This window comes from Myotis lucifugus, unplaced genomic scaffold, assembly GCF_000147115.1.
Source record: "Myotis lucifugus unplaced genomic scaffold, Myoluc2.0 scaffold_15, whole genome shotgun sequence".
NCBI classification, from domain to species: domain Eukaryota; kingdom Metazoa; phylum Chordata; class Mammalia; order Chiroptera; family Vespertilionidae; genus Myotis; species Myotis lucifugus.
Genome location: NW_005871063.1, coordinates 9,609,020 through 9,753,198, shown reverse-complemented (window position 1 = coordinate 9,753,198; position 144,179 = coordinate 9,609,020). Strand labels below are relative to the sequence as shown.

At 37.0% G+C, this 144,179-nt stretch overlaps 1 protein-coding gene and 1 non-coding gene across 4 annotated transcripts; both read left to right on the top strand.

The window, feature by feature from the left end:
- Positions 1 to 27,743: 27,743 nt before the first annotated feature.
- LOC111825172 lies at positions 27,744 to 27,872 on the top strand. The gene has a single exon (XR_002828298.1). It is a non-coding gene; the product is annotated as a small nucleolar RNA SNORA11 (small nucleolar RNA).
- A 16,503-nt stretch (positions 27,873 to 44,375) lies between these two features.
- ETV1 (ETS variant 1) lies at positions 44,376 to 130,531 on the top strand. 3 transcript variants are annotated; one of them, XM_014452451.2, is made up of 13 exons: positions 44,376 to 44,556; positions 44,994 to 45,125; positions 45,915 to 46,002; positions 47,382 to 47,429; positions 56,562 to 56,615; positions 88,257 to 88,386; positions 90,974 to 91,162; positions 95,679 to 95,926; positions 113,264 to 113,332; positions 114,917 to 114,985; positions 118,222 to 118,391; positions 123,223 to 123,324; positions 128,473 to 130,531. In XM_014452451.2, exons 2-13 carry the CDS (start codon positions 45,081 to 45,083, stop codon positions 128,692 to 128,694), a joined length of 1,434 nt encoding a protein of 477 aa, XP_014307937.1. In that variant the 5' UTR covers positions 44,376 to 44,556; positions 44,994 to 45,080; the 3' UTR covers positions 128,695 to 130,531. The 3 variants fall into 3 exon arrangements, with proteins under 3 accessions (XP_014307937.1, XP_014307938.1, XP_014307946.1); XM_014452452.2 differs by having other exon boundaries at positions 44,377 to 44,556; positions 44,967 to 45,125; XM_014452460.2 differs by lacking the exons at positions 44,376 to 44,556; positions 44,994 to 45,125; positions 45,915 to 46,002; positions 47,382 to 47,429 and adding an exon at positions 47,669 to 47,956.
- The last annotated feature ends 13,648 nt before the right edge of the window (positions 130,532 to 144,179 follow it).

The following is a 144,179-nucleotide window of genomic DNA, read 5'->3' as shown; positions in this document are numbered from 1 at the left end:
ACTTGGTGTCCTCGCTGTTTGAATCCAGATCTTTTGATCACAAGAAGAAATTTATTCAATTAGTCCAAGAGAAATGGAATTTATTATAAATAGTTTATATCCATCCAAGTTCTATTAGGACAAAGAAGTGACATCAATTTGAACAGGAAAATTTTAGTATAAAATTATTAAATTATGATAAGAGATCAATCATAAGGATGTGAAGAGAACTCTACAGATTACTCAAGGCTGAGGGAAAGTGTGCAATGAAAGACGTGGCTGGAAGGGGGATTCCAAGGTGGGCTTTAGACCTTGTTAGGAAAGGTGTGGTTGCATCCCCCAATAACTTGGCTTGGTTACTTAGGTCAGAGCTAGTCTACAGTGGCTAGCTAAGCAGGAATTAAGGTAACTGCTAGCCAAGTTCCTAAGCGAGTATGTACAGGGCTGAGGCTTTCACTGGAGAACTGGAGCTTGTGGTGTACATGTAAAGAGGGCGCATGGAAACAAATCTTACAGGTGTGCAAACAACCCGGGCAGGTGTACAGAGGGTCAGAGGACTACTGCAAGTTCTGGAATGCTCAGTGTTCATGGGGTTGGCTGTAGGAGACAACTGTCCAGAGCACAGGTTGGAGGTCAGGCACACAGAGTGTGGAGGTGGTATTCTAGGAGAGAGGACCATGGTTACAAGGTGACTGAGGGATTGTATGTTCTGGGGCACAAGCGGGACAGAGAGCCAATGGATGACCCTACACACCCAACACTGAAAGTACAACAGAAACAAAATATAAAACAAGATAAAATGCAGCGCCCCAGAATCGGAGATACTTGCTAAAATATTTACAGGTTAAAATACATATTGATTGGGATTTGCTTCAGTATAACCTGGGTGCTGAAGGAAAAGTAAGTGGGACTATGGTGAAACAAGTTGGGACATGTGTTGATCATTGTTGAAGTGAATATTAGAAACACAATGATTTATGATATTACTCTTTACTTCGGTATAAGTTTGGAATTTATGTTCTTGGTTAGAAAAAAAGCAATTTCTTTCCAAACAAAATTATAATTAACTGACCTGGAATTACCTGGTAATAAACCTCAAAATTCCTGCTTTCCTAGATGTATGTATTCATAATCACTTCCTCATAACTTGGAGAACCATGGCTAGATTTCCTTTCTTTATACCAATATCAGACTAACTAGATGGTTCAGTGTTCCAATTTCCATATTTTACCTTGTCATTTAATCTTTTATTCAGCAAATACTTATTTAGCAATGGCTATGCATTAGGCACCCTTCTGGGTTTTAGGATAAGATGCTGAACAAAAACAAGTTTCTGGTCTCCTGAAACTTATCTAATAGAAATGGAGATGCCATAAAGAAGATGAATACATTAAACATACCTATACAATAGTAATACTAAAAAGAAAAGGGAATTGAAAAAATTAAAGCGATATGAAATAATGAAGGGAAAAAGGAGGGTTGAATTTTTTGTAAGATGGCCAGGGAAGGTCACAGGGACACGGTTGCTTTTGAATTAAGACTTTAGGAAAATAAGAGCATTACGATAAGCATACTTGGAAAATTCTAGGTAGAGGGGAAAACAAACACAGAGGCCCACTGTTGGGAAAGAAGAACAGGTATGTTTAAAGAACAAGGTGAAAGGTTGGGATAGGAGGTCAGAGAGCCAAGGAGAGATGAGGAGGTACAGAGCAGGATGAGCCTTTTCAGGCATAGCACAGATTTTGGCTTCTTTTCTAAATGAGATGGGTTGCCATTGAGAGGTTCTGAGCAGAGAAGTGTCATGTTCCAACAAGTTTTAATAGGATCACTCTGGTTACAATGTTGGTAACAGACTACAAGTGCCTACAGGAAGAGAAGGGAGATGAGTTAAGAGGCTATTACTGTATGGGAAGTAGAAAGTGAATGATTGCTTTAGACTAGGGTGGTGGCACTGGTGGTGTGGAGAAACAATCAAATTATGCATTTTTAAAATAATAAATTTTAAAATTTATTAAAATAATTTTCCGTGAAAAAATTTGCTTTTAGATGAATTTGGGGAGTGAGTAAAAGTCAGGAATTCATATTTGGGGCATGAAATGGGAAGACTGTGGGAGGAGCTGATGTAGGATTAGGTAAAGGGCAGGTACCTCAGGGGCTCAGTTTTAAGCTTAAGACATGTTGAATTTGAGATGCGTATTAGAATCCTAAGCAGAAATTTCAAACAGGTCAGAGAAAGAGAGACTGAGATCTGGAAATTTCTGGGATGGTGATATATACATCTGAGAGATTGTCAGAAAGACAAATAAATAGACAGATGGAAAGATTATAAAGCCATGAGACATGATGGGGTCCCCTATTTAGAGGCCAGTGAGATGAGAAGGAAAGTAAATGAGATGAGGCATCAGAAAGTTGGTGAGGAAAACTAGCCCACGGTGATATCCTGGAATCCCAGAGAAGAAAGGGTTTCAAAGAAGAACAATCTACACTAACAGATGCTAATAAATCACCTAAGATGAGGGGCAGATGTGAAAAAGATGATCCAGTATAGTTGAGGGAGCTTGAGAAAGTTCTGAGAGTTTCTGTTTTCTTTGTGGAATAGAGAGCAAAGTCATCAGCTGAGAGTGAGGATGGAGATGAAGGTGTTAGGTTTTGACTGTAAATTTCCAGTTATGATGGCTTTCACATTGTAGGTACTCAATGTGTGTTGACTATGTATCTGACAAAAAAAGAGAGTAGATATGAGTTAGAGGCCCCATTCTAGTCCCTACCATGATAACTAAGTCATTTATTTCCTCCATTCTTTAAGGTTTCATTTCTCCTTAGTAAATTTAGGGCAATATTAGCTACTTAGTGGAGAGAGAAAGAGTGATAGAATTTATGGTAAAGTAATTAGAAAAGGATGAGTCTTGAGTACCTTTGCATCTAATACAATTTATGTATTGATACATTTATATTACTTAATATTTCATTTTATTCAACTTATTTCTGAAAATGTAATAGAAGCTGAAGCAAGCTACCTCTAAGATAGCACTATATCTAATCCTACACTTTAGTAAGGGTTGAATAAAAAAGTGTAGGAAGCAGAGCTTAAATTTGCTAAAGAACTATACAGATGCCAAGTATTTTTACCTTGAAGTGTTTAAGAGGAAGTAAGAAAAGCAAAAGGTACAGTTCCAGTCTTATTTGTGTTGGAATTTGCCAGGTGTCCTCAAACAGAGAATGATTAACAAGTTAATGAACAAGAAGTTAAATTTCCACTTAGGTGAGATAGAGAAAAGACTTTGTGATCATAAAAAATGGAGAAAGACTAACTATTTTTGCAGTCAAGGTCTAATCTTTCTGTTTTGTAACTTTACTGTTTAAATATGCTTTTCTCTTAGATTGAAGGACCAACTAAAAAAGTTCTAAAAGAATCCTTTAAGTTGTAAATCAGTTATTTTTGGGATATTGGGTAGCATTCAACATTAAGACTTCTTTCTATTTGGTAATAAGAGATATGGTGAAAAAGAGTTAACTACTAACACTTCAAAAAGTGACATCTTTTTTCACTTTGCTTAGATAGTAACCCATATTGGTGAACTCTATGAATTTTATCATATTATGGTTCACGTGTTGTTTACCAAAGTGGAGAAATAAATATAGGCTAGATGGTTATTTAAAACATGTGACTTTCGTTGTATAATTTCTAAATATATTTACCCTATTATTTAAAAGGGAATATTTATTTCAAGTTTGACCTCCCATAAAAGGTACTTCTTAAAAATCCCTAGGGAGAGATTAAAGGTTATCATAATATCTATTTTGGTATATCAATTAAGGTTAAAAGAGATGCCCTCCACTGTTTCCTAAACTTTTCAAGTAAGAGCCAAGAGACCTTTTAAAATACCTCGTCATCAGTCCTCCTCAGCCCTCATTCCACCCCACAAGTTCAAGAAAGATCAACGTAGAAAACAAGAAATGAGGACCTTGGGGTCACATTCATGTACAAATAATAACTAATAAGCAAATCACTTAGTAACACAGTATGACTTTTCTAAAATAAATAATATTTATTAACCCGATTTTTAAGCCAGTGTGTGTTTTTTAAATTAGCTTAGTAACTACTTGACCTATCAATCACTTCTGTTATTGATGTTGGGGCTTATATTTGCTTGTCAATATGCTTTCTTTTCATCTTCAGAACCAACCTGGTGATTTCTCACTGCCTAGAGAGCTTTGCAAGGTTAAAATAAACAAATAAATAAATAAATAAATAAATAAATAAAATGCAATGGTAACATAAAACACATTTTACCTCCACTTTAAAAAGCAAAACTCAGGGAAAGAAGAAATAACATAATAATTCCTCAGAAATTAAAAAGGAAAATGAAAAAATCTGAGTTATCTCTTTGCAGAAGTAGAGATGGCCCTAAAAATAGAGATTGATAGAAATCCTATTTATGGTGCTCCACATCCGGTGTTAAAATTAAACCTTTTTTAATTTATAAAAGAAAACCTGTCACAAGGGCAATATTGTCCAGAAAATGTTTTAACAAACATGTACAAATCTTATAGGCATTGATGTTAAACATACAAAAATACCTAATCATCCATTAGATAATTTTTACACATGTAACTTTAAGGCCTATGTCAAGTGAATAGAATGCTTGTGTTCTCTGGAAGGGAAATATTCATACAGAAATTGCTTGAGAGAAGTCATAAAGTATTCCTTTTTGGTGCAGGTTCAGTTTTCGGGATTGTATTGCTATACCTTATTGAGAGAGAGTGACCCTTTCACCATTTTGTAATATATCAATTTCTAGGTTTAATTTATATTCTTAGCAATATTGCTTTTTTTATACTGACTGCATTACACATTTTTATGATTTTAAGAAAATGGTTATTCTAATAGTTATCTTTATTTTGCCCTTTGATTGGTTTAATAGGCAGATCTTAGCATGTAATACTAATTTAATACAAAATATCAACCTATGAGAGATTCTTTTTTTTTAAATATATTTTATTGATTTTTTAAAGAGAGGAAGGGAGAGAGATAGAGAGTCAGAAACATCGATGAGAGAGAAACATCGATCAGCCGCCTCCTGCATATCTCCTACTGGAGATGTGCCTGCAACCCAGGTACATGCCCTTGACCGGAATCGAACCTGGGACCTTCCAGTCCGCAGGCCGACGCTCTATCCACTGAGCCAAACCGGTTTCGGCGAGATTCTTAATCTTTTTTGTGCCACGGTCCTTTTTGGTAGTTGATTAAGTTTTCAGAATGATATTTTAAAATGCACAAAACAAAACATATAGTCTTATAAATATAACCAATTATGTCAAAATGCAGTTATTCAATGGTGTGACTCTAGTAACACATTAAATAACAGGACCTAGCAATATGTAAAATAACTATCAAAGCGGCAATGAATGTTAACAATAGTCTGTGATGTTACCAACAACTGTAATGTGATTTTAAAATGTCTCTGATTTCTTCTTGTGATTAAATTATTGGTAGTGGTACCACTACTGTTGCCTATATTCCTAATTAAAGAAAATGCTGGAGGGAGGGGTGCAAGGTGGACGGGTCAAAAGGAAGGGAGGAGGGGGCATCTGTAATACTTTCAACAATAAAGATAGCTTTTAAAAGAAGAAAATACTTAATTTCAGTTGGAGGCTGATGAAAATAAAGATTTTTTTCTCCTACAAGTTCATACAGACTTTGAAATCTATGAGATTGTTCAATGTGATTTCAATTGCTCAAATTATACAGAGTCCAAAGAGAATGAAGGTTGAAAGAAGTGAGGGACAGTGCATGTAGGGTCATTTGTTCATCCATTTATTCAATTTTTAGAATAATACTTACCTACCAGGCATTGAACTAGTCACCAGGGACACAGTAGTGAATATAAAAGTTGAAGTTGTAATACCTTCATGACATTTACAGAGTAATGGAGAGTCATAGAAACTAGTTTTCAAAAAATTAATAATAACTGCTACAAAAGATTTAAGGGCATGGTACAACATTGATTTAGTGTGGGGAATAAAAGGAGCATTTTCTGAGAAAACAATGACAGAGCAGCTTTAGTCCATAGTTGAGACTGAAAGGAAGTCAAGGTTGCCCCGATGGTTTCTAAGGGAGCCCTTATTTTGTTCTGGAAATTATAAAAAGAGCTAATGCCTAAATCATCCAATTCATGAACATTTATTTTTGAAAGTTTAATTTTACATAGTATTGAAAAAGTAGTAATTTCACCTAACCTTAAATCACAAGGAGAGCCAGGAGATTAAGAGAGAGGAGTGGAGAAGGGGAGAGGGTGTGAAGAGGTGAAAGGAGAAAGAGAGGAAAAGAGAGAGAGATCAGTATTACTAATCTAATCACTAAACATATAATAGGATAACAGAGTTCCCACAGAAAAGTGTACGGGCATTTTGGATAACTCCGAACATAGATGAGATCCTGGAATGTATAGCAGCTACAAATTAGAAAAGCTTTACAAGAGAACATTTACATTATCATCGAGGCTCTAACTGCAGACACAAAGAGATGTGTTTAATTCCCCTCTCCCAGCAACTGTGGGAACTTTAATAATCTGCTCTTCTCTTTCAGCAGCCATTTTATCATCTTTAAATAGGTGAATATCTATTTGGCACAGGTCTTGAGAATATTAAATGAGATAATATATGGCATGTACCTTTCTCAGCTACTGGCAAGGTAGTAGGTGATCAATAAATGGTAGCTGTCTAAATGCTATTGACATGGTGATGGTGATGGTGGTGATGATGATGACACTGACCACAACATGATGGGGTTGAATTTATTCACTGTGTTGGGCTGTGGGGAGCTAAGAAACATAGATCCTGACTTCGACAGGTTTATCATCTAGTAGTTGATATAGGACATATTTTTTACTTGGAAAGCTGCATTAATAGGCAAAATGTAAGTCATCTTAGCCTTCTACTCTAAAGGCCAAAAACTCAGTACATTCTATTTTAGCTGAAGCATTTCTTAATGTTGCTACTTTTATTTTCCAAACACAGAACTACAGGAAACCATTTTTTCAAAAGTAATTTTAGACTCTCATCACCAAAATAAACTACACATTAATAATATACAATAATAAAAAACACATTAATTGTTGCTTTTCATAATGCATGTACACTAATCTTTAGGGGGGCTGAGAAGTTTGTGGTTGGCTACAATATCAGGCTGATTCTTTATAGAGAATAAAGGGGGGAAAGACAGCCACATTCACTGTTGATGATCTATGCTCTGGATCAATAACTGAAACCTCTCATAACGCAAGAATACTAAGCAATTCTGTTTCATAATAGGTTGTGGAAAGTGACCACACTCTGCATTTCCTGGCTTTGTGGTAGTTTGGGGCTTTCAGTGGCTCCATCAACATAAAGAAAATGAGAGTCTAGTGATCTTCACCTTCATACCCCTGCAAAAATACATGGAAAAACTAACAATCAGAGGAAGCAGACAGATCTATACGGTAGTTCAAGTTTCAGACCAAGTCCATCTCCACATACACTTTCACATTTCAAAGTGCTTTAAACTTCTAAGTGTTATGTGGGCCAAACTATTAACACTTGGAACGGATTTCTTCTCTCAAAATGAATGACACTGCATTGTCTTTGAGCAGAGGGAATGTCCTTTTCAGTTCAGTTTGTTAAACTAACTTCACTGAGTTCATTATTTCCTGGGTGATCATCATGTAATATTATTAAACTAGTTTTTACTTATTGAGGAAAATTAAGTTCAGAATCAAGAACCTTATCACATTCTCCGCTTAAACTTTTGAAAGCATGAGATTGACATAGTCAGAATTGTCTCATTCTTCTTTTTTTTCAGCTTTATGCGGGTATAATTGACAAAATCATTGTATATTTCATGCACAACATGGTGATTTGCTATTTATATACATTGTGAAAGGATTTCCACCAACAAATTAACACATCACCTGACATAGTTAACTTTCCTTTTAATGTAGGAGAAGCCTTAAGCTTGTAGCAAATTTCAGTTATACAATAAAGTGTTATCAACTATAATCCCCATATTATATATTAGATCCTCTTGTCTAATTCATCTTAAAAGTTTTTACGAGCCTCTCCTTATTTCCCTACACCCCATCCCCTGGCAATCATCATTCTACTCTCTGTTTCTATAAGTGTGACTTTTTTTTTAAAAGATTCCACATATAAGTGATACCATACAGTATTGTCTTTCTCTGGCTGGCTTTTTTACTTAGCATAATAACCTCGGTTTCATTCATGTTGTTGCAAATGGTAGGCTTTCCTTCTTTGTTATTTATTTTATTTTTTTTTCCTTCTTTTTTAAAGGCTGAATAATATATCACTTTTTCTTTACCCATTCATCGGTGGACGGACACTTGGGTTGTTTCCATATCTTGCCTGAAATAAACATGGGAGTAGAAACATTTCTTTAAGATAGTGATTGCAATTTCTGTGTATATATATATCCAGAAGTGGAATTGCTGGATCATATAATAGTTCTTATTTTTAATATCTTGAGGAACCACTACACTGTTTTCTATAGCGGCTGCACTAGTTTACATCCCCACCAACAGTGTACCAGGGTTCCTTTTTTTTCCATATCTTCTCTAACATGTTTGTTAATTTATGGATGAAGCCATTATGACAGGTGTGAGGTGATATCTCATTGTGGTTTTGATTGGCATTTCCCTGATGATTAGTGATGTAGACCACCTTTTCGTGTACCTGTTGACCCTTTTCATACCTTCTTCAGACAAAGATCTATTCAGGCCCTTTGTCTATTTTTGTAATTGAGTTGTTTGGTTTTTTGACATTGACTATATTTTTTTTTCTGAAAATGACTATCACAGTTTCCTTTGCTGTACAGAAGGTTTTTAATTTGATATAGTACCACTTGTTTATTTTTCCTTTGGGTTGCCTTTGATTTAGATGTCAAATTCAGAAAATCATTCCCAGACCAACATCAAGGAGCTTATCTGCAGTTTTCTTTAGGAGTTTTACAGTTTTAGGCTTTATGTTCAAGTCTTTAGTCAAACATTTTGAGTTTATTTTTGCTTTGGAGTAAGATGAGGATCCAGTTTTATTCTTTTCCATTTGGCTATCTAGTTTTCCCGACACTGTTTACTGAAGAGACTATTCTTTCCCCATTGTATATCCTGGGTTCTTTTGTGGAAAATCAACTGGCCATATAAGTGTGGATTTCTTTCTGGGCCCTATATTCTGTTCTATTGATTACCTGTCTGTTTTATGATAAGAGCATCCTATTTTGATTACTATATCTTTAAATAAACTTTGAAATCAGAAAGTGTGATGCCTCCTGCTTTTAATTCTTTCTCAAGATTGCTTTGGCTGTTTGGAATCTTCAGTGGTTCTGTACAATGTCTGATCATTCTCAATGTCCTTATACTCTAAGATTCTAATTAAACAAAGAGCTACCAGGGTGGCTTAATAACACACACACAAACACATGGTGTCCAAAAGTATACACACTTAGAATAATTATTAAGACAGTATTTAATAAAATACATTTGATTTTCAAAATTGAGCTATCACCTGTTAAGGTGTGTATACATTTCTTGAGACATCCTGTATATTTATGTATTATAAGTTGATGTTGGAAAATTAGTAAGTTATTATTAAAAGGGTAAAATATATAATGTTTAATTTTAAATGTCAATATATTGATTTTTTATTACAAACCAATATAAGATAACTAGTATTTAATTTTTGTTTTACTAATATAATGGCTAAGATGGCAAAAGAAATTCTGGAATATCCCAGGCTTTACAAAAATAATAGAACTGAATGAAATGCCAGCATACTGCAGAGAACTGTGCAAAGTATAACCACTTCAAGGGCCTTGAAATGAGAGATAACCCTTTGTCTGGGGGCTTACTAACAACATACCCATCTAGGCATAAAAGAAAGAAATTTCACCTTTTGGGCTCTTTTATTTGCTCTCTGGATAAAATAGAGACATTTTCTCTCTAAGTTGCCAAGAAAGGTCTAGCTACATTATTATCCTGACTGAAGAGCAGCATATTAGTGTTGTTACTAATGTGAAAAGCACAAGAGATTTCAATCATTATTGACCAAACTTGACCATGGCAAAAACTTTGAGGCCTACATAACCAATTTATTTCTTGGTACTACGTGTTAGTATAGTCACACACACACACACACACACACACACACACACACACACACATTTAGATAATGTATTACCAAGTAAACCTTAGAATCTACTGAAATTTAATATGGCCCTAGCTGAACTTTATTTATGACCTTTGGTCTATACCAGACATAAGCCATAAAGAACATTGTTCCAATCTGCTTTAATTTTACTTCATGATTCTGTCTCAGAAAGGTTTAAAACATGTTTAAGTGCCTGACGCACATAACCCTATATAATTTTGATTAACGTGTTGGCAGTTTTACAAAATGTTTGTTTTTAATTACCAAAAGGAACCAATCCATATTAAAAATTAAATGGTTGCAGTTTTTTAAAACTCTGGCTGCTTATTAAGCTAGAGTTAGCCATAAAAACATTTTTGGCTGCCCTACAACAGAAGAAAGATTTATCTAAGCTACACTATTAAAAAATCCATTTAGGCTGTCGACAAGTATGTCAAATATCAACCGAATATGATTTAAAGATTCAAGGCCATGAAAAAGAAATATTCTTTGGCCTGTTGTAGGCTCTATATGGTCTCAAAGAATCAGAGGAGAGTGACAGGCTGGCACAAGAACAAGAGAAAGACAGAGAGGGCCTGGGTTTGTGGAGTTTGAGGGCTAGTCAAGTCTTTCTCCAAGTGCCTGTTATCTGGGTCAGCCCGGCTCTGACATCCATATTCCCAACTGTTTCCTCTGTGTGTGCATTCCTGGTCGGGTTCTATGCCAGGTCACCTTTACAATTATGGTTTTATTAGTCTCATTGTAAGTATATTTTGTATTGTAATTCCATTTTTCTTCCCCCCCCCCCCGGCCCTAAGACACTTTCCTTCTGTCAAATACACAGGCATTGATCATTTGCCACAATTTCTAATGGATAACAAGTGATAAGCATTCGATGCATGTCCATAGGGAGCTCACAGCCTAGTAATTATCTGGTAAAACTATTAACAAAAAGCTAGACCATGAATAAATTTTTACAATGTCAGATTTTTAACATTTTTTTATTCCTAAATTCCTCTAAATACATTACTTAAATCCTCACAGTCTCTCTTTTCATAGGTCAACATTACTAGTCCTCATTCATACATAAATAACATTGCCATGATTTTCAATCCCGATACCATATCCATTAAATAAATAGTTGTATAACAAACATAAGTGTGTTATCTTAGAAATTATATGTTTTGAGTTTCTAGTGAAATCTATACTACTTACTCCAATATCCTTTTAAGGAATCAAACGTACATTTGGCAGTAATCCCACACCAAAACAAGAAAGAGATAAATTCAAAAGAAAAATCAAGACTTTTGTATATATATAATATATATATATATACATATATACATATATATATACATATATATATATATTATATATATGTATATATATATATATCTGAAAATTTAGTTTACCAAATTCCCTTTGTGAAATCGACATGTTTTCTTAATAACTGTGTCCAGTACTTTCTTCCCTAATGTAATACAATTGGAATATGCTCAGTATGCTGAATTATACTCAGAGTACCCTTCATATGGGATGACTCAGAGTACCCTTCGTATTGGATGAATAAACACCTCTTGGTATAGCTGCTAAGGTCATGACAATGGTGTCTTACTTATACTATATATCTTGCTACCTTGTTCCAGAGGTGGCTGGAGATTCAAGTCAAGTCAGTCCAAAACATAGGATTTTGAAGTCAGTCCAAAACATAGGATTTTGAACCCTGAGACATGGAAAAAGGAAGTTTAGAGGCTTGAATCATATTAATGGCAATACTTTGTAGAGCACTCATGGCTGGCTATGGCTGAGGCCACTGAAGCTTCCATAATCACAAAATTTTTTAAGTATCAATTACTCACTTCTTCTAGGAAGTCAAAGATATATTACCTGATCCTTCCAATACATTGTCTTTCATGTTTGGGTTAACAAGAAAGAATTACTTTGGGCCCTGGCTGGGTGGCTTAGTTGGTTGGAGCAAAATCCTGCACACCAAAAGGTGGCAGGTTTGATTCCTGGTCAGGGCACATATCCAGGTTGTGGGTTTGATCACTACTGAGAGTATTTGCGGGAGGCAATTGACGTGTTTCTCTATCACGTATATGTTTCTCTTTCTTTCTCCCCCTTCTCTCTCTCCTTTTCTTTTTATTTTCCTCTCTCACTAAAAATCAATTCAAAAAATATAATTACTTTGAGAATATAATAAAATAGTAGACTTTTTAAAGAACTAAAAGTGATCTCAGTTATTTCATTCAAAACTGCCTTTAAAGGTAAGGAACTGAAGCCGAGAGGAAATAAGAACTTTGCCCAAATTTATGGGGAAAAAGGTATTTTAACACTCCGGTGTGGGGTGAATTTCCCGCCAAAATATAAGATGGCTCTGTCTTTTGGTTTTGTTCCATCCACCAGAAGGGTGGATTACAAACAAATATTTGGTAATACGCAGTTACAATCGGCCCGAGTTTACACGTTTCCCGCACTCCACCGCAAATCTATATGAACCGAGTTAAAGACGGCTCCCGCGGAGTACGCGCAATTCACGGGAGCCGACTTAACTCATTTCCCCCACTCCAAGTGTTAAATGAGCATATCCTCAATACAATGTGATGACTTAAGTTGCTAGAAGCAGCATTTGAAAATGGCATTTGGTCATATGTTTGAATTTTCAATGATATAAACTTTGTTGAAAATTTGCCATATTATTTCTGAAGTTCATCAGGTATAACTCCTTATGTCTGATGTTGACAAAATGCCCAAGATAGCAAGTGAAATAAGGCAAAGCACATAATAAATGATATTATTTCATGAGAACAAAAGGAAAATATATTTGTTTTGTTATGGCATAGAATGTCTCTGATAAAAGGAGTTGTCAGATGTTTAAGGAGCTGGGGGAGCAGTTTACAAAGAAACTTACTTTTCTTTGTTTTTCCTTTTGTAAATGTTGAATAAATGCACGTATTATCAAATCTTAAAAGAAATAAAACTCATCAAAAAGTAAGTGTGTGAATATAGCTAAGAAAATTGTAGTAAAATGACAAGAATAATGGGAAGAGACTTGTATTATAAAATATTAAAATCTATAAAGCTACTGTAATTAAAACAGTGTATTATCATAAGACAAATTGATAACTAGCTAGGTGGAATGGGAAAAGGATCCAGAAATAAATCCAGATAGAGGTGGGAATTTAATATATGGTTTTCAAAAGAGGATTGAAAACATTTACTATCACATGTTGGGACAATTCACTATCAGTTTGGAAAAAAAAATAACACACACCATAACAAAAGTAAATGCCAAGTGATTTAATACATGAGTAGCAACAACAGATAAATGATAAAAGTAGTAGAAGAAAATATTTGATGAAACTTTTATTACCTTGGGTGTGTGAAACAGCTTCCTTTAAATAACACACAATTCAGAAATCATAAAATTTATTGATAAAATTTTTTGAAAACTTTATTATAAAATATACCAGGAATAAATTTATTTAAAAAGCAGTTAAAAACTAAGTAACATAGGAGAAATACTAAGATACAAGCAGAACTTATTGAAATAAAAACAGAGGTGCAAAGGAGGCTCAGCAAAAAACTATTTCTTTTATATATTTCATTAGTTTTATCCTTTGGGAAAAAACTAATGAAATATATAATCTTCCAATAAGGAAGATTAAAAAAGAATAAATTATAAAAGGTGAATAAAAAAGAAAAAAAACAATTTGGAAACAAGACATAACCAGGGATATCATAAAGGGTGAAAATAATAAACACAAGGAAGTTCTATTAATAATATTAAAAATATACAAGTCTATCAATAAATAAATAAAGTAGGGGAATATTTTGTAAGCTATTAAATATTAAAAATAATGAGATAGAATCATTTATTTATGTTGATCTGGAATAATGTCAGTGATATAAAGTTATCAAACTCAAAATATATTGAATAATGCCAGTTAGTGGGAGGAGTAGAAAACCGTGGTGGGGGTTGGAAATTATGGTAGACATGAAATAGTTAACAGTGATTGTCTTTAATGCTTGGAGTTAGAAGAAGAATGTAGGGAATTTTTACTTTTCACTTGATATATTTTTTTAAAATTTGGAAGGTGAATAGTTGTTCACCTTAAGTAATGATACATTAAAACATGGACAAACAAAAATAATAATTAGTGTCTTCTCAAATAAGTGAGAAGTATGCTTGCTGATTCTGAAAAATATGCATAAGTATTCAAGCATGGCTTGCTCAAGTGTTGGACAAAATGCATACATCGGCGGGGGCAGTTATTGAAATATCATCATCTTACTTTAATTCTAATATTTTGTCTGTATTGTTAACATGAAAAAATTGCTGGGCATTTTGACTATTGGCTACTGAGGCAAATGCCAAAGGCAAAAGCAGCCAGAAAGGAAATGATTTTCCAAAACCTCCTAAAGTAGAAAAATAAATTAGAAATGTGTGCATGTGTGTGTGTGTGTGTGATTATATAGCCAAATGCTTACATGTCTACATCAATTTTTATACAAAAATAATATGTAATATACAAATAAAATCTGATTAATTTATATAAAAATTCTTATCTTACAGATTCACTTAAAAAGTTAATGGAAAAGAGCACTGAATGGGTTACCTTGTCGCAAAAGATTACCATAGAATTCAGAAGACTGTAAATACGTTAGACAGAGTGTCCAGGTTGGAGAATATAGAAAAATATTAGTATTGGGTATATTATGACATATTTCTGCATTATTAGAACTTTCTCAAGGAAATAATTGCCAGTTGTGTCAAGTAGGTGATTTCTATGTAGGGAAACCAAGGCAGGCAGGCAGGCAGGCATGCACACTATGCCATGGCCTCATCTCCAGTAAAGCTAGAGGGACACATGGGACTAAGCCAACCATTCTTCCCAAGCCCCAGCAGTTCCCTCCTCCTTGCTTAACCCACCTCAGTTAAGTGACAGGATATCCAAGGAATAATCTGATTGTAGTAGGAACCCCATTCAGAGGTTGTTTGCTCATAATGTTTCTTATACTAAAGTCATCTTTTTTACATTAACCTGATTTACCTGCAGGCTTCATGATTCCATTTGAAAAATGCTTCCTTACAATTCATCTTCTATTGGTAGTTTTGTTTTTATTCTTTTTGTGGTCTTCCATCTACTAAATTGATAATACAAACATTGTTACTATATTAGTAGGGTATCCACATTTTATAAAAATGGGATATCTCTCTATTAGTAACTGTCACCATTATTATACTCGAGTTGGTCCCAGGTAAAAGCTAAATAGAAAAGCAGGAGACACAATAGTCTCCAGGAAATTGTCTACCTTGCTTATGGGGCCTTGAGTTCATCTTTATCCTGCCACTAATGTGCAATTGAATTAGGTAATGCAAACTTCTTCTGGTTGTTTACTCATATTTCTCTCTGAAGAGTCAGATATATAAACTCAGTTAAAAATGCAGGAGGTTGGAAGGTAACCATAGATTTTAAACCCACAGCCACAATAATTTATTCTCCCAGGAAAGATATACTAGTTAGGTTGCTGTTATAAATTGAAGTCTGAGGGATGGGAACCATCTGAGCCTGAATAACTCTGAAACCAAGTAATAACTTTACAAATAGGAATTTCAGATGAAAAAGACATGTATCAGAGAGGCATAAGATGAAATAGATATTCTGAATACAATACAAAATTGTACATGTGGAGATAAATGCGGAGGCGACATACTACGTAAATCAATGATTCTGATACTTGTTTTCTTTCCTTGGCACTGCTTCTTTTTCCTCCCCTGGGGTTTCCGTGTCTCCCTGGGTTCTGTTGCTCCTCTCTTTTACTCTTCTCCCTGTTCATGAACTTACTGAGTTGAGTCATTTCTTCACAGGATACTCTCAAATACAATATCTAGTCCCAATCGCTCTCTTACACTTCCTACAAATTGTAAAGATTCCTGGGGGTCCAGCACTGGAAGAAACAGAAAAGGCCATGTAGCCTTCAGTCATTCTGTACACAGATCCCTTCTGCCACATCCCAAACAAATGGTAGTTAGTTTGGCGAGTAGAGGCAGGGAGAAAGAAGTCTGAGTGCTTAAGCTGGCTAATTGGGAGCCTCATCCATCAGTACATAGTGTTTCTGTGTTTTCTATTTTTTCTCCAGGACTGTTGGATTCTCAAATAGAAATCTCTTAAGGCTTTATGGCTGGTGTTCTAGGAGCAAGGTAGGAGACAAAGCCTAGTGTGCTGACTGAAACTTGATCTTGCTTTCCATTCATTCCTCTCTCCAGCTCCCCATCGGACTGGGTGACCCCAAGCCCTGAACTTCTCTAGCACAGTTTCTTTAGAGTAAACTTCCGGTCCTACTGATTATGGAGGCATTGAAGGGATGCAGGGCTGTTAGAGAGTTGGAAATCTGGGATGGGGAGGAGGCAGCTACACATTTTTTGTGCAGACTTTAAACCAATATCCCTATCTTCACTCCCATGCCTCACATCTTAACTTCCTTATTAACTTCAAGCGCTGAGTCTCCCCCAGATTTTACAGTTTGGAGTTTGGATTGGTATCTGTGCCATCTTCAGCAGATACATAAACACTTAGTCTCCTCCACTAATCGAGTGAGTTACCTCCACTCCTGCTTCCTATCCTCCAAACATGGGCTAAGAATTCTAGCCCATCGATTTCTCTTCTCCAGTTTTCTCGCAACCTTGTGGGTTTATACCTTTTTAAATTCCTTTATTGGCATATCAGCGGGATTCTCAAGAGCCAAAAATAAGCAATGAGACAAATGGATGTGAGGGTCAAAGTTATGGAAATATTTGTGTTTACATTAAGAAAGCATATAACGTGCATGCTCTTTAAACTCGATATATTGTCTAATTCTTCAATTTTCCTTCCTAAAAAGAATGATGCCAATGATAACACTAAGACAACATTTTTTAAAATATATTTTATTGATTTTTTACAGAGAGGAAGGGAGAAGGACAAAGAGTTAGAAACATCGATGAGAGAGCAACATCGATCAGCTGCCTCCTGCATACTCCCCACTGGGTATGTGCCTGCAACCAAGGTACATGCCCTTGACCAGAATCGAACCTGGGACCCTTGAGTCTGCAGGCCGACGCTCTATCCACTGAGCCAAACCAGTTAGGGCAAGACAACATTTTTTAAAAAGCAAGAAAGAAGTCTGAGAAAGGTTGAGATAAGTTTTATTTTTAAAGAGATATGGCAACTCAGCAGGTCTATAGATATCACTTAGAAAAACTAAAACTTTGATTTTTATTACAGAACTGAAATATTCATGAACTGAAATGCCACAATATGTCATTATCTTGGGCCTTCATCTGCAGTCACTGTGATTTAGATCAAGATCAACAAGTGAGAGACCATGTGTCAATTGCCTGTTTTTGTAAACAAAGTTTTATTGGAACACAGACACTTCCATTCACTCACTTATTGTCTGTGGCTGCTTGGGTGCTACAAACACTGTTAGTTACACTGGAATTGTGGAGTTACATGTACATGTAATCAAAGCCAGATTTCCTTCCTATTAATATACAGGTACTACCTGGTCTTGTACATAAAATGTTCACTGACATCTGCTTTAGATGGCTAAGCTGCAGAGATATAAGAGTTAATGGCTATTTTCTTAAAAATAAATAAGCGGAGAATCATATGTGAAGAGTAGCAAACATTTTATCTTTATTTCTGAATTAAGTAAAAAAGATTATTAAATTATGTTGCCTCTTAAGTATAAAAGGCAAGTAAAAACAATGCCTTATTTACAGGTCATATTTGAAACATATTAAAGTCAAAATTCATACATGGGCTAAACTTGTTATATCATTAATCTAGTTACATAAAGAATCAAAGTATCTGGCAACCTGATTATCTTCATTCACTTTAATCATTGTGGACACAACACTCTGCAGGGAATAAAGGATTCCTCAATTTGAGTCATCTTGCTATTAATACACTCTATGGCCTTGGGCAAGTCACGATCCCTCTAGATTTAAGTTTCCTTGTCCATAAAGACAGGTGATTAAATTGCATGGTCTTGCATGGACTGTGATTCTATAAGGTTGTGAAAACAGTGCAGTTAACAGTTTGGCCCCTTGCACATACTATTATTAGGCTGTTCTGCTAGTTTTAATATTTAAAAGAACAGTGTCAAGCACTAAAATGAGGAATACTGAATCTGTGGCTATGTTATGATTTCTCTACTTCTCTACTTTATTTGGGTTGCCTTAGGAAAATCATTTATGCAATTTCATGCTCCAGTTTCCTTTTTACTAAAGCAGCAATAATAGCATTTGTATCTTAGTATATCAAAATATACTCTTTTTTTTGGGGGGGGTGGAACTATTTGGAAACACTTGGGATCAAAGAGGTATATAAATATAAAATTTTTGGTTTTAGATTAAGTTGAGGTTATTATAGTATTTCAAAAAATACCTAATCTTGCCCTTTAAAATATTGCATATAGAATGCAAATTAAATGCTAAATTTTGCATAGTCCTTGCTCATGTGTGAAAAAATTAGATATTCTGCATCGTAGACAACTCTTCTGAAATAATGTCACCATGTAATATCACTGTTAGCTTTCCCAGCTGAGAAATGCCGTTTTCATGAATAGTGATAAGAAAGGAATTTGAATGGAATTTTACATTCTCATGCCTTGTTACATAAAATTGTCACTCAGGACTATAAATTTCATCCCTTTTATACCAAATATAAACTAACCATTTCGAATGTGTAGCATAGGTTTAGATGCATTTCTTCCTATTTAATTTTTAAATGTCAGGTAAACAATGTTAGGTAAAGAGAACTCCAGATATGATTAGTAAGTATTAAATACATTTAATCAAAGCCATGATTTCCTTCCTATTAATATATAATATTAAAAACCTTACTATTTATGCACTATATAGCAATTGGGAATGTTTGCCTTAGTAATCTAACTTAGAGTATAAGTTTTACATAATAAGAATTTTAAAAGGTCTGGACCTTTCAATAATATGGTAAAATTACTTCTTGTTAAATATTCTTTCTTAGTGTTTGATGACTTATATTAATAATTATAATACTCAAATTTTATCTTGATATTTAAGTGGAAAAGATGATTTTTACATTAAATGAGCTTAAATGTGGGAGACAGTATATTAATGAAAAATACTCTAAATAAACATAGTAGTCAGTAGTTTTTTTAAAAAAATCCACTTATCTGTGTATGATACAGGGGTTGGCAAAAGTAGGTTTGCAGTTGTGAGTTAAAAAAAAACAGAGTTTATTCTTGCATCACTATTTATTCTTGTATTGTATATTTTTCCATATGAACAACTGTAAACATACCTTTGCCAACGCCTGTATAATGGTCAGAAAAATTAGTGCTGTTCTTGAAGACCCTATCATTGTTCCCTGAGCTGAAATGAATCATTTGTTACAAGGTGTCTATAAAGTGAACTGCTCTTTGTCTGAAGGAGTGCATGCTAACATAGCCAACCTTAGGAAGAAATGTCTAATGAAAGTGAAAGGTCTGGGAGTGCAAAAGCAACTATTTTATTAAAATGGACTTCTTTTTATACTATTTTTGTCCTTTAGAATTTCTTTACTTGTATCACTGTTCCATCAAAACAGATTGATTGTGTATATTGATTTACAGTCACAATTTAGGGCCATATTTCTGGCCTTGCTTTTATATTAATGGTACATTTTACCCATAAATGTACCATTTCACTTCATTTATAAACATTTTCCTAGTTGTCTATAGCTTTCCCTTTAAGTTCAGGTGAAGCTCAATTTAGTTAACTTTTACAGTAGTTTTTTTCTTCTTGTTGTTGTTTTCTTTTTATGTCTAGCCTTAAAAGTGTTTTGTTTTCTATCTGAATTTCTACTTTGACTCTTTACATAGCATTTCTCTTCTGATCATTCTGTCCATTGCAGCCACCACGACATTCTTGTCTTAAGTAATGAACGAGATCTAGGATAGTTGAGATGCACTTCTACCTACTGATGAAATTGAAACTAGAATCCTTTTGTTCACAAAGTCAACTCTATCTGACTCCTCAGACATTCTTCATCATGCACAATCCTATACATTAATGGTAATATGTTACATACCTCACTCTCAGCAACAAGACTAAACATGCTACTGAATTTAGGCTAAGGGATTCCTGGGAAGTTGATATGAAAACATTTGAGACCTTCTAGGTCATTATGATTACGGTTCTTCTCTCTAGATGAGATGGAAGGCTATTAGAAAATTTCAGGGAGAGGAGTTATGTCGTAACATTTTAAAAGGATTACTCTTGCCGCATGGGGAATGGTTGTAGGGGAATCATGACATAAGCAAGAAGAGTCTTAATCCTTTCAGGCTGCTCTAACAAAATAGCAGAGACTGGGTCCTGGCTGAGTCACTCAGTTGGTTAGAGCATCACCCCGATACATCAAGGTTTTGGGTTCGATCCCCGGTCAGGGCACATGCAAGAACCAACCAATGAATAAGTGGAACAATAAATTTATATATATATCTCCCTCTCCTTCTCCCTCTCTTTCCCCAAAAGAAATTGGTTTTTTTTTAATAGCATAGACTGGTTATAAACAGAAAAAATGTATTGCTCAGAGTTCTGGAATCTGGAAGTCTAAGTCAGGGTGCCAGCATAGTCAGGTTCCTGTGACTGGTTTAGGGTTGCAGACTGCTTGCTTCTTCTTGTATCCTCACCTGGTGGAAGGGGCTTTGGGACTCTTAGGCTCTCTTTTATAAGAGCATTAATCCCATTTAAGAGGGCTCCACCCTCATCACCTAAGCACCTCACAAAGACCTCACCTCCTAATGGCACCACACTGGGCATCCATTTACATATATAATACCTATCATTCTTACCTTGACATAAATTCTTAAAAATTGAATTATAGTTTCTGTGTGTGATTTAAAGTTTTTGATACATGTCACTAAAGTCCTTACTCAAAATTTTCAACAAATTCATATTTGCCATCTCTTCTATTTTTTTGTCAAATTTCATTAATAGAAAAAAATAGTTGTTATATATTGATTTTATTTTATTTAATCTATATTTATTTTGGTATAAGGCATGAGATTGGGAACTATTAATGTATGCTTTTTTAAATGATTAGTCAATTATCTCAATACCAAATATTTGATTATATTTTCTTCTACTTCAAGTAATACTTCAATAAATTGAGTTACTATATATGTTAGGTTGTGTGTGTTCATATGGTGATGTATTAATTAATAATATAAAATGCGTTTTAAATTTTACCTCAAATGCTCTTCTTCACACAAAAAAATTGGACATATTCTTATAAGAAAAGTCTAATTGGGATATTGAGTGGAATTGTGCTAAATTTATAGATTTACTTGGAATGAATCGACATCCTTGCAATATTGAGTATTCACATCTGTTATCTCTCCATTTATGCAAACTAGTTATATAAAAAGATACTAATTTTCTATAGATTTTTTATACAAGTTCTGTCCATTTTTTAAAGTTTATTACTGCATATTTTATTTTTTATTTTTATTAGGAGTGGGATATTCTCAAAGTATTTTTATTAAATGCAAGATTATTATTGATTTAGATGGATTTATTTTGTTTATACATTTTGTATTTATACATTGGTTTTAAATAGTTTCAGTTGATTCTCTTTGGTGTCCCAATAAATAACCATATCCTAAATAAATAATTGTTGCACACTCTTCGGTCCCCCATTTCTATAGACAACTACCTGGCTCTCTCCACTCTACCAAGCAATCAAAAAGTGTATACTGAAGTGGAGACCAGAGGACATATGTGAAATGTGACCTTAAAGGGTTATCTGATGCATCTCCTCTCAGGGCCAAATGCCTAGCATCTGTGATAAATGATTCTTTCAAGGGAATTATAGAAATTATGCAACTCTCATTTGAAGTATATATTCTTTTTTTTTCTTTTTTTTTTTTAAACATATTTTATTGATTTTTTATAGAGAGGACGGGAGAGAGATAGAGAGTCAGAAACATCGATGAGAGAGAAACATCGATCAGCTGCTTCCTGCACATCTCCTACTGGGGATGTGCCCGCAACCAAGGTACATGCCCTTGACCGGAATCGAACCCGGGACCCTTCAGTCCGCAGGCCGATGCTCTATCCACTGAGCCAAACCGGTTTCGGCGAAGTATATATTCTTTATCATACATCCAACTTTCTGCTAATGGTACTGAGTAGGTTTTTATATTTTTCCTTTAACGGGTAATAAGTTCCTTGAGGACATAAGAAGATATACAGCAAGGTGTATTCATAAGGAAAGAAAAGCAGAGAAATCAGTACCTACTGGTGCCCTGCATATAGTTTAGCATAGTGTCTTGGATGCAGTCAGTTCTGAATAAACTTGAAATAAAAGCCACTTCATAAAGGCCTAGAAAATAATAATTAAAGCTTTGTAAATTGACTTTGACTATGAACTCTGAAATTAAAAGGAACTTTTTCTAACATTATCATCTTCTAGGAGCAAAGGAGAAAAGTCATTATGTGAAAGAATGTCACTGATTAAAAAAAGCAAATAAAAACTCTGCTATCAGTTTAAAGTGACAGCATAATACCCTCACCTCTTGCTCAGTCAACATCTTTAAAAACAAATAACAATGAACAGAGTTTAAAACTGAAAAATTACAACTGATGACCTATAATTGCTGCTCCAACTCTAGAAGTTGTTTTTGTGCATTTGTCCTTCAGTTTTAGGAGAAAAAAAAACCTATTAATTGTTCCCTCTTTAGGCCTGTTTCTCAAAGTGGGGAGGATTAATATCTGTGCTGGGATAATTGGACTTTGAATATGGCCCATAACATATTTAACTCATTTCCTTTTCTTGAAGCAACATAAGCTACCACTGCTTCCATTGTCATAGGAAATGTAAATAAGTGACTAGTCCTTCAATCTAAAAAATAAAATAGCTTGAACTAAAAGACAAGAAGAATAAAGTTAAATATGATCTTCATGTTTTATTGTAGACTAGTCCTTTAGACAATTAATGCTTTAAGATCATAAATTTTATTTTGAAATGTCAATTTAAGACAGGGAAAAATATTCAAGGCAATGATATTGTCCCAATTTAAAGTTCTTGTGAGTCTACTTAAATGGTTATAATAACACATGCTGTAGAAATTTTCTATATTTATTTTAAAATTATGGCTATGTGCATATGTATTATTCTTGGTAGGATGGGCATCTTCATATCTAGGGCATCCCACTGTGATGACTGATTATGTTCCAGCTGGTCTTTCTCTACTTAGGAATGAAATTTTTTACTGGCGTAAATTTAATCAGACAATCTTGTTAAATGTGGCACTGGTCCCAATTCGATGAAAGTTTTGAAAAGGGAAAGTAAAGGAATAAAGACAAAAGCAAAAACCTTTAATATCATGAACTTCTCCAATATGAGTTCTAAAATAAGACGGCCTTTGATTTATATTCTGAATTCATCACTTACTGGCTCTATGATTTTCAAAGTGCTGTGGAACCCTTCTAATTCTTGGTTTTCTGTAAGTTGGAAAATAATATTAATAGCAATATTTTAAGCTTACGATGAGTTTGAAAAAAAGGATACTGTATGCATGCCTTTAGCCAAGTTTCTCACATGGGAAGTGGGCAATAAATATTTCCTTGTATTGTTGCTGTTTTCCAACCCTAACCCTAACTGTAACTTCAACCCAAACCCTATCCCTAAAACTAAAGCTCACCCTCACCCTTATCCTAAACTAAAGCTAACAATAATTGTAATCTAAAAAATATTTTCCAACCAGTGTCAAAGAATGATTTGCAAGCCACCCGTATCAAGATCACTGAGGCACTTACTAAAACACAAATTCTGGGTCTCTCTCAGCACCAACTGTTTCAAGTTCTCTAGGGCTGAAGCTGAGAAATCTGTATATCTCACAAGAACTTTAGGTGATGTTTATATACATTGAAAATTTCAGAACATTCCTTAAATACTTAAATTTCACTTTTTAAAAAGGCTACTTTCTTATCATCTGGCAGTTAAATCAGTCTTCACTCCATCATTTTATCTTATCAGTATGCTCAAAATGAATGCACTCTGCTGGGGTTTGTATTTAAAGTATCCATGCCCTCTCCCACCCAACTTAGCTCAGGACCCTTCAAAACTGCCTCCAGCTTTCTTTGAATCTTCTCTATCTCTTGAGGATTACCAGTTGGATCTTTCTAAAGCTCATTAGATACTCTTGTTTTCTTTTTTTTTTTTTTTAGTTTTTAATCATTCTCTACATAATAATAAATTCTAAGTTCCTGAACATAGAAACCTATGTTCAAAAATAGGCCCCTAACTCTTTCTAGCCTTATCTCCATTCTGTGCCTGACACAGTAAACTCCACTGAAAGAGCAGAATTCACCATTTCAAATAACTAGCTCTGCCCTGCTTCAATGTCCTTCCTTTAGTCAACAAATGACTTTACGTTTCTTCCACGATCCAGTGTGAAGGCCACTTCCTCCCAAGAGCTTTTCCTAATCTCTCCAGCTGGAAGAGATTACCTTCTTAAAGCCCTTAGTCACATTTTGCAACACTTAGATTTTTCTTTTTGTGTTATGACCCTACTAGATTTTTCATTTCCTACAAAATACCATCTCATCTTCGTCCCTTATAGTGCCTGGCATAAAATCTGGACTCAAGATTATTATTTTATAGTAACCCCTACATGAATAAATGATAGTAACATGTAAGTTGCAATAATGGTTTTTAGAGACACTCAACTTATGAACTATTTCTCTTTTGGTCCTTGTAATTGTTCTTGGAATGCAAAGGTGTTCTTACTTCATGGAATGTATTTGGATCTTAGAAACCGTCCCATCCAACATTAGCACTACAGTTGGGCAATCTGAGAATCACAATGACTTGCCCAAATCATACTGTTAAGGATGACATAGGTCCAGAAGTATGCTGGACTAATTCTCTGTCCAAATGATTTATACATTTATTTCATTATGAATTAAGTGTGTTTATTTCTCACATTTGGATAAGCATATTGTATAAACTTATATAACTGTCTTTGTGCTTCAGCTGAAACTATGTTCAGTACTGCTTTGGGCCAGCTGGGCTTACAAACACAGTTGGATTCAGGTTTTCTTCTTGTGTTTTCTTTCTGGGGCCAAACTAATAGGGGCAGCAGCTAACTGGGGAGTTGTTGTTGTTTTTTTCCTCTTGGTATGTCACTGGACCTCAAGAAATAGACTGACTGTCACACTATCATTTCCGCTTACATTCTATTGGCCAAGCCCAATATCAATGCTTCTAATAGGGGACTTCAAAGTCACATGGCGAAGTGCATAAATGTGTAAAAAGAATGTAAAGAATTGAGAACAATGATCTACCTACAATATGTGACTTTGTAATTAGTTTTTATTATGTTTACATTTATATTTGATATTTGAAATATGAACATATGTCAGAATAATTAATTTATAAAGATATCATTATAGAGCCGAAACCGGTTTGGCTCAGTGGATAGAGCGTCGGTCTGCGGACTGAAAGGTCCCAGGTTCGATTCCGGTCAAGGGCATATACCTGGGTTGCGGGCACATCCCCAGTGGGGGGTGTGCAGGAGGCAGCTGATCGATGTTTCTCTCTCATCGATGTTTCTAACTCTCTGTCCCTCTCCCTTCCTCTCTGTAAAAAATCAATAAAATATATTTAAAAAAAAAAGATATCATTATAGATATTTCTTATAACAAGTGCAACTTGTAAGAAAACAAGTATAAATTAACCAATGTAGAATTTTAGTTTCTATATCATCATTATAAAACTGGAAAAATATATATTCAATTTTATCTTCAGATTTAACAAAATGTTTATGAGTGACCTATGCTAATTACTCTTTAATACTCATGTTCTACTAGTGTAAGAAATTACAATGATTTTACCCATGCTAGTAATTTAAATGAGTAAAACTATGTTTAAAAATATTAAATGATTTGGATTTTGTTTTCTATTTGAACCACAAAGAAGAATGAAAATGTATAACATTTAATCTGCTGTAATAAAATTCGTAAGAAAATTGCAGAAGATCTGAACTTTTAACAATATCAATGGTTGACTCTGATGCCTGTTGCCCAAAATCAGTTTCTGAAAAAAGCTCCTTAATTAAAACTTCCTGGAACACATGTATTTAAATTGACTTCCATGTGAAAATGGCATTATTAAGCAGAATATTCAATGTTTATTAATTTACCAAATCTTTGCCTCTCAGTGTTTGCCAGGAACTGTCATAGTCTATGCAAAATGTTATATAAGAACACTGTGTTAGGCTACATTATGCAATCTTATTTCAAAAAGTTCACTACTGCCCTAGCTGGTTTGGTTCAGTGGATAGAGCGACTACTCACCATGATACTTAATAAAATCTATAACTATACATTTAGCTCTACTTATTGTTAATAACACTAGAAGGGTCAAATCCTTAAATTCCTTTCAATCCCCTTATATACAAGATGGAACCATTTTAGGAAGTTCAAACTAAAAAGCAAAATTTAGAGCTTAACTATTTCTTTGTTTTTCTTTCTTTCTTGAAAATGAATATGCAACTAGTAACTGTTGTAAAAAGGTCATATAAGAGCTCAGGTCTGAAAATTCAAAATGAAGAGTATGTTAAAGTGTATTATTGTAGTGATTGAATGATTCCCTCTTGAATGATCTCTGCTGTTTTACACCTGTTTTCACTGGCTATCAAAATTCTTAGCCCACTTTGTGACTTTGTTTTTCTTTTATAAAATACAGCCTAATAACCGCTGGTTCTCTCTCTTTTTCCCAGAAGTCCTGAAGCGGGTGACCCATGAAGTGTGTTATCTGCCTGCAGTTGCCATGGGTGGAGCAGAGGTAAGAGAGATCCCATTGGGAAATGGGCCACCAAAGCTATCCTTATGTCATTCAAGAAGAAACACCAGTAGTCATTTATTCCTGTCTTAACATTTTGATTTTCTGCTGTCTCTATTAGGTGGAGTGGAGAGGTGGGAAGAATGTTCTAATTTAAAATGATTTGCAATGAAAATAAGTTGTTCATATAATTACTCAATGTTTTATTGATTGATTTTAACTAGAGTTCAGGTCTGTATCATACAAGAGCTATGTGCAAATTACTCTGAAACTGTTGTCAACTTTGGTGATATTAGTGCTTTAAAAATCGTTGGCTTTTCTTAGAATTATTCATTCCTATTTACAAGGAAAAGTATTTAAATTTAACATCCTACAGAATGAAGAATGGTACTCCATCAGTTTCCAGGTCCCCTCTGATAATAGGATATTATAGAAATAAAGGATTGTACTTAGTCATTATTTTTATATACCAGTATTCATAATGATGAAAATACAGAGTAAATTGATGACAGTCTTAAGTCTAGAGCATGGGTCAGGATATTTATTGAGATGTTAATTTATGTTTTGTTTTCATTGCTGTGAAAGAATTAGAAAAACAAGAGCTACTTACTTTTGCCATCTCTATCTCATTCCTTTCCTCAGTCCAAAAAGTAGTCAGAATTTGTATTCCTTTTGTTACCTACAGATAAAATCTCTTCCTAGATTTTGTTTTTATAAAAGCCTCCATTTGGGGTGTGAAGAGAGCAGAGTGCCTGAAGAATGGCTCCTCTGTGTAGAACACATCCAACAGCAACTTGGGCTTATTCTTCACAGGTGGCAGGATGCTATGACTTTCCTGTGACATTTCGCCCTATACATACATACATACATACATACATACATACATACATAAATAAATAAATATAAAAGCCTCCATTTATTGAGGGGTTATGCTGGAGGCTGAAGAGAAAGGCAGAGGAGTGCGGGAAGATGCAGGGATGCAGAAGCCTTGAAGTAGAGAGAGGAGATTGTCTTAAGTAGGGAGGGGATGAAGGGCTGGCTGGACCCATAATTAACAGGAATCCATGCCTTAGTCCTCACTGAACCCCCAAGAGTAAGAAAGAACTTGGGGGAGGATGGTTGAGTCCATGGCTCTTCTAGGAAGGCTGATCTAGAAAGACTTGACAAAGATCCCTTTGACTGGCACTACATATCTTCAAGAAGATTGGCTTAGGTTTATTGGGCATAGCATCAGCATCATACTTGGCTGAAGAACTGAGGCTTCCCCCGTTTTCCAGTCATCCCATAAAACTTCTGGCTTCCTGTGTGGTCCTAGAGAGGCAGATGAATGGTGCCAAAATGACTGAAGTTGAATTTCTTAATCAGCCAAGCAAGAAGAGGCTTAGAGTTAGGTTCAGTTGAATTTGATGACAAGAAAGATAATGTGACATTTCTTGCTTGTGTGTTTAGGAACAGACAATTATAATGGCAGCAAGTATTGAGCAATAAAAATTCTTCTGAAAATGAACTATGAACAGAATTTTGAACAATTAAGTTAGAATTATTTTCTTCTATAAACATTTTTGTGTAGTTCAAATTATGGATGTCAAATGTATGTATATGTTGCAATACAGTTAAAATAGTGTGTAGTGTGTTAGAATGCATCATTGTAGATAAAAATTCTCAGAATTTTTCAATGCACAAAAAAATTTAAAGCTCTCAAATTTGCTTTTATAAACACAAGGGATAAAACCTAAATTTAAAAAAAAGTACAGCATTCTTTACCACTTATTTCTGTACATCACTACACATTCCAGAGATTTGCCTCTATAAAGCTTAGTTATTTCAAAAGACAGCCCAATGAACTTGTCACCATTTATGATATAGTGGTGGGAAGACATTGTACTGTGTGTTAAGTATCCTGACTTGAGTCCCAATTTCTGACCTTCTCCATTCTGTGCATTGGGTTAAATTGCTTAACTCAATGGTATCATTTATAAATTTAAAAGGTTGTAATAAGAGATTCCAAAGTTTCAGCTAACTTGAATTCATAACTAGAGGCCCAGTGCACAAAATCCGTGCACCCGGGGCGGAGGGGTCCCTCATCCTGGCCTGCATCCTCTTGCAATCCGGGACCCCTTGGGGGATGTCGGGCCTAAACTGGCAGTCGGACATCCCTCTCGCAATCTGGGATGCTGCATGCACCAGTTACCATACTTTTCATACAGGTGAAGGGCATCTTGCTGTTGTATGGGCAGCTACATTTTTTTGCCCTGATTATAAAAAGTAGTACATACCATGGTCCTTCTGAGGCAGTAGTACCATTTTCCCCATCTTATGGGTGGAAAAACTGAAGCAGAGAGAAGTTAAGTAATTGACTTTGTCACACAGTTATAAGTGTCAGAATCAGGGCTGACCACAAAATGTGCAAGCCAGAGTCCATGCATGTCATTGCTGCATCATCCTGTTTTTTCATTGTTAGAGCAGCCTTGCCAGGTTTTAATTTTTAAATCAAAGAGACTGTTCCCAATATATAGGGTAGGGTCCCTAGGCCTGGCTGGCAATCAGGGCCATCTGTGGGGTGACCAGTGGGCGGGGTGATTGGGGGGTCCCCGCTGGCACCCGCCTTGGCTGGTGGCCTGGTGCCACCCACTGGTCAGCCCTAACCTCCCCCCCACCCGCTGCCACTGCCAGTCACCTCCCTCTTGGCAGGGGGCAGATACTCAACGCAGAAGCTGCCCCCAACCGGGGGAAGCTCCTGCATTGAGTGTCTGCCCCCTGGGGGTCAGTGGGCATCATGGCGACCGTTCGTTCTGCCGTTTAGTCGATTTGCATATTAGGGTTTTATTATATAGGATTTTGCAAATACTTTATTTCCCTGGGCTTTAGCCAAATATCCTATGAACTGCCATCTTTATTGTCATTCATATACTTAGATGACGGAGAAGTTACTATAATGATTTCCTGTTCTTATTGTCTTCAGAGTCCATTTGAATTACACAACAAAGTAAGTTCAGTACTACTACATTAAACTTACACCAATATTTGAACAAAGGCAACATTAACTACCTTGTTTTATTCACAGGATGCTCTCCAAAGGGTTTGTTTCAAAGAAAATCCACAAAGACTCCCTTATATTAAAATTATTCAATAAGAATATGCTGCCAGCATTGATGCCAGCTACAAAGGATGAGATCTGAAAGTGTTTCACACAATGGCAGTGTCTTTGAAATAAGCATCATCCTTTAGTCTATATATTGTATTCAATTCACTAAACACAGGGAATGTATGTTTGTCTTATTTATGATTTTCTTAAAGAAGATCCCTTTTTTAGAGACATCTGTTAGACATGTGCTCACTGCTAACCATAGACCCAGAATATCAAAGTGCCAGCATGCTTTTGAATTTAAAGATCTGGAATGTTTGCTGGAAATCAGTTCAGTAACTGTACAATTTCAGCATGCATAGAAATGTTTTGTACAATAGCCTTCATCATTAGGAATTGTTTGCAATATTTTAATGGGACTAAAATAAAGGCATTCATTTGAAGTTGGAATACTTGGACTTCATCTCAGGATGTAAGGGCAGGAATGAAAGAGAAAGGTAGTAATTCCATTTTATATTTAAGAAAACTGAAGCAAGAATAGCATTAACTGACTTCCACAAAGTCATGAAGTAGTAATGTTAAGTCTAGAACATGAAGAATCTGAAGCCAATTATCTTTCATTTGATGAAAATAGGTAAAATCAGATAAATTCATTATCTCAGTAAAATGTCTCTCTGTATTTTGTACTTACTTAAGGGCAAGAATATTTAACCAATAAAACAAGTTCATGCCCACTTCTAAAGAAATAATACAAAACAATAGACACAAAAATAGATAATACCATAGGGGTGGGGATATAGCCTGTCTTATGAAATATCTATGAAATTTTTATATCTAATCACCAAAGAAATCATATCTTTGGTTTTCTTAACCATCTATACAAATAATAGACAAATATGTAAATTGTCCCTTTGTGATGCCCACAGCCAATCAGGAGTGAGTATGCAAATTAACCCAACAAAGATGGCAGGCCTGTGGGCAGCACGCATGCATGCAGGCGCCAAGCAGCCAGGGATGGGGTGGGACGGGGCAGACAGAGAGCAGGTGGCTTGGAGGCTTGGCTCCCTCGGCCGCTCCCAGCAACCGAGTGAGCCAAGCCCCCCAAGCCACCAGATGGAGAGCAGAGTGGGAGAGCGGGCGGAGAGCGGGCAGCTTGAGGCGCTTGGCTCCCTCAGTTGCCCCAGCTTCCTCATTGCTGCTGTAGAGACTAACGGCAGGGAGGAGGAAGTCCCACCCCCACAGAATCAGCTGTTGGTCAGACAGCTCTCTGTGGCCAGCAGAGTGTTGGGTTCTATCAGCCTGGCCTGGGGGCAGCTGAAGTTCCCAGTCCTTTTGGTTCCTGTAGCCCCTGTACCAGAAGCAGAAACCAAGAGCACCGGGAGCACCAGGAGTTCTGGGAATCGTAGTTCTGGTGGCAGCCCCTGGACCAGAAGTGGAAGCCCAGAGCACAGGGAACAGCAGGAATGCTGGGAATCGTAGTTCTGGTGGCAGACGCATTATGGGATCTCCTAGACACTAGAGCAAAGTGAGCCTGGAGCAAGTTACTGTTGCAGGTGGGGAATGGGGGAAAGCAAAGGTGAGAGACATAAGTAAAGTCAGAGTGTTGAAGAAAAATTAAAAGGAAGATACCCTGTATCTTCTAGGAAATCTCTACCAATGGAGCAAAGAAGAAAAAAAGACCTCTATTATTCTGTGAGCACAAAACCAAACTGGGTTGGGTGTTCTCAGATAATTCGCTCATATGATTGCAAAGACAGACAGAAACTCCCAGATTGGAGAGGGCTCCCCTGAGGGCTCCCAGATTGGAGAGGGTGCAGGTCGGGCTGAGAGACCCCCCCCCCCCCATGCACGAATTTCATGCACCAGGCCCCTAGTATAAAATAAGCTAAGCAGTCAAACTGTAGGAAAATCTTATATGAACAAATAATGTCATACATGTTTTTCTCTCCCCCTCTATATTTAAAAAATGTTTTTATATTTATATGTATGCACACACCCTAAAGTAACCATGTTTTTAAATTCTCAACTCTTTCCTTAATAGACCCCAAATTAAGACCATTTATAGAACTGCAGTTGGAAAGCAAATATTTTGTAATATTATATAGCCCACCTGCTGATAATATTAGCAGCCACTTACTAAATTCCATATGTTGTATTCACTTTATCAAACAGAACATGCAAGTCCCCCTTCTTTGTTATTCTTCCATTAGAGATAGGCTGCTTCATTAAACTAGGAACTTTTTGTGAACAAAACCAACCATTAGAATGAGATTACAAATACAAAGTATAGGTATACATTCCACCTCTTTTTTTCTCCAAAGTGTGGGGGAATAGAAGGGAAAAACTTTTGGGGGCTAAGAAATTTTTCCCTATGACTTTAGTTCTTAGGGTCGAATTATTCAAACAAGATACAGCACATTTACAGGAGAAAATCAAATTTTAATAGGTAAGCACAGGGAATTCACATAAGCATGAACATTCCAAAGACAGCGAGGCAAAATGAGGTACATTTGTCATCCTGAACCAAGAAGGGGGAGGTAGGCAATTCATAGGCATATGACTCCCCTATATGTGGTGTTCCCATTACATCCCCCCTGACAACCACACCTACTGCACCCTGCCTTTGTTGTTGTTTTTGTGTTCTTATCTGGCAAAATAAAAAGCTATTAGCTTAAATAGGTGATTGTTGTTTTTTTAATTTTATCATTTCAAAATCTGAGGAGCTACTCAAGAACTATCAAATCTTGGGGAGGGAAGGTGGAAGTTGATTACAGTGTTGTCCTAATTCACCAAGGTTGTGGGTCAATCTCTGGTCAGGCTCAAGCAAGAATCAACCAATGAATGAATAAATAAGTGTAACAATCAATGTTTCTCTCTCTCTCCTTCTCTCCTTTCCTTCCCTTTCTCTCTAAAAACCAATAAATAAAAGAAAACACACATCACATCTCTATAAAGGACATTCCCTGGTATTTTAACACATTGCAGACCAGTAGTTTTATTGCTAGCTTTACCCAGTGGCCAGATGAGTTTCTATTGAATGAGTACAAAAAACGTTTTACATAAATGTTAAAGGCATGCCTTAAAATTAAATACCCATTGCACTTTGAAGTTATTTATTACATGTTCTTACAAGCTAGTATCTTTTTAAAGTATGATACTTTGTAAAACACTGTGTAATATGAAAACACGGGAATTCTCGTGATCCATCTGCCATGTTTACGTGAGAAACAATGAAACAATTTCCCCATTTTCCTAGGAGAGCTCATCAAGGCTATAGATAGTTGCCTGATAGACTTAGGATAGCAAGGAAGAAAAACAGAAATGGAGATGGGGAAAGGCAGTGGGTGGGCCCCTCCAACTATGACTTCAGATAATATTAATTGATAGCATTTTCTACTGTCCTTATTACAACCTTTTCTTAGGGAAGAACATCTTTTATGTCCACATGGTAATGCTGAATCAGTATAATTAGCAGCCCTAGTAATAAACTGCTTCAAATTGCTGTTTTGATTTTGCTCTAATAATTTTCAAAAGTATTTCACAACCTATAATCCATAGAGTTTTACTACTACAAAATACTCTAACTGGGGGGAAAAATGTTAGATGATCAATTATTATTGGAAAGTTTAGTGTACTCTCTCAGCAACCCTCTCAGTATCCCCATCTCTAGGAGGCACTAAACCACCTCCACCTCGATTTAATTGTTAGGAAACATTAGCACATGAGAGCCTCTGATAACGGCCAACAGTTATTGTTTTTGTTTTGTTTTAAATTGATTTTATTGTGTTCAGTTCAACTCAGCATTTCTCAAACTTTCAAGCCTACCCTGGTAACTTTTTCTATTTCTTTTCCAGAATAACCTCTTAGTATTCATGTCCTTCCATCAAGACTAACTTTGGGAAACTATTGTTGCTGTTGTTTATTATTATGCAACCACAGTTGTTCAGACTACACATCGGAAAGTGCTTAAAATCAGACTTGAGCGATTAGCAATTATTCATGGTGTAGAGGAGAAGTGGAGTCACATGCAGTTTGGTTCTTGGCTGTTCCTCCAATCACTGGCTCTCTGACTTTGGGTGAAGGTGAATCCTTCCCCTTTCTTGAATATCTGTTTCCCCCACCCAGGACTGCTGCTGCAATGTTGTTCTAAAGATCCAAATCAGAGCATCCAGGCTGCTTAAGGGCCCAGTGCACAGCTTGGCACAGAAAATTCAATAAATGATTTTTTTTTCTCAGCTGTCCCTCCCCTCTACATTTTACAAGTAAATAGTTAAATATTTTTAAAAATCTAATTAAATTTTTTTCCCATTCAAGTTTTTGATAAATTCTGAAGAAATTATCTATTTTACTCATCTTGGGATTGTGGGCTACCTGCGATTTCCATGGCTACTGAAAAATAACTTTACATGAGTCTAATTGCAAAGCAGATGAATTTTTAGAGCAAATGTCCTTGAAAGTGTCTCTTTAATTTTCATTTAATTTGAACAGATGTGTTTGCAGTCCTCATTCATGCAAAACTCCCATCGACATCACTTAGTTCCAAACTAAATTAGGTAATGTAAAGGATAAAAGCAGGACCACTGAACAGGCACAAGAATACTGAGCTCATGTTGTAGCTCCATGGCTTATAAAGCTGGGAGAAGAGAATTCAGTGGAGGAACAAAAAAAAATTTATCAAAACAGTTGAAAGGCAAGACCTTCAATGAAAGCATAAATGAAAAAGTAGAACTTCAGGATAGTCTGAGACAGGATTTATTGAAAAGAGTAATAGGTTCCATCTTTTTTTAAAAATATATTTTATTGATTTTTTTTTACAGAGAGGAAGAGAGTGTTAGAAACATTGATGAGAGAGACACATCAATCAACTGCTTCCTGCCCACTTTCTACAGGGGATGTGCCCACAACCAAGGTACATACCCTTGACCAGAATCAAACCTGGGACCTTTCAGTCCGAAGGCCAACACTTTATCCGCTGAGCCAAACTGGTTAGGACAATAGGTTCCATCTTGCCATGAACATACCTCTAGTTAATTGTATTCATTCTATGTGTAATTGGTGAATGCTTAGTTGGAGCCAAGTTCAGTTCTATGTAGGCTTGTAAATTAAATAATGAATAAGCCCACCAGGATCAACTCTACATTCCTAGAGCTTATGTTTTATAGTTGGGTAAGAAGAGGAAGAAAGAGTCAGGAAATGATAAAAAACCAGGGGCATATATGTAAACAAGAAAAATTTAAACAAGTTAAAACCTATTGTGGAGGAAAGGGGCCGGCCACAGGCTACCCGTGGTTGGCAAACTGCAGCTCAAGAGCCACATGCGGCTCTTTGGCCCCTTGAGTGTGGCTCTTCCTAAGCCTTAGGAGTGCCCTAATTAAGTTAATAACAATGTACCTACCTATATAGTTTAAGTTTAAAAAATTTGACTCTCAAAAGAAATTTCAATCGTTGTACTGTTGATATTTGGCTCTGTTGACTAATGAGTTTGCCGACTGCTGGTAACCTGACAAGCTCAGAGAAGGCCTGCATGACGGTCTTGCAAACTCCGAGACCTAAAGTAACCACAAAGGATGGTCTGAAATTAAGTTTTAACTAAACGCAGTTATGGTGGATAGTTACATCCTAGGCTGGTATCTTCACCAACAAGGTCAACCTTTACCTTAACTGAGACTATCTGTCTTTTTGCATCTATAATAACATACCCTTGAAATGTCTGAGTAACTTGTAACTTCCCTTTTTCTGGACCCCTTGGGGCACAACCTAATGTGCTGGGTGCCAGGACAGATACCACAAATTCCTTCATTGTTATCATGTTAATTGTTCCTGCACCCACCTAAGTATGTGTCTATCATTTTGCTTTTTATCCAATTCCAGGGGTCATTCCCCCCCCCCACCCCTCCCGCTTTGCTTTTCCCCGCCCCTCTGGTATATCACCAGTGGATTTCATGTAGCCCACAGATGTCCCTTCCTTTGATTGCAATGTATGAATATAGATGTAACCGCCATTCTCCTGAGCATTATCCCAATCTGTTGAGATCCTACTTCCCAGCAATTGTCGACAGATTGGCTCAAATAAACTCACAAAAATTCTTTATAGGTTTGAATGCTTTTATGTTAACACTATGATGAAAATAAAACCAATTAATATGCTAGAGAGAGAGAGAGTTAGGGAATGGTCACAGAAGGCCCTTCTAACGGGGTGTTTTGCTGTGATTATATCTCTACTTGTAGTTTATGCTTTTCATTTTGTGGGGGGTACTGTATTATTTGTGTGCCCCTAACATAACACAATGCCTGGTACACTGTGATGATGAATGAGGAATTGATAATTTAATATGAGAAAATAATTTAAATTTCAACATAAGGAATTTAGTTTAGTTATTACTAAACACATAGCAATCCTGAAGTGTTAAATCCCTAAATGGTATTTTAACTTAAAGTTCTGGATTTTCTTTGTGTCTTAATCTTCTTTGGCTGCCATAACAAAATATCACAGACTGGGCGACATATACAACTGAAATGTATTTGTTTGGAAGATTGGAAATTCAAGATCAGGGTGCCAGCAAGGCCATGTTCTGGTGAGAGGTCTCTTCCCACCCTGGCTTTTCATTGTGTGTTCACATGGCATTCATGATGGAGAGAGAGAGGAGAAGGAGACAGAGAGACAGAGGAGGGGTGGGTGGGGGGAAGATCCCTCCTCCTCCTCCTCCTCTCCTCTCTCCTCTCTTTCTCCTCCTCTTCCTCCTCCTCCTTCTTCTTCTTGTAAGGCCACAAAACCTATCATGAGAGCCCAAATTTAACCCTAATGACTTCCCAAAGGTGTCATCTCTCAATACCATCACATTGGGGAGTAGGGCTTCAACATATGAATTTGGTGGGGCTGGGGGCGGGGGAAGCACAATCAGTTCATAACACTTTGTTTATAGCAGCTTTAAATATCGGGTACATTAACTAATTCCTCCAATGGTTATCACTCAGCTAGGTGATGGGGATACAACCACTGATATAGTCTCTGTTCTCCTGAAGCCTTAGGTTGAATTGTGGGAGCCATTTTGCATAAATTAGAATAGCAAATCTGTGCAATCTGTGATGGACATTTAAAAAATTCTTATATTCAGTCTCTAAATGGACGTACTGATCCCAGCCTCCTTGTATTCACATCTTTTTCTATCACATTATATTGGTCTTTGGGAACAATAGTATATGGTGGAATTGATGGTTTGCCACTTCTGGGGTTAGATTATAAGAGACTGTGGCCTCCATCTTGGGCTCTGTCCCTTTGGATTATATGCACCGGAAAGCCCCATGGAGAAACCATATGGTAAAAAATAAAGCACAATGACCAGTGGCCACAAGGAACTGAGATAGCCAACCACCACATGAGTGGGCCCCGCGGGAGATTTTCCAGCTCCGGATGACTGCAGCTCTCGCTTGCAGCTTGAGTAAAACCTCTAGAGCAGCGGTTCTTAACCTGTGGGTCTCGACCCCTTTGGGGGTTGAACGACCCTTTCACAGGGGTCGCCTAAGACCATCGGAAAACACACATATAATTACATATTGTTTTTGTGATTAATCACTATGCTTTAATTATGTTCAGTTTGTAACAATGAAAATATATCCTGCATATCAGATATTTACATTACGATTCATAACAGTAGCAAAATTACAGTTATGAAGTAGCAACGAAAATAATTTTATGGTTGGGGTCACCACAACATGAGGAACTGTATTAAAGGGTCTCGGCATTAGGAAGGTTGAGAACCACTGCTCTAGCAGTGGTCGGCAAACTCATTAGTCAACAGAGCCAAATATCAACAGTACAATGATTGAAATTTCTTTTGAGAGCCAAATTGTTTAAACTTAAAGTATATAGGTAGGTACATTGTTATTAACTTAATTAGGGTACTCCTAAGGCTTAGGAAGAGCCACACTCAAGGGGCCAAAGAGCCACGTGTGGCTCGCGAGCCGCAGTTTGCCAACCACAGCGAGCAAGCATGTCAAACTCAAAGGCTAACACGGCCAAATACACAAGCTTTAAGTTCATGTGGGCCGCAAAAAAAAGCTTCAATTTTAATAGAAATGTAGGTTTATTTAGATAGAGACATGCTGAATACAAAGGGCTGAAATAAATGAGTAATCATTAACATAAAATAGTAGAACATTTTAATAAAAATTACTATTTTTTTCTTGAACATTAACTTACCAGACACTGAATAACTGCACAGATTAATAAGCATAACACAAATAAACTTATTTTTCCTGTTTTCTGAAAGCGAAATATTTCCTGTTGCGCACCCCAAACAAGTCAGTCCAAGATGAATGACGTGGCAATCGGCTGCTGAAATATTCGCTGCTGGTATTAGTGGAGAGAAATGGTGCGCCTGCGTGTACGGCGGGTAAGGGAAATGAATGCAACAGGATTATAGTAGTCAGTCATTATCGAACGTTGTAGCTCGTTATTAATAATTATGTAAAACAGGCTATTGTAAAAATTCAGTTACGAAAAATGTTTCTGACATACCGTTATATTGGCTGGGCCGCAAAAATACTTGGTTTTTAGAGAGAGAGTGGAAGGGAGGAAAGAGAGCGAGAGAGGGAAAGAGAAACATCAACAAATGAGAGACACACCACTTGGTTGCCTCCTTCACGAACCCCACCCGGAGGGAGATGGAACCCCCAACTGAGATATATACCTTTGACCTGGAATCTAACCCACGCTCCTTTGGTCTGCAGGCCAACACACTCACCACTGAGAGAAACCGGCCAGTGTGCTTCTAGATGCTTGATTGACTGAAGCAGTGAGATAATAAATGTGGAATGATTTAAGCTGTTCCATTACATTGTTCACTGCATATAGTTTGAGAAACAATGATCTAGAGTATTCTTGATCAATGGTTAGATATTGAAGGCTTAATTAAGAATTGACAAGTCTTATTAAGTATGGCTCTATGTGGTAGAAAATAAGAAGAGTAGTTAAGGCATTGATAACAAAGGAGATGAGCTATTGATGCCTCTTCCTGCTGTAAGATGAAGTTATCCAGAATCTAAGCACTGATATCTCCCATTACCTCATAAATGATTCAAATAACAAGCTATTTATAATGAATGTCATGGCCTTTTCCTCTATTTTAACGATAATGCTTATTATTTTAAGAATTCTGAGTAGATTTCAGTAGGAGTGGGTGTGAGAATATGGGTGTATAAATAGGAAAGTATATCTTTAACTCTAAATGCAAAGATTATTTTAGGTCTCAGCCCTACACATATCTGAAGCAATGGAGTTCTTCCGGAATGGCTTTCTAGTCAGGAGTGTGAGATACAATGCTTTCATAACAAAGGTTAAAACTCATTCATAAATAATTTATTTTCTGGTCAGACTATGTTGCTCCCGAATATATTTGACAAACCAATGATCATTAATATTATTTAATACAATAGAAACAGGGAGTAATTTTAATTTAGATTACAAAAGGGAACCAAGAATGAAAACCTGAGTTTTATTTAGGATGTGTCATGCAGATACAAAGATTTGTAGCTTTCTTTGATGTGCTCACATGAAATGCTTGTAGTCAAATGGTTATTTTTAAAGTTGAGAAGAAATTCGGGACAAAAGGAACATTTTAAATATAAAAGGGACCTCAGGAAGATCACAAAGAAGTGAAATCACTATTACATAGTTCAAAGACATATTTTTCTTCAAATACCAAGAAACTGACTTAAGTAGCTTTGGTGACCCTCATTCAGGGAAGAAGCTCTGGCTCTTACGGAAGTGATGGATGTGAGGCCATTTTTTTTGCCCCCTTTTCAGAAACTGCTGTTTTGGACCATTATTCTGCTTCACTTTCTTGAGACTAATTTATCTGTTGGGCATTCTCCTCAAACACCATTTTCTCTTCTCCTTGAATGGCTATGCTAGACTTTTTTTTCCTTTTTACCTTTATTTACTTATTTTTTAAAATTTTTTAAATTAAATTTATTGGGGTGACATTGGTTAATAAGATTATGTAAGTTTATGTAGATGTATATGATTCATGGTCGGTCTATCACATTGTGTGCCTACTACCCAAAGTCAAATCATCTTCTGTCACCATATATTTGGCTCTCTTTACCCTTTACTGCCTCCCACCCCATTCCCTCTGGTAATTTTTTGAACTCAGTAGGGAGATTTTAACTGCAAGATAAATTGGCTGGTTGTGTCAGGCATCAAGCCAGCTGATCACCAGTGTCAGTCCCCTGGCTGAGCAGGATAGGTACTGGGGACCAGGAATTGACTCCCATCTAGTTGGAATGTTAGGAAATTGTTTTAATCATGGTCAAGAAATCAAGCTGATATTGTAAACTTACTTTAAAAGGTAGCAGAAAGTCACATTCTAACCAGCAGTTTCTGAGTGCCCTTATCACAGCACTGGCAATCCTGGGTATTAAAAATGTTTTTCCAACCTGATGCTATAAAAATGTTCTTTCTTTATTTTTTTTTTAATGTATATCTTGATTTCTAGTGCAGTTAAGAATTTTTTTCTTTTTTTAATCACATGTTTGCATTTCCTCTACTTGGGAATTTGTGGGTGTTCCCCAGCTGACAATGGCAGGCTTGAAAGTGGGAGCCAATACCCGCATAGTGTCAGTTTCCTTGGTATCCTTACCTTTTTCTTAAGCTCTATCCTCCTCTCAAATCTCTGTTTCTCTTCCCAAAGGGAACTCCCTGAAACCATTAATTATTCCTTACCATTCTGGCAGGCCTCTAACTTCTCCTTTGGAGTTATATTCACCTGTTCATTTCCTTTACCCATTTGGCTATTTAATAGTCTACCTTTTCCTTATCTATTTGATGTAGTTCAGTGCAAACTAGGCCATTAGCAATTTGCTTTCCATAGTATTTTTAAAAAATATAGGTTATAAAAGTTACTACTTTGCTTCATAATTAATCCAATCTGAATGAATTTTATTAAATTTTAATCATATTAACCATTTAAACAAATAATACTATTTTAACTTTAGGTTTCTTCCCCTTTTTTGCAGCTTTAGAAATTTGATCGGTTTAACACATGCATTTTTAATATAATATTTCAATACAAATTAACTGCAGAAAAACCACTAATGAATTTTATTTTACTTTATTACATAACAGCAAAGGAACTATAAAGAGTTAAATAGCTTTATATGCAAGGTTAAAACTTTCCAAACTCAGAAATGATTTTTTTGGAGGGTGGGGGGAACCTTTCTCTCAAGAGCTCTTATTTCAAAACCCAAATGGGATTTCAAAATACAAGTAAATAAATGTCAAAGCCTCTTGGCCTCTGCTCTGCCATTCTAGGCCTGAAATCCTGCCAAAAAGAAATTTTCCATTCAAGATGAACTGGCATTTACTAAGCTGCTTTTTTAGGGACTCACTTTCAAAAGTAGTGGAAACTTTGTACAACTTTTGATGTCCCTCTGAGTGGACAGACAGCCTCTTCTGTAGAGATTTTTTCACAATGGCAACGTTTTCTGAAAAATGAATTTTCAGCCCATCCTCTCTAGATCTATTGGTTTTCCCAGTGCCAAGCATAGAAGATAAGCAACAACCAAACTAAAAGTTAGTGTCTCATTAAGTATCACGGTACAAACAGGACAAAAATAGAAGACAGAAGAGAAAGTGGGAGAGAGAGGAGGGCTTAGTCAATAGTTTACTTGCTAGAAGGGCGCATTTGTCTCAAAATTTCACGCTGTTTGAACAAAACTGAGCTGCAGTGAGACTGGCTGTCTGGTAATTCATATAACATAATTTTCTATTACTGTTAAGATCAAATAGTTAAAGGCTGAGTGGATCCAAAGGGGAATATGGAGCCCCTGCAATACGTAGTAAATCGGAGGTTTGGTGCACTGCTGCGGTTTGCCAGTTGGTGGGGAGGAGGAGTGCTCTGAGGCCTGTGTGTGTGTGGGTTTGGGAAATGGAAACTAAAACTGTCAGCCAGCGAACCTGCACTATTCCTAAAAGCTTTGAAAAGTTAACAAGGACCTGTGGGATAAATCAAAGGTAGAACTGAAGACTAGAAGACATTAAATGAGAAAAATAGAAACCCAATCTATTGTTTGCGCGTCCAAAAGCATGAATCAGAGGTTAACTAGTTTGTTCTTAAGGCTTTCGCCCCGCTTTTCTTAATTCTCTTCCTTTCTCCTTTCGCAGCTTTTCTCGTATGCAGTGCACCCTGGAATTATCCCCCTTTTGTGAGCCTTCCTTTAATTTCGATTTTTCTTCCCTTTCTTGTTGCTCCCAGACCTAAGGCTCCTTTTTCTCATCTTCTAGAATTTGTTCTGGGACAGGACGGAGAAAAGGTTGCAAGTCAGAAAAAAAGTTTTGTGGTTTGGGAAACTTGGGCCTTTGTTGTGTCATTTCCCCTGCCCGCCACTCCCCCAACCACGTGACTAGGAGAGGCCGGAATTTTGTGAATGGAGCTGAAAGGGGGCTGCAGGGGCGGGGGAGGCTCCGCCTCCTTCCTTAAAGTGGCCAATCTCTTAGCGGAGCGCTGCGGGGTCAGCAATAAACAACAATGGGTTGGGAACAAACGGCGTGTAATTGGCTGAGGCGAGGACCCCAGGGTTGGGGGGAGCGCGGGCTGAGCCTAGGCTCCGCCCCTTCCCGGTTACCCTGGATACCTGTCAGGCTCCAGCTGCAGAGAAGGTCTTTGGAAACTGTTGCTCAGATTACAGAGGCTGGGTTATCCCGGGAGTGCTGGGCGGCGGGACACCCTTGCTATTGGCTCTCCGCCTGATTGCACCCCCAGAAAGTCCCCAGGAGCCTCACTATCCCAGCCTCCAGGTCCGGGCTGCGCCCTGCAGCCTCCCTGGCTGGGGTTAAAGTGCAGTTCCCGCTCAAAATGCTTGTAGGTGAGCGTTAGCACCAGCTACTCTGATTTACGAGTTTCAGAGACTGCACTTAGGTCCTTGCTGTCTACAATGATTTCTCTAGTAATACGTTTTTCTAAAACTTATTTAAGAAAAAAAATATTTAAACATTGATCTTTCTCCTTCTAGTTCCTGTGGAGTATTGTGTGCTCACACTCCAGTTTAATGCGTCTCCATACCGTTCCATTTAAGGAAGGAAACTTCCAAATAGAAATTGAGAACTGAAGCAACAGCTGCCGGAAGCGTCCTTTGGTCTCTAGCTCGGATCCTTTGGTCTCTAGCTCTGGTCGCCATAAGGATCACCAGTGAGTTTCAGCACTTCGGGGTCCCTGGTCCCATCCCCGCGGCCTCCCATATCCTGTTGGGCCCAGGCTTCTTAAGTGACCCTACAGCTTCCAAGCCCCACAGGAGGGTCAGGGCAAGTGGTTTCAGAGCTGCAGCCCTCACTTTTTAAAGCCTCAGTCATTGTCCTTGAAACTCGAGCATCCTCTCCGCTCGCTCCCCAACTCTGGGCTGCGGCTGTGTAAAAGCAGAAGAGGAAGTGGAAGCATCAAGTACAGTAAGTGACACCCTCTGTCCCCGTGTATACATAACAAAAGCTCAGGAAATGTGCGGGTCCCTAGGATAACTGAGCCCACACACCCCTCCCTGCTCCGCCCCACCTGCAAGGTGGACTGGAAACACCTTGTCCCAGTGTGCACTTGGGATAAATCTGACTTTTATACTCTTTCTCACCTAGATTTCCCCGTCGTCTTCCCAATTCCCCTCCTAACAAGCAATTTCTCTGCTTTCCTCAGGCACTGACCCCATAGATTCTTTATTTTACTGTCCCATGAAGGAGTTGGATCTTGTCTTACTTGAGCAAGGCCGTTAAAAAATGTTTTTGATAAACCATAATTATGGTGGTGGGTGTTAAAAAAACACACACACACACACAAAAACACGGCAAAAGAGTTTGGGCCAAAAACTTAGCGGGAACGAAGCTATAGAGTTAGTGGGCTCCCTATCAGGTTAAAAGTGGGGGGTAGGAGGCTGGCGATCTGGGGGGGGGGGGAGTTTAAGGAGGCAAGGGTTTAGTGGATCACGCTTCAAGGTATCTACCTGAACCGAATAAAACGTGCTTTAGGAAATCAGCCCAAGAATGGCCCTAACACACCCGTAAGGAGAACCGGCGACCGGGTACACATGGATTCATCCCCCGGGCGCCTGAACAATAAGCAGCGGGTTAGGAAGGCGGCCGGTTTCCTGTGTGGCGTTTCCAGGCTGTGGACCCTGCGCCAGCCCTCCGAGCACCCGCCCGGGCAGAGGGGCGCGGGAGATCCCCGAGAAGGGGCAGCCAGCCGCCTGATTGACAGCCCGAAATCTGATCTTGTGAAAGAGACGCGGAGCCAATGGGAGGCAGCGATCCATCAGTTTGGCTTGGAGGCCCCTGGAGGAGAAGTAGAGGAAAAACCACCGAATTGAGCTCTGTCAGAGGCGCTTTCGGCTTCCAAGGGGAAGTGCTGGGCAATAATTAATGTTTTTATTAAATTTGGAGGGAATTTTTTGCCGCAGTTCGCCCAGCGTGGCCTTCAGGTGGGTCTTTCCAGCAACTTTTTCTCTCTCTCCAGATAATTGCATGGTTGTGGGTTGCAAAAACTATCCTTATGAAAGAGGTGTCTCCGTCTCTTTAGTCCCGTTAGGTGCAAAGCTAGTCTCGTTGATCGCCATTGCTAGTTTTGCACACGTTTGCGAATCAGAGCTGCCCGGGGTGCAACCGACCGCGAAGGGAAACAGCGAGAGTGTAAATAAATACATCTCCTCTAGTTCGGATTTTTGCTACAGCCGAAAATATGTACATTGTGAACTCTCTAGGCTCTTTTTTGATCCAGGTGAAGGAGGCTGGTGTACCGAGGGTTATTTTTGTGAATGGGACAGTCGGAGGGTAATTAGCTATGCAAATTCAAGAGCTTCATTCATGGTTTTTTTTTTTTTTTTCCTTTTAGCCTAAAAGCCATCTTGTTCCCCTCTAGGTTGATAGACGTCCAGATCCCGAGGAAATCTGCAGCTAAATGCTCAAAATATAAAACCCTGGGCTGAGATTTGCGAAGAGCAGCAGAATGGATGGATTTTATGACCAGCAAGTGCCTTACATGGTCACCAATGTGAGTGATCAGTTCGAGAGTTGCTGTTTATAAACTTGATGGGGGGGGGGGGGAGAAGGAGGGGGTAAGGAGGTTGGGATTGCAGATACTTTATCTGCTTTGTTGCCACTGTAGGGCGACTCTGCTTCTAGAAGCCCAGTCTTCAAAATGAGCTTACCTTTCAGTGATTTGGATAAGGCATAGTTTTGTTTTTAAGACCTCCTTTTCTGATTAAAGGGCCCAAGATGAGTGGAAGAGGAGATGGAGGGCAGCAGCAGCTGCTGCACTCAAAGTTTTTGGCTGGGTTTGTCTGCCACATTGAAAAGAATGAAGTTGAGACAAATGCTGACACTTTTTGTTTACATGGGGTGTTTTTGTTTCTCCTCCCCCCTCTCATTTTCTCTGATATTTTTTATTTCTCCACTCTTCTTCTTCTTCTTCTTTGCTTTCCAGTGGGGAGTATCAGAATAAAATCCATTGTATTTTAATCTAGCTTTGATCCAGCCTAAAATCGACTTTAAATATAACTGCTTCATGTTGTTTTGATGCTGAGATACCATGAATATATGACTAGCAAATAGTATGCTAGGATCGGCACTGGGAAGCTACTCTTCCTGGCTGTCGAATTTTCAGCATAACCTTTCACTGTGAAATGAATGTAGAAAATGAATATTAGAATTGATACCAATAGACTTTAATTTTTTTTATGTAGAGAGAGGATCCTCACAAATGTTATGTATGCATGTGTATTTTTGTGTGTGACTTTTGAGGTTTACCTTCTTTTAAAGGATTTTGTCTTTCCTTTTGTAGAATCAGCGTGGGAGAAATTGTAACGAGAAACCAACCAATGTCAGGAAAAGAAAATTCATTAACAGAGATCTGGCTCATGATTCAGAAGGTGAGGTTTGATTTGGGGGTGAATCCCTCTCTTTACCTATATTCCTTACCCTCATAAAGAAGAGCAGCAGTTCAATCTTAGCTTAAAAATAACAAAAATTCAAATTACTGTATTTAACTAAGACTTTTACTTTGAGCATTTAACATAGTGTGACAGTTTGCACTGGAGGATATTTTATGGCCCTGTCACAAACTAATGAAAGAAGAAAATAAGAAGTTAACAGAGGCATCCTTTTATGTTTAAAAACTCTTGTGCATATGGCATATAAGTAACCCACACACTAGGGCAACAATTTTAAAAATCCAACCCAGTGGGACAAATTAAGCAACTATGCAAAGTATTTAATTTCTATTTTCTTCATTAGAAGTTAAACAATGTAGATGATTATTTAATTTTTCCATCCCCTTTGACGAAAACCATACAAAGTTATAAAACTTTTCATGGATGATTTTGATGACTCCATGGTAAGGTCCTATATCTTGTTCTATAGGTCTTAAAGTGTTCACTGAATTATAATTAAGGCCTAATTAATAATTATAATACTTATTTGGAAAATTAGGTTCCAGATTCTTTTTATGAACTGTTCATAGGAAGTCAATCGATTATAAATTATTCCAGCCATATGGGAGCATTAATAATAGACTTAATATACTTAGATTTAATTTAAAAAATTCAGTTGGCCATTTAGATAAAGTATATTGAATTCTGAAACGTCCTCAAATCCTCATAATTATAGGACACCTCTCTCCCCACTGTGACAGAATACAAAATTTTGGACTTGATAATAAACAGGTGCCAGGGAATTATCTTTCTTTGACTTTTGTAAACCTATTAATAGAGAAACTTTCCTCTAAACACTTGCATTTAAAAGTTGTTCCTTTTTTCTTGGAGGCATTGAACCTGAAAACATACAGTACTTTGAGATTTATACCATGTGTTGTGATATCTCTGATATAAAATTCAGAAGATATAAATGCAATACTTTTCAGTCTTTCTAAACTTATCCCTATTTTACAAAAGTTGAATATATTTAGAAAAGTTTTCTGTGGCCATACCTTTACCTAAGCTTTTTTTGGAATCCTATTGTATATATGCTATTTGGTGTTCCTGAGCTTTTTAAGCTTTTTGTTAAAAAAAAGGGGGGGGGGTACTGACTTTATTATGTAGTTGACCAGAAGAATTTTTTAAAGAAGTATTGCTTAATAACCACCAAAATGAGCAGGATTATTGAGATCTGTAAGTTATGAATTATATTTTTTTATTGACCCCCTCCCCAAATTAAGTTGATATATGAAAGTTTTATGACAAACATTTCCATTTAATGAAACCTAAAGGTTTGCAAATCTTTTGTTTATTTCTTTGACTTTTTTTTTTTTTAGAACTCTTTCAAGACCTAAGTCAATTACAGGAAACATGGCTTGCAGAAGGTAAGTAAAAAAAAAAGAAAATGCTTTAAAAGGAGGGGGAATGCACCTCTAGAAGGGGGGGGGGGAGAGACCTGAACTTGCTGTCTTAATGTTCAGCCCAATTAATTGAGCTCTAAAAGAGCCACCTCATGTGTCATGCATACATTAGAGCCTCTGATGAGTTTGTCTTTGGGGAATCTGGGGCTGCACTACCCAGTGTCATCACAAATTACCAGGAGAAATTGCTTCCAGCTCACAATCACATCTGCTTTTGGCAAGAACTAATGCACCAAGACTTCAAGTTCTCAGCCTCTGTTCAGATTTTAATTGCAATTGATCAGGTTTATATTCTTGTACCTCCAGAGACCTCCTAGAGCCAGAACCCGGCTAGCTGTTTCCTTTAGAGCAGCGCATGTCATTATTTGGTGTTCTGGTGGAGGACTTTTCTGATGGCAGAAATTAGTTTCTCTGGGTTCATCAGGACGGGATGCTTCAGGATTTAAGTGCAAGTGTCTTCTTCCCACCTTGTTCACAACACAGAACGATAGGTGTGTATCCAATACTGAGGAAATCTATGGCTTTAAAATAAATCTTTGTGGCTTTGAGGAATTTTAAACTGTTTTCTATTTGTTACTGTTATGTGATGTTTGTTGAAATTGACCTTTGTTGTTCTGTTACTTTTATGAGGATTTATTTAAGATAGCAAGGGGCCCTTTAAAGGCATGACTTTTATTTTTTATTACTTTTTGCTAAAAATCTGTGTTGCAATCTGTTGTATCTTTTATTGTGTAAACTTTATAGGAACAGTGAGATAGTGCTTCAGTACAGCTTGATACAACTTGAGAAATGCCTAATGTTGAGGGATTTTTTGCTGGTATTCATAATTTGAAATTTTTCTTTTGGCTTTGTGAAATACTAAGTTTATCCTGTGATCTATTTGGTGGGAAACAAAGACAATTATAGGTACTTAAGTACTGTGTATAATTGTTTTTTTTCTTTTTTTCTGTCTTTACATTATATGGGATACATGCACTTTTTGGAACAGATTTTTAAGAGGGTTAAAAGAAGAGAGAGGGTCTCTTTAAGTGGAAGGCGAGTCTTTCTGTTGCTATTTGGGGCTGACTGCTGTGTTTTATCAGTGGTCTTGCTTTCAGTTGATCAAGTTGCTGTTAGCATGTAAAATAAGTTTCTTTGTTTTGCTGATATTCTAGTTCTCCAAAGAGCTTTTTGCTATATTTTTTAACCTTTTAAGTTAAATAGCTTTCCTGGTAGCCCATCCAAAAGGGTGATTGTATTTGTATATTAATGAAAGGTAAGTATTAATAAAAGTTTTAGTTATATTTAAAGGTCATTCTGCTTGTCTCTGTAAATGAAACTTATTGCAATAGACTACTTATTATTGCAACATAAGCCATATATTTCAATGTAACTTTTTAAAGAAAAGATTGCACAGAGGTTCTTATGTTAACTTTTTACTGTTAGTTTGCAAAGTTGAAGCTTGCAAGACCATTATATTTATGAAGAAATTTATTCACTTATTCAAAATAATTAAAAATATCCATTTAAATTGTCCGGAAAGGTAGGTTTGTTCTTTAAGATGTTTAAGTCTCATTGATTCCAAGTCAGTGCACTTGCTGGCTGATTTTGAATGTGCATAGAAACTCTGTTCCTGGAATTTTAAAATGTGGAATCTGTGACAGACTCCTGCCATTTTATAATCAGTTTTAGTACAGTTTTTTCCTTTCAACTTGTTTTGTTTGTTTGTCACTCGATAAGTAATTTGCATAATTTATCTGAGTTTATCTTTTCACTGACTATTCTTACTCAGTTATTCACATACCTGTAAATCGAATCTGAAGATATAGCTTTATATAAAATAAACCTAGAAAATGACTCATGTATTTGGAGGAACATGGACTTTTACTTAGAAAAGAATTCATAAGGTTAAGTAAGTTCAGGAATTAGTCCTCAGACTCTTGTATTCAATACCAAGGTGGGCTTCTATTAACAAACTATGGATACAGTTTTTTCAAAGTAGTTCACATTAATTTACACTATCATGATATAAGCAAAAAAGTGGTTAATCTGATTTATTGAATACAATAGTGAGGAGATATATTTTTTAACACTATTCGTTAGTAGACTGCATATTTTTATTTTTAACAAATATATATATATAAAATTACATATATAAAATTACATTTGCATTAGCATTTTAACTTGATTTATTGGCATCTTGAAAAATATTAGCTAAGAAGAGATTCTCAAAATTACACTAGTTTTTTCGTAGCTGGATTTGTCCATTTATGTCCCTCTGGACATCCAGAAATTAAAACATTGCCAAATTGGCTGACATGAACCATTTACATATTTCTTTTTATAATGCTTTGTAGCCAAGAAACTGACCATGGAATTTTAAAGCATCTTGACCCTTTTAAAAAAGATCATTGGCAATTAACCAGTTTCTTCCATGAGTTAGAATCCCACTGGGAAGTTAAACAGGTCCAAAAATCTTATTGGACCTGAGAGTCAAGTTAGTTGTCATGTGTCATATGAAAATCATGTCAAGAAATTATCAAAGCCCCTAAATACTTGGAAGATGATATATCCTAGCATGTTTGTTTTTCCCTGTAAGAATTTTCTAAATTAGACTCAAAGTGCAACATATGGCTTAGTCATAGGTAAATTATTATGGAGTAAGAAATGTGTTTTATGTCTAAGGAGAAATTGGGATAAGCAGGACTATTTGAGGGTGGGGTTGGAACCAGTTGTTTTCATTTCACTAAAGTTATCTCTAAAAATAGAATTCCATTCTCAAATAAATTCATTTCCAGAGATCAAAAATATTTTTGTGAAGACTATAACTTTATATTAGTATCACTTTCAAAGTACTAACAATGCAGTTAACACTACAGTTGAAAGATTTTTAACATATATCCCACGATTTAAAATAATCACATTTCATTCTGAAAAAAACTGAAAAGGCAATGTTTCCAGTGACACAGTAACAGTTAAAAAAAAGAATGTGCCTACTTTTAAATTTTGCTATAGCTACTTTATATTGTAATTGTAACTATGTACAATTCTTTATTGATTCTTTGTCTTTTGAATTAGATTGCTACTGACAGAAAGGCAATTTCAATTATTTGATCCCATGAAATAATGAGTTCAAATATCAATCCTGTCAACATCATGGTCATGTCTTATTCTTAACAACCTGCTTTAAGTGGTGCTTCAGCGAATGGTGTCCTAGAAATTCATAGTTAAATAGACCCTTTTGTGTGTAGGGGGGGCGGGGGGGAGTGGGGGGTTGACAGAAAGAGAAGGATGTCAAACTGAGTTTTAAAAGGATTGCATTCCTCTAAAGTTTGTTATTAAAGCTTACCTACTAACACACCAGAAAGACGTCATACACTTCATGCATATTAAATGTAAATACATAGCCACTTTTGAATGTTATTTTTGCTGTTAGATGTTCTTGAGATTCCCTTTCATCAGTAATATTAAGGAAAAAAGTCAACAGTGATTCGCTGCCATCAGGGTAAAACGTTTTCCAGTGGTATTGTAGTAAGTCAGGTTTCATACTGCCACCACACTTGAGTCAGAGTCTTATCTTCAAGAACAACCTTTCTACACCAGAGGTCCTTACATCATGCAGATAAGGCTGTTTTTCTTTTTCTTTCTTTTCTTTTGATTACTACTTGACCTTCAAATAATCAGGTTGACTTAAAAGTAGAGACATTTATTATGAAGTTTCTTAAATAATATGTTATACATATTGTCATGCAATAATATTCCATCATAATATACTCATTTTCATTTTTAAAAAATTATACTGTAACTTTTTAAAATGGAACAAATTGGATGTGCTCTTGAATATTTTTTGTACTCAGGTGAGGCAGTAAGAAGTAAAAGCTTTGAAATGGCATTATTTTTATGAGGTTTACAAAAAAAAGGAATTGAGAATTTAAGCATTAAAGCATGGAAGCCTATATTATTTATTATAATTGAACAAGAGTTTTTTTGTTTTGTTTTGTTTTTAGGAGGGCTACCACTCCTCTTTGCATTGTACCAGGAAATTCTCTAAAATGTGAAAGAAAGATTTATCTTTTGTACTTGATTAAAAGAGAGCAGGTAGAGCAGGTAGAGTCATGGATTATATTTTTAAGTATTCTTTGGAATTAAATAAATACCTTTCATCTAAGGTCTACTTGCAAAATAATGTTTTTCAAGAGTAGAATTTGGATATGTTGTAGCATAATATAGTTTTCCAGAGGGCTGTAGTAAATGTTTATGAAATAGAGCTAAGCTTTTCCAGTTCAGTTACTGAAAATGTGTAATTTCTTAGAGTTTATAATATGACTTGATTCCGTTTGACCTGTGTATAAACTTGTAGTTAAGAAAATCATCACCATCATCATCACCATCACCATCATCATCACCATCAGACCTCTGTAGAGAAAATATTTGGCAGGAAACAGCTCTGAGCTCTCCTTAAGTTTTTAAGTCACTACAGGTCAATTTAGAGTTAGAAACTGAAGCTAATTTTAGACTAAAGACAACTAAAACTTACTCTTTTCTTTCTTTTAGAACATACAGAATGTCTTTAGCAAGTATGAATGATGTTTCTATCCTGGGGAAATAGCCCCTTTATTTATCTGTTTGAATATGTTTATACTTCTGCATTAATTGATGCTTATACACTGGTGCAATCATTTTAATGTTAAAAGCGGATGTGGTGTAAAGCCAGGCTTAGTGGCCTCATGATTATTTTATTCCATGGCCCGAAGCTTCATTTTAGCATTTAACAGAATACCACTGTGCGAAGGCTGATTTTCTTGTTGTTTTGCTTTTACTTAGAATTTCACTTTCTTTGGAGAAAGTTGTTTTTAACCCTTTGTTCAAAGTGAAACGCTACAAAGTTAGCAGCACTCTGTTAAAATCTTAGGATAGAGAAACTTTGAATAACAGGCAAAAAAAAGGGCATTTTTCAAAATGGTTTTTCTCCTTCCCTCCTTTCGTCCTTTTTTCCCTTTGCCTCTTTCTTTCCTTGCTTTTTAGTTTTGTACATTTACGTATCTGTGGCAAGTTCCCTATGAAGTAGGAAGAATAAATCTATGGGATTCATGTTTTAAACTTGTCATTTCTTTAAACGTGTACCTTCCTGGATCTGCACTGTATTGGAGACAGAGCTAGAAAACAGTGTTTATACTGTAAGTTCAAGTTGACTAGCTTTCGCCCCGCAGAAGGGTGTGACATGAAAAGATTGTGGTTGGGCCGCATGGCTCACGCTGGACTGTGTTTTTGTGAATGGAGGCAGAACTCCAGCTCTGCCTGCTTGTCTGGAGGAATTGCTGAGGAGATCAGCTGTCTCATTCACGGGCAGAAAGAATGACTCATACATCTTCCGCCTTGTTTGGCTCCAGGTCATTGTTACAGTGGATAGAACTGGTTTTAATTAAATATTAACCCCTTTGATACTTGACATTTGTTTCATTTGTAGTGTTTCCACTTTTCTCTCTCGCTTTAAGAGAAACCCTACAGGCTCCTAGTTTGTCAGTAAAAGGTGTGGCATTTTTTTTCCTTGCCTGCAGCCAACCTTGGAAAATATGTAAATGCTCACCTTTTCTTAAGTAATCATTATTATTCCATTTGCAAGGTTAAAATATGCATAAAATAAAGGCAAACTAAAAACTGCCCTGCCCCCCATCCTCCCCGGGAAATGTTAAGAAAATATATTAAAATTAAGTATTAGGGTTAGTGATTCTGTGGCATCATGACTGTTTTCATCAGTTTCTTTAGCATGATATGTGTTGCTATGTAGGAGAGAGAGAGAGAGAGAGAGAGAGAGAGAGAGAGAGAGAGAGAGAAACGCACCTTCGGATAATAATCGAGGTAAAGCAAATAGCTGAGGGTACAGATACTCTCCTTTCAAAGCAGAAGTCCTGAGACTTGATGGCAACTTGTCTATTAACGTGCAATGATCTGATAGAGCCGCTGCGGCTATTACCAATAAAATCCACATGCTCAATCTTCTTGAAAGCCTTTTATTGGTCTTTGGGTATATACTTTCCCCTTATGTCCTACTCTGCCCCTTCCTCTTTAATTACGGAGCGTGTGGAAACATTTTCATTCCTCGAAGGTGATTATTCCAAGCGTAGTTATAATAGATAGTTGGGAAAAAATACCCCTTCTTAAAAATTTTTTTTTTAGGTTGGCCTCTGTTGTTAACTTTCCACTTTGGAGTTAGTATGACTTGTCACGAATTTTTAGGCAGCTATAGTTTGCTGCTTCACAGAATTCCCGTGAATTGAGGGGAAGAAAGGAAATGTATTCTACGAGTGTGGCAATACTTTGTCATATTTTCCTTGTCCAGATCCAACTTGTGTTTTTCGTTAACTGCTTTCCTTTTACTCTAACTTCATATTAGAGGTAGACTTAAGCCTTTGTCTATTTAAGTAGCCTGCTGTTTCATTGGGTCCATTCAGTTTCTGAAGATTAGCTTCTGTGAAATATGTGAGTCATATGTTTTTTGTTAAAATTCTGTAATATGTTCAAGCATAAGTGTGAAGTATTTATTCAGTATGTTAAAGAGTTAGAACAGAAATAGCAAGTTTTATTCTTTTTACAAATTACTAGTATGCAGCTATTTTCTGTATACTTCTAGTTTCTTCTGCTCCTAAAGTTTTGCCTTTTTCTTTGCATACATTTCCCATCACACAACTCACATTCATCAGAGATTTTTGTGCCTTTCTTGAAGTGATACATATCATGGAGTTGCAACTTTGTCTTATCATAGTAAAAAAAAAAAAAAAAGTCTGGCCTTTAGGACATTCATACCAGCATATTCAGTTGCAAATATACTTTTTAACTAGTATTCCTGTTAAGCAATATTACATTTTTATTAAATTCTTGTAAGTGTAGGCTTTTTAAAAGCATAATAATTGTTGTGGTTGATAATTTTTGCATCTCAATAGTTATGTCTATTTAGCTGTTAATTTAGAAGGAAAACCAAAACATGTGGATATGATTGGAAAAATATGTAGGATTTGATTCTGTCTACCTGCTGTTAGTTATTAAATAGATATTAAAAACATTCTTGTAATTTTTTGGTGTGGAGACTTATTTTAAAGGGTACTCTTCTAGTTATAATTTGTGAGTCTATAAGAAAACCCAAACTTCCTACAATGCAAGAAAAATGTTTGTAGCTAAGAGAATGCCAATGTCCAAATTTCAGCTGTTAATTTTTTCCATGTCTAATATAATTCATTAGAAGTCAAGATATTAAACCTGCATTGTAATGATTGAAGCAGTTTTATTGTGAGTGAAATGAAAAAAAAATGAGTGGGTGGTGGAAAGACGAAAACAACATTTCTTGAGTATCTGGCATTGTCTGGCATTTTATTTAGACTACTTCATTTAATCCTCACCAGAAATCTCTATTATCGCTATGAAACTGGTGAGTAAAATGGAGTTCACTCAGGTTAAATAATGTTACACAGTTTACATTGCTAGCAAGTCATAGAACTGTGATTTGAAGTTTGTACGACTTTTGTTAGTTAGGTATCAGATATTAGTGGAATATGAAGAGAATGCCCTTCTTCAAATATAGGCTGAAGAAATAGGCATCAGTTATAATCTGGAAAATGCTCTTAATTTGTTTGGTTTCATTTTGTAGTAGAGAATGGGGTTTGTCTTTAATAAGTTTAAACATTGGTGTCCAGAAGAAAGTTGTTATAAAATGGGTGTCAGACGCCATATATTTTGATAATAGGCAAAATTACCATTGGTTCTGTTCTTAATAATATAAATTTTATTTAACCAAATAATTCTGTTTTTAAAAATATTATTGAATAAGCTGGTAAAAAGAGCCTTTAATTATGTGTATGTTGTAAACCTCTTTTATTAGACTTTTTAAATACAGAATTTATTTTTTATGTTTAATTTTTCTTAACTCAATTGAATTACCAACACAAAACTTTTTCAACAGACTGATTATTTTAGTAAGCATTCCCCCATACAGAATAGGCTCTTTAAAAAAAAAATCATTTGACATCTGTTTAAATATGACTTGATTGGATAAAAAGGTTCAGTATTACATAATATTAGTAAAGTAATACTAGCTAATCAGATCACAACTAATGTTAATTAGGATGATAGTTCATTACATTTTTACCAAATTAAAAGTAACCTAACTTCTATTTTAGGTAGTTATATATGTGTGAGTGTGCACATTAGTGTGCATGTGAAAACTTGTTTTTGTAATATTCTGTCAATTTGGAGCAGCCTATTTTTATGTCTCAATCAACCATGATGAAAATATTATAGAACCGAAAAAGTTTACTTGTGTTTTAATTGCTGCCGAATGCATAAAGTCCTTGCTATTCGGTAATTTTTCCCTTACTAAAAATAGGGAAGTTGTTTGACATTAAGACTGATGAAATAATGATGTTCTTTTTGTTAATTCTAACTAGTAACCAGGAAAATATTTTGCATAAAAAGATGGAGTTTATTTGCATTATTATGACCATAGTCATTGAATTGTAACATTTTATAATATAGGGCCAAGATAGATGACAATAATTTAAGAAACTTTGTTGCATATTTTGGCCAAATTTAGGGCAAACATTTTCAATTATGGTAGTCTAATTTGCAATAGATGGAACTTACCAAAATCAGACGATTTCTAGAAAGCAGAATCCCTGAGCGATGTAATAACTGCACATTATTTGAAAGAATTATGTGGTTACTTCAAATGGGCTGCTTAAGCACTGACAGTGGGTAAATTGAAATACACGTTACTCCAAAAGCATATCTTTTACTTGCATAAAGAAACACTGTAGCTAATAGAAATCCTATGGCTTCTTTTACTTTGCATGTCTCTTTTATTTCCATCTGGCAGGTGAAATTCAGAGGGACTGCCACCATTATATTTCTGACATACATGTTTTCTAGTTGACAACAATGATGCTGCTGAAATTTCCCCTCTCAAGTATTGCTGCCAATGCCACTTTAAATAGAAGCTAATTGGCAAATAATCATAAATTTTATCCCAGCCTAAAAATATCTGGCATGGAAGATCTTACTTGACATTCCTTAAGTCTTGGCAGTTTTTCTCTTAATTATTTTTTTAATTTTCTTTTTTCCCTTCAGCTCAGGTACCTGACAATGATGAGCAGTTTGTGCCAGACTATCAGGCTGAAAGTTGTAAGTATAGTTTGACTCATCTCTTAAATTTTTCTCTGTCTTCCTTCCTTCTTCCATTCTTTCTCTTTGGTTTGTTTCCACTTCCAGTGTCTGTTCTTGCATTGTGTCAATGCCTTTTTAGCTTGCAGTCCCGAGGTGATGTGATTTGTCACGTTGTGGCATCAGCAGACTCCCCCGTGTGATTTGTGCAGAGCTCCAAATAGTAGCTCAGGAAAACTGATTGGATTAAAAGATGGTCCTGTTCTCTATGTTTGGTCAATATCCTGGGTGAAGGAATGGGGAGACCCAGGACATGCAAGTGTTTACTTCCAGTCTTTCAATATCTTCACCAAGACAAGTCTGGATGCTGATGGAAGACAGTCAGTAGTGAAAATCCATGAGACGATTATTATATAACTTATAAAAAAATTCTGGGCCAAACATTCATTGGCTTATTGTAGTTTTTGCACTCATGAACTTTGACCTGCTTGGATTGAATTTTTAGCCTCACAGTCTGCTCCTGGTTGCAGTAACAGAAATGGGAGCACCTGATAGCTTCTCTTAGGATCCCTTCAGTGTTTCTTTCCGGGAGTCTTGCTGCAAGGCCGGACTGTCAGAGGTTGCGTGGCGAGTGGTTCTCGGTTCTTCTCCCTCCTATGACTGCAGAGTGAGCATTTCGCCTGTGCAAACATGGTTGCCTTGGGATTTACCTCTGATATTTATGCTTTGCCTTGACCTGAGGTGCAAATAGTAAAGAAAGGGGTATAAATGCCATCTCGCTGAGGAAACTGACCTAATGCATTGTTATTTTGTTAGCACCCTTTAAAGCTCCAACTTTCATTTTTCCAGACCATTGACATTTCCACAGGAGGCTGTATCATCCACAGCAACCAAGTATGCTTAATACCTTACAACCTACAAACCCATGTTTTCCCACCTAATATCATAAATCTAACGCCAATCCCCACCTTACTTCAAGTAACAGGTGTTTGCGAGCATTGTTTTCAGCTTTTATGTTTGGTATCTTCACTGTCCCATGGGTCAAGAGTTGTAAGAGGTTTCTTCCAGATTCTCTCCCATATTGCGTTTTAGTTCAGCTTCACTAAAAATCTCTTTCCTATTGTGGTAAAATCTATGTAGCAGAAAATTTGCCATTTTAACCATCGTTAAGTGTGCAGTTCAGCGGCACTCCCATTGCTGTGCAAACTTCAACACTGCCCATCTCCAGAACTTTCTCACCATCCCATAAGGAAGCTCCGTACTTACTAAAAAATAGCTTCACAAAGAAAAGTCTGCCCACAGCCCCTGGTAACTGCTGTTCTATCAGCATGGTTTTTTTGATATGAAAAGAGAATTGTGTTGCTTGATGTCTGAGTATAATTATTAGATATTCTATTTCAAGAAACCTATACGGCAATGTTGTAGACCTTAATTAGAGACTCTTAGAAACTCCCAGAAGGATGATAGCTGGATGATGGCTAAGCAAGGAAAGCCTCCCCTTCATTAAAGTGTGGGAAGAGAATGGTCATATTTCCAACATTTCCCTTCCTCTGGGCTTCTGAGTTTTTTTTCTAAAAGCTAAACGTGTCATCTGAGTGGGAGAATTCCTCTCATTGAGTCATTTCACATCTGAAAAATTGGTAATGATTCCAACACACTATGCCAAATGCCAGGGTAAAATAGCTACCCTAACGTCATTTTTTTTGCTCCTTTTCTTAATTGATCTCTTTTTAGTTTTTCTTATTCTTCACTATTTGTCTCCTTGAAGTATCTTCTCTTGGTCACAGTGGTATGATTCTCCCTTTGTCTTTATACGCCTTTGAATCCTCCCTCTCACTCCACTCATCTTCCTCACTTTCTCTTTCCTGAGGTCCTGTCCCCAAACCTTTCCTCTTATCTTCCATGTGTTAAGGCAACACGATCCCATAGAACGTTCCGTGATGAAGGGAAAATCTGTATGTACATTTGATATAGGAGCCGCTGATCACATTGGTCACTGAGCACATAACTGTGGCTAACGAAATGGATTTTTAAATTTAATTATTGTGACTATATATAGACATGTAGCTATTGGCTACTGTGGTGGCCAGCGCAGTTCTGTATAGCTAGGTCTCCAACGTTGTGATTTCTAGCTGGGGTCTCCCCTCTGCCCTGTCTGCTGGCCTTCTTCCCTGATACACCACTGGGTCCTTATGCAATTAGAAAAATGCGGCCCCTCTGGACTCACCCCCTCAGCCCTCAGCTGATTGTCGGCATTAAATAGCATTTACATAGCAACCCCGGTCTTCAGTGTGGTGGCCCACAGACAGTTGACGTTCAGTAAGACCAGTGTTGACACCATTGTTTTTCTCTCCTACTCCTCTTGCCTTTCTAAGTTGATGGCATCATCACCCAAGTGGAAAAAACGTTTGATTTATCCTCAGTCCTCCCAGTTCTTTACCATTAACTTCAAATTGCTTACCAAGGTGCCAATTCTACCTTTTAAAATTATCTTGATTTCGTGGCTTTGTTCATCCCTATTTACTTCCTTAGTTCACACCCACATTCTGCCTCAAAGGAACTGGTGAACCAGCCATTTGATTGGCATCCTTGCCTTCAGTTTCCCCTCCATTCAGTCCACTCCCTGCAGAGGCATCAACACACAGCCACCTGACCTTGTTACTTCCCCCTGCAACTTCCTTCAGTGCAAAGTCCTAATGCTTTAGCTGTCCAGAACATCCTTCTATAACCTGAGCCCTGGACTACTGACTGTTTCAGTTTAACCCCTGCCATCCCAGCACCCTGTCCTTCCCCATTCTCTGAGCTTGAGCCCTTCCAATCTTTCAGTTCCCCACAGTGAGCTCTTTGATGCCTCTTTGCCTTTGCACATGCTCGTTTTGCTTTAGCAGTTTTTACTTTTGCTTTGCAGTCTGGTGAGCCGCCTACTCCTACTCCCGACTCAGTGTAGACTTCATCTCATTGAAATCTTTCTTGACCTCTTCTTTGCCATCCTTACCCTGCTGAATTAGACTCTAACATCTTGTCTCTTGTGTTTGTTATATTATAATATTTTAGACACTTGTTTTTCTTCAATAAGACTGTGAACTCTTAAGGATCAGTAGTGTGTCGTAGTCATGCCTTGCTTGTTCTAAAAGCACAATAAGTAAAATTGTCATCATCACGATCAGCTTCTCTGAGGTATTTTCAAAGTCCTAATTCCCTTCTTAAGGTAGAAACATATGATCATGCTTTAAAGCATCATATATATATATATATATATATATATATATATATAGACCCATTCTGGAAAAAATATGCTGAAACCATGAATGTTTAGCCAGACATTTTCAGAATGCTGAAATTTTATTTTACTTCAATTAGTGGATTTTTACAGTTTAACAAATAAGGCTCTGGGACTGTGAATATAACACCTCAATTTAACGGCAACTTATAAACAAAGGTAAAAAGAAATCTGAAATAGTTTAATGAAAAGAAAGTGGAGGTTTTATTTCAAGTTTTTGCTGACATAAAGGACTATTGTTCTGATGATGGTGACCAGTAGTTTCAGTCTTCATTCCGGACGGAACAAGAGGGAAATGGTTTAAAAAGAGGAATAGGGTATATGGATTAGATTCTAAGGAGGATTTCTGGATGGAGAAGGTTATCAAATATTGGAACTGAAAGCTTATATTGTCTCCTAAATACCCTTTACAAATGTTTGATTCTCGTCTGGGAATGCTTAGTGGGGCAGAGGGATCCTATCTCTAGGAATAGAAAGTAACTCCATCCCCCCTGTGTGGCCTGTCTATAAATTCCATGGGGCTATCTTTTCAAACCTGAATAATCAGATTTCCTTACATACCTCAATCAAATAAAATGCTTCTGTTTTGGCTTTTATTGCTTTAGCCCTTTGGTAAAATGTAGGTTAGGAGAATGAACTGCAAAATTCTGCTCAATACTGGATTATAGAACATCCATTTGACTTTAACATGGATAAGTATGTGTAGCAAAGTAGAGAATAGAGCATTCAGAAATTGTGAAAGTGAGATTAAGCCACGAAAGTTGGGTACCCTCTAAAAACATTCCCAAGCATTCTTTATTTTTATTGAAAAAAATATATCAACTGGAAATCTAGAATTTAAGGATGTATACTGTAGCTTGCTAACCTTTGAAGACGTGGACTTTTAAAGCACATACAGAGACTTGAAAACAAGCAAACAAAAAACTCCCTATAAGTGTATCCTAGGATATGAGTGAAGGTTAAGAGAGACAATTAAGTGGCTCTGGCAAATAGTTTCTTGACAAACAAATCTTTTCAGAACTCAGACACTCTGCAGAAAAATAAAGAATTACTTCAGGATATGCTTTAGTCCAGAGGAAGTAAAGTTATATATCTTCAGAAAAGAGAATTTAAAAAGTATTTGGAACATAGCATGAGCATTGTTTTTCCTAAGTCGATACAGATTTATATACAAACTGATTTTTTCTAAATCTTGTTTTAAATTTGATACACCAATAAGTTCATATTTTAAATGATATACTTTAAATTTAATTATATCACTACTGTTTTTCAATCTCCCACCTCTCATTTCTTCATTACAAAGTTATGTGTTATGGTTTCTCTAACTAGTTTATTCACATTTATACTTTTCGATGTTTACTGTGATTCACACAGTGCATCCCAGAGGTAGAGCCAGGGTTTTGCAAAATGCCCAGAAGGATAGATCCTTGTAACTTTTCTCCTTTCTCTTAAAATCAAGATAGAACACGGAATGCAAGTCAATGAGAATGCCATTAAAGGGATAATAACCTTGGCTCTGATATGTTTATGAAATTAAATATTTAAAAAGTTTGCAAATTTCTGTACTTGAACTGAACTTTGTAATGCAATCCTAGTGACCCATCTGAAAATAATCAAGACAAATTGGTGTGTGGGGACTCAAATGTTTAAAGCCACTATTACCCGGTGGTACTTTGTCCAAGTAAATATATGTTATTTCTATGTTTTATTTTATTAGGCATTAAGTTATACAAAAGAATCGTATTTTGGGTCTTTTTTTAGCAGTGAAGTGGGGAAAAATATGTTAGGTTACTGTTACAAATTTCCTTAAAAAGCTGAAAATCAGACAGGTCTATGCGGACCCGGACTGAACGATTTCTGTCATAGTAACATGTACTTGCCCGAGAGAGAAAAGTTCCATTTCTGATGTGTTTCTTAGTTTTCTGACTTTCCACTAACCCACCTTCCTGCCCTCTGCTCCTCTCTGCACATCTGAGTACCTTGCAAAAGTTTACTTTTCAATACTGATTTGGAAACCTTTCTTGCCTGATTAAATTTGTAGACAGGACTGGCTAGAAAGACTTGGTCTTTTATTTCTCTGATTGTATTTACCAGAAGTGGAGCACACATTGAAAGAGGAAGTCCATTTCTGGGATCTGAGAACATAAATTTGTTACTGTGTTTTGATTCCTTTATTTTTTAAAAAAATTGAGGCGTATTTAAACATGTCAATGTGGTCAGACACAAATTTAGTCAAGGATGAACTGTCATCTGAGGTAGTACACCTGAGATTCAAGCAATAGTTAGCTCTTGAAGGTGCTGTACCTTTTTATATGCTTTTTATTATCGTTTTGGTGGTTTTTGGTTTGTTTGATGCTTGGTGTGTATTTTTTTTCTTTTCTGCAGTTTAAATAATTTATTAAAGCAATACATTCATAGAGTCAGAAAACACACAGATCATTTCCAATCCATACAGCCCTGTTCTCTAGACACAGCCACTTTTTCTCCCTTTTACCTCTTATACTAAACAATATGTTTGAGCTACAACTTCTTCTTTTTTTATATATATATTTTATTGATTTTTTACAGAGAGGAAGGGAGAGAGATAGAGAGTCAGAAACATCGATGAGAGAGAAACACCAATCAGCTGCCTCCTGCACACCCCCCACTGAGGATGTGCCGCAACCAAGGTACATGCCCTTGACCGGAATCAACCCGGGACCCCTCAGTCCGCAGGCCGACGCTCTATCCACTGAGCCAAACCGGCCAGGGCTGAGCTACAACTTCTTGATTTGTCAGTTTTAGATGTTGTCTGTTGCTCTTTTCAGAGGGATGCATTTTGGATACGTTTTAATGATTTTTCTGAAAGAAATCATCTGTGTCATTTTACTCTTAATCACACTTGAGTATGAATGAAGAACACTTGGGGGGCTTGTTCGGATGCAGCTTCACGTTCCCGATCCTGTGAGAGTTTGACTTTTCGGGTCTGGAATTGGCCTCGGGATGTCTAAGGCGCTGGGAGGTGGTTCTGATGCTGGCCTTCCTTGGAGCACAGGGTTAGGCATTTTGCCTAGCCTGTTATGTACTCATTTGTAGAATAAAGATGGCGCTGTCACTCTTTTGCAATGAATTGGTACGATGGACGCTGTTATTTACAATTCATTATGCAATAGATTTTCTGAAATTTTTCTATAAGTAATACGTTGTCATTTTACTACTTAAATATACCAGAGAATTAAAAATGAAGTTCATATAAACATAGTTTCTTTGTTTTGGGCGCCTTTGCTAGAGTTATTTGTATTTTCCACTTGCACAGACTGTTTTCCTGCTTGTGTTCTCTGACAAGCAGCTATGAGAAGGTCGCTGCAGCCTGTTGCTTCTGCCCAGCCAGAATCGATTCGAGTTTAGAAGGACACCTAGGAAACTGTGACTCTTGTCAATGTGGGTTAGACTCAAGCCCTGGGTGCCCCACCCTGTTCCAGGGGCATCCAGCAGGGAGTCTTGTCATCAGATAGTTGGCTCTTCTGCGGTTGGTACACATCTGCCTTGGGCCTGTCACCGAGTCCAGCGGCCACCTTTTCAACAAAACAGACATTTTAGGTTGCGCTGGCTTGTTTCACAAGCGACAAATTTTTCAAATCAAAGTAGAAACTCAGTGGGGGGAAAAGCTACATCTTGCAAGAAATTTTGTTTTAGGCCACCTCTCTGAAATCGATCACGGTTAGAGAGAAGAAACCAAGTCTGACGCCTATACCTTGGGCATGTCAGCTATCCTTCATTTATTGATGATAAGGAAATTATCTCTCAGGCTCAAGACTCATTATGATTTCCCAGGACACTTTTTCAACACTCTGACAAAAAACACACAAAAAGGATAACCTCTCATTCTGGTGAATTCTCGCTCGAATTTAAAAGTGGACTTTAGAAAAAAAACATAATGGGGAAATAGAAATCATTCTAAATGACAAGATACGTACAGCTAGAAAATTACATCAATTTTAAGGAAGTCTGCTTTAGTAGAACCTGTCAAATTTTTTGGTTTTACTAGCTCATTCTTCCTCAGATAGATAGTTCAGATGTAATTGCCAAGTGAACACCAAAACAAACAAAACAACAACAAAGCAAAACAAAACCTTCCTGCAAAGCTGGGCTTGGTTGGTCCATTTAAAGCTGAAAGCTAAAATGATATATATCTCACCTAAGTTTTTAGCTTATCCTTTCCTATTTTTTTTCCCCTCTTTAATGTTGCCATTAGCAAAACAAATAATCCTACAAATTGACTCCAGAAACATGCTCAAAGGAAGTAAGTCAACAAATACTTTCCACTCACCCTGCCTATAATTAGTAACAAATTATTTTGAGAAAAGCGATCTGTGCCATCTTTGGTTGAACTTTACTCAATATTAAATAAGCATGTTGTTATGCAGTAACTGGACTCATTAGTCTAATAGCCAAACAGTGTTTGTTGGAAAATTTGCTAAGGGATGAAGGTAGGACATTATTTGCAGAACCACGTATTTTTAATATATACACTTACGTATAGTGATGAATAAAAAAAGCAAACACAACATTTGTTAGTTTTTGCAAATAAAGCCACAGCAGTCATGAAAATAAGTACCTTTTGGGGACACCATTTCATAGAATATGTAAATTTCATGAAATCAAATGTAAAGAAGAAAAAATCTGAGCTAAACTGAATCTTTATGTCATGATTGTATGTTTAGTGTTTTTAGGAGTTTTTAGATAAGTCTTTTCCCATTTTTTCTTTTATAACATTGAACATGTACTTAATATGGACAGGACATATTTGCTTCTGTCTGTTATTGAATTTTCTCCTAATGAGAGCTTATGCTGTGTCTTACTAAGTAAAAATGGTCGGTTTAATGTGGTTGTTTTTTAAAATCTAATAAATTATTCCTCAACAATTACTAGCATTTGACATTAGCTGAGGGCGATGTTACCTTCTCTACCATAGTCTCAATTTATCATGGATAAATTGTCAATAATTGAGTTTAATGTCTGATTAAACTTTAAAAATAAGTTTGTGTAATCATTTTGTATGCAATCTTATTTGAATGTTATTTAAATCTAAGGCTTAGCAAAGAAGTCCATTGTGCTATAGATGCCACATTGTTAAATCATTCAGAGGTTTCACAATTACTCCTAGTTTTGGCTTTACAGTCCTCTTAGGAGTGATTTTTAGATCCAGGAAGAGAGGCTTAACTTGTGATTGTTCCTTTATTTATGTCTTATTGTAGGGAAATCTTATATTTATATTTCTGTTTACAAAACTGGAATACCCTGGCTAGGTAGCTCAGCTGGTTGGAGTGTCATCCATACACTAAAAGGTTGCAGGTTCAATCCCTGGTCAGGGCACGTAAGAGAGGCAACTGATCCATGTTTCTCTCTCACATTGATGTCTCTCTCTCTCTCTCTCTCTCTCTCTCTCTCTCTCATCAACAAACCTATCCTCAGGTGAGGATTCAAATCAAACAAACAAAAAAACCTGAAAACCTGGAATGCTCGTAGCCATGTTATTACTCCTTGATTATTTTGGTCAGAATTAATTTTACATAATTCTTAGTGTGCCCATAAGTGCTTTATACACATCTCAATTTTAATTCTATTCCAATTGGCTTGTAGAGGATGGATCATGTCCTACTCATGCTTGTATAATTCACATGTTGTAGGTATTCAGTGAATATTGAATTGAATTGGATTGAATGAATAGTTTATTGGGTTTTTAGAATCTTTAAAAAATAACAACACTTATTCATGCACACATGGTTTAAGTTGTCTGAAATCTAATTCACATATGTGCTTTTATTTTCCCATGTTTCATTTTTTTCCGAAGGGTAATGGAAAACTGTTTGCATTTATGTAACATTAGAGCTTAGTATCAGTTATCAGATTAGGGTTCTCTAATAAATATTATTTGAGATTCACAGTACATGTCTCGGTAATCTCTATTTAATACAACTACTCTGAGATAACTTGGTGTTGTTCCCATTTATATAGAGAGAAATCTAGGACATAACATAATCAGATGACTAGGTGTTTGTCTGAAAAGAGATGTTTTGTGGACTTGTTCAAGATAGTAGTTGTAGAAAAGCAAAAGGGGAGAACTTGGGAACTATGCCAACTCTGGTCTAGGCTACATTGTCTCAACTATTTTATCTTATCCGGGGATTGAGAGATTTATGACCACACTGTATATTTGCATGTTGTTTATGTGCAGTCTTTGACCTCAGAAATGTTTCAGGCATGGCACATTTTCCTCACTGGGGGGAAGATCTGTTTGGGTGATAAAGACAGTAATAGTTGTAGCAGGAGAAGTTAGTAGAGTACTAGTTGCTATTTAAAGCAGTAGTATCATGGAATTCCTCAATAGTAGTAAGTATTCATGGAAATCCCAAAGCTGCAGTTTGAAGAGACATTGTAGATTAATAACACCAAAACTTTTATTTTAAAGATGAAAAAGTTAAATTCATAATGGTTACTGGGCTCTCCGATTTTCAAAGAAAGATTGTATGTTCTTACTTGTGTGTTGGGAAACTAGCAAATAAGAATGATATGAACCAAGATAATTGCACTTATCAGTGACCTTTTATATAATCTCTATTTGTAACACCAGAATAAGAAATAATTTTTCGCCGAAACCGGTTTGGCTCAGTGGATGGAGCATCAGCCTGCGGACTGAAAGGTCCCAGGTTCGATTCCGGTCAAGGGCATGTACCTGGGTTGCGGGCACATCCCCCGTAGGAGATGTGCAGGAGGCAGCTGATCGATGGTTCTCTCTCATCGATGTTTCTAACTCTCTATCTCTCTCCCTTCCTCTCTGTAAAAAATCAATAAAATATATTTAAAAAAAAAAAAAAAAATAATTTTTCAACCATATTCTCATTAAAGAAGTGCTTTTAAACTTTGCCGCCTCACTAGCATAAATGCATATTTGCTGGGTGAAGGAATTAAGTCAGTTTGACACATCTTTATGCCAGGCTTTTGTTTATCTACTTTACCAATTTCAGTGTATCTCTACGTAATTCTTAGGGTACCGTGATTTCATTTTTTCAGATTAAGTATGATCCAGTTTTATAAATCAGTACAAAATTCTGGCTACATGTTGACCAGAGAGACATGTATACCCCCTTTGGCTGCTTTTCCCCCTGAACTTTTCAACACTGACTTTAGTCCTTAACCATAAGATGCTCTTAGATTTTCTTCCAGCCACAGAGTTGTCAGCAAAAGTTCTGTCAGATGCTATCAAGGCCACTGGCCGTGGTTAAAAGCGACTCATTCCTAACAAGATGTATGGCTAATGTTGACGTAAACCCTTAAATAGTGTTAGCTTTTCCTTTGAAATGGCAGTCATGCTGCGAAATGAACTTGTACTGCTGTTCCAGGTTGTTTTTCTTCATCCTCCCGGACACAACAGCCTCATTATGCTGATTTGATGGGACTCTGTAGTCTAGTCCTTGGCACTGGGGCTAGAATGTCAGGTGACAGTTATCTCCACTCACGGGGCTGCAGGGGAAGCCAAGTAACTGGATGTCATTGCTCTCCTGAGCCTCTCCACGTTCTTGTTTTCTTCTAGGATAATCAAGCCCCGTTTGCCTTTCTGAAAGCTCTACTTCCCCTCACCGTTTTATTGTAGATTAAAGGCTGGTGCATTAGAAGGTTATCAGCTAATCAATAAACTTCAGTCATCCCATCTTGTGATAAAGCTGTACCATTGATCAAAGTGGAAATTTAGGCCCTTAGCTTTTAAATGGCAGTTTCTGAAGGTTTGGATAATGTGCTTATGGAATGTATAGACCTAGCCTCTAATGTACATTTAGCGGTGGTCATAGGAATTTATGTGTGTGATGTATACAGAAGCAGATCCATATATACAAGTGGCTTCGTCTCTATTTTATATAAAATAATGTTTTCTCATTTAACATTTTTGTCAGTTTCTAATCATCAGCAAACCCCTTTCTCTCTAAATACTTAAAACCTTTTTTGTTAGGACTGGTATTAAATGCCTCCTAAATGCCTAATATAAAATTTCAATAATTGTAAACTTAGTGAAAAATAAACACAAATGCTGTGATTATGAAATCAGAAAAAAAAAACTGCTCTTATTTTCATATTAACTTTATAGTAAAATGCATAATAGTTTTATACTCGGAAGATGGGCATTTTTATTTTGGAAAAACATAGTTTGCTCTTTGGTTAAATGCCTACAATGAATTTTTTTTTCCATAATGAAAAATAAGTTTAGTTAACAAGCATGCATAGTGCCAGTGCCAGGCATTATGCTAGATGATAAAAACAATATTCGTGATAATACTAATTCCTTATATTTGTTTAGCAATTTGGAATTCAGAGTCCCACATCTCATTTACTTCTCATAGTGACCCTGGGATGTAGGCAGGGCAAACAAGGCTCATATACAGTGGGGTCTTGACTTACAAGTGTCCCGACTAACGAGTTTTTCGAGATACGAGCTGTCTCTCAGCCGATATTTTGCTTTGAGTTGCGAGCTAAAATTCGGGTTACAAGCCAGCTTCAGATACCCCACCGCTAGTTGGCGCAGCGAACGTCACAGTGAACGCCACAACATCAGCCCAGCATCATGTGTCTCACTCGTTCACTTTTTTTAAAAAAATATATTTTATTGATTTTTTACAGAGAGGAAGGGAGAGAGATAGAGAGTTAGAAACACCGATGAGAGAGAAACATCTATCAGCTGCCTCCTGCACATCTCCTACTGGGGATGTGTCCGCAACCCAGGTACATGCCCTTGACCGGAATCGAACCTGGGACCTTTCAGTCTGCAGGCCAATGCTCTTTCCACTGAGCCAAACCGGTTTCGGCTCATTCAGTTTTTGATTTGACATACGAGTAATTTGAGTTATGAGCTCCGTCACGGAATGAATTAAACTCGTAAGTCAAGGCCGCACTGTAGGTTTATTGAGAATCTCAAAGTTTCACAGGTAGGTAGTGAATGGCAGAATCAAGATTCAGCTTGTAACATTTCCTCTTGTTTGCATCCCAACAAAATGTGCTCATCACTCATGTTAAGGCTAACATTTAAGTATTTTGGCCACCTGCCTATACACATACATAAGTTTGTATGTTTATAGAATATTAGAGGCCCGGTGCATGAGTTCATGCACTGGTGGGGTCCAACCGGCCCACCCCGATGGGGGCCCATTGGGCTGGGCTGGCAGGGGGGAGGCGCCATGGGCGGTTGGCCAGTGGGCCCTTCCCCCAATGGAGGCAGGGGGGTCAATTGGGGGCCGGATCAGCCGGGGCCGATCAGGGCCCGGATCAGGTTGGTTGGCTGCTGCAGTGCACATCATAGCCACTGGTTGTTCTGGTCATTCTGGTCATCCTGCCATTCTGGTCACTAGGCTTTTATATAGATAGATAATAAATCAAGGAAAAATGGAAAACTTCAAAATATTTATTATTTAATAATATTTATTATTAAAGTTTTTCTAATTTATAATATATTGTACAAAATAGCACATATGTAAAGTAAGGTTGGAGTAGACAGCCCTGTAAGTTCCCTATTAGTCTATGAAAATCTTCATGCTTTGAGCTTCAGGAATCCTGAATGTTTATGTAAAAAAAAATAATTCTCTCAAGAGAAGATTTTTAAATTTTGGTTTGGGACACTTTAGCTTTGGGCATTGTATAATTTGACCAGAAACATTTGCTAAGATTATACTGAGATTGATTGAACATCGCCTTTGGCATTTTGTCTGAAGCTACTTTTCAAATATCTATTCATGCTATTTTGTAGTATTAACGCTGCAAAAACTAAAGCCATATAATATAAACATGATGTGATTCTTTCAGGGGACTGAATAGTCAGTGTAGTACATAAGAGCAAGTCATTGGACAAGGACAGCTGAATTCAAATTTCTGTTGTTTACTAGGTGTGTGACCGTGTATAAGCAAGTTAAGGTCATTGTGCCTCAGTTTCCTCCTGCTTAAGACAGGAATAATAATGCTACCTTCCTCTAAGGCAGTGATTTTCAACTGGTGTTTATTTAGTCAGGGGCACTGACTTCTTTTCCCTTAGATTGTCAAATAAAAAAATGACAACAGCCAACATAACAATAGCTTTCTGGTATGAATGCCCTGTCTTGAACCAGAAATATATGGGTCATATAATAGAGTTGCATCTTATTGGTCACGTCACATAATAAGGTTATGTCTGATTGGTTAATTCTTGGTACCAGAAATCCTTATATACAAGTATAGGCACATGATTTTTTTAAGTCAATTTGGAGCAAAAAGGATAGGTAATTATTATTATTTTTTGTAAATCAATCAAAATTATACCTATTTTTTGTCAGATTGGCAAAATATATATTTTTTGGTGTGCCACAGAATTTTAGTAATTAGTTTATATGTGCCATGAGATAAAAAAGGTTGAAAATCGCTGCTCTAGAGCAATTTAAGTATTAAGGTAACTTGTGTATATTTATATGAAATATACATATATGTCTGGCACACAGAAAGCACTATATATAAACTTTTATTCTATGTGTACACAAATATGCATGAAATGTATAAAATAAATAATTTATATAATGTATCATAAATGCATTTATTTTGATCACCTTAACTTTCTGTGGTGTATTTTTTTTCCATGCTCAGAAATTATATCTGTAGGTATCAACTTATAGGCTGTTTCTACACATACTGTAAAATAGTTTGACTAATTTGACCTTTTACTGTTGACGATACTAAGCAGTTTGGTGCAAGTCCTTAGTAATACTGTCAGAAGACACTCAAAAGTATTATTTGTTCAAATCAACTGTCATTTTTGACAAGAAGGATTCATGAACAGAAAGTTGAGCTGAAAATATTTGGAAGTTGAAGTACAGGCCTGGTTACAGAATCAGTTAACATCTTATGTTTAAGATTACGGGTTATGAATTCTGGTTGATCAAGGACACCTGAATTTGTGGTTCTAGCAAAATTGCCTGCATCTTCAATGTTTTTGTTGATTTTGAAGCTGATGTATTCACTGAAAGGCGAAACGTGTTGATTTTTTAACTAAGATGCAACCTTTACAATGGAAAGCAATAATGATTACAGTGTTCACTCAGCCTGAAGAAAAATTTTCACTAAGTAGCAATAATCAAGATGAGAACTATAGTAGAAGGGTGCTAATTTTATGTTCATCTCTTATTTAAATAATAAAAATTAATCGATGGGACCTTTGCTGTAACACTACTTGCAATGAAATTGTATTCCGCTTTAGAGATGGACTCTGGAAGCTCATTTAAAAGTAATTGGCTGCTTAAATTGTGAATGACCTAAGATCATCCTTATAAAATAGCTACTACTCCAATGAATGAATTATTAGACAGTGCCTGAGCTTCTACCACACCAGATATGTTTGACCCAACAATTGGACTCTGCATACTACATTTAAGAAAAGTAGATTCTAACTGTCCCTAAAACAACAACACCATAAAACTAGTATTACTAACATCAGAGGCTTGTTCGGCACCGAAGTAAAGATCTTAAAGTAGCTATAACCTTACAAGGCAACATGTCAGCTTTAAAGTCCAATATTTGTAAGTTCAAATCTTAGTTCCTCCATTGCCATATTTGTGATCTTGAACTAATTCTCTAATGTCTTTATACTTGCAAGTAAAGGGAGAGAGTAAATGGGTTGATGTAACAATTAAATAAGATATTTTATGTCAAGATTTTGTCACACAGTTTAGTACTTAATAACTCAGTAGCTCTATGGAAGTAAGAAATTGTCAGTATCCGTTTAATACTAGAGGCCCGGTGCACGAATTCATGCACAGGTGGCGTCCCTCGGCCTGGCTGGCGATCAAGACCTATGGGGTTGGGGGTGGGGGGGTGAGGTGGCCAACTGGGGGGGGAAACTCATGGCTTAGAGTCATTTTATTTTAGGAATTGTATTACTTGCATAGTTATAATGTCAAGATAAATATAGACAAATATTTAAGTATTTATATAGGATAAAGTTTGCATGCATAAAATATGTGTGCGTTTTTGTGTGTGTGTTTTTTTTTAAAAAAGACCCACCGTCCCTGTTTTCAAAAAGCACACTGTGAAGTTTGGAAGAGAAGGGGAAACCATGCTGAGGACAGTTAAGCTACAGTAGATTGAGGAGTTAGCATAGCAGCCCAGAGAACAGCTTCTACTAGTTAGGCACATGCCCCTGTCTACTGCTTTTTAGGGGGTGACCTTGGTAAGCCACTTAATCTTCCAATACTTCCATTTTTTCAGCTTACAAGGGGCTCCTAATAATGAGGATGTCATAGGTTTGGAACAAGGATAAAATAAGCCAGGGTCGTAATTATTAACACCATTACTTTCATAATATTGACAATAAAAATATTATATGACTACAACTTAGATGAATGTTACAGACAGTAAAGTTTATAGTTGTTGGTTTTGTTTTTTGTTTTTTCAATTAAGAGGTCAATATAGATTGGAATATTTGAGAATGGCCTCATGAAGAAAATGAAATCTAACCTGGAACTAGAAACCCAGGCTCATGAAATAATTAGAAATGAAATGAACCTAGAGATGATCTACCCTTAATGGACAGTAATAACTGAAACTTGCATAGTGTTCACAGGGTGTTAAGCACTCCTTTAAGCACTTTATGCCTTTATGTGTCCAGTCTTTGCAACAAACTTGTGTAGTGGGTACTGTTATCTCCTTTTGTCAGATGAGAAAATTGAGAGATGGAGTAGCTAAATGGATTGTTTCTGGTCATGCAGTGACCAAGTTGCAGATCTGAATCTGGATTTTACACTTTAACCACGATTCTACACTGTTTTAGGTAGAGCTATGGGCTAAGAAAGGTGGTCGGGGCAAAACAGGTTTGCCAACGTGACAGGTACTGTAATGACAGAAGTGGAACTTAATCTTTCTTGGTACCTAATGGTCAGTACCTCTGTTAACTACACTCGGTTGTCTCTTTAAGATCAGTATGGTTTGAGATGAAGACCAGGTGTTAATTGCTCTGAAGAGAGCATGAGGATTTATTTCCTGTCCACAGGTAGAGGCAGTGTTTGGAGATAGAGGTGTGCATTGGATAGTGCTAGAGATGAAGTTTGAAAGGTTAAAATCAGTCAAATTTTGTGACCCTGCAAAAGTCAAACAGATATATTTGGGGTTTATTCCCAAGAATAAATGCCCCAGCCTAGAAATTTCTCAGTGTGAAAAATTAGATCGCATGTTATTGAAGAAGAGACAGTAGAGAGAAAAAACAAAAGGTCATAGCATATTATTAGTAAAGGTATTTTAGCATATAGGCAAACTGTACTAAACCATATTTAAAACAGACATTAAATAATGCATATACATCAGACATTATAATTATGTCAGTGGAATCTAATGTGGCAATTCAAAGAAATGTACACTGGCTAAGAACTTGCGTATGCATTGTAAGGGAAGGAGAGTCAAGCTTTATCTGACTTAATGTTTATCCCTATGCACACCCTCAATTTACAAAGCTCCTCTTAACTTCAAAGGGGCAAGGAGGATCATCACAGCAGATCTATGATGTTTGTGCTCATACAGTGGTTTTGCAGGTGGTATCCATGTGTGTCTACAAAGCTTATCTTTTCTATTTGCACACATGGAAGGAGAGCAAAGTACTCTTTTATCTTCGTATTTTTCTAGTTTCTTGGAACTATCAGTTACAAAGGAGGTCTGTATAAATCTTCTTTGTCTGTTGAAGTGCTAATCTAAGCTGCTGCATATATCAGCTAGCTGCAGTATTTGACACACCTAATAGTCACCTTACACCTGGAGTGACAGGTAATGCATTGGCAGAGCTCTGTGTTCTAAAGAATTAGATTATATTGTAGACTATAAAATAAAATGGAAATAGAAAAAAGAAATCCATTTTACAGCCGAGTTTCCTACAGTGCGTTGTGTTGGTAAACCATTAAGGGGCTTGGAACAATGCTGTTTGGCATCATTGTGTATCACCCTCTTTGATCACGAAGTTATAGATAAATGATTATTCCTGTATAATCTGTAATTTATAACAGCCATTGTAATATCTGTGCATTTATATGGACAAGCTGTTAACATCCAAGAGTCTCAAGAGATTAAATTTAAATATGTATTTTAGATTGACATAGAAGTAAATGCATCACATGATCTCACTTATATGTGAATCTAGTGAACAAAATAAACTGAAGAACAAAAAAGATCCAGAGATATTGAAGCATGCAACGGACTGCCATATTTCAGAGGAAAGGAGGTGGGGGGTGTGCAGGAAGAGATTAATCAATGGACTTGTATGCATAAATGCATAGCCCATGAAAGACAATAGTGCTGGGAAGGCCTGGGAAGGGGAAGGAAAGAATTCATTAAACACTTTTATTGGTTAGTTATGATTAGTTAGTATGATTTGATTTGTATTTTGATGTTACCACGAAATGCTCTGCCTAAGATAGACGTAAAAAAAATATAACTTCAAATATTATCGCCTCTGTGCTGCAATTTTCTATTTCCAATAACACCTGTACAACACTGCTATCTAGTTGTGCTCTACATTTTATGTTTAATGTGGTGATCTAATTTCCCCTTATTTGCAGTTAGCAAGTTGAAGTAAAAAAATATACATTGGAATGTTGCCATGACACTATTGCTGTGGAGCCAAATTTAGTAACTGGTGAGTGTCTTGGTTCCTAGCAGGCAGGGCCCGCCTGGTTCCTGGAGGAGCAGAATGATCTTACTATGGAGCTTTTCCCTGTAATGTAGTTTCAAGGATGCCCTGGTGGAACAGTGCAGTAGGAAGGCTCTGGAGTAGGAAAAAACAAAACAAAACAAAACAAAAAAACAAACAGACATCCTTTGAACTAGCAGCTAGGATGTTTCATCAGAACTGTAATGCATAATTAAAATTTAAGGATAATTTTCTACACATTTAAGAAACCCTTCTGGAATATTGTAATTAAGATGAAAATGGAGAAAATATCTGAGTTTACAAGTGTATATAACTAATGAATACTTGCATCATACTTGATTTTTCTTTCTTTTCAGATATTCTGACAATTATATATCCCTATATCATATCAACTAGGTCAGATAGAATTGTAACTTCGTTTGAATGTCTTAAAACAATTCGGGCTGCAGGGTCTAGAAGTCAGATTTAACAGGTTGTACTTCCATGATTAAAGTCCTTCTCAATAGCTGCTCGTTGTAAAAGGTTGTAACGGTAGACAAGAATAATTTCTTCAACTCCTTATGAAACGCTGCAATCTGACTTGGTTCATTTGCTATTCATAACTCCCACTGTTATGCCAATGAAAAATTGAAGATGTGTTCCTGTAGGAAAAAAGTACATTTTAATCTAACAGAGTACACATTAAAAAAAAAAGGTTTATAAAGGAAATAATTTATTAAACATGGGTATGTTAAGAAATTATACAATTACTTTAAAAATGCTAATATAATTCTAGAACTCTTAGTTCTAATAAGTTTCCTTGGGATTGTGTCTTTTAGCTATGGAAATGTGATATGTACACACTGGTCATTTACATTGGCTTCCCAGGACACACACAGGAAAATCAGTTCCTTCTGTAATGTATCTGACATGGTATCTCTTGACTGTTTATTTCATGGCCTTGGTTAAGCCTGTCCAGGGCTTTCTTGGCTGGTTTTCGTTGTCAGTGTTCAGCTTGTTTGCTTCTTGTTTTATTGGTGAAGGCTGGGCTTGTGTCAGAAGAGGCTTTTTATGCTTCATCATTCTGATATTCTTGTGCTATCGATGTTTTTAAGTCAGTGTTTATTGTTAAGAAATGACAGAACGGTTGGCTTCTATCTGGCAGTGTGTTGGTGGTATTGTACCAATTTAGGAAGCAAACATTGTTACTTAGCTATGATTCTTACTTTTTTTAAAAATATATTTTATTGATTTTTTACAGTGAGGAAGGGAGAGGGGTAGAGAGTTAGAAACATCGGTGAGAGAGAAACATCGATCAGCCGCCTCCTGCACACCCCCTACTGGGGATGTGCCCGCAACCAAGGTACATGCCCTTGACCTGAATCGAACCTGGGACCCTTCAGTCCGCAGGCCGACGCGCTATCCACCAAGCCAAACCGGTCAGGGCTGATTCTTACTTTTTAAGAAAGGCTCGTGGATTTTCATAAGAGATTTTGGCCAACATCAATATTGTCTGCTGTATGAAGAATAGTGCACTTTTAAAAATGTTTCCACATAATAACGATGACTTTTTTTTTCTCCACAAAGGCTATTTTGGGATTAAAAATGTGGCTCACAAGTCATAGTGAGTTTTTTTGTTTTGTTTTGTTTTACTTTTATATCTCATGCATGTCCCTTTTCCTTTGAGGGGATTTTTAATCTAATAGAATTAGATGACTATTTTTCAAGACAAGCAAAATACTTTGGCTAAAAGTTTTTCTGTTAGAGCAGTAATTCCTCATGGAAACTGCTCTAAAGTACATTAAATTAAAGATTACAAGCCATTTTTAAAGAAAAATCTATACATTTATTTTGGGGAAGAAATTATAAAAATTTTATGTCAGATTAGTAGTTGGTTTCAATAAAATGTGTCTGCAGCATTTACCCTAGCTAGTTTTAACAGCTATAACAATTGAGGCCAGGTGACAGATAATTTCTTTTTAAGAAGGTGTTTATTGTCAGGAAAATTTCAAAGTTTCCTTTGTAATTACTCTGTCTTTGTTATTTTGGCAGCATGTAAAGTTTTATTGGCATTTACTGAAAGGCACTTTTTTTTTTTTTGCCTAGCCAGCTGGCTTTCTTTTTTGGGGCAAACTTTTCTAGCTCTGGTATTAAGAACATATTTTCAACTTTGATTGTCTACCAATGGCTTCTTTTTGAACAAGGAGCCAAGATGCTAATAATGTCTGAATTGGCTCAATCGTGTCTTTAGTAGAGTGACCTGGAATGCTACAGGTGACTTCAGCCGTGCAGGTGTTGCTTCCTAATGATCTTAGGTGTCATTTTGGTGCTAAAGTGGTCAATTTAAGACCATGCAAATTATAGGCTCTTTTCAAATACAGGCTAGAAAAAAAAGGTATGTTGACATGTTGAATCAAAAGTCAGGATTTGCTGATTTGAAGAAAATAAGAATTTTTCAAGCAATACAGATTCACTAAATCAACACTGAACAATCCTATTCAGGGGTAAATATTAAAACAAGCAAAGCATAAACATTTGAAGAAATGGAACAATAGGGTTTTGTTAGACTTGTGAGTGTGGTATGTAGGTTTGGAGTTTTAGTTGTCCTGGAAGTGGTATTGACTCTGTAGGCCATGTATCAATCATTCTCTTATTTCTGGGCTTATTTAAAGACTTTTCAAAATCATGCTAATGCATTGCGCTGCAGTCTCAATTTCAAATTATACTGCTCTAATTCTGAAGATCACAGGAATAAATAAACTTAAATATCTACATTACTTATTTTAAAGCTCATTGCTTTAAAAACAATACTGGAGAAAATGGTTATACTTTATTTCATAAAATCTTATGTATTTGCCTACTTGCTCTTGGTGACTAAATTTATACATCATAGGAACTGCTGGTCCTTTTAGTAATTATTTTTCCAAAGCGGCATTCTTCTTTGGCAATGAAATATTATCTAGGTTTCATGTTTTACTTATTTATTTTTTAATCTTACTATGGCCTATAGAGTAACTAATGTAAAACTTTAGGTTGGAGCTCCTGTGTTTGAGTTCAAGAAAGAAGGAAAATTAAAGGTCACATTTATCGTTTACTGCTTGTAACCAAAATATCATTGACTCTTCTCTGTGGTCTATTATCTGCCTTCTTTTCTTATGTCAGGGGATTTCAAATAATATTTTTACCACTTATTTTTCTGAACCATTTGTTAGCGATCCATACAGCTGTGTAGAGAGGATAGAGCTCTGGGGTTTGTTCTAGACAGTTGGAGGAGGCAGGGGAAGCCCACCTTTAGCATGTTCTAACTGTGGAGACACAGTAGCGTGGACTGAGCACCTTAGTGTCTGAGTATTCTGTGCCCCTCTCTCCCCCCGCCCCCCATCATAGCATTCCTCAGAACTTCTTTGAGTTAGACTGAGAAACACCAGATAGTGATGGGATCTTCCAGCCCCTCCTCAGCTGGGAATAATAATAGTTACTTTGAAGTCTTTTCCAAAAAGTGTTGTCCATTATTTGAAAGAAATTAACAGAATCACTAGGCAGAGAAGCAATATTTACTTTTGTAATTTTATAGAGCTACAAAGTCTATTTATATTAAAGCGAAGTGGAATAACTTCTGCAGGAAAGGTGTTTTCCATATTCATAAAAGTCACAAGTAGGTAATTTATTAAGTAGAGCAGTTTTTGAAAGGTGTAGGTTTGGGTGGGCATCTTGACTCAGAACTTCATTTCGATTTACTAGGTCTGTTTCCCACATAGCTGCAGCTTGTTCAGGGCTTATTCCTGCCAGTTGGATATGAAGTCCTGTATGTTTGGGCTCACTGTACAGAATTCGTTTCCAAAAAAACAGTGTCGTGCTGCTTTCCATCTACTGGACCAGTAGGGGTAGGAAGATCTGATTTGAAGCCAATGCAAAATGCAAAACTGATTAGATTTGGATTGTTCATACATTAGGCCTTTCTTTCCCTGTTCTTAACCTTTTCCAGATGGAAGAACCAGTTTCCTCCCAGAGCACTTTCTCCTAGCAATTAGACTGTGAAGACGAGGATCGTTTAGTACCACAAATGCTGAAGTACTATGATAGTAGGATGGGGCTTTAAAATTTAGAGGAATGAATCAACACGTTCTGTCCTTGGTTTCTTTATTTTTCAATTAAGGGTTTGTGTGATGCTTTTAAAATGAGGAAATAACTCTCTTTCATTCTGCTTTTTGTTTTATTGCTAGAACATTACTTTCTGCCATCAGCTGGGAAGTAGGTGGTCCCTGGAACACCTTGATTGCACCAAATGTGTTTAAATGTTCACCATATTGCATGTACACCTTTCTAATGTGCATTAGGTACCCTCCCTTCCTGAATACAGTAGCTTATACCCAATTTTGCTTTTTCATGATGATTAAGGCTCATTATTATAAATTTCAGCGACCACTGTTTGCTAGAATGCAGTAATGCCCTCCGCTGTTATTGAGAGGCGTAGAGCTCAGTATGGCCTCAGAATGTTATGCCCTCTAAATTCTTATATCAGATCTTTCCATTTTTTCTCTTCTCTGACATACTAGTAAGTTGGCTGGTACTTAGATCCAGACATTAAATTTTAGAGCTACAAGGGAAGATTGCTTAGTCTAATGCCTTCATTTGGTAGATTAGGGATGGTAGCCCAGAGAGGTGGCACTGCTTGCCCATGGTCACACAGCTAGTTAGGGCTGGGGTAGGAACTAGGTAAAGGTTAATTTACTCCCAATCCAGTGGTCATTCTACCAGACAGCACTGTTTACCTACAGATTCTTCTCCTTGTGTAATTTTTTTTTTAATCCTCACCTGAGGATATTTTTCTATTGATTTTTAGAGTGAGTGGAAGAGAGAGGGAAAGACAGAAATATTGATGTGAGAGAAATACATCGATTGGTTGCCTCCTGCACGAGCCCTGACCAGGGCCTGGGCCGGGGAGGAGTCTGCAACCAACGTATATGCCCTTGACCAGTGTTGAACCCGGGACTCTTCAGTCTGCAGGCCGACGCTCTCTCCCTGAGCCAAACAGGCTAGGGTAAATTTTTTGCTCTTAATGTGTAGTTGGCAGACATAAAGATATATTGAGAGCAAGATGAAACAAACACAGACGTGAACTAACAGTCTGATGGCTGGAAGTCCTGCTACTATCATAAGTCACTTTACTTCCTTGAGTCTCAGTTTACCTTTTGTTAAAGGATGTGGTTGGATGAATAATGGTAATAACTAACATTTACTGAGTACTTACCATGTGCCAGGGACTATTCTAAGTTCTGATGTGAATTACCTTATTTAATTCTCACACAAACCCCATGAGGAAGATCTGGGTGATAAGCCTCATATTACATGGGAAAAACTAAACCACAGCAGTGACCTAGTTTACCAGAAGTCCTTTAGCTAGCAAGTAGCAAAGTCAAGATTCGGTATCCATGCTCTTGTCTACTCTCTTTTCTGGATGATCTACCTGCTCTCTTTAGCTGTAAAGCCTGAAGATTCTGGGTCTGAGTGGTGACCAAGAGCTACATTTTTGAGCACTTACTACATACCACACAATAGTGTCTCATTTAATCCTATCAGGAGACAGGAGCTGTTATCAACCTCAGTTTATAGATGAAACTGAAACGCAGGGAGAGGTTGAGTGGCTCGCCCAGTATTACAGCTGGTGAGTGGCAGTAGAAAGATGAGAAACCAGGCCGATCTAAGTGCCTGCCAGCTTTGCCACTATGCCCTATTGCCCAAGAATGAGTACTCAAGTATCTGAACCACAGTGTAATGTGAGTTTGGTAACATTTATTTTTGCTGACTAGAGATTGTGTGTGTGTGTGTGTGTGTGTGTGTACATACCCCCTACTGCAAACATGCATGTTCACATGTGGAAACACACTCCTAATGATTTCTTAGCTGTGTTAGATGAGGGGTTAACACTCATTCCAAGCACATACACGAGAGAAGTGAATTTATTGCAGGAGATAATGAGGCGTGAACTGGGGATGGTGGAGACTATGGCAAACAGGAAAACACAGGCCCTGACCAAAGAGGTAGCTGATCATGGACTGGGCTCAGCCAACCGCTGCCTTGCTTTTCAGTCTGGAAAATGGACTCAGTGCTGCTGCATTTTTCTAGAGAAACCGGAAGTTTAGATTTTTTAAAACCAGAAAAGTGTTTCAGAGCTGATTGTTAAATCATCATAACTAATTAAAACTATTTGAACCAATAATTTCAAACCACACTGTGAACCAATCAGAGACATTGGCAAACTGTTGTTATCACCACCATTTTTAAAGAGAAGAAAGGCCCAACCTTTGTCTTCCTGGTCCATTCTGCCCTATGAAGGGGGCATCGTGGTGGTCCTTTGCAGTGTAGAGAAAGTTGAATTATTACATGTACTTTTAAGAAATAACTGTCTTGTGTGGCTGTAAGGTAATCAGAAGGCTTGACTCTGTGGACTGTAAGGAGTCCTGGCTTCTGATTTCGGTGTGTCCTCCGCTCTGGGTCCCAGTCTGGGGACACCTGGTCCTGAATGGGGCTGTGCCGCGTGGGCTCACCTCTGGGACTTTTTCAAGCCCCCCCCCGCCCCCCCCACCCCCCTGCCGCCTTCATTCAGGCATGCCCCTGGCAAGACTGTTCAGGAGTCCCCGCATAGAGTGTGCATCTGCTATTACTGATAGGAATTTGGCCTCAGAAAAAAAAAATGGTATCCTCTTCTGAGAAATGCACGATTTCTCCGACACTCGGTTTTGGTTTCTAAACAGCCCAGGAAGTTCCTTACAGATGCTGAGTGTTTACTTTCGGGAGCAAGGTATAGGGGTGGGTCGATGACTCCCTTCTGATAAAAGTAGCTTTTCCTTTCTATCTTTTTAGCCTTCAGGCTTTCACTTTTAACTCCTTTATTACAAAGGTTCCTGAGTACCTAACTCAGCCCCTAAAACTTGTTCATTTCTAATGTCCTCTTCAATACAAAAATTCAGTCTCCCTTACTCTGCCTTTGCGATGACTGCCTATTATGTGTTGCCAGCATAACATCAAAGGGCAAACCAGGCATGGTATTCATCCCAACTGATAATAGTCCTTTAAAAACATGATTATATTCTAAATGCCCTACTTGCATAATATTATTTAAGGAAAAAAATAAGTATCAACTTGCGGTGCTAGGGTCTACATTTGTCTCGGAAATAGTATAGGCGAATGTATTTCCAGATGCTTCAAATAATGGGAAATCGCGAAAACTTGAATCAGGGTCTCTGGCCTTCCATGTGTTTCAGTTTGCATTTTGATAGCAGTTTAGAAATGTTATCGCTTGTTTTGTCACAGACATAATTCACATCTTTCTTCAGGCACTGTAAACAAGAGAAATGGTTTAATGGCCCCATAAAGGCACTCTGCTGATGGCTGAGATTAGGCCCTTTAGTAATGGATGTTGGGTGTGTGCATGTGTGAGTGGTGTGTGTGCAGCGGGGGTGGGGAGGCTTGGAAGAGGTAAATGTACTGGAAAAGGACCTGTGAGCCGCTCTGATAGAGGCAGCAGCCGTGCGTGCTGCTTTTTTTGTGTCTTGGAAGAGGATGTGACACGATTGTCCTTATTTGTAAACAAGGCTTCCCCTTTGCTTCTGGAATTTAACTGAGTACTAATTGAGGTCATGGCTCTCCATTTATCACCTGAAATGGAAGTGATGTTAACGTAAAGTGAATGCCTTTCATCTAGAGAGTGTATTCCTGACAACATATATTTACATGGAAGGCTGCATGCATTTTTCATGCCATGCTTGTATCTGGTCTTAAATAATCTAATTTATGTATACCATTTACTTTTTTTTATCTTTTTACAGAGATTTTTTAAAAAATTCACTGCTTTAGCCAAGTGAAAAAAATTTTTATAAGCACTTCAGTGTCCACAGAATGATTTGTTTTGACTTTCTTAGTTATAGTTTGCAGACAAGTGTAAAAAATTCTCCACATTATACATAACCATGTTCTAAGTACATGCCTTGAAATTCCTCAAAGCACATACATTTGTAATATTTTAGAGCCTCAATATTGTGTATGTTTCTCATCATCTTTTTTGTGTATATCCTCGTAAACTGGCTACACAAGTCCACACACTAGCTTTTGAGAGTCAGAGTAAAGAGTTAATAAAACACAATTAAATGTCCTTTGTTAGTGAATGTAGCTGTGCCCTGTCACTAGCAGATGTCACTGTACCATGCCTCCACTTCAGTGTTTTTTTTCTCCTTTTCATTCTAGACCACAACCTACAAGGATCAGCAAAGTTTCTTGGGCAAAGGGTCAGATAATAAGTATTTTAGGCACTGCTGGCACAGAGTTTCTGTCACATATCCTCCATTGATACTCAAAGAGCCCCAAGACTATCCTTAAACAAATGGGTGGGCAGTGTTCCAATAAAACTTCATTTACCAAGAGAGGTGGGAAGCCGGATTTGGCCCTGAGCTGTAGTTTGTGAACCTCCGTTCTAGAACCTTGTACAGTAGACTATTCTAAAACAGAATTTTCAAGCAGACTAGACATCTCAACATCAAAATCAGGAGACTGCCAGCAAGGTTCTGTATTCCTAGCTAGATTTGCTTTAAAAAAAACAAACAAACAAAACCTACAGATTTGATTCAGAGACCTGGTTCTGTTTAGAGAGGCAATTAAAAACGTGGTATGTTTCTCATCCCTGGATAATTGTCTTATACTCACAGAGATTGCTACTCTATTTCAATTTTATGATGAGTTGAAAGCAGAGTGAAAGGTCAGCCCTAAGACAACTTATCATTGTATTTACATTCACTGTCCACATGTAGAAAGGGGCCATCACTTGTGACATTTAGGTACCAGAGTCCAGGGGAGGCTGTAGATGCTGGAGAGCCACAAATTTCCTTCAGTGGAATCTGTCTGGTGTGAATTTTTAAATGTTGTTGGTCACAGTGACAAATTGAAAGAAGGCAGAATGCCTAAAAGCAAGAACAAATGCTCTGCGAAGTTGTTTGCATTTAGCTACAGGTGCCAAGGATGTATTATTAAGGTCATGTATACAGAAATATGCATTCATACATACAAATTAATCAAACTTAAAGAAGACTTGCCTCTATGTTTATTAGAGAAAACCTCTTTTTTAAAAAAAAACCTAAGTAAAACTCTGAACTTCTGTGAGCTCTTGATGGTAAGACTGTATCTTTACAGGTTCTCTCTCTAGTTCCATATTCACTCCCCGCCCCCTCTAGCACCTGGCACAGTATCTGGGCCATAGCAAATGCATGGATTAATGAAGAAAAGGATGGATAAAGAAGCATCTGATATAATGTTATAGTGGTGTTCATGCAAGAAATAAATCATAAGGATGTTTATTTGAATTATATGCTAAGGGTTCAAGAGTTGCAGCCAAAAGCTCAGAGCTCTTAATTCTTAACCTATTGTAAGTTCTAGGTCTTTGGTTTGACATGAAGCTTAGTTTCTTAATGCTTTAATGATATTTGCAAAATGGGGAGATGAAAATAAATATCCTTGTTTTAAATGATGAGAATAAAATGCAATAGGTAAAGATGATTGAAAATGTTATAATACTATGTAAATTTGAGGTGTTTTTTTTTTAAAGCGTCATAGCCACTGCTTTCTATCACAGTTTCAAACTCAACCACAATTCATTAAGTCAACACCCATAGTTAGACATACTATCTTCCTTAAATTTACAAGACATCCATCATCTTCACTATAGAAATATAAACTGAGCCGAGCCGGTGTTGCCTAGTGGTTGAGCATAGACCCAGGAACCAAGAGGTCATGGGTTTGATTCCAGGTCAGGGCCCATGCCCAGGTTGCAGGTTCGATTCCCAGTAGGGGGCGTGTAGGAGGCAGCCAATCGATGATGTTTCTCTATCATTGATGTTTCTCTCTCTGTCCCTCTCCCTTCCTCTCTCTAAAAAAAAAAAATACAGTAAGAAATATAAACCAAAATTTGATTCATAGATTTCATTGTTTAGTCTTTGGGCTAAACATGAACCAGTCAGCTATAACAAACATGGTCTGTTTTCATTCTAATGGTAATGGTACGAAAAAATGCTCTTGCGCCATGTCTGTTTAGGAAATTATTTTGCTATGTGCAAATTTAAAAATACATGATCTTCATCTGTCTTTTTAGGTGTTTAAATGTGACTTAATATCTGTCTACCCGCAACCAGAGATGTGGTCCTATACCAGCACTGTTGCGCTTGGAAAGCGCAGGGCAGGTCTCTGCTCCGGGGGAATGAGGACAGGATTGTGCCTCCGTCCTAAAATGTCAGCGGAAATAAATGGGAGCAAGATGATGCCTCATAGTTCATAAATCTAAAACCGAAACAGTTACTGATTTAACAAATAGTTTGCGATGAATACCATAACCCCAAGTAAATGTTTTGAATTAAGAAGTGGTTAAGTTTATTTTGGAAGTGCATTTTTAAAAGCCCTGGTATTCTGGCGCTCTTAGATTTAACCATTAGGAGAACACAGTCATCACTAGTCAGCCTTAAGATGTGGTTTTAAAGGTCCAGCAGCCATCAAAGGGAAATGCAAGAGGCAGCTCTCCAGTGCTCTTTCTGCTTCTTTCTCATAAAGATCTCACTGGCCAGAGGAGTTGTGGGTCATTCAAGTTTGCTTGGAAACATGTTTGAGGGATGCCTGAGGAAGGCTGCCTAGATAAATGATCTGAACAGTCTGAAGTCAGGGATCCAGACGTAATGGAACATCCCTTTGAACCGTCACTTCTTTGTAAATGAAATGAAGGAGTTAACTCCCTTGATTTGATACACTTGAAGAAGGAAAGATTCACTTTAATTAAGACTACAAACAATGCAGATGCCGGGAGCTCTGTGTTCCAGACCCAGCACGGACGGTACAGTAAGCGAAATGAAATGTCTAGCAGCCTCGGCAGCAGGCTGGAGCCGTGTTCAGCGCAAGTTAATTTAATTAGTGTTGATCATGACTCCAGATGATGGTGATTTGATAAGGAATAATTTAGTACTTAACAGCCTTTTACATGCACCAACTCCATGTGGGAAGGTAAAGCAAATTGCACAAAATGAATGTGCTGCTTTGCCTTGTGCCCGTGCCAGTGAGCTGGAAAACTGCCTGTTAGCAGACGCTCAGGCTCTCAGTCCCGTGATGAAATACCCAACACACGCTCAGCTCGGCCGCCTTTCGTGGGAGTCTCTATACTACCCTTATTTCAGAATAAATAAGTCACTTTTGTGATACAGACTCTCCAGGGAGCAGGAAAGTGACAACAAGGACAGTAAAGTAGCGTGTGGTCCTTGTGTAAAATGTTGAAGTTCTTTAGGGTGGCTTCTCTTTGTTTTTCTCACACGCAGCAATTAAAAAAAAAAATCCTAGCCAACTCAAATTCATTGGATTACTTCTTTGGCTTACGATTAGAAAAATAGAATCACAGTTCCAAGAGCCCACAATGATTAAGAGGCCCACACACGTTGAATGTGTTATCCAGAGGGTAGGGAAACCCTCAAGTTCCGGAAGTAGAGAACCTGTGAGAATTCTTGAGTGTTGGCATCTAACGAAAAGGAAGACATTGTTTTTGTTTTTGTTTAAGTCTTTTCAAGTACTGGACCCATTTCAGTGCCGCTCACACTGGATCCAGGTGGCGTCGAGTATCACAACGGGTTTGAAGTTAACCCAGTTATGACAATCGCCTAGAAATTTTGTAACCTACGGAAGCCTGATATATATCCTAGCCTCGGTGAATCAGAACTTCTGGGAATGGTACATTAGTTTGCTAGGGCTGCCATAACAAACTACCATCAACTGGGTGGCTTAAACAACGCCCGTATATTGTTTCAGAGTTCTAGAGGCGAGAAGTCTGAGGTGGAGGTGTGGGCAGGGTCCTGGGTGCTGTGAGAGAGTCTATTCTGGACCTTTCTCCTAGCTCGTGGTGGTTTGCTGCCAATCTCTTGGCATTCCTTGGCTTGGAGAAGCATCAATCCCTGAACTCTGCCTTCATCTTCATATGGTGTTCTCCTGTGAGTGTGTCTGTATTCTAATTCCCCCTTTTTGTAAGGACATCGATCGTATTGGATTAGATCTCACCCTAATGACCTCATCTTCATTTATCTACCGAATAAGGGCACAGGTGAGGTACTAGGGTTAGGACTTCAGTATATGAATTTTTAGGGGAATACAATTCAACCTATAATATGGAGTCTGGAAATCTTTGTTTTGCGTTATTTGTTTTTTTTGTGTGTGTGTTACCTGGGTAATTAGATTGTTGGCCAGATTTGGGATTCTGAGTGTATGTATCAACTTGCCTCTGATAGCACTTGGTGGTGGCGGAGGGGGCGGGGAAGGGGCGGGCGGGGAATCCTTATATCCTTTCTTCTAAAGTCAATTATGGAGGTGCCTGAAAGCTTCTGAAAGCCCTAGAGCTCAAGACAAGACAGTGGGATGATCACCACCAAGATGCTTCTAGTTTGATACTATTGGGCATTTTGATAGGAGGCTACTGTCATGCTAGCAACCACGCCTGATGGTGCCCCAAACTTGTCATTCCTCCCCTTCCTCATCAGGAATTATCTATCCTGTGCATTGAAGCACATCCTCAGGTGTCTGCTGAAACAGGAAGCCAGGTGCATTGAAATAGCTTCATTTGTATAGCATTGCTTGATGCCCCTCACATTTTTAAGCTTTTTGTTGAGATATGCACTTATTGTAATTTTGCAGATGTATATTATCAAATAAGCACCATACAGAGCAAGATATAAAATATTTCCAGCACTGTAACAGGTGCCCTTTCCATTCTCATGTCTATTTTTTCTCTTTTTACCAATTTTCCACGTATACTAAAACTTCAGTTGTCTGACAGGATCTCTCATAGGTAATTTTAATATTTCATATAAAAGAATAAAAAATATGTGGTGTTAAGAATTGTTTTTAAAGCTATGGTTTCCTTCAAATATACATGTCTGCTAGCCTTCATATTTTATGTGATCTTTGTATTTGTATAAAACAATGAATATAAGCATCGCCATATGTTGTCATATGAAGAAAGAGAAAACGTGATCGAGAATAATTGTTTTATGGTGGATTACAAATGACAAATAACTGTCACATATTTTTCACATGTCATCCTCACAATTCTGGTAAGTAGATAGGCAGACACTTTATCTCTATTTTACAGATGAACATTCCCTTCAAAGATGTGGAGATTTTTGCCCCAATTATCACCGATTTCCAGTGGACCTGCACCTAAATTTTCTTTCTCATAGTTGCCATTCTACTAAACCATTACTAATGATGGATTTGAGCTATTTTCCTTTCAATAATGCTTAAAATTATGTTTCAGTCTTCAGTTAATTCTTTTGTATTTTTTATGTTCCAGTCTTCAGTTAATTCCTTCCTATTTTTTTTCCTGTTTTAATCCTTGGAAACCTTCCTGAACTGTTTTCAAAACATACTTTCTGAAAGCAGAGCTTTTAAAATTAATATCAGCTAAGCAAATTACAAGTGATTCCCTTAAAGCGAGGAGAGTTCAAGCATGAACTTTGTTAGACAATAAACAGAAAAGGAGGATACAGAGATTCTCCAGAATCTTCTTCGGTGAAATTAATGAAATGTGACTTTTCTTTTCTAGGGCAGTTAATATGTAATGTTAGTGACATTTTAACCAAGAGAAGTAGAGCAGGTTAATACACTTAATTCTTAACTGCATTTCATTTTTGTATTTTTGTTTTGTTTTGTTTTCTAGTGGCTTTTCATGGCTTACCACTGAAAATCAAGAAAGAACCCCACAGTCCATGTTCAGAACTCGGCTCAGCCTGCAGTCAAGAACACCCCTTTAAATTCAGCTATGGAGAAAAGTGCCTGTACAATGTCAGGTAAAGCAATCAGGTGTATATATAGGATGGTGGTTCTTATCGAAACAAAAAGTCCAGAACCTAATATAATATCTCAAGTCAACTTTTATGAGTCATCTCGTCAGCATATAACAAGCTAATTAGGTAATGTGTTTAGAAGAACGCCAAAAAAACATTTACTATCCAGTCACACACTTTCAGAATAATTTTAAAGCAATGATTTTCATCCACATTATTGGTTGCTTTTCCTACTCAGTGATGTATCCTGGGTGGGAAAAGAGGGTCTTACTTGGCCTAAGCAGCTATTGAAAGTTCTTATTAGAATGAGTACATTATGCACTTTAGATAGAGTTTGTAGAAAAAAAAGAAACATTTGGCGTGTCTCAGCAGTACATTAGTTATCTGACAGGCTTTGCAGATGATCTATAAGATGTGTTTATGGACAATTGTAATAAAGTTAGAATTTTATAAGGCTTAGCAGAGGCTATTATCTATTAAAAAGCCACTTGTTCCTTCTGTTGATAATAAAGGGTGGAGCAATAAAAGTACATTGTTCATTTGTTAGAAAATTTGATAACATACATGTTCATTAAAAACCCTTCATAGTAAATTGCATTCTGCTACTTTTCATATTGGCCTCTAATTGCATAAGGAAGAAGTTGGCTCTGTGTATTGAGTATTATTACTCTCAATTATAGTAGAAACTTGGTTCTTAAAAGGAGTTAGGCTGGAAACTTAAAAAATGATTATAAATATTTGCAGTTTTATAAGTTAGGTTGATTCAAGTTCATAATACGTTATGATCTAAATGGATCTTACATTTTCCTATATGTTTACTACTTATACTCTACACCAGGGTATATAAGATTCAAGAAACTTAGATTTGTGTAATCGCTCAGCAGCTGACCAATGCTTACATATTCTATTACTATTTATGCTTGCACACTCAAACTTGTCTTTTATATCTGCTTTTCTAGGAGAGTTACCAGAGCCTGAAATTATGAACCCGTTCAATTACAACTACAAAGCTGTTATAAAAAAAGATGTCCTGTTGAAGCTAACTATTAAAGCATACTCAGTTTAGATAAAACAATATTGATCCGAGTTTCATTTTATAGTGTTTCTCATGTTTATATTTTTTCAAGAGTGTTATGTAGTCACAGAATAATTATTTAACATATTGAAGAATGTTTAATTAATGAGCCAAAAAGATATAGAATTGTCATTGAATTTCAGCATTGATCAGAAGTGTGTCTATGAAATAACCACTGCTTAATATGGTATATCTAATATCCATAAATCAACAGTAGAGGAATTGCCTGACTATTTTGAGGTTCTTCCTGGGGACCAATAATTCCCACAGGGATTATGGATTAAATTCTGGTACTTCCTTCTATATACAAACTGTAAATATAACATTTCATGGGGGGGAAAGTAATATCCTAGAACAAAGGATATATCATTTTTTCTTTTTACATGGGAAAGAGTTAGGTGAACCATTTTATAAAAGTAGATTCTCATTTAGAAATATTGGTAAAGAAAACAAGTAGAACTGAACATAATGAGTACCATTAGCTGTACTTTAAGGCATGTACAGACTTAAACAGCACATACTACTTTGCTTCTGAAAAGTATTTTTACATTTGGATGTAATTCTCTTGTATAGATGAAGCAACAGAACAAATTATTTCATAAATCAATGCTAAAAGAAATGTTTTTGTTTTAAAATAAAAATATGTATTGATAAATTCTTTTTGTTACAAGGAAATACAGTATTTTAACCTGGAAATATCTTCTTAATTTGGAAATATAAGTAAAATTTGTTTTTAGTAAAATACTTTTTAGATCACAAACATTAGTTAGATCATATCCTTTAAAGGCATACATAGGAAAATCAACTGAAATTCATAAACAAGCTTACTCATTTTATTCCTTTGCAAGTGTTTAGAAGTTAGATTATGACAATAGAATGTTATTCCTAAGAACGTCATTTTGTTTTTATACTCTAAGAAAGTTTAAATATATCAGAGAGATTTTAATTTGCTCCATTAATCTTTATTATCCCATATGAGGAAGTTAATAGCAAGCATCATTTATTTTATATAAAAAATGAAAATAAGCCAAAGCATTGCCTTCTTAAAATTCTACCACAAATAAAGTCAAGCCAGGTATGGTCTCCATCTTATTAAACTGATGTTCTTGTTCTGAAATCTAATGTAATAAGAAGAATTATAATATCAGGGTAATTTAATGAAGTAGAAAAGATCTATGAAACTTGCTCCAAGAGACATATCAAGAATAGATGGAAATTATGCCACTGCTTTCATAGATAGTGCTTTTCCTCATATTAAGTTGTTTGTATATATATTAAACATATACATTTTATATGTATGCTGTTACCAATTTATTACTTATTCTGTTTTCTGTTAAAGTGTGTTCCAGTTTTGAAGATTACATGTTCTAGAATTACAAACACCAAAAGACATGAAATTCTAACTCCTTTATGACTTACGCCTAAAACGTTTTGTTGTTTCCTTAGGTTGGAATTTTTTTTAAATTTCTCCAAAGAAACAAATATTCTCTCTTTTTTTTCTTATGCCTTGGGTAGTGCCTATGATCAGAAGCCACAAGTGGGAATGAGGCCCTCCAACCCCCCGACCCCATCCAGCACTCCAGTGTCCCCACTACATCATGCATCTCCAAACTCAACTCACACTCCGAAACCTGACCACGCCTTCCCAGCTCACCTCCCTCCATCACAGTCCATGCAAGACAGCAGATACCCCATGGATCACAGGTATATTGAACATACTGTTCTTGTCAAAGTTGTTTTTAGTATTCGTGGAAGAGCCTCTGTTACCAATTCCTAAGACCTATAGTAGATTTAGGGTGAACATATTAATTTTGCGCATCTGGGCAAAATATTTTTAGAAAGAGCTTGCCTCTCTATAGTTATAAATAATTTGTGAAGAAGGTCACTTATAAAGAGTCCTTTTATAAATATTTAAATTTGTTGCAAAAATGGAAAATTAATCTATGTACTGACATTTGAACACCTCCCCTTTGCTTTGCCTGAATTAAATTGCTTCACTTACACTTTAAATCAGATCATGGCATTTTTTTTATGAGCATATGTGTGTACTTGTTCTATAAAGTTAGGAGACTAATTTTAGTAGGTGGCTTATGGAATTAGGTTCTTTACCTTAGTTTGGATAGCGTAGCTGTACACAGTTTTGCAGAGCAGAACTTATTTGATTAAATCATTTTCCATACTTTCCATGTTATGAATATTTAATGCCAGTAGACACACGACCCTGGACACTGAGAATGTAAAGTTACAGAGATAGAGGTCAAATTATTATTACTTAGAAAGGAGAAAGCAAGGACCAGAGCATGGAACTAGGAAGAATGCTATGGTAGATTATTCCTGACTCCTAGAGATGAGTAAATTTACATTTGAATAAAATGTTAGGAGACTTTTAAAGGTCTTAATACAACTTAAAACACAGGTTGATTATGTACCTCATTTTTCCTTCCCCTTCTACCTTGTACTTGTTTAGAGCCAGTGGTATGCTGGTAAATATTGAACAACAGGCTCTATGGGAGAAAACCCAAGAGACCTGATCTGTAGGCATTTGATACAAATATTCCCCCATGGCTGACTGCAAGCTATCAATGTGACAACCTTGACTGTAGAATTGGAAAGAGAGGCGCAGTAGCACTCCATTTTATAGTATTTCTACCATATAGATGCTCTAGTCATAACCTCATTAACAAAATTAATAGTAACACTATTAATTAGGGAGTAATGAGGTTTGAATATTAATAGCCTTGTACGGTAATTTTTAAAAAAATATAAATTTACATAATTTACTTTATAATGGCTGTCTTTAACAGTTGACTTACAGAATTTCTGAAAATGTAATAATAAGCCAGGACAAACTGGCTCTGACACCATTAGGAAAATAACTCAGCCAAAGTCATCCTCTGTATCAGCAGATGTGCAATGCGCTGAAAAGAAGGGAATACTCAGATGTGCTTTTTCTAGGTTATTTAAACCAACTCAGTCTCACATTCAGTCACACTGTTGGTGTGAAGGGCTCAGATGAAAGCATTCTTTCCAATGCGAAACTAAGCAGCATCGTTTCTACCTTTGTTTCCATCACGCAGCCCTCTCTTGCTTTAGTTACCAAATGCTCCCGGTGATCTTTGCCTTCTCACCCGATAGACTTGAGACCTCGTCAGAGCGCAGTGGTATGTGCATCTGTGTAAACAGTTTCGTAAATACAGATGAAAGAAATCCCACTGCAGGGTGGGCCATTAAACAGATGCACATTGTGCAGGGCTCAGAGGGAAAAAGAAGCCAGTTGTATTTTGTCCACTTCTGATGACTTCCCAGAATTCTCCATACCTGAGTCTCTCACGCTCCAAACGAGTGCCAGAATTCTAGGTTGTAGAGTTGGCTCTTTGTGCAGAAAAGCTATTTCTATGGAAGGTGACTGGTGAACAAGCAGTGTGCCTGTTTTCAGGTGACCTAACTTGAAATGCTTTAGCCAAATCCATTTGAGTTTCTCTACTTGAAGTCAAATACCTGAGACTGAGAACAGCCGGTCCGGAACTACCAGAGGGAAGCTCAGGGTCTTTTCCCACTGCCCCCCATCGTGTTTTGAGGACAGTACCAGCTGGCCAATCCCAGGAAAATCTCTGAAGCCGTATGTTTCTGAGGAGGATTTCTTGGAGGGCTCGAGCCAACAAATGACAGTCCCTCAGTTATAAATGGCAACTTTTCTCTGGGAACAGATCCTTTCCCCAAATAGCCCCCTCCAGCCTGGGCACCTCGCCTCACTCTGGGCTGCCCCCCGCGTTCTTTGCATGGCTCATTCGCCTCTTCAGGTCAGCCCTTTGGCTCTTTTTTCTGAACCCGCTGCGAAGGAGCCTGGTCTCTCTTCTCGCTCTTTCCCACCCGTTAGAGACTGTTTTCCTTTATCCAAGAGTTCCTCACCATGTTGCCCTTACCTGTTAACACTCTTCCAGAAGCTTCTTGAGTCACCTTCTCTTTATAGTAGGTCAGCTGCTCATAAGAATGACATGTCAACGTAAGAAACATTCGAACCTGTGAAGGATTTTTGTGAGTTTGAGCCAAACTGTCCAGAATTGCCAGGAAGTGAAATCTCTGAGATCATGCTTGGAGAGTGGCAGTTTTACACCTTATTTTATACATTGCAATCAAAAGAGATGATGCAAGTGAGTTATGTCAAATCCACTGGTGATAGACTAGGGAGGTGGGAGGAAGCAACGCGGAGGGGGAGAGTGGAATTGGATGAAAAGTAAAATGATAGACAATACATCTTTTACATAGATGGGTACAGGAGAGTTACGTCAACAATGAACATGATAAAACAAAGATAAGTTATGGTCTTGGCCCTGGTATATTGGTTGTGCCCTGAGGGGTCTGGAAAAGGAGAGTTACCCTGACATTCCCAAGGAATGTTATCATATATGCAAAAGACAATAGACAGGCTTAGTTAAGGTAAAGATTGACCTTTGTCAGGGAAGATACCGACTTATGACATGACTACCCACCATAAACTGCTTTTAGTTTAAAAAGTTTTATTTCCAGGCCACCCTTTAGGGCTCTGAGTTTGCAAGACCTGCATGCAGACCTTCCCTGAGCTAGTCAGTTAGCATGTGGCCCCTTTGCATCCCCAGGCACCACTAACTGGTAGCTACCTCCCTATGAAGCATGCGTATGATAGAAGACGTGGTCCTCGGAATGTACCAACTGGAATCAGGTTCATTCCTAAAAATAAATGGCTTGATTCCGTACAAAGCTTTTAGCACAAGTGTTATTAACTTCCTTTCAAGGCTTCCCGGGTGAGCTGGGTTCTTATTTTAACTTCAAGTTACAATTTTCTGATTCACTCCTTGACAGTTCTTAATGATAATTTCTGTTTCTTTTTTTTTTGACTAATGAAATAAGCAAGGAAAGGGAAATGAGTGCATTGCCAGTCAGCCTCATGGTTTTTGCAATATTGGAGTTTCTCAGTTTATTTTCTGTAGGTGTAGGTGGGATTCTGGTACTTACTAGGGTTCAGGCTTCTTAGAAATGCTAAAGCAACTGCTTTGTAATTCTTTAGCTTTTACCTTATTTTCATTTAACGTTACCAAAATTAAATGTTAACTTTCCAAATTAAAGTCTCTAAAATGCTTTTAGTGGAGTGAGGGGGGAAGAAGAGAGTTATTTAATAGGCTTCTATTTGCTCATAGTAATGTTGGGTAGGTTATTTTTAAGCACTCCTGGGCATTTTTAGAGCACTTTTAAATCTTTAATTAATCCACATCTTTGTGGTGGGTCAATGATATTATGGATGTGGTACACGGAACTGACCGAGCACAAGATTAGCCAATCGTTATAGAGTTTACCAAGCAGGAAGGAGCGGAGACTCACTCTCAGCCTCCTTCTAAGACCTCCAAACTTCTTCAGGGTCTAACAGCACAACCAGTACTCAACCTATGCAATGCACCACGCTATTTCCGTCTTTGGAGCTCTGCTGTATATTGTATGCTTATCTTGATCAACTTGAGATTTCATTAGAAGTTATTAGAAGCCAATGTGTTGTGTTACTGTTTGATAGTAAAGAGATGGTCTTTTAAAAATAAGCTTGGTTTAGTCTCTACATGGTCTAGTTTTATTTACCAGTAGATATAGTATTCTTTAGGACATAGTTGAAGATTTAAGAGCCCTGCCCACTTGAGAAGACAGTCATTCCTCTTTTGCTTCCTCAGTAACTGAGGGAGGAGGAAGGAAAACCAGTAGGTAGCTTTTTATTTGGTTGCTTCTGTTTGTTTGTGGACTAGTTAGGTAACAGAATTAAAAGGTAGAGGATGTAGTTTGAGATCAGATTCTTTAAATTTTTCCTGTTTTTCCCTAGTATATAATTATTTGAGGCCCTCTTAATATGAAAATCTGGTAAATGATCCAATTGATTTAGGATTGGGTATTTTTATTCTAAGGGTATGTATTTTCTCAAAGTAATAAACTGTTCTCCTAGGCCTACTCAGAGCACACTTTTAACGTATTGTATTGTACCAAAATGATGCTGATAGTGACTAATTAGAAGGGGAGCACTTGTAATATTAAGATTAAAAAGCACAGTGCTACTGACCCAGGAGGGAGAAATGAAGTAATTATTAAACATTTATGCCTTAGATCAGTTGGTATCATGTTCATTATACAGTTAAAAAATTGGGCAGTATTTTAAAGAGCATTTCTTCTTATTGTTTTATTTGAAACATGCTCTCTGATTTCCCAGGTTTCGCCGCCAGCTTTCTGAACCCTGTAATTCCTTTCCTCCTTTGCCAACAATGCCAAGGGACGGACGTCCTATGTACCAACGGCAGATGTCTGAGCCCAACATCCCCTTCCCACCTCAAGGCTTTAAGCAGGAGTACCACGACCCAGTGTATGAACACAACACCATGGTTGGTGGCGCACCCAGCCAAAGCTTCCCCCCACCTCTGATGATTAAACAGGAACCCAGAGATTTTGCATATGATTCAGGTAGGCCCATGTTTTACGTTACATTTAAGACACATTTTCACTGGCTTGCTCCTTGGAGTAGTGTTGGCATCAGACTGGGTGGCTCCTGACTATTTCTGGGTGGGATCTTCCTGATTTTACCACTTCTTTGAATCTTTATATGTGAAGGGTGGGGCTATCAAACCATTTTGTCATGAACTGATGGTTGAAATAGTGTCTAGATGTGAAACCAGTACGAAGAAGAGTACAGTTTGTAAAATTAGACACATTCTCAGTCCAAGAGAGTAAGTAACCTTGTAATTCTTTTCTGGATTCTGGGCTTCTTTTCTGTTTGCTACTCAAGCACTATCTAGTTAACAGTGTTTACCGAGAGTAATGTTCTGCACTGGGTCACTTATTGCTTATAGCTTTTTGTTTGTTTTTTCCTTTATTGGTGGCAAGATTCCAAGGGTCCAGAATGAAAGATTCTTGCATGCTAGGAGAGGAATACAGAAATACAGATTTCTGATTGATTCACAGAGCTTAGCTTTAGTCTTCCTGAAGCAGAAAGACCCTACAAAGTAGTATATCAAGATAGAGAAGGGGTTTTCCTAAAAATAAGGAGCTTTTAAATCTTTTGCAGATGTTAACCACTAAATTTGACCTTGAGACTTTAGAAGGATTACTTAACTCATTTGTGTGTAGTTTCTCCTCGAAATCAGGACATCTGCTTTTCAGACATCTCAGGAACTTTTTAAAAAAAGTATAAAATAAAGGCCATTGCTTATATGAATTTGCAAGATATTATTAACATTGAAACATGGTCATTAGATGGTTGTGGACTTGGAAGTGTTTGAAAACAAAATAATTTCCTTTTGTTAGGATGCTAAATTATGGAGGTTCTTTATGAAGGAACGATTGCTTCTCTAGGAATAATTGCTGAGTTTTTCTCAGTTCTGTTCAAGGAAAGAACATTGTGTCTGAGGTCTTGAGTTTCCAACTTGCATAAAACCACTTGCTTTGTTATAAACTACCCTAAAAGCTTGGCAAGAGGGAGCCCTATAACGGAGAATCTCCCCCTGGCCTCTGGCCACCCTTTCTCATTGAGCAAGAAACTCAAAAAGAAACTTAACAAGAGGAACTGCCCACTCAGAGGCCATGCCTCCATTTCCCGGCAGTGCACCAGCTACCCAAGACCCATGAATTCTCTGCCCATCAGCCCTCCCAGGCCTAGTTTTCTGAGGGCAGAGCACAGTGCTCCTGTGTGTAGCCCTGAGTCTAAGGAGGTGGCCAAAAGGCAGCTGTTTGTAGGGGGATGAAGATGGAGCTTGGGTTAGCCCTTATGTTTACATGTGAGGCCCCATGGTGTTTGTTGCAAAATGTGGGCTTGAATAGGAAGAGAAGCAAGAAGTGGGGTGAGTTGGAGGTCTGAAGACTGGAAGCTGGCTCCAAATCATCCTATTCTAGGGCTAATCTTAGACATTTCCCCAAGTTTCAGGTTTAACCTAGCTTTCCAGGTTGTAATGGTCGTATATTTTCAAAGAATGAGAGGAGATAAATACGCTTAATTACTTATCAGTTTATTTGGTTCAGTTATTTTAAAAAATTAAACATATGGTGGGAAGGCTTTTATTTGAATTCTTGCCCAGACCTTATAATTTGGAGAATATCCCGAAATGTACCATAATGTGTTCAGTTTAGAACCTTTCTTATTTGTCCATGCTTTATGTCCATAATTAAGAACTCTGCGATACAATGGATTTTATTACAGATAGGATTCATTTTTCTCTGTAAATTTCAAATCCTGTTAACTGATGTTATCTTTATTTCAAATGACATTTTAATTTGCTGCATAGTTTTTGAATTCACCATGGTTTCCAGAAATTTTACGTGGAAATCATATAAAATAGCTCAAATAAATGGTTCAAAAGCACTGTAGAGCATAACATTGAAAAGTTTCTTTGTGTGTTATAGATTGTGGTGTTGTTGTTGTTTTGTATAATCCTAGCAAGGTTAACACTGAAACAATTTTCTTGATTTTGTGGAGGTTATATATAGTATATGTAACATGGTGTTGAGAAGATGTGAACCAAACAAGGAAATAATTTAAATAATCCAAAGAGGGCAAAAATAGGAGCTGGTGCTATAAGGTTTAATTGCATTACTTATGGGCCATACATATATGAACTTCAGAGTTAGTCACTGTCTGACTCTCAAAGCACAGATTTAGTCACTTATAATCTAAAAAGCATAGTCCATGCCTTAGCTCAGATTGTTATACTAAATAAAATGCCATCAACTGGGAAGCTTAAACAACAGACATCTATTTCTCACAGTTCTGCAGTCTGGGAAGTGCAAGGTCAAGATGCCAGCAGATTTGGTTCCTGGTGAGGGCCCTCTTCCTGGCTTGCAGATGGCCGCTTTCTCACTGTGTCCTCACATGGCGAAGAGAGACAGTGAGTGAGCTCTGGTCTCTCTTCCTCTTCTCGTAAGAACACCAGTCCCACCATGGGCACCTACCTGAAGAGCTAATGTAACTAATTACCATCCGTTGGCCACACCTCAAAATACTACCCATGGGGCACTATGGCTTTTATAATGGACTAGAGGCCCGATGCACAAAAATTTGTGCACTCGGGGGAGAGAGGGGGTCCCTCAGCCCAGCCTGTGCCCTCTCACACGACCTGCTGGCTTAGGCCCGCTCCCGGGTGGCAGAGGGCAGGCCCAATCCCTAGGTGCAGCCCCTTGTCATGCACAGAGCAGGGCGGATCGGGAGGTTGCAATGCCACCCCTAGTCACACTCAGGGTAGGGCCGATTGGGGGGTTGGGGCACCGCCCCCTGTCACACTCCAGGCAGGGTCGATAGGGAGGTTGCGGCGCCACCCCCTGTCACGCACAGAGCAGGGCCTATCAGGGGGTAGGGGCGCTGCCCCCTGTCATGCACAGAGCAGGGCCAATAGGGGAGTTGGGGCACCGCCCCCATCACACACAGAGCAGGGCTGATCAGGGGGTTGGGGCGCCGCCACTGTCACACTCAGGGCAGAGCCGATAGGGAGGTTATGGCTCTACCCCATCACACACAGAGCAGGGCCCGTGGGGAGGGGGGTTGGGGCGCCGCACCCTGTCACACACAGAGCAGGCCCATGGGGGGGTTGGGGTGCTGCACCCTGTCACACACAGAGCCACAGGGTGGTCAGGGGTTTGGGGAACTCCCCCCTATCAGGCACAGGGCAGGGCTGATCAGGGGGTTGGGGCGCCTTCCCCTGTCATGAACAGAGCAGGGCAGATAGGGAGGTTGTGGCCCCGCCCCCTGTCACACACAGAGCCGCAGGGCGATCAGGGGGCTTGGTCACTGCCCCCTGTCACGCTGATCCCGGTGCCGGGAGGCCTCGCTGCTCTGCTGATCCCGGTGCTGGGAGGCATATTACCCTTTTACTATATAGGATAGAGGCCTGGTGCACGGGTGGGGGCCGGCTGGTTTGCCCTGAAGGGTGTCCTGGATCAGGGTGGGGGTCCCCACTGGGGTGCCTGGCCAGCCTGGATGAGGGGATGATGGCTGTTTGCAGCTGGTCACACCCCCTTCAGGGTGGGGGTCCCCACTGGGGTGCCTGGCCAGCCTGGATGAGAGGATGATGGGTGTTTGCAGCTGGTCACACCCCCTTCAGGGTGGGGGTCCCCACTGGGGTGCCTGGCCAGTCTGGGTGAGGGGCTGAGGGCCGTTTTCAGGCTGGCGGATGACTGAAGCTCCCAACCGCTCCTTTTTTTCTTTTTTTTTCTTTTTTTTATTCTGGGCCAGCTTTAGCTCTGAGGCTTGGCTCCAGCTCTGAGGCCTCAGCTGCTGAAAGCAGGTTTCTGGCCTTTGTTTACCTTCTGTATTTGAAACAATGTTGCAGTCCGGCTGGCTGAAGCCTGGCTGAATAAAGCAGGTTTCTGGGGTTTTGTTTAGCTTCTATATTTGCAACATAGTTGCTTAGAGTTGCAGCTGAGAGGCCGGCAAGGCAGGCGGGGAACCTGGCTTCCTCCATCACTGAAGCAAGCAAGCCTCCTGTTCGCTTCAGTGCATGGCTGCCGGCTGCCATCTTGGTTGGCAGTTAATTTGCATATCTCACTGATTAGCCAATAGGAAGGGTAGCAGATGTATGGCTAATTACCATGTTTCTCTTTTATTAGATAGAATTGTGGAGGACACAATGATTCAGTCCATAACAGTATCCTATTTTAAAGATACCTAGGGTATCTCTTGTAAGTAGACCATACACCTTGTAAATTACAGGTAAAATATCTGTTTAATATTTGAGAAGCAGTTAATTTATGTTACTTTCTCCCCCTCTAAGTTACATTTCCAATTGCTAAACTACAACACCTTTGAATTCTAATTGCAACATTGCCAATAGGATACAGTTGTGTTTGGCTTGAAGCATTGACTAGCAAGGGTTTATCTTCTGGATATGCTCTAAAAAGAACTGTAGCAGCAGTGTAACCAGAGCCGATGAAAAATTAATCGGTGGGCATCAAAGTATTCCACTGGCTACGGAATTGCTGCAAGTAAGTTGACACATCTGTATATTTCATACATTACAGTCAATAAGTATGATGTCCAGATATTTGTTTTGCTGTCAGTAGTTCTTCCGTCCTTGCAGAGAACACATTAAATGACCTTTATAGGAAATCTAACGTATTTATCCCTGAACCATTGATTTCTTGGTCCACTTACTGATGGTGAACACATACACATTAGAAAATATTTTATGTGATTTACAAACAATGTAAAAAATGGTTCATAGTCAATTTACTCAGGGTCTATGATCAAAGGATATCTTTTCAGAAGGCCTCTAGAACTCTTTATTGCTTAATTCAAAATAACGTAAATGTTGTGAATATGAAGTAAGCTTTACAAGTGAAAAGGCTGCATGATTATACTTCTAATAAAGCCTGACATTAATTATGACATGGGAAATGGAAGGTCTATTAGTTATAATTGTAATTACAGGAGCGCAATTTCAACAGCAGAGTATTTAAGCTAAAAAATGCACAATAGTAGAGTAGAAATTTTTATTCAGGAGAAAAGAGAAAAGCTTGGAGCAGAAGACACTGAGGGGATAAGCAATTGATATTTAGGGCCAATTTGGTGAACCAGTACAATGTGATCATGATTATATTATATTAAATTCTAAATAGTCCGATTACATCTATTATTGTTTTCCTTCTCTTAATCTCTATTTGAATGGTGCTGCACAAAGCAATATACAAGCTTATGGTTGGTTGGTTTTTTCTGAATCGTACATGATTTTCTCTTTCTTCCTCTATGGCCAAATAGTGGAATATACACTGAGTGCCTCATTCGGCGTGGCTTATGCAGTACCCATTTTCATAGAATCAGAGTTATTTTCCCATTTTCATGCTTATCTATGAGGCTTTGCTGGTTCGAATACCCACTGAGACAGATATTTTAGATATTTCATCACAACATTTTGTTAGAGTTGTTTTAGTTGATTGTTTGGTTTTTTGTTTCATTTCTTATTCTTTTATTAGCCTAGGGTAGTACTTTTAAGGGGTGATAGGCAGATGAAACTAAAGTTTCATGGCGAGGTGGCATCTTTCTAACTGATTAGAGTTATAATGTAAGAGCTGGGGTTGAAGACAAGGAAGGAGAACTTTCAGGGACATTAAGAAGTTGGCTGAAATGAGAAGGTACAGGACAGCACGTAGCTTGAGCTCTAGGGGAGGAGGATAAAGTGGAGGGTGTGGGGAAAAAATTGACATATGTTTCCAGAAGAAAATGTTTTTTGTATTTTTTTAAAGTGTGCTTTCTGAGCCACTCCTGCTGGTACTGATGAGGTCTTCTTTCAATTTGAAGGCCTGTAACATTTACGTGATGGCAAATGTTGTCAGCACGATTTTAGACTGGGAAATTGACACAAGTAGCTGTTTCATAGAATTATAAATATTTACACTCATGAGCTCTTGGAGATCACCTCATTCAGATTCCTTCGCCACGTCCCAGTTGAACCTGTCATCTGCCCAAGGCTCATCCGAGGTCACTGGTCAGTTACCCAGATGATTTCTGAAGCAGCCAAAATTAGAACCAAGGTTTTCTTCCTCTTAGTTCAGTGCACGTTCAACAGTGTATCTTTCTAGGTAATTGTGCAAAATAAACACTTTAATCCATAATTAGCTACATATATCATTGATCCTTTTCTCTAATTTTTGGACTAAATACGTTTCTATGAGGCTTAAAAGCTCTACATTATTCAGGGAAATACAAGTGTTTGTATTATGACCAGAGGTATGCTTTTTCTAATCTGGAGGTGTATATTTCACATTAGTAGTCCTCAAATTTATCCTGTTAGGTGTTCACTGATGTGAGATAAGAAAATATAGGACCTCAGGTGATATTTAGGCTTAGAATACATTCTATTTCTTTTTTAAAAAAATCTGCACAAGAGGTGAGATTGTTAAGGAAGTGACTTTTCCCAATAGTTCTTCTGGAAAAGTCTGAATTAATAATTGGAAGGAAAAGTGGCAAATTAATGGCATCCAGTTCTAAAATTCTGTGATGAAATGAACTTTGAGTTTGTCTGAGCCTTCTATGGGACTTCAGTCTTTAGGTTTGATGGCTTAAAATTTAAACTAGAGCAGTCATTTTCAAACGTGTGTCAGCAAGTCCATTTTTTCACCAGAAAGCTTAAGAGGGACTGCAGTATATAAAAGAAAAGGAAGACATTTTTATAATTGGAAGAATAAGATGGGCCTTTCCTATCCTCCATTTTTAAATTAATGTATTCTTCACTATTGTATCCGGTACTCACATAGGCCCAAGCTGGCACTTTAGTCAAGAGAGTTACATAGCCGTGGCTTTCTAGAATGGCATGCCATTCTGTGTTTTGCTGTGTTGGTGGGTACTCACCTTAGGCATATAGTAGGGAGAGCTGGGAAGTAACTTCTAATGTTGCTTCTAGTAAGCATTGCCTGGGATTCTCCTTATAGGGTTTATAATATGGTTTTAAAGTGAAAGTTTTAGGATGTGATCAGTGGATGACAGAGCAAGAAGAACATGATTATTCACATAGGAATTAGCCACACAGGAATATGAATAAGTAGTGCTTTATGTGTTTGGGGATGATTTATTAGGGTCTCATGCAGCTGACTCAGCTTGCACAAAATTAAAACATACAACAAAATTCAGAAGGCTGAAATCACCCAGTAGTTAATCTCTAAACTATTATGATAGTTAGTTACTATTACTATATAATAGCTCAGAAATTCTGTCATCGGGGTATATTATGTTTAAAATGATTTCTACTTATTAATTTATGAAGAGATATATTGTAGGTAAATTATATATATTTTCTAATATAATTTCTTACATCCTTTCTGAACAATTGAGTTATATGTGCATAATCAACCAAAAATATTGTTCAAGAAGCACAAGGAATGCAGTGATTACAAAAGGCAACTGTTAAAAAATGCTAATTAAAGCCAGATGGAACAAAGGGAGTAGAAGTAGAGGCTACTGATATTTATTTTGAATGTGAGGTCTGTAATAACTAACAGCTTATACATTTCAAAATGGAAGGCCCCAATAATTGATCATTATAATTTTAAAAATATGAAATATTATATTTGAAAACATTCTGCCTTGTCATTTTTTACTACATGTCTTCGAACCGCCTTACAAAAGGAACCCCTAAAAGAATACTGAAGTTTTTCTTAAGCCTTGAGAAAAGAATGGCATTTGGGAATCACTAATCCAATATATGTTCACTCTTCAGTGGTCTTGCTCAGTTCCATATCTTCTCTGGATACTAGCGTCTTGGATTCCTTACCATCTCCCCACCTGGCTGGGTCAAACGTTTTAATTTTGAACAAAAGCAAAATATGATGGTAACTTTGTGCTCTGCCATTTTATTTACCAGATATTAGAAATTGGAAGAAAAGGTTAAATTGCCATAACACCATTGTAGACAATCCTTCACAGGTTTAAAACCAAAAACCCAGGCATTTTTCATGTTTCTCTTCATTCCTTTTGCTGTGGGCATGGTAAAGATCCCATGAGAAACAGTGTAGACAGAGATATACACTGGGATTTTTACTGCATCTGTTTTCCCATAAGGCTTCAGGTCACTGGAAGAGAAGTGTTTTCTTTCCTCTGTAGTCAAGGATCAAGTTACAGATGGCTGATAACACTTATATCACTCTCCACAAATCATTCCCATAATTGCTCAGAAATAGCATTTTTCCCTCCTCAAAACTCTAGATATTAGTAATTTCTAAGACAGTCATGGTTATGTTTCCGTGAACTGTGGCTCTTTGTACCTGGTATATAGCATTCCCAAGTGCTGAGCCCTGGCCCCGTTTCATTAAATTACTAAGCATCATTTGCTTATGGACACATTTTTTCCTGAAACATGACAGCTCATTTTTCTCTCTTCTAACTTTACAACTGTTGCTTCAAGAAAGCCAAGTGGATGATCACTTGGGAATTTAAAGGAATTGATCCTTCAGAAAATGTTAACATCTTATCTATTTCTCTAACATCTAAAGATAATTTTCTTTTACTCAGCCAGTGATTTGTGGACTAGCAGATCACTTAATCTCTGATTTTTAGGTGTTTCAATTGTAAAAAGTGATAGTGATGTATTCTTAATTGATTTTATTATGGTAATAGAGGCCATGGATTGGCCTTACAATTTAACTTTTGTTTTTTTATTGCTTAGCCTATCTCAGACGGGTTTTCCTTATTCTTTTTTTGAGTTAAAATAGCAAATATCCCCAAACAGTACTCTGGTCTACTATATCAGTTTTTTTCTAAGAAATACTTAAATATGCTCTAAATCTACAGTTACAGTAAGTGGCATTGGCTAGTGATTTGATTTGAGAATTGAGACTACGGTCTGGATTTACTCTTTATGCATTAACACAGGTCAAATGGACAGGGACTGCATTTAAGTCAGTAATGGAAGGCTGAGGGCTGTCTTAAACCAATCACATCAGTTTTACCCATGACGGATTGATCCCTAGGGGCAGAGCCCTGTAAGCATTTCTCTTACATGAATGGACTCTATAGAGCCTGGAGTTTCATTCATAAAATGGAGACTGAAAGGAAACACACACTCACTCACTCTCTTTCTCTGGAATGTTCATTTATACAGAGCTGAAGGGTGTAGTGTTCCGTCAGCTGCTGCTTTTGCCAGTTGACTGGAAGTAATGATTAATGCTCATTGGCCCTGCCTGCATGTAACCCGACACTATTTATGGCCTTGCAGGGTTCCTAATGTATAGTGAATGAGAAGACAACATTCTCAAATCAGAAACATAAACAGGAACTGGTGGGTCTGAATTCCATTCAAATATGTCATTTCAGCCGCCCAGTGTTTGTCTAACTTGGATTTTACAGGCAGGAAAGGGGGAAGGGGGGCTAATCTGCTTGTGAGTTGTACTGGCTTGAAAAAAAGGGAATTAGAAGGGGGAAGGGAGTGTACTTTATAGTGTGAGAATTTTAGTTTCTTTTTAAAGAATACGACTCGGATGCTTAGGCCCAGAACTGTTTATTGCTCATGGATCAAATGAGCATACAACTGTTTTTATATGTGCAAGTAAGATTTGAAATGAAATAAAACAGTTTAAGGGTGCGTATTTGGATCTTTTCCTGTGTGTGTGTGTGTGTGTGTGTGTGTGTGTGTGTGTGTGTGTTGAATGTGAACAGGAGCGGAGAGATAAATATTATTTATTTTTTAAAAGGATATATTTCAGATTTAGAAAATTGTTATAGAATTTTCTACACTTAAACTATTTCTCTACTTGAGTTAACTACTTAATAGTTTAGAAAAAAAGGGAGACTTTACTTAATAACATACTTTAACCTTACATATGAAAAACTTAAACCTTTTTCAAGAAATTTTTGTTAAATAGATATTGTTTTTATCATGTGTTGTTTGCGTGTATGTGAATTTTCCAGTTAAATGTTTCTAATTCTGGAAAACTATACACACACTATACACACACACACACACACACACACACACACACGTGAAAAACAAACAAAACAAAACTGAAAGACTGAAAAAGCATGTCTTATTGTGATTTATTTACTATTCTCTTATTCTCTCAAATTTGGGAAAGTATCTCTGAATGCTCCATTCAGCAGGCCGGCACCATTATACTGCCTTATCCACATGTTTTTGTTATTCTTAGCATTAAAAAATAAAACCACCCACTTTGAATGACACTGGCAATATTATACTGGGCAATAACAGACTGGGCCTGCCGTCTGTTTCCTGGGTCATAGTGGGCATGTTTTGTTACCTCTTTTGTCCTCAGTGTCCTTATTTATGAAAAGGCCCAAGTGATTCTCCTACTTTTCTGTTTCTGTAAGGATTAACTATGACTTAAATATGATTAAATATGTTTGTAAAGTTACTAATATAGTGTTAGGGATAGAGGCAATAATAAAGGATTTCTGTTACGATTTATTTCGATTTCTAGAGATATCCTCAGATTGCTAGTCCTTAAATAAGATGCCATTCTTACATCTAATATTTACAAACACGTTTGGGGGTGGGGGACTAAAGGAGATAAGGCAAAATAAGAGACATATTCTTAACGTAAGAACAATCATTGTGCAAGGCAAACAAGATCTGGTACTACTACTGAACTTCTTGCTGGTATTATTCATGTAGGAAGCAAGTAGAATATTGTGATGATCCAAGGAGAGATGAGTGAGAAGACAGAGCAATCCATGATATAGTTGTTTCAAATCATGTAGATTCTAGAAGGTGAACAATTTAGTATTAAAGCTCAACATTAAAACTTCCTTCTCTTTAATTTTTTTTATGGCCTATTTTGGCAGCTCATGGCATCTTTCCTCATATTTTATTTGAAACTCATGTTAATTCTCAGAGTATACCAATATCTAATAAATAGTCAGCATAACAGTTGTGCTTATGTTTCCTACCACTTCAACTTTATTTTTAACTCTAACTTAATAAAACCTTCACAAGCATGTCAAACTTGTAAAACTGTGAGTCTATTAGATCATATAAACTAATCTTACTTGAATCTGGTCATTATTTGGATAGGAACCCAGATCCTTACAAAAACTTGCGGTTTTGTAAATAAAATTCTACACTTATTTCACGTTAGGTAGTCTTGAAGTTTTAAAAGCATCTGAATTGCAGATGCATTCCTTTTTCTTTTTTTTAGATTTTGCAAAAGCTATGCGAGGCATACATAGACTATTGTAGTTCTCTTCCTGTCCTCTGGTCTATCAATGGTAGAGTCAGTACATGTGAGCTGTGGTGGAAGTGATATCTCTCCAGATTTTACATATCTATATTCACAGTTTACTGAAAATCCTAATGAGAACCACCTCATCTAAGTGTGAATGAAGTAATACTATATTCATCACTCTCTTGAGATTTCAGCCCACTCCAACTTTTTGGCTTCTGCCCGTGAGATAAACTATTATATTCACATAATGCGTTTGTGACTGACAACACATAGGCCTCATAAAATTTGACTTTTTTGGTGTCACACTTGTTTTATTTCTCAAGCAAATCCAGACATATAATACTGGGCCTTATTTGTAGGGTTATTTCCTTTTAGTTGGATTTTTATAATAGAGGGATCATATGGTATAGAAAATTACCTCCCATTAGCATCCTTTTCAGGAAACATTATAAAATAAAGTCCTCTCGATTAGCTACATGAAGTCTACTCCTGTGGCAAGTAGAAATGCAGAGTAAAAGGATGCTTGCTATACCAGGATGTCTATGAATGCGTTTCATTGAAACTTATCTTCATAAAGCTCATGTTATTTATGTACTCTAGAAAACCTTTGGATTTTGAACAGTAAGCTGTGAGATTACCAGGAAATGAGAAAAACAAAACTGTGAAGTATAAAGTTTAACAAATAAAACTTTGGCACATTATGCCATAATGCCTATCTTGAATGAGATCGGTGTCATTAATTAGTTCTAGATGCAACTTAATATTTCTTTAGGTAATAGATATGTTTTGAAAAACTTGTTAAAGCTCCTATATATACATCAAAATACACACACACATGCACATACACTCATTTTTCACCAAGTACCCGATAATTTAGGTCTATGTCAACACACACATTTTGCCTCTGGGCATTTAATGTGTGAAGTTTTCCTCCACCACCAATATACAAAACACAAGTTTAGGTATTGATTTTGTCACCTCAAAGAGTTAGTCAAGTGTATACTCCATCTATCTTTGCTTTTCACACACACATGAAAGCAAAATCTCATTAAAATACATTACACTTATTCCTGTTTTGCTGGGGGTTCTCATTCACTTTCACAGACTTACTCTTTTTTTTTAATTTTATTTATTTATTTATTTATTTATTTATTTATTTATTTATTTATTTAAAATTTTATTTTTCAGTTACAGTTTACAACAGGCTTACTCTTAAGTTATCACACCGATTATTGCTACAGGAATGTCAGCAGAAAAATCAAATGAAAGAGGTGTTTTTCCCCCTTGTTCTGAGTTTATAATCTGGAGTATTTCCAGGTTTGTATAATAAGAAATTTCAACAGATTACAGGCATATCTCAGGTGGTTGTGACCAATATTTTCTCTCTGATATGGCCTGATTTGTTCCTAGAAACTTTAAGCAAACCATGCCCTGAAGGGAATCCTTCATTCTGAACTACTGGACAGCAAATAAGCGAATCAGAACAGTACCTAACAATAATACGTGTGCAGATTCAAAACTACACATTGTGGCCAAACACTTGGGGCAGCTTCCTAAAGCAGTATTATGGTTCACAAAACAGCCTTACAATGCAAGTCAAGAGACAGAGAAAACAACTGTTTCGTTTCATACCTGCACATCTTAATTTGAAGAGAATTTTAACAAAGTCACTGCAGATGAAGAATAATCAAAACGGGCCATTTGGAGTGTTAGTTTACTATTCTTCTTGATTTCCCCTCCACTGACGAGTACATTCAAATGACAGCAGTGTTTTTCTGCTTTGAATGTTTGCAGCATGTTAGATCAGCTTTCATCACCATGAACTCATCAGTGACAAATTACAGGCAATTTAGTTTCTGCAAGCTGATTTGGCCCAGTACTAATGCCATGTTGTAGAGCTCTTTGATACATAAGTTTCTAAGTAATAAAAAAAATCCTTTGTCTTAAGTTAAATTTGCATAATTCAGTTTACATATTGAATTGAAAACTTTAAAACCAAAGTTATTTAGTACCCAATATCAAGAGGTATTACTGTAAAAAGAAGTTCAAATGAGGTTCCTCCAAATAGTTTTCAAATGTATTGGGAATTCTCACCTAAACCTTATAAATAATAAATTTATAGTGAATTTATAATCAATATATTTTAAATACCTTAGGTTACTAGATAGATTTGTGAAGACTATTACAGAATAAATACAGTAATAAGCAACAAACCAACTATTTCAATAGATATATGATTTAAGCATAGCAAATTAAGATATAAACTGTTTTGATACATAATTCTAGTTTCAGGTACTGTAGTTCACTCAGTTTACACACTTGTGAGGTTCACTTAAAAATCGATTATTTTATTAGTAATAAGTACTATATTGAATCCTCACCTTTTGCAGATAGTGGGTGAAATGTTGCCCCAAACTTACCCCATATGATCTATTATTTCCATTTTACAGATGTAGAGGTTGAGAGTTAGACATGCTAAAGAACTAATAAAATGTCAACTAATAAAAAGTCATACTACCCTGAAATGTCAGAACTAAGATTCAAAACCAGTTCACTGTGCTGTACTAATCTTAAAGTATAATCTATGGACAAGGACAGTGTAAAAATGCTGTCATCTTAACATTTGTACATAGCTTAAACGACAGCTCATTATTATTGCTGAATTTTGTAACTTTTATTTCATAGAAAAACACAAATGGATGTATATGCAATGCTTCTCTTCCCTGCCACGAAACATTTGCCTTTGAAGTCACCGCTTAGCTAGTTGAGATCTTAGATGAGCATTTAGCAGAAGTTAAAATGTAATGCCAAACTTCATTGGCTGGATTTTTTATTAGATAAGGTAGAAATGAAAGCAGCAGGCAATTTAATTAGCAGTAATTTTTCTGGGCAAGTCATTACTTTGATGAACTTCAGAGCAATGTTTATGGCTCCTAATTAACCATGTTAGTCATTTGATTGAATAATCACTTTGGAAATGTTTCTACAATTTGATTAGAGTCTGACCTACTCTGACAGTCATAAATTAACTGATATCACTTTAGGATAACATGACTTTAGTTACTTTAGGGGAATAAACTCCTCTTAGCTTTTTCAGGCTTCCCTGGACCATATAAAGAACACCGATTTTAAAGATAGATTGGATTTAAACAGTGCTAGCCAAGTGTCTGAATTTTAAGAGCTAGATGCTAATTTTATTCACTCTAGGGTATAATAAATAGTATTAAGGACTGACAAAAACACAATTATATTCTCATATGAAATTTTTTTCTAAATTGCCATTCAGAGCTGTTTTCTTTCCCCCTTAGAAATTATATCACAAGTTGGGTCTTTTGAAATGTAACAGAGGGTCTGGCATTACCTTTATTATGTCATTAATTCATTATATTTTAAATCAGAATACTTTAAATATCAAAGATTAATAAATATTACAGAATAATAACAACAGAATCAAGAAAGAAGCATGGAACAGATGTCCAACCTCAGAGGAAAGGCAGGGAGGAGGGAGTAGCAGATCACCCAAAGTACTTGTATGCATACATATGAGCATAACCCATGGACACAGACAGTAGGGGGGTGAGGGCATGTGCTGGGGGGTGGGAACAGGTCGATGGGGGGAAAAGAAGACATATGTAATACTTTAAACAATAAAGAATTTTTTAAAAAAATGAAAGCAGCCAATTCAGTAGATACGTGAGTATTATGAAATTTTCTATCAAATACTATCTTTCATGTTAAGTGTCTAGTTTTCAAGGATTATGCTTATTTTGCATTATTTTAGAGCACTTTCGTAAGATGTTCCTTCAACTTTGAATAGTAGTTTTCTTAGAAATGCTTGTGTTTTTCCTCTCTCACTCTTTTTTTTCTCTGCAGGGGAGGAAAGCCTACATTTAGTCACGCACTTATATGTAATAGAGTTGGCCTATATGTTTTCCTCTCGCTGCCTCCAGAGCCAGCCAGCTGTTTTAGCAGCCACACTCCAGCTGGGCAGCGTCAGTAAAAGTATTTTGTGGCCGGGTGTCAACATTGGTAGGACAAAATGCTGGCCTCCAAGCAGCTGCTGAGCTGACGGCAGAGTCTCTAACACCATCCCCTCCAGGCCCAGCTGCTTGGAGGGACGTTATACTTGGCAATAAATCAAAATAACGTTAAAAATTACTAGTACGTTCAGGCTCCATTGGTTAAAAAGTTGGAATAAAATGTATTGCTGAATTTGGCAACCTAAAAGATCAACTACATCGCCACCCTGTTATAAATCTGATAGCAGGGAACAAGGTTAACTCTCTTTTGTAGGATCAGAATTGTATACCATGTAATACTTTATATAAAGAAGGCATGGTGTAATAAGATGTTTGATAAGGAGTTTCTTGCTGTTTTCAACTTGTAAGCTATAGACTCCTACATACTTATATATGTTACTAGAGTCCCGATGCACGAAATTCGTGCAAGGGGCTGGGCCCCCCACCACTATGCGGCTGCCTCTGCCTCAGCCCCCGCCACCACGACTTCGGAAGGCTGTCCAGTCTAATTAGCATATTACACTTTTATTATTATAGATTGCTATGATGGGCTGCCATTAAAATATATTTTACTGAGACCATATACAATAAACCTTTTTTCTGTGAAAAAAAAAGCCTCGTATTTTGGTTGCCACTCATCACCACAACGATTTAAAAATAAATCAGATAGACTTTAAAAATGGAACATTCCAGGCCAATGATGACATTTGGGCCATGTAGTGCTACTTATTTATCACATGAAAGTCTATAGATGGATAGTTAAAAAGAGATATGGTCCTTAGATTCCAATTCATTTAAATGTTCTTTATTACTTGTTAGGTGATGTGCCTACTGCAAGTGGTAGAAAAGAGGACATATTATTATATTAAATAGCACACTTGTGTGCATTTTCTAAATTTACTTTTGTATATGTTGTTTTAAAACACTTTAGTAATGCATACAGAAGATAGAATTAATTTGGTCACATATATTTATACCTTCTTATAAAAACTATATATATACACAATATATATATATATATATATATATATATATATATATATATATAATGTGCAGCATTGGGCTCAGGTTTGTGGGAACTAAAACTTAAAAAATTTGGTGAATCTTCTTAAAGGAAAAGAAAATGAAACTGCATAGACAAACATTAGGTTCAGGGCTCAGAAGACACTTGAAAGTACAGGGTCCTACAGTTTAAACTTCACTGGTTTCACCTGAATCCCCCTCTGGTTATGTAAGTGAACTTCTATATTCAGAATCAGAGAACTTGGGACTGTAATAGAGTTTAGATAACATCTGACCCAACCCTTTATTTTACAGAAATACATGCACAAAATGGTGTGTCTAAAGTATGTAGCTTAATTAGTAGTAAATGAAGGACTTGGAATTTTAATCTGTCTCATAATCCACATTTCTTTCCTTTTCTCCCTGTCTAAGCTACTTAACATATTAAATACACAGTATGATTCAAGTTTAACCATTAACCAAGTTTGGTGATGAGTTAACTTGGGCGCATAGTAAAGGCTTCACTCTTTGGGTAATAATAGTGCTTGCTATGAAATTTTTGGATGTCTGTTTTATAGCCTCATTGGTTTTGAATATGACCTGTGCGCTTAACAAAATGAAAAGCCAGTCATGCTTTTATCTGGGGAGAAAAAATAGCAGTTACCTTAAAGGTATGGAGTAACTTTAGGAGATGTAGCACTTTCATCTTGTCATAGTAAGTTCTATCCAGTGTTCATGAAATAAGCTATGAATTAGTTTTTGTTGATTTTTGCTGTGCCTGCCATGGGATATATACATGTATTCCATAAAGAGCCTGACACTTATTTTAATTCACAGCACTGATTCAGGGACACCATCACATTCATGTGGGGACTTGCAGGTAGAGCCAGCCTTTAGCAAGATTAATGTGGATAAAACTCGGAATTCCCATATGTGTTCAAGGGAATTGGTTCAACATGCTTCTCCCATTTCTTGTGTGTGGCCTGCCTGAAATGTTAACTGTGTTGACAAGCTCCCCTCATGGAGACTCGTGTCAATTCCTGTTACTTTCTTATCTGCACTGTGTCCACTGATAACAGCAGGTTTCAGCTCCAGACCGCTCCCTGACTGATGTTGTTTCCTCTTTCAGAAGTGCCTAGCTGCCACTCCATTTATATGAGGCAAGAAGGCTTCCTGGCTCATCCCAGCAGAACAGAAGTTAAGTTTTCCATTTACTGAAATTCCTGGCAAATACCTGTCAAAATCATCAGACATCCCAAGGATGCAGTCACTTAATTAATCATGATGTTTTACAGGGAAAATAACTGATGTTCCCTAAACCATTACTTTTCAACTTTATCTTTTTAAAGTAAAAAAATGATTTTTCAGGTCATAATATCCTGCATTTGGTTGTTAACATGAGTCATGTGCACATAAACAGCTGAAACGTGGATTTCTGTGTTCCTTTTTTGCCAACAACCACATCCTTTTTAAACAGAACATGTGCTTTATAGATTACCCCGCCTTGCTGCTCTCTACTGAAATGTATCTTCGAGGAATTTTCAGTTTTGCTTTACAGACCTAAGTTAATCTCTTAAAAATAAAATATGGTATTTACTTTTAAAAATCTGGGATTTTACATTTTTGGACAAGTTATTAAGAATAGAAATTCACATAAGAGGACTAGAGATGGAGTTTTTATTGTGAATGTGTTTATGGTAACCATGGTGGAAAAGTTTTGATCTAAAGGACTTTGATATTGGCAACAGAAAGAATAAAAATGATTTTATCTGGATATCATTCACATTAAAATATTTATGGAAATAGGTGCATGGTTCTTGATGTAACAGTATATGTATTTTCAGTGACATGATGCAGGTGTATCCTGCTAGGTTTGGTCTAATATTGGTTGTTTAATATAAATTATATTAGTAGAAGTAAATTCCTGTGTTTAGAAGATAGTTTAATGAGCTAGTAAGTCCAAAATATTTGAGAACAAGAGTCCGCACAAATGCAATGAAATTATTGTTGCTACTGTTGTTAATCTTATGTATCCACAATAGAGACTAATACATTTTGGAAATAAAACCATGACTATGTGAAATCTCTTCCTGGTGATTAAATATAACAATTAAATAAAGGTCCACAGTTAAGACTATTTGGAGGACAAAATGATTGTGAAAAGCTGTCACTTTAGTTTGCACTTTTGTGTGTCTGTGTGTGTGTGGACTTACAGCAAAAAAGGAAAGTTTAAAAAATTTTATTTAACTACCTTGGCTATTAAAGATGAAAACATGAAGAGACTGGCCTAGATATTTCTCCACAAAAGGAAATATCTAGGCTAGACTCTCGGACTAGTTCATTAGGGCAGTAATGCAAAGCAAATATCAGTAACTTATTTTGATTTCCCTGTCATCTCGTTGAGTAACAAAATTCGGAAGGAAATGGGAAAGGAGATGATAGGTTATAAACCCTAGGTTCCCCAGTGTTTATGGGAACGCTATGCTTGGGTTCGTAATAACATCAATAGCTAACTCTCATATATCACCGTGTGTTACACACTAGTCTAAACTTGTATATTTTAAATCATTTAATCTTCCCCAAATACCTAAAAGACAGATGGTTTCTTATTCTCATTTCATAGATGAGGAAACTAAAGCCTGTGAGTTTAATGTGCCCCAGGTCACAGAGCTGAAAAATGGCAGTTACGTTCCACCTCAGTTACTGTGTTCATGGTTCTACTTTAAATTGGTTGTGAGCTTCATTTCTATCGTGATTAAATGTGTCTCATTTTCTCCCACAGGCTGTATGTTTGAAAAGGGCCCCAGGCAGTTTTATGATGACACCTGTGTTGTCCCCGAGAAATTCGATGGTAGGTTTCTCATTGTGCTCCAAGTGTTGCTTTTTGTAGTGGGAGTCTAGAGATCACTCTGGCTTCTCTTGAAAACAGTCGACATCCCTCTGTAAACGTTTCTGAACGCGTCATTTATGATGCACTCAGTTCTTGCTAAACTTTTACCTTTTATAAGTTCTCTTTCCTGTCTCCATTAAGAGGCTTTTTTCTTTTGTCCCATAAGAGATCTCATTCTTAGAGCGATAGCCAGAGTGCCTTTCTTGCTAAGCTCTGCGTAGAGTAAGAGGGGCTTTCCATTGCCCTGCTGAGCGCATGCAGCTTGTTGTTGGAGATGTATTGAAAGCTGATCCCGTAATTAACAAAGCAGAACAGAAAGCATGCTACTGTGGATGCACAGATGACTAATGCGGCCTCTTTCCTTTTATTGTTCATGAAAAGATGCATTATGGAACATGGGACCAGCATAGCTGCCCATTTGGTTAGTGATTGCTAGTCCTTCCTTTTTGGTGTTTTTTTTTTTTCTGGGAAGATGTTCATTACTAGTGGCATTACTTTGTAATTGCTTGAAAGGGAGTTGGGAAAGCATTACCTTTTTAACATCATTCACTGCTGCCAGGAGAAGGTTCCAGGTGTTAGAAAGGAGGGCCAGTTAGATAGAATCTTCTTTTCTTGACAAGGGTGGCAGAAGTCAGCATCTAGAGCAGTGGTTCTCAACCTTGGCTGCACATTAGAATCACTAGGGAATCTTTTAAAAATCCTGATTTCTGGGCCTCATCCTCCAGAAATTCTGTTTCTTTGTTATGGGGTGGGGCCACAACATTAGTAACAAAGAAACAGAATTTCCGGAGGATGAGGCCCAGAAATCAGGAGTTTAAAAAGATTCCCAGGTGATTCTAATGTGCAGCCAAGGTTGAGAACCACTGATCCAGAGGAAGCTTGGGTAAAAATTGAACACTTAATTGACTTAGTGGTTCTTCAGAGTGGTCTCCATGTTTCCTGCTTGGATTGTTTAACAGGAAACGAGCAGGGGCCCTCTGATTAGCTGATTGCACAAACTTTGGGGATCGTGGCCATAATGACTTGGTAGCTCTCAGAAGTTTTTAATTGTCATTATTTAAACAGCAAAGTCATGCTCAGATTGCTTCTCAATCTCTAATTAGTTGCCTGTAGACTCCTCTGTTCTCAAGGTTTCTGCTACTCTTACGCCTCTCAGAAGGGATGGGATGCCAAGTCTTGAGAAGGTCTGTTTCCTTTGCCTTCCTTTAAATTGTTAAATTCATTCAAGGTCACAGGGTTCAAACTCTAATGGGGTCACTTTTTTGGCTTTATTTTACAATAGATGTTTGTTTTAAGCTTTGAGTCTCAGAGGCACGATCTATGTTATTTTTAACCATTTAGTAGAGCATCACCATTCTTAAAATACAACTTTTTCCCTTGAGAATCCTTTACTTCTTGGAATGACCTTTACAGTTTTTGTTCAGTATTAGCAAGCTTAACATTTTAAGAAATATTGGTAGTCAGTGTGGGCATATAAGGAAGAAAAATAACTCAAAACTATGGACAGGATTATGATATAATCCAACAGGCCAATATCAGACTAATGTTCAGGGCAGCTGTCTGTCTTGATTATTCCCTTTGACTTTTAAATATTAGTCAATTTTATAGTAGAAAATATTTTCTGGAAGATAGTAAGAGTTACATTTTATAGGAAGTAGAGAACAAGAAGAAAGAATAACAAGAGGTTGTTTATTTTTCATTGTACCAGGCCAGGACAGTCAGTCACATTTATAGGCAGAAGCAATCTAAAGATTATAAAATTTGACAGTTTTTCCACTCTGTCTGCATAATTGCTCAGTTGCCCCCATGAACAATTTGTAAATCTCAGAAGGAAAAAAAAGATAAATAAAACTGTCATGGAATCAATATGAAGAGAGTGGCACTCCTATATTACCTAGCTTAGACCAAGACAACATAATGATTTTTAGCAGCTACTGACAACCATTTGACTTTGGTTTAGGTTTTTAAAGTGGTGTTCTTTCTGTAATTATTTTAAGAGGTGTATCTCTGTTTACTGATCAAAGGAAAGTTTTTTTTAAAAGCTTGTGATTTGGTCGGTTTTATAATTCACATTTAGTGTGAGTAGATCAGCTGGAATATATTCTGTCTAAATTGTTCCTTTAGTGGAGAAGAGAAATTTGTCCATTAACAATGATATACTTGTGGGGCATTAGTCATTAAACCTCCAGTGTGACCTATTCTATATATTTTAAAGACAGTTGGCTGGAGATAGAAGTAAATAATCAGTAGTTTTTTATTTGTTTTTACTTTGTTTTTGTTTTTTTTGCTAAAACCAAGACAACTGATCTTATACCAGAAGCATTTCAATAATAACATTGTTATTTCTGTAATCTGCTTCATTGGTTATTGCACTGTGTATGACTGCCAAATAAACGTAACAAACCTTTCTTGCTTAAAAATATAAATTTACTGAAAGCTGTGGTATAGACATTTTTAAGTTGGACTTTTACAAAAAGAGAAGCAAGCTAAATTTAAGTGAGTGAAACGCAAGTAAAAAAGAAAAATGAGAAAGAATTTTTCAAAATTCAGTTGCAAAAGTGTTAGTGCCTGTAGGAAGGGGTGGACGAAAGATGCTATGATGGTAACCAGCTTGCCCTTAATTGCCCCTGAGATTTGCCTAATTGTATAAAGTGCAGATTACTTAACTCAGAGTTTAAGATGCTATTAAATTTGCTTTGACATGTTTGCATTAAAATATGCAAGTTCGTCATGTCCAGGTCAATGAGATATTTATAAATTGTAGTTTGCAGGATTTAATTTCTACAAATAAAAAGCCCAAAGCTTAAAATTGATTCCTCCATCTTCAGTGTTGCTTAGAGCAGCGAGTAATGATATTAACAATAAAAGCAAAGAAGTGTGATGAGATGCTACGGTTTTTAAAGAAATCAATGAAAAAAATAGCAATACACATTGTTTATAAGTAAATGACATCCATACGTTTATTCCACACCTATATGCAGTTATTTTGACCCTTATGTGTTATATACATTTGTCTGTAAGTTTGGATAGATTTGTGGTTTACATTCAATCCCCTAAGTATTTTAAAGCCCTATTTAATGGTAACACATGTCATAGAAACCCATAAAGTGTCTGTGGTTTAACCATTGAACACTGGTTTAACGTAAATGTATGCAAATATCATATTGCTAATAATAGACAATTTCCTTTTAATTTAGGAGACATCAAGCAAGAACCAGGAATGTATCGGGAAGGACCCACATACCAGCGGCGGGGATCCCTTCAGCTCTGGCAGTTTTTGGTAGCTCTTCTGGATGACCCCTCCAATTCCCATTTCATTGCCTGGACTGGGCGAGGCATGGAATTCAAACTGATTGAGCCCGAAGAGGTGGGTTTAGTAGATCTGATAATATAAAGAAACATAGGTGATTAATATGCCAGATATGAGGTTTTTTAAACTTTTAAAATTTAGGGAATCCTTCCAAGTTATAAAGTGTGGGGGGAAGCAGGTGTACATCTAAGATAAAACATGTTGCATGATTGTTCCAGGTGAATACCATCCTACCACGTGGATGGTGAAGAAAATCACCCAGAGCATCATTAGCATAGTGTTTATTCGAGGACGTAGGGTTTTAGGAATCTCTAACGGAGCATCTAAGTGTGGGGTGTTGGATGGTCTTTAGGGCAGAAAGGGGATATCTGTGAGGCTCAACTAGTTTTGAGTAGGAGGAATTGTTGTTGCTAATTGGCAATTATTATTTGTACAATCTTGATGTTGTGAAGGGAGTTGGAGAGGAATATGTAGAGACCAAAGTGTCTGCAATAGGGGATGGAGGAAAAACAGCAGTGGGAGATAGGCCACATGCAAGGGCCACAGTGGGGCATTGTCACTTCTTAAATGTTTCTTAGGAGACACAGGCCTGGTAGGAACATTATTTCCCTTTGATTGTTGGTGGCGTTTGTTTCAAGTCAGCTGGGCCTGGGCACACTCCATTGGAAGGCAGGGATAAAGTTTAAAACTCACCATAATGCATAGAAATGAACAAAATGAGAGGACTCTGGATAGAGATAATATGAATAAATGCAAAACACATTCAACTAACTGTTCAGCTGTCACTGTTCCCCACTGGTCCCCATGGAGTATTTTCCTGAAGAACTTCTCAGTTAATTCCACACACATGCCCCCCCCCTCCCCCCGCCTCTTTCCCAGCTCTAGATTTAGGCTGAAGGTGACTGTTGTTACTACAGTGTAACTCAGCAATAGCATTTTGGACCCGGTATGGAAAGGTGACTGTTCTATGAAATGTTTGTCTTATTAAAGTTGCTTGCTCTGCTACCATTAAAACTGACTTTGGGCCCTAGCCAGTTTTGCTCAGTGGATAGAGCGTCGGCCTGCAGACTGAAGGGTCCCGGGTTTGATTCCGGTCAAGGGCACATGCCCGGGTTGCAGGCTCTCCCCAGTAGGGGGCGTGCAGGAGGCAGCTGATCAATGATTCTCATCATTGATGTTTCTATCTCTCTCTCTCTTCCTCTCTGAAATAAATAAAAAAATATATTTTCTTAAAAAACTGACTTTGGTTTACATTAGCCAAGAAAGCAATAGAAGACTTGTAGCTAACATACCTATCTGTGACTGATCATTTGACTATAGCATGTTAAACACCTCAGAAAGGTCAAAAAATTCAGTAAGATATCCAGCTGGTTTTACACCTAAAGTGATTAGTTTCATATAGACTGGACATCTATAATCTAGGCTAATGCGTCTATAGATCTTAAAATTTCTACGCTAGGATATCATGTACTCAGTCATAATAAGATAACATGCTCTACCTTGTTAGCCAGGAGATAAGTTCACACATTAAGATTTAGGAGCTTATCTGATTCAAATATGTATTAAGAGAAGTATGAAACAGAGGAGTTGGTTAGCACAACTAAGTCTACTCCAAGTCATAAGTAGTGACATTAGAGTGTTGGCTTGGCAACATTATCTTTGCCCACACCCTACACACGCAGACAGAGGGCTCAACATCACAATGTGAAAGTGCCCATTATGTAGTATGGGCTAGATGCTTGGGTGTTTGAAGTTTGTAAAGTGTCTAAAGCTAAATTTGTCAAAGGAAATTAGTTTTTTTGTAGATATGCTTAAATGATAATATTATAAAAATGTGAAACAAACCGAGACTGAGAACACTTAACCTAAAGGAATCTGAAAGCCCATTAACTTGATGGGAATATGTGTTCTCCACCTCATGAAAGATGTTAATAATAATTGTAAGAGTTGGTTCATGTTACAACTGAATATGTTCAACAGGAATTTATATCAGTTATTCCCCTCCATGTGAAATTAAAACAAAGTTGAGGAGAAACAGGTTATTACATTTCTTTCTATATATTTGTTAAGTTAGGAGAATTGTTGAATTATGTCAGTAACTATTGATCCATTCAGGAAAGTAAAAATTCATAGGCAAGTGTTACTTTCTTTATATAGCAGGTGTTGACTTTTATGATAATCAGCTTTAAATTAAGTAGAAGACTTGACCAGAGGACCATCAAGTTCCATTAAACTCTGAATTTCTGTGTGTTTTTTTAAACACAAGGAAGCAATACAGTTACATGTGTTCCATACAGCAAACGGGCATTTAGACTCCTTGTTTGTAGCAGACGCATAAAGTCAAAAGGGGCTGGGTAATTCAGAGCCAGTAGGCCGTGTCCAAATAGTAAGCAACTGAATGGCAGTTGTGCAATAAGCACTAAATGTGTCCTAAGGCCTTTGTTCAGAACGAAACATCCCATTTCTGATTGCTGTATTGTTCACTTTTGCAATTGCTTCCATCAGGCCATGACTTTACTGTTTATGTTTAAATTTCTTTGGAAAGTGTTTGTGAAATTTGTTCAGCCTGTGTGGCCTGTGATCACCCTCCTCCCTCTGTTACACAGCAGATCTTGGCCAGTCTGTGTCAGCACACTTATGAAAGGTGGCTGTGAAGCCATCCTTGTTGGAAGTACTCAGGGGTTCCATTTCTTTATATTTCTTCTTGCAGTTTAAAATGATATTGGCCCTAGCTGGTGTGGCTCAGTGGATAGAGCATCAGCCTGCGGATTGAAAGGTCCCAGGTTCGATTCTGGTCACTGTGCTGTACAATAGGCTTCTAGAACTTGTCTGTATCACATAGGCATATTGATATGTCCCATTTCCCTCAACACTATGATGAATATGGTTTACTAATACCCACAGTGCTAAGACTTAATTGGTATCCTAAAAATTAAACTCTGATTATAGCATTAAAAAAAAATAGTCATCTTTGCCCTAGCTGGTTTTGCTCAGTGGTTAGAGTGACAGCACTTGGAATGAAGGCTCTTGGGTTTGATTCCAGTCAGGGACACATACCTCAGTTGCAGGCTGAATACCTGCCCGGATCCCCACCCAGTTAGGCAACCAATTGATGGGTCTCTCTCACATCGATGTTTCTCTCTGTCTATGTGTCTCCCCCTCCCTTCCACTCTCTGAAAACCAATGGGGGGAAAAAATATCCTCAGGTGAGGATTAACAACAACAAAATTATCTTTCTCTCCCACAATATCATCTTAAAGTTTGTTGCTGCAAATATTTTACTTTCTAGGTGCATCCTGCTGAGTTCTAGAAAGGAATAATTTATAAATGAATAAATATCCAGAAATTTTAGTTTAATTTAACGAGATATTAGTACTTTATTTCCACATCTCGTCCAGGTTTGCATGCAGTTGAGTTGCCTTGCCTTTTAAAAATGTACAGATGCCCATTGTTAGGTTCTTAAAACACATTCTGTTTAGAAAGTATTGCTTTAATTTCTTATTGCCACCTTCCCATTCCACTATTGCTCAGAACATTTACATCAATATGAAGTTTCTCTTTGGAAAATTAAGATGTACCTGCCACTGTGACTGTCTGCTTGGATATATAGTCCTGTCCCTGTTACACCACAGTCCTGTGCCTTAAGAAAAGTATACTGATGCATGCGACTAGATTACATCATATCTTCCTCAGGGAATACAAATTGGTGAGAGGGAAATTAGCAAGGATCAGTATTTTACAAAGAAAAGAAAAAAACAGAACGCCCTGGAGAACGGTTAATCTAATGAAGTGCAGAGACAGAATGATCTCTCCAGAAAGCGTTGCATTTTAGTATATGTGACATGGCAACAACTTGGAATTTCATGGCCACGGAAGAAAACACTGTCCCCATTACCTAATACTCTCTTGGGGTTGGCGAAGTATGAATGGCAGCTGTAGTTTCTGCTCAGACTAGTAAAAAAGTGGAAATTAATGAGAACGTGACTTTGGCGGCACTGTTCTGCATAATGCTTTAGCTAGCCCAGGGTGGGGGTGCGGTCAGGGAGACCTACACATTGAGGAAGGGGGTTTTCTTAAAGCTCCACTGGACACTGTCTTTGCCGGAGAAGTTGCTCCTCCCAGGCCACATTACAAAGAGCTCTGATGATTTTTCACTGAACAACAAAGTGGACATTCTGCTTTAGAGATTTTTGTTTGTGAACTGATATACATGCTGACCTTTTCCACTTCCTTTTTATTTTGAGCATCCAATTACTGTTCTCTAAATGAATGTTTAATTCCCCGGTTAGAACTGGCTACAATTTTATTGTGATGCTGCTTCAGGCAATAAAAATTATTTGCAGTCCAGATTATTAATTTGTATACTGTTTCCTCTGCTACACACACACACACAGTGCCACTCGTTCAGTCTTTTTTCTTTAAAGAGTAGGATATCTTTTGATCATAGGGTATCTTTTTTCCTTTGGTGCATCATAACCTCAGAAGACACCTTCACAAAGAGATCACTAAGCTGCTCCTAATCTATAGTGTTTATCTGGAAACGGAGAAGAAAAAAACCACAGTGTCTCTCAGAATGGGAAACTTGCCTCATTTCAGTGAATTGCAGCCTGTTCATTCCAGTTGTAAACACATCCCCATATTTCCATTTAATTTTGTATCCAAAACAATGGTGACAAAGAATTCTATTGTGATGTCTCAGGCTTACTGCACGCCTGGTTTAAAAACCAAACCAGGACACAGGAAATGCAGATGACAGTGGCTTTTGCCTCTTTCATTTGTATGTGTTTTGGAGGGGTTGGAAGTAATTAATGAATTAGCTATGTTTTTAGTGAAATATTTTGATAAGTTAATACCTAAACACTACAATGTAATTCTGTTTTGGTGGCAGGTGGCCCGACGTTGGGGCATTCAGAAAAACAGGCCAGCTATGAACTATGATAAACTTAGCCGTTCACTCCGCTATTATTATGAGAAAGGTATCATGCAAAAGGTGAGTGGTTAATAGAACATTAAGATTCATGGAAATGTTGCACATAAAATGTGCATTGTCACACTTTAAAAGCCACACATTGCATTGCTGAAGCAGGGTTTTCACTCACTTTAACATATGCGTAGTTCTTGGTTTTGGTATTATAAGACTTTCTATGTATAAATTTATGGGCATCATAGACAAATATGTAATAATATCATGTAGAAAATAGTAGACTTTCTGGAAGTTCCTATTTCACTGTGTTTGGAAAAATGTTGTTTCTGTACACTAATATTGCATGTATACATCCTGAAAAGTTGTTGATATTCAACTATAGTCTCAAGAATTATATAAATTTGAATCCCCTTGCTTGTAGATTGTAATACTAACCCAATTCTTACTTTTATTCCTTATTCTGATTCTTAAAGCATTCAGGATATTTCTTGTTCTCATTCTGGAAAACATTTTTTTCTTGCCTGAAACCTCGCCTGCTTTCATTATCAGACAGCTTAGCATCCTAAACCATTTATTAAAAATAAGTATTTGATCTTACTTATTGGTAGAATGAAATTAAATTTATTTTATTTCAAATGAGTTTCCCTTAATATTTGAAAGTAGCTTTTTTTTTAAAAAAAGAATGAGATCAAACAAATAAATTACATTTAGAACATGATATATAATTTTTGAAGAAGGAAATGAATACATGAGCAAATAAAGATAAAATATTTGGATATTTGCTATTATTACATTTTCAGCCTCACATGTGTATTCAATTTAATTGTCTTGACTGAACTAAGTTTACAATTTATCCATTGTGAACATTGCAGTTTTATTATGCATGCTTTGGGAGGACATGAACATAGTTATTTATTACAGATTGTGGCATATGTTTATGTCACCGTAGTTATGCCAAGAAAAGCTAGGCCAGTTGCTGCATGAAACTTACTAGAAGAGAGGGGAACAGCATCATGGAATTTGCTGGACAAAAGCAAGTCAGGGCTCCAGAGTCTGCCAGCTTAGAAGTTAAACTTCCAAGATCCTTAAAAGATAAGGCTGAATTAGATTCTCCATTGCTTCCTCTGTCCCTGAACCTCACCTTCAGAATGTATAACCATTTACTACCTGTTCCTTTTATTTGATCACAACCCTCAGTTCATTTTTAATTCCTGCCTTTTACTCACCACTCCCATTTACAGCCACATCCTTTCAGATACATTGCATTCCTTTCATTCTCATCACCATCTTCCCAGTTCCTGCACATGTGGTGGGCTGCACAGAGGTGCTTAGCAGTTCCCCTGGGCAGTGTTGCTCAGCAGTAAAAGAAAATGCAGTCATGATCTAGGTTTGCTAGGTTCTCCTACTAAATGGTGCACTCTGACCTCATAGACTCAGCGCAGTTTTTAAATGAAAATTAATGATCTGAGACACTGGCATTGTACCTGGCACAATGAAAGTTGTCAACACATGGAGCTCTGAATGCATCTCACACCCGGAAGCCAGTGTGATCCAGGGCATATCTGGGTTTTGTGTCTTGATCCCTGTGCCCCTTGTTAAAGGGAGCATTCACAGAGAGCCAAAACGTATTGTAAGATCTCTCATCACACCTCAGCTTTTAGACACAGTATTTGGCAGGCTGTCGCGCCTGGTCTTAAATATTCTCAACCGTGTTCAGACTTAAGCTTATTGCTGTTATAAGCACTTCCATGTTCATATTTATTCATCCAGTTATCCATATCCCGTATTTATTTTAATAAATTAATAGGGGCGATATGCTATCAAGTAATCAAATACTGGCATAGGTGCTGAAATACAGATAAAAACGTTGCTCCTCACATTTCTCCCTTTTAGGCTGTAGTTGTCAGAGAAAATTATTTGCAACTCTTTATTCATCAGCTAATATGAGATAGCAAGTGGCAAGTATGACAGGCCTTTGGGGGTGTCATTGTATAATGTAAGGAAGGGCAGGGCATTTAATGATGAAGCATGCAAAAGTCAATGTGTACTTGTAATCAGCACAATCGAGGCTTTTTACAGTTCTTCTGAATTTACTCTTCCTCACGCGTGTTGAGCCATCCTACTTGACACTCTTCTCACCCCGGTGACTCCCTCACTGCTCCACTTTTGTTCCCACTTTTTAGAATGTCCTGCCTTCTCCTCTTGTTGTATTAAAATATGTACCATTCTAATGGGTAAGCACATTTTAGCATAGTTATTCAGAGGAAAATTATGCTGTTCTTTAAAAAAACAACAACTATGATGTAGAATTGTGTATTTCAATGTGTAGGAAAATTCTTATATGACCAAACTTGTTTAAACTTAAAACTATATGTCTATATATAGACATATAGTTTTAAGTTTAAACAAGTTTGCAAAGATTTGAAAATAAAAATAACCAAGTGGATGTAAACAGGTAAAAATTAACTGATTATTTCAGTAGTTATGAAAGAAATAAGAAACAGTGGAGTAATGATGATTGTACCCCAGAGAGTATATGTATATACTTCTATTTCAACATTTAGAAATGCCTAGAAAAGTATATACAAATTTTTTAACAGTGGTTACTACTGGATGATATAAATGATAGATCATTATTTCTTTTGGCTTAATCTATACTTTTTAATTTTCCTCCAGGATCCCTGTGTTACTTCTGAAATTTTAAGTTAACATATAATTTAAATATCTAGTCTTCCAAAAAAAAGCACAGTTCCAAAGGAACTTTCTATTTAATTCTGATTGATCTCCTGCAAAATTCATGTTTTATTTATCTCAGCATTACAATTTGAGTACACTTAAAGTATAGCAATTTCCATATTGTAATTGTATTACTAATAATGGAAAGTATAATTTCCTTACATTGGTTATCAGCCCTTATTGTAAGCTCTGCGCACTTAACGTCATCTAATAAATATAGGACTAGCTCTAGAAATGTTTATTCAAAAGAAAACTAGAAGGAGTAGTGAATCAAGGCAAAGTCCTTAACAGATTTTATAATCTTGATTGCCTGTTATACAGTTTAATTCCCCACATTGATTTATGTTATTTCTAATTATAACCAATAGCAACAGGTTGGACGAAAAAGCTCTAGTAGCCAAAAGCAGAGACCTTTTTCTCCACGGCCCCAAACAAAACAAAGCAGGTGATAAAACGCTTGGAGATATGAAATCCATTTATTTTACTTTTTTTTTTTTACTCAAAATTCTTTGAACAAAAATAACAACAACAACAAAAGGACTTAGTATCTTAGCTTTGTTTCTGATATTGCCTATTTTTATTTTTACAGTTTCACCTTTATGAACGTAATTTCCTTTTCATGAAGGACTACAGTGAACGCATTTATGCCAGGCTCCTCAGTTTGCCTTGCTGGGTCCCACAGACCTCCATCTCAATCTTACATACAACTGACTTCCTCCATTTACACCCAAAAAGGGGGAGCTGAGAGCCATTTAAGAAATGTATCCAAATTCATACAAATTGAGCATTGACCCTTTTCAAACCTAAGAATATTCAGATTATTAGAATTCTCTAAAGCAGTGGTTCTCAACCTGTGGGTCGCGACCCCTTTGGCGGTCGAACGACCCTTTCACAGGGGTCGCCTAACACCATCCTGCATATCAGATATTTGCATTATGATTCATAACAGTAGCAACATGACAGTTATGAAGTAGCAACGAAAATAATTTTATGGTTGAGTCACAACATGAGGAACTGTATTTAAAGGGCCAGAAGGTTGAGAACCACTGCAAAGTGTTTTTCCTTACAAGACAAAAAAACAGGGCAAAATTATTCTAAATCTGGGTCCAGAACAGCATTTCTCTCTGCTTAGTTAGTTCTTTATTTCCAAACATATAGATAGTTCACAAACCATGAACTCACCGTTCCCCAGATCACAAAGCAACCATCAGTGCCTTTCCGATGCATAGAAACCCAGAGGTGATTAATTTTCACCTTTTGAAAATTACTGAACTCTGGATACACACACAGAAAGTTACTACCAAAGTTCATGTAATGAATTGTATTGATCTCTACACCACCCATCACCCCGGTTTTGAGAACCTTGGCATTCTTTATTAATAGCGGAAGGAGGTGGAGGGCCATATTTGTTTCACTCAATTGTTTATAATTTCCTAGAGAAGCATCACTCTTCAGAATTTAAGTTTGGGACATTTCATTCCCGACAAATTATGCTGCTCCTTTATTTCAAGCAGCTGTCACATTTCTTGCTCTCATTTCCTCCTTATGCATTGTGTATTTTAAATTCCTTTCACTTTTTTACACCTCCTGCTTCAATCTGACACTTTACACACATCCTTAACTTCTGTCTAATGCATCTCGCCTTCATTTTTTAAAGTGATGTACCCAGGATAATGCTGTCCTCCTGATCCATCTTTCATTTAAATAAGGCTATGTGTCTTTTTTTTTCTTTTTCAATGAGAATACACAGCAGGGAGAAAACAAACAAACAAAAAAACCCACCACAGTTCACCCTGTGAATCAGTGAATCACTAGTCTGGTCTTATTAGGAACACAACACATTTTTCTTAGGTTTGGAAGTTTACTTTCTCTGCAGTTTCACAAATGTAGTATTAAGAGGGAGACATTGCACCTTAAAGGTCCAGTTAAGTTACAATTAGAAATATTACGTTTTAAAACAGAAAAAACACCCTTAATGTGAGATGCCTGCATGCAATCACTGATTTTATTTTTACCTCTAAATGACAATATAAGCTTACCTTTATATTAAAACCAGCTCAGCTTTCTAGCTATATCCGGAATGAATGCAAATATTATTCAGGGTCAACACTTTGCATTTCTTCCGATCGAACTATAATTTATCCCACCAAGTAAAAACTTTTTTTGGTCTTTTATGTGTATCTACGAATACTTGGTGGCTTTTTCTTTTGTTATACATCCATTCTGATGTATGAAACCATGTTTCTTTCTTTTCCTTCCCTGTCCTCCATCTGGGATAGTGAAGATGTGTGTGTGTGTGTGTGTGTGTGTGTGTGTGTGTTTATTGCGATATAATTGACATTTAATATTATATTAGTCTCAGGCATACAACCCAAAGATTCGATATTGGTAAATATTGTGCAGTCACCACAGTAAATCTGGTTAATATTCGGTACCACATACATAAGGTTGGGTGTTTCTCTTCCATGTTCTCATCAGGTGGCCGGCGAGAGATATGTCTACAAATTTGTGTGTGATCCAGAAGCCCTCTTCTCCATGGCCTTCCCAGATAACCAGCGCCCGCTGCTGAAGACGGACATGGAACGTCACATCAACGAGGAGGACACGGTGCCCCTGTCCCACTTTGACGAGAGCATGGCCTACATGCCCGAAGGGGGCTGCTGCAACCCCCACCCCTACAACGAAGGCTATGTGTACTAACTAGCACACGGGACAGTCCAGCAGGGCCTTCTCGCACTGGCCCTCTCTTGGGAAGATGCAGAGAATCTCTGCATTCTCTCCAGTCTTTGTTCGATTTTTGTTGTTTGTATTTTATTTTTAAATAATAATACACAAAAAGGGGCTTTTCCTGTTGCATTATTCTATGGTCTGCCATGGACTGCGCACTTTATTTGTGGGTGGGTGGGAGTAATCTAAACACTTGTTCTGTGTAACAGGAAGATAGAGGGTGAATGGGCGGGGGGAGCGGGGAATTACTTTTTACTTAGGCTCGGGAGGGGGTCCTACAGGTTTTAAGTTTGATGAAACTACATCATGTTCCTTTGATAACAACGTAAGAGGATGTTCATTTTCTCTGGGTATCTATGGTACAGTTAATTCACATTGTGTAAATATCCACTTGGAGACTATTTGCCTTGGGCATCTTCCCCTATCATTTCGGAGTCTCTGCAAGGTGTACAAACAAATCTACTGTACATGGCAGTTTCATGTTAGAAATGACTGTATTTGCACCTCTTGTAGAAAGGTGTGTAGAGATTGCGTTTGCTGTTGTTTCGCTTTGTTTTGCTTTATAGAGGACACCCAGAGGTGACCATAATATGGGTAATTCTCTCTGCAGTTGAGCAATCACCATGACTGTAAGTGAGGGGCACAATTTTGGACTCTGGCTCCAACCCGAGTCCCAGGCCAGTAGCATTACATGTATCTGGTGCCACCTTGCTATTTAGATACAAATCATACTGTTGTTCCAATATGTTGAAGCCCACTTCAGTTAAATAATGATCCATCGCGGGCCTTGGGACTTGCATTTAAATGTTAAATCTGGGATCACAAAGAAGCAAAAAAAAATCTGTCTTTTCACTTATTTTAGTACATGAAAACATTATTTAATCAGTAAGAATTAACTGTACTAAATCACTTATTATGCTGTTCTAGATACGGCAGGCACTCCTTAAGAAAAATATCCAGTACACTAAATAGGTACTATAGTAATTTTTAGAGATGGTACCCATTGATATGCATTTAAACCTTTTACTGCTGTGTTATGTTGATAACATATATAAATATTAGATAATGCTAATGCTTCTGCTGCTGTCTTTTCTGTAATATTCTCTTTCATGCTGAATTTACTATGACCATTTATAAGCAATGCAGTTAACTACAGATAGCATTTCAGGACAAAATAGATGACTCAAACCATTTATTGCTTAAAAAATAGCTTACGCCATGCTATGCTATAAGCAGCTTTTATGCACATTGACAAATGAAGAGTAAGCTTCAGCTTGCTAAGGGAAACTGTGGAAACTTTTGTAACTTTGGTGAAATGGAATATGATTTACAAACTGTCAAAACGTATCTGAGGAAGTTGCTGTATGACATAGTGCTGGCACTGATATCTGTCCCTCCTCTTGTTTTGGACACTTGTGTAAATGTGATTGGATTATTTGAAAGAAGATTTAAAGATTTAAAGTTCCAAAGGTTTTTGTTTTGTTTTTGTTTTTGCATTTGGGGAAAATATTTAAAGCAGGTTGTGTTGTACCATTCACCTTGAAAAAAACCATAAGTAAATGGTTTTATATCATCTCTGAATAGCTTGCTAAACAATTCAAGCAAGAAACATAAATTTTGTTCAATCCATCCATATCCCAGGGGAACAACCTTTTTAGAGTCTATATCAAAATGTTAAAAAAAATTCTTACACACAAATCCGAAATCAACCTCTGAAAGCATTTTGCCGAGCACAGGAAAGATTGGGAAAGATAATCTCCTGGCTACCCATTTTCTCACACATCTCTGAATCAATACTATTTACATTTAATCCTACAAAAAATTCCAATTTAACATATGTATGTAACCTGTGATTTCAATGATTATTCTACACATACATTATATATCGTTAGACCCGTTGTGGGCTAATAAGTATGCCTTAAAAATCAGAAACCTCCCTCCCCCCCGCCATGCTCATGTGGCCATTTAATAAAAACAGATTTTAAAATACTCAGCTAAAGTTTTATTGGAAAGAGAATTGACATATTTGGAAAAATTGAAAATGGATCTTTAAAATATGATGTAAATGAAAATTGTATTAAGGATTGTTTCTTTTAATTTCTCTTTTTATTTTTCATTTTTTTCTTTGTAAAATTCTATAGTTTGCCAGTGGGGAGGATTGGGCTATGAGTTATCTTAAGGAATCAATGGAAGAATTGGTTTTAATTATATACTATTTAAGGACAAACTATATATTTTGCTGTTTAAGGTAGTGACTCACTGAATGAAATAATTGGCCAACATTAAGGATATTTCTAATACAGAAGGATTTAAAACATTGCATTATGAACTTTTGGGAAATGAATCTAAAGTTTTATTTTTAAGTTCTGTTCTTATTCTAATTTTGTTTGGTTGTATTTTTATTTTCAGATAGATTAATAAATCTGGCAGCTGATTTCTGTAAGATTTTGTGTTCTGAATTTCTAACGGAATTGGCTACTCAAACATAAAAATCAGTCATATAACATTTTCCTTCAACTTAGTAAGAGTAAATAAAAGAAATATCTCCCCTAGTGTTTGCTGCCTCTTGTTGATGACATGCTGAAACCCAACAGGCTAATTATAGCAAAGAACGTTACGTCCCAAATAGTTAATGAAAAATATTTTTTTTAAGTTATGCCTATTAAAAAAGCTCAAAATAAAAATTCATAAGGCTGACAGTGCAGAGCAGTTTTCTCAAGTCATAGAGGATCTCAGAGGCTATTTAATTAAACCTTTTTACAGATTGTGCAGGCATACCTCGTTTTATTGGACTTCGCTTTATTTTGCTTCACAGGTGTTACATTTCTTACAAACTGAAGGCAGGACCCTCCACCAGCACAAAGATTACACCTCGCTTTATTGAGATACTGGCTTTATTACGGTGGTCTGGAATGGAACCTGCAATATCTCTGAGGTATGCCAGTATTAGTTTCCTATAGATGCTGTAACATATTACCACAAATTCATTGGCTGCAAGACAAATCTATCCTATGATCATTCTGGAGATCAGAAGTCAAAAATAAGTCTAAAGGGGCTAAAATTAAGATGTCCACCTGGCTTGTTTCTTCCGGAGGCTCCTGGGGTGAACCCCATCTTAGCATCTTCCACTTTTAGCGACGGCTAACCTTCCTGGCTTCTGGCTCCATCACGTCAATCTCTACTTTTGTGGCCATATTCCTTTCTCCTTTACTACAGACAAATCTTGCTCTGCCTCCCTCTTACAAGGACACTGATGATTACATTTAGGGTCCACCCAGATAAACCTGGGTCATCTCCCCATCTCAAAATCTTTAATCACCTCTTCAAAGTCCCTTCTGCCAGATCAGTTATCAGTCACAGGTTCCTGTGATTAGAACATGGAAATGGAGGGGAGGGGGGTTGTTTACCACACAGATGAAGACACTGTACAATAAAAATACTGATTGACTTAGCGATGGACAAATATGTTTTACTGAATGAGCTATGATTAGAAATTATTAAAGAACATTTTTGATCACCATTGAGATAGTCTCACTTTACTCTGCATAAATGGTACTGAAAGCCTTCTTTATTAAAATTCACCTCTTCTGTCAAAGTAAATGGTAATTGAAGCAAGCTTTTAGATTATTTAATTCCCCTTCATGACAATTACAGCATAGTAGCACAATTCTGTTGTCCAAGCCAGGTATTTTTAAAAATAAATTTATTTTGGTGCTAGGTTGAGTTGTTACTATGCAATCATAATATCTGCAACTAACTATTAGGTCTTACTGATATCTATATATATAAAAGCCTAAAAAACCGAATGACCAGTCACTATGATGCACACTGACCACCAGTGACTGGCAGATGCTCAACACAGAAGCTGACCCCTGGTGGTCATTGTGCTCCCACAGCAGGAGCACTGCTCAGCTGACCAACAGGCGCCAGACACAGGCACACGAGCCTTTCCCAGTCGGAACTGATGGCACGAGCCCGCAGCAGGTGCAGCCGGGCCTGGGTGAGTGGGACCGGCAGGCAGCGTTGGACTGCCAGTTTTGGTCCAATCCCTGCAGGCCATGCTGAGGGACCCCATGGTGCACGGATCCATGCACCAGGCCTCTAGTATAGAATATCTCTGTTACTAAGATAACAATTCTGAAATATGAGTCAACTTATCATTATATGATAAGGAAGAAACATATTACTCAATAATATACCATTTGGCTGGATCATAGTAGTTACAAAAATGAGTCATTGTCTATTTGCATTTTCAGAGCTTATAATGACAACACATTACAGAGAAGACCATTTGAATGTTTCTTACCTGGTATCTTAAAAGAGAAAAACTAAAATTTAAAAATAAGAAGTGAGTGTGAGCCATTTTCCAGTTGCAGTTTGATATGAAGGAGGGGAAAAATAGAGGTGTAAAGAAAATAGAATTTGGATAAAAAATAATAGAAGGAAGTTAAAGAAGGCAAATGGACACACTGAGCAATTGTGATAAGAATTGCATAATAGCTAAGTTTCCATGAGGATCAGTGTGGGGCATAACACTGAAGAATGTGGCCCAGTTTACTCAATGCAACTGGTGCATTTAGGACTTGACTTTTTTTCTTAACTTTTTTTTTAAATAAATATTTATTTACAAAAAAATCAGTTTATGGAAGAATATAGTTTAAGAAGAGAGAATTTGATAAGAGTAGTGATGCCTTTATAGAAATATTGATAATTTTAGGGTGTTCAATTAAAAAGACACCTACAATAGCCATGGTTTATGAATTCATATGTAAGGTAGGCTTTTTGGCAGATGGGCTCTAATATTCTTATTTACTTCCATTCTAAAATTATATTTATGTTTTCATGGGAAAGATTTTTAACTCACTTGGATGTATTAAAATTATACTTATGGTTTGAGAAACATGCCATGAAATTTATGTAATTATAGCAAAATAAATATGCTCAAAACGTAAATCTAAAATAAAAGCCCAGAAATGGAAAATATTGGACTATCGTGATCACTTTGGAATGTGGCACATTTTAAAACTGATAAATGTAGTCTCATTTTGACTTGCTTCTAATTATCTAAAAGATCTTAATCAATTAATTTACGATCAAGGCACTTAAGTAATGTCTTTACTTCCATCAATTCCCAGGTATTATTCTCTTTCTGGTAACAGGTCCCAGGACACCTGATAAAACTTGTTTTAGTTCTATGATCTAATCGTTTAAACTTTTCTGAGAAAATGAATCTCTTCGGTAACTGTGTCAGGAAGAAATTTTGTTGAAGAAACTATCTAAATTATGTCACTGACTCCCATGTGCCAGCCAACATGACATATGCTTCCACCCCCATCACTTGGATTGGCTTAGTCTGAGAAGCTGAGGCAAATGGCAACTCCAAAATGTCATTGTGTTGATGTCATGTGATCACCGGCAAACTCATAAACCTTACTCTTTTGTGTAACCTGGACCTTGCTACGTTCTTATTGTAGGTTTTTAATGACTTAAAAATGTATGTAACAATGACTCACATTTTGCTTAAACAAAGTCTTACTTAAAATTTATTTTTTGACCATTTTTGAATAGTCTATAGAAAAATCTGAAAAAGAACTGAAGTGCTACTTAACACCAAAGTCAAACCATAGTAAGTATCTGTGTATGTAGTTACTTACTTTGAGCATTTCAGAATCTAGAAGTGAAAAGGATTGAAGTCCACTTTGTTTTCCTCTTGGGGAGGGATATAACTTAGTGGTTTCCCAAAAGATAAATGTCCTGATCAAATTCTTTGGAAAGTTGTAAACACTGCCCTTGGAATAGATTTCCAAGAAAACTTTTAAAGCATAGTAGATTCAAAGTCATGTGATTCAGAAGGAGTAACAAATAGATTTTCAAAGTAGAAAGTAGAACTGAAAGCATAGAAACTATTTTATAATGAAATTTTAATTTTTAAAACTTGTGACATTGCTGCAAAGGGGACTGTGACATCTTATACACCTTTTTAATTTCCTGTCTAGCCAGTAAAACTATTTGTCCTATAGAAAGTTTAATGTAAATTTAATTGGCGGAAGAAAAATATGGAGAAAAAAATGGGAAGAAAAATGATAATGCATGTGGCACTACTTTTGAAACTGAAAAATTCTGTCCTTTTAACACTACAGAAATATTTTACTTTATACTTAAAAATACTCCTAATAAAATTGTTTACATGTTTTCTATTTTAAAATATAGTAAAATATGTATAACTTAAAATTTGCCATTTAAGTCATTTTAAGTGTATAGTTCAGGCTAATAAATATGCAAATTGTCCCCTCAACTGGGAATTCCACTGAGAGTTCAACCAGGGAGTGGAGCCAGCCAGCCAACTGCCTGCAGCCCCTTCCCCTGTCTGGCCCCACCCCTGATCGGCTCCCCCGACCCCTGCCAACCACCCTTGGCCCCCCACCTGGCCAGCCCAGTCTGATCGGCCCCAATTGGGGCAGGCCAGTGGACCCCACCTGTGTATGAATTTGTGCACCAGGCCTCTAGTTAATTATATTCACAATGTTGTACAACTATGGCCACTACTTCTAACACATTTAGATTCTTTTATTCTTAAAGTGTTATTAAAAATACTACAGAAGATACTGAAGTATATTAGAATTAGAAATGTTTAAAAGGTAACTATACTTTCTAATAATTTACATTACTTGTGGTTTCTTTATTATTGTTGACCTTAATTTTATAGTGGAGTTTAATAGTTTTATTTAAGAAAAATAGACATATGTATAAGCACTATTTCTACAAAGCCCCAATGATAGTTGCAGGGGGAAAACTTCATTTAGGTAACCACCTTATTGGATGTTTTTAAAATAGCTCAGTTATTTAAATGTATTAAAAAATAAAAATAGCCCCTTAAAAAAGCTTCATGAAACAGTGAACTGATCTTTTGCACTCTTGTTTCTTTAGTTTGAATTGAGGAATTTGGTTAATGTGCCATAAAGACACAAGCATACTGAAGCTATGCTTAAATTCTTTAACATGGTGGTAATTTCAGATATAGTTTATGGCAAAAATTCCCAAACAGAAACATGCTAGTTTTAATAACAGTATTTAATTAATGTGAAATTAGTCTATCAAGATAAATCGGGCAACTCTCCACCACCCCCTCCCCATATGTTTAGTCTAAGAACTTGCTAGATTAAAATAAACCAAATATTTTTTGTGACTTTCAAGTCTCTTATAGGTTCCTTTCAAAGTTTGTTCCTTGAAAGATGGTACTTAATCACATATAGATTAAGGTGCCTTTTGTAAGAATCATTTTACAGAGCAAATTATGATTTGTTATTGAAAAGGCAGCATCTGAAGAAGTAAGTTTCTATTATTTAATTTTTTTCAGATAGAAATACCAGGCCCAAATGTGATACATTCCAAATTTATTTGTTGGCTTTTTACGTGTTTGCCTCATGAGGAGCTGGTTTTGTAGGTGTAAATAGGAAATGTTACAAATAACCCATAAAATTGTCATTTTAATTATTTCACATGCTTACCTCTGAAATTCAGTATCAAGAATATTAGGAAATAGAATCAATTGAAAAAAAGACTTCACCAGAATTTACTGTTTATTTTCACCAAAAAATTGTGATTATGTAGAAACCCTGAGGCAGTGTTTCTAAAACTAAAACAAGGAAAAATATGAAAATAAATATTATGATAATTTAGATTCCCAAAGAAGAAATACACTCCACATTGATTTATTAAGTCACTCATAGTAGACAGAGTTTGGATTATTCATTTGTTTTATGTTGGGAAATTTATTGATTTAATCCTTTAAAATCCCCATATATGAGTCTTCTACAAATTGTTATTAAATACTGCTTTAAAACCAGTTGATTATATATGTTCTCATCTAAATTATTCTCCCCCCCCCAATAGGTAGACTAGCCATTGTGAATTTAACACATACTTAGAGAACTATATAATGTGGTATATTTATTAAGCTGCAATATTTTATCATATAGTACATAGACTCTATGCAAAAGAAATATGGTAAACATGGAGCCTTAAGAATGCTAGTGACAGTGGGAAGCAGGGATACTTTTATTCAAATATGATGATTGTTTCACTTCAACCATGTACTATAAAGTGAAGCATATGTCTACTTGGCCCATAATACAGGAGGATGTTAAAAATTTAGCTAAAAATCAAGGCAGGGCAGACTACCCAGTCAGTAACTTCTAGACTGCCTTGATTCTGAGCATCTTGAGTGAAAACATTAATCAAACACCCACTTGCTATGTAAGTACTAGTATACATGCTGGGATTCCTCACTGTATTATGAAAGGAACATTGTATTAGTGTTTGATGGTTCCAAGCAACAATAACCAACTGGTTAGAAGGCTTTCAAAGCCAAAGGGGCCCCATTTTGTAGACGCTATAGCTACCCTTGGTACACACCCTAACAACTGCACCTCTGTTGCAAACCTCCTAATGGTGTTAAAAAGGGGCAATAGGTGTTACAGGATACTTCTGAGTTATTCCAGTTCTTGACCCATCCCTCTCAATAGTCTATTGTTGTGACTCTTACAGCAGGAAGCTCATACATTTATACTTGCCTAAGTATCCCAGTTTGCATGGGATAGTCCCTGGTGGCCTTAGCCAATTCACCTACTTTGTCTCTGCGTATTATTAACTGTGCCCAATTTTACTCTCAATGTTTGGAAAATAAATTCATTCTTTACCTGCACCCTAGATAAGAAAGCCTGGTTAAAATGCTCTCCTCAGTTTGCCTCGAATGATAGCTTTTCCAAATGGAAACATCAAAACTTCCCTTCAGGACAGATATCCTTGAGAGGGAAAATTTTCTAGACCTCATACAATTAGCCGTTCCTGCCTCCTCTACATCTGTGGTGGCCCACAATATTTGTCATACATTTTATTTTATATATTCCTGTATCATATTTTATCACTCAAGGAATGGTGGACACTTATAAAGGACATAGGCATCTATCTGGGTTTTTATGAGGCTGAAGTGGCTAGACTTTAAGGTTTATGAACTTTAGATATGTCCTCATGAAGTTGAACATGGTGGTTGAACAGCAGAATTTATTATCTCAAATTTGGAGACTAGAAGTCCAAAATCAAGGTGTTGACAGGGCTGGTACCTTCTAAGAGCTGGATTGATTCCAGGCCTCTCTCCTTAGTTTATTGTTGGCCTTCTTTTCCTCTTATCTTTTTATATCCTCTCCCCACTGCCTCTGCCTCTGTATCCAATTTCTCTTTTCAGGATAACACCAGACTCATTGGATTAGGGCTCACTCTAATGACCTCGTGTTAACTTACCTCAGTAAAGATCCTTTCTCCAAATAAGGTCTCATTCTGAGGTGCTGCAGTTAAGACTCTCTACATATATTTTTGGGGTGAGGAGTTTATATTATGATCATATGAAAGTGAAAGAACCTATTAAAATGAAATGTCTCATCTGTTACATGAGAGATTCAGATGTAAGAGGTAAATAATAACTATTTCTTTATTATATTATTCTAGAGGCCAAATGCATGAAATTTGTGCATGGGTAGGGTCCCTAGCGTCTGCCAGCTGCTGGCTGCCGGCCGGGGCCTTCCTTCATTCTGTGCTGCCCCTTGGTGGTCAGCACATGTCATAGCGAGCTATCAAACTCCTGGTCGGTTGAACTTCCGAGGGGACACTTTGCATATTAGGCTTTTATATAGATAGATAGATAACTAATGCCCTATATTCTCAATAGTGATGGTTGAAATAAATTTTATTCTTATAGTCTTCTTGTCCCTCCATCAATTAACTAGGAAAATAGGAATAAAGGGATTAAACCCATAATAAATTTAATGAAAATCTAAATTTAAAAATGTATGGGTAATAAATGGGAAAAACAAGTAATACAAAAGCAGAAAGATAAAAATGTTATCATAAAAAAAAAACAACTAGTGTGTTCTTTCTGTTCTCTGGTTTTTAGGACCAGAAGCTAGCTATGCGCCAGAAGAAAATCTATGAACAAAAACATTATAGACTTTTCTGAGCTTAAATGAGAAGTTAGATGAGGAAATTTGCATTGAGCACTACTTATCATTTAAGCACCATTGAGCAATAAGCAGCATGGGTTTACACAGAACAAATCATGCCAAACAAATCTGATTGCTTTTTTTATTGAATTACAAGATTAGTGGATGAATGCAATGTGGGAGATGTAATACATTTGGATTTTAGCAAAACATTTGATACAGCATCTCATGAACTCTAAAATGAATTCAAATCGTCAGGAATATTAACACCAGGGTGAGGAATGGAAATTAAATGAAGGATTGCAAAGAAAAAGAAGTAATAATCAACCGTGATATGGCAGCTTGGGAACACATCATTATAAGGTGCTACAGTGATCACAGGATTTATTCAGCACATATTAACATTCACACAGCTTTCTCAGACTTGATAAAAGGAATGGAATAAAGGATTCAGAATGCACCCCATGATTTCAGACATTCTATACAGTCCATTCAGATTTAGAGGAAGAAGAAAATGGATTTGGCATCAAACATTTTTAATGATTTTGCAAATAGTTACTTCTACCACTGCATCATTTAATTCATTTAATGCTCTAAGATTCTGTCATGCTGCTGTTATTTGATCTTTTTCTGTGTCAGATAACAAGCCAATTCTTTAAGTCCCCCAATCTACCTGGCCTTATGCTAGCGATTCATGAAGAAAGTAGCACAAGCTCTCTTGGTGGCCTTACTTTTTCATGTTCAGGAAACTTGAATTTCACTATAGTGTGTGGACTTCATGTTAGACACTGTCCTCAAGGGGCAAGTTAAATATACCTAATTCAATAAATAGGAAAGGGTAGAAGCATTCCGACAAATTTCACAGTTAAAACTAAATTGTGAGGTTCTGCTAAAAGTAGGGAGGCCAGTAAAATGATAGAACTCTGGCACAACTGAGAAATGCATATCTGGAATGAAAAGCACGAGAGTAACTTGGAAAGGAGAAAAGCATTCAGCAGTCACGCCAGAGGATGCAACAAGGTGACAGTGACAGAAAACCACAACTCGTATATGAGTTTGCAATGTCAGCTATCACCCAAGAGACGAAACAGGATGTTTAATCTATTAGATGAGTTGAAAACGATTTATTAATTTCAGAATATACTGATTATGTCCCTTCTGGAAGACTGAGATAATTCTCTTTAGAAACATCCTTTTCTAGAAAAATGAAAAGATACAGAGAGAAATCAGAGCATAGCAACAAGGAATGATTATGAAGTGGCATGTTCGGCTCATGAAGAAAGATCAAAGTATTATTAAAAGGGAAAGAGACTATAAAGTTAGTCTGCAGGTGTGTAACACCTGTTAAGGTAAGAAGCAACAGATAATATTTTCTAAAGTGCAGGAAAAACACTTAACTGGAAAAACTGAGAATGAATGAATTTATACCCATAGTAAAAATTAACATCCTGGGAGGGGGAGAGTATACATCTGAGAATGAATCTTCAAATTTCACCCTTTGATTAAAGAATTGACTCAAAAATATGCCTTAAAATTAGAAATGTGATGGCTTTCTGAACAAGTATTTTCCAAGAATAATCTTGACAAACTGACGGATTCAATAACTTATTTGAATAAAAATTCAAATCCCAATATATACTTTTCATATGTTCATTATAAATATAACTATTGAATCTGCATGTTCTCCATCTCTCTTTTTCTCTCTTCTTCCTCTTTTTCTTTTTTTTTCTTTTTGAGATATAATTAACCCACCTGTTTTCAAGTGGTTGGTGTGGTCCAGTGTCTCTCCACCAGAGCAGCGGGCATGTAGGCCGGATGATTCTTGAACAAGACTCTCTGTGCTTGTATAGCATCTGTAGCCCCCAGACACTACATGCCAGCACATCTTCCAGGATGTATAATACCATACACACTTTTCTAAGTGCTCCTAGGGCTATCTCAAGATAAGCTTGGGGCGGGGGGGGGGGGGGGGAGGCGGAGAAATTGTAAACATACTCATCAAAATCAGCTCAATAGTTAAGGTTTCCATAGTCAGGCTAATTGTCACACCAGCTTGGGAATTCTAAGACACCTATGCTTGTTCAACAGTCCCATGTCACGAGAGCCTTGTATCAGGATACACAAGATTATACTAAGGGGCTTACAAAAAAGTTTATTTCTTTATCTCTCTACATATCTGCTGTGAGTCAGCTACACTCCTGCTTCAGACTCTGTTCTGATGGTTCACTCTCAAGCCAGAACACTGATGGTCATAATGACATAGGGAAAAAGGACGTGGTATCTGTCTGCTGGCTCTTGGAGCTGCTTCTGTTGCTTCTGTTCATTGTCATTGGCCCAGAATGCAATCGGCCGCTCAAGTTCCAGAGAGTGGGCCTGTGTAACCTTTCTGCAGGGAGCGGCATTTAATATGAATAAATAAACTCACTTTGTCATTTAATAGTCTTTTTGAATTTCAAGGAACAGCATATGGAAATTCGTCACAAAGTTTCCCAAAGTGGAAATGGTACCACTTAATGGAAGTTATGATCACTACGCTGACATTCAGAATAAAAACATTAGGAAAACATGGAACATAACTGCTTTGCATCTGGCCATATAGAGCTGTCTGGAGAAGAGAGGGTCAAAATTACAGCACTAGAACTTGTCTCACTGACTTCCCTATTACTGTTACTGAGATCTTTGTGTTTTTGTGTTTATAAAATGTGTGATTCTTAATTACTTCAATATTTATTGAACTAGCTCTGGAGATGACAAAAATAAGGAAGATACCGTCCCTGCTCTTGAGGAGCTTAGGCTAGTATGCAAGGAAGACACAGATCACTGACTATAATTCAGCGTGTGAAATTTTGTATTATGAATATCTGACACATAGCTGAGTACAGTTATAAGAGCAGTTAATCATGTTTGAGTGTGGATATGGAGACATCTTTATAGATAAAATAATAGATGACCCTTGCATATAAATTTGGTAGACAATTTGAGGCCAATAATAAGGACGGGCAGGCGAGAGGAAGAGAGAATATTGTCAGTCTTGATACAGTGTCTTATATATTAAGACCCTTCCATAAAACTATACATTTTTAAGACTAGCTTCCTCATGACCACTTGACTGTCAGATTCAGAGCTTCCCTAATTCAGCTTCTGTGCTTGCCACAGAGATTCCACTCAGGACCTTACCACGCTCAGCGGGAGGACCAGACTGTCTCAGTAGTGTATACAGTTTATATTCTTCTTCTTTAACCCATCACTTCAGCTCTAGCTATCGAACCAAAGGACAATGGTAAAACAAACAACCTAACGCAACACTTACTTTCCCAATTTAGACATTTAGTTGCTTCTAGTTGTTTGTTTTGCATTATTATAAATTTCAGCTAGATTTATCTTTGTAGTTTTATCTTACAGGATTTGTCTTATTATTGCTACATAGTTAGAAGTGAAAGTGCTGGGTCACAGGATATGCTTTTGTGCCATTGTTTTAACTTTTGCTGAAGTTTAATCAACCGGCAGAAAAATCATACCAAGGTCGTTTTAGAGAAAATAACAAAGCCATATTCCTGAGCAAAAGGTAACCATGCAAAAACAAATCAATGAACTTTTTTCAGTTAAGGTAAGTGACTGGAAGTTCAGGGTGGTTTATTAAATATTAGCATAGTTGACTTCTTTCTAGCTATAGGAAGATGTGAATATACTCTGAACTTAGGAATATTGGTAAAGATTTGAGGGCATTGTCTTCTTTCTACTTATAAAGAAAAAAAATTCTTAGGATGAATAACATCTCATGTCCATAGAATCATAGAATTCCAAAGCACTTGCTGGGCATAACTGTTGGTATCAGAAGGAGATAAACACAGTGGCGTGGCTGTTGGACAGCAGGAGAAAGGAGGGGACACCCTCCTTTGATCTCATGGAGGCAACACAGAGAAGGAAGGAGAAGAAAATAACAGCGGGCAACAAGACAAAGGAGACAGAAGGTAAATAGTCTGTTATGGTGCACAGGCACAGTAAGTATAGGGTCAGAATGGGCATGGAAAGAAAAGAGGAACCTAAATATCCAAGTTTGGAAATCTGGTTAAAGACATTGAAACAACTGAGGACGTTTGACTGTGAACAATGGGAGTTTCTGCTCCGGATGAATCCAGCTTTCCTCTGGAGATGCAGCTCAGGGATCCTTCATAGCTCTGTCTAGTAATCAGTGGTCGGCAAACTCATTAGTCAACAGAGCCAAATATCAACAGTACAACGATTGAAATTTCTTTTGAGAGCCAAATTTTTTAAACTTAAACTATATAGGTAGGTACATTGTTATGAACTTAATTAGGGTACTCCTAAGGCTTAGGAAGAGCCACACTCAAGGGGCCAAAGAGCCTCATGTGGCTCGCGAGCCGCAGTTTGCCGACCACTGGGTTCATTCCGGCTGAAAGTTGGCAGCAGTGATCCATGTGGCTGTTGGAGCACATACTCCCACAGGCCGCTCCTGGTGTTTGAGGCCACAGCTCTCTGCTGTCTTTCCATTTTGGCCTCATTTCCTAACACTACCTGTCACACTTCCAGGTCTTGACTTTGGATTCACAGACTGAGAACCACGTGGTTTTCTGTCTGGCCATCTACTTGACTTCTCTAGGGCTAAACAGCCTCCCAGAGAGATAAACAAGAGTTAACCTGTTTAAACTCAAACTCGTGAGGTTGAAAGTTTTAGTGTACGATACTTACTAGCTGATATATGTTGAACAAAAATTACCCTCTAATGCATAATTCGCAACACTAGCTAAATGACAACATTTCTGTTTTAGGCTCAATCAGTGCATATAATTTTCTATGAAAATACTGAATTATGTTGCTGATTTTATAAAATCAAGACCATTTAACATTTTTGACATTAAATTTCAAATCTGTTAACATATACACACTCTAAGTATAAAAAGTTCCTGACAATCGTTCCATGGGTTTTGTCTGCACTATTCAACTGTCGCATCCCTTTGAGTAAAAAGCACTTCATGTTCTCAGAATAAAGTTCTTTTGTTATTGTGAATATGCTTCCCCCATCTGAAAAGCTTGAATTGAGTTTTATTTTGAGTTTTGTACCTGCTTCAAAGATTGTTGGCACCCGGGTAAAGCTTTATGAAAATACATGGAGGTTGAAAATGCCATTTTCTACTCTTGATAAATGATCTTTAATTTGTTGGTAGAAAAAAATGCACAAAAAGTACCAAAACCTTACTGACACCTCAACTCATATATCTCTTACATTTAGCAGAAAAAAATCACAAATATGTCCTTTTTTAACTAGAGCTTTTAGCAATGGAATTGAGAGTGTCACTGTTCCCATTTGTCTCTCCATCTTTACTCTTGGATTTGTCTCAGACTTGGGTATATCTCTCACTGACTCTGACGCTCTCCCAAATACTTTGTACTAAAAACAAGTAAAAAATTTTAAAAAATGCACTAAAAAGACAGAAAAAAAAT

Coding starts and splice junctions, on each gene's coding strand:
- ETV1 (XM_014452451.2), top strand. CDS start 45,081: ATGGATGGATTTTATGACCAGCAAGTGCCTTACATGGTCACCAAT. Junction 47,430..56,561: donor GGAAACATGGCTTGCAGAAG/GTAAGTAAAAAA, acceptor TTTTCCCTTCAG/CTCAGGTACCTGACAATGAT. Junction 91,163..95,678: donor AGATACCCCATGGATCACAG/GTATATTGAACA, acceptor CTGATTTCCCAG/GTTTCGCCGCCAGCTTTCTG.